Consider the following 126036-nt stretch of genomic DNA (forward strand, 5'->3'; position numbering starts at 1 on the left):
AAACATCTCCTTTCTTCATATTTCTGCATTTTTTTCTTTTTTATGTATAAAACTGTGTTCCATGCATGACATGATGAAACGGTTCCTATTTTGCAGTTGAAATATCCATCATATTACAGTACTTCTTATTATACAGATAGTTATTGTGTGAAACTACAGCAGCCAAAAGTTAAGTCATCGATTTACACAGACTTCATTCCTCTTGTGCTATGAATGTTTCCAATTTAATGGCTGATCAAAATAATGATGCTGTTAATTAATTTCACACCGTGTCTACTCTTTACCTCCTGCCACAGAGTGTTAATTCCTGGGTCTTTCCGGTCCCCTCTGTCAAAATATACAAATGTTGTATTTTTCTGAAAAGCATTATGGCACCATACATTGTATCCCTGTGGCGCCCCTGTTCCACTAATCACCTGGAGCTGTACAGTGTGTCTTATCCACTCTAGGAAAGCCAAGTTAAAACACAGTTAATATGTTTCTAGCTTGGGGGACTCTAAGTGGTTGTAACAGCTACAAGGCTGGGGAATACCACATGTAACTCAATGCAGTAGATAGTGTTACATGTTTTGATATGTCACTGTGTATCACTCTGCCAAAAAAAAAAAAAAAAAAAAAAAGTCACTGAAAATCTGGATGAACATATTTTGCTTGGCCTTAGGCACACCTCGAACAATTATGCCTAGATTTCCTCCAATAAAGAAACACTGCTTATGGCAGTTATTTGGCTGAAAATTACGGCTGTTGCATGGTTGCACTAATTCAGGTTCATAATGATAGCAACAAATGCCTGGGTTCTGGAAGATACTTTACAAATATAAAGCATCATTGTCGATGCTGCCTAGAAATATTCATGCCACTATTACATGCTCTAGTAACACGTTTTTAATTTCAGCTCTGTTCAGTCTTGATGTATCCCGCTCCATCATGAACTGAGGGAAAACCAATTGAAAATTCCTATTTATCAGCCTGATGCGAAAGCAAGACAACTCTTGCTTCCACTGCCGAGACTCATGCCTCAAGTTACTTTCAGGTCCTCTGCAGTCCTTTTCTATCTGCTTTGGCCACCCTTGACTTCCCCCTCTCTCCTACCAGGTGCTGCTGGAACTGCCCATTCTCCTTTTGCAAGGACTCGCCTTGCCTCTCCTGGTAGACATGGTAAAATGAAGCTTTTGACTGGGAATAAATCTGTAGGGTGAGGGGAAACAAAGTGACTGCAATAGGGCTGGTGCAGGTCAGTGACAAAGTGACTGTAAATTCTCTAAAATCTGCTACCAAAGCAGCATCTATAGAACTCCCGCTGCATTGCTTTACAGCCCCAAGGCTGATGGGAAGAAACTGGAGAACTGGAAATATGGTCTCACCCTACACTATGGCCAGGACTACACAGCACCTTACGGCACCAGGCATCTTTCTCCTTTTGCGCTCAGAGGCCTCTACTTCCAATACCCATGAACTTGGTTTGGAAGACATCAAGCACCCCTAATCCAACAAAAGTCAGTAGAAGCTGTGACTGCTACCCTCAGATGGGCTTTGTTAGTACAGATGGACAGAATCAAAAGTTTACCTTAAGAGCAAGTGTGCTGGGGAGCAGGATTCAGAGTTCAGGTGCTATGACTCCCCATCTCACACCTTTCTTGCATGGTCATGCTCTCTTACTTCTTTCTGATCTTGAGGCCAAAGGCAGAGATCTCAGTAACAACAGTAGAAGAAAACAAATTCATGGAGGAGTCTGGCAAGTAGATTTGTGTAGGCTCAAATCACTGGCTACCAGCAGCCAGGTGATAAATAAGAACCTACATGGATTTAGGTTGAGTGGAAAGGCAATGCAGCAGCAAGGACAGGTGTAATAAAAGAAATTTTTTTAGCTGACATTGATCACCAGCATCATTCTTTCTTGCTTTTGTTTCAATCCAAACGAATTCTAGTGTACTGACTTGATTTCTCTCTGGATTATATTTTCTCTCCTTCCACTCAGATGGGTTTGTTATGCAATAACTCCACAATGAGTGCTAGCTGGAAAATAATGATTCATTTAATTATTTGTTTGCCTTTGATATAATAGCATTCTAGAATTTGTTTGGGAACAGCACATTTCTCAAGAGTCTTAGCAGTTATTTTAAGACTGTAATCCAGCAGGCTCTCAGATGGGCTGGGATAGTAAAATCTGAACAAAAGCTTGGAAATAATGGATAACCATTTCCACTGAATAATTGCGAAACAAAGTGGGCAGCTCTTTCTATCCTTTTCTCCCTATTGAAAAAATATGAAGACCGTTACATCTAAAGAAAAAGCAAAAAGAGTCACAACACCTTCGTACAGAAAGTTTTAAAATGAAAAAGTAACAGACTTTTTATGGTACCAGCAACTGACTTCAGAGTTATGAGTGATTTTACCTAGGAGCTTTCAACTGCACTCTTCCCGAAGCAGCAGCTTAGAAGCCATTCCTGTGCAATCCTGAACAGCAAATTCCAGCAGCCTTGCAGCAAAACTAGCAGAAAGGTGATAACACCCATTGTGCTGGAGTCATAACCAAAGTGAAAAGCAGGACCCTTCTTACATGGTGTTATAGTTCTTCCAGCAAGAAACAGACAGCCCCTTGAAACTGAAAATGATGGTGTTGCTCTTCACTCAACCAGTGCTGCATTTTTGTGGGGGTGGGCCATGGTTACCATACCCACTGAAGCGCACAAGACCCACATTGGTCCCAACACCTCACTGCCTGTTTTGTCAAGGAGGTCTCAGTCCCACTGTCCCATATCAGACATGAACATCCTAATATTCAGCCAACTGGGCACACAGTGCAGAGACTTTTACCAGAAATCATAGAGTCATAGAATCCTTTTGGTTGGAAGAGACCTTCAAGATCACCAAGTCCAGCTGTTAACCTAAAACTGCCAAGTTAACACTAAACCATGTCCCTCAGCACTACATCTACATGTCTTTTAAATACCTGCAGGGAGGGCAACCCAACCACTTCCCTGGGCAGCCTGTTCCAGTGAATCCTGGCACATGTCAGGGCCCCGCGTGCCCAGGCAGGCTCAGCAGCCTTTCCCTCTGCACTTGTCCCCGCAATGCCATGGGGATGCTGTGGGGCTCCTGCTCAGCCTGAGTCCTAGCTCCATGGAGCTCAGCTCTGGGGAAGTCATCTTACAGAGAAGCAATCTCAGCCAGGCCACCTGGACGCACAGAAGTGTCTCAGCACCTGTGAGAAGCAGGGTGCAAGCATGAGTGGGTGCAAGCAGGGCAAACTGAGTGCCAGTTAAATAGCTTCTGCTTCATTAATTATTTTCCTGCAGCAGAAGAGCACCACTCTAAAACTGCCCTTCTGAAACTGTTTGACTTTGTACAGGGTGCTTAACACTTTGTTTGCTCTGGAAGAGTGGGAACGCCCTCGGAACTCCTCCAAACATCCTCATTCTCTCTCTGCCTGAGAGAGAAAAGAGACCATGACCATATATAGCAAGTATTATGCAAAATCTAATTGATAAGAAAGACCCATGTATTTTTTTAAGCCAAAGAAAAGAGTTTTACCTCATACAATAGCATGGATGATGGAAACTACAACAATTTAAAAGTGGATAAAAAAATCAATAGACTTGCTAAATTATGTGCTGGAGAAAAAGTACCGAAAATGGCAGTTTTGCTTGGCAAAATCTGGGTGTACATTTTTAGCCAAGTGCTAAGGTAGTGTTTTAGAGGCATAAGTAAGTTTGAAATAACTTAAAATAACTATTTAATTTTGACTACGTCAGAACTATATTCATTACATTTTCTTCAGTATCAGAGATCATTGTTTTAAGAAGACGGCAATTGCTTTTCATTATGCAAAGAGAATAATCTTCAATAAGTGGAAAAGCTCTTGTGTACAACTGGTAAAATTCTCATCAGAAAACTTTTCATACAAGAACCATATAATTGGTATATAAAAGTATTAAAAAAAGAGAGTGAAATCGGAAGAGGATGAAACCGTTCTGCTCTCATCTAAGGAGGAATATAAATGTGTATGGGAGAAACACATGCAGTATCTTTGGCGATAATCTACCATATCAATCTAGGAGTCAATTCTGACAAGACCTTCTTATTCACAGTTTAGTATTTTTGTGAGCATGAATATTTTTTGCTATTGCTGCTTGAAAATCAGTGTGGTCATTTACTCATTAAAGTGCACTTTTTGAAGCATTGGAAACAGAGGATCACATCCTTCCTGTTGTAAAGTTAACAGTTTAATCTCCGGTTTCAATAGGAGTGGAGACCTCCGCAATCATTTTTTCTTTTCTTCATTTAGCATTATCTCTTTTGTATGTAACTATATCTTACCAGCTAACATTTTGGGAAGAATCTTCTTGTATCTATGACAGTTTAAGGTGATAAGAAAAACAAGTTTTGGAGGCAGAAGTAATTCCTCTTACAACACCAACCAGTATATTTGTAAAAAATAAGGATCTTTCAGGCTCACAAGCCCTCCTTATAGTCTTCATCACAATAAAATGGAGGGTTGAGTGTTATTTATCAATAGTTAATAAATAACAACCCTGGCCTTCTAAAGTTTCTTTGAAGTTTACTAGACAAAAAATAAAACATAAAAGTTGAATAAGCAGTATTATCAATATATTGCTTTTTAAATGCTTCTTGCCCCCAAAGATAACCCATTAAAACTATTTTTTTTAAAAAGCAAAACAACTAAATTTAAAACTTCATAGCCTTTCTATAGCATTAAATGACTGATATGAACTAAGCTGGACCTTCTCCACAGCCCTGATAACACAAAACATGCCCCCAAAGAAGGCTGAAGTAGTTGGTTCTCTTTGCGTGGTGATATATTTGTTTAAGAAAAGGGTATTATAAAACTTAAAAAAAAAATTTTAAGTCTAAGGGTTTTATTTTTTTAAAACCTCCTAGAAAAATTATCTTAAAGAGAAATTGTTTTAATTAAGCAATTTCTCCGGAAAAAAAGAAATTAATAAATCAAGTTTGCACACAAGACTAATCATTTTCAGCAAGAAAGAAATGTATAATTAACTTTTCAACAATGATAAAATGCTCTTACAATGAAACAAGTTACAAATTTCTGTCTGCACCCATTCATTTAAATCAGCGTCAGCTAGGGATAACCTCAATGTGTACCATGGCTCACACAATGGCAATAATAGTGCTAGATGAGACCTACAGCCTTCACGTGAATAACACAGATAATGTTGCAGAAAAACTGCTGTTGGTTTGCCTAAAGCTATTTACAAATTCTTTTAGAACTCTTTTTAATATTAATAACCCCATCTCCAGACACACTGAGATCACAGTCCATGAACAACTACTCCAGAGAGAGTAAAAGGTCACTAAAAGTCTTGTCCAGTCCCAGGCCGGAAACCAAGTCTACTTCACACAGGCTGGAATAATAAATAACATAGACATCTGCCGGGGAACTTCTCCTCACAGAACTGCACCAAGCACTGCAATCTGCATGACTGTATCTTGAGGTGTTACCTAAATCAAGCTTCCTTTCTTTAGGCATGAATATTAATCTGTACTCGAGTTCTGAGCAGCAGCTGGGCAAAACACATGCCATTTCCTCCCTGGATCTGAAAAAAAGCCCACTTAGATACATGCTTGCCTGTCCTTATTTTAGGAAGATATTCTAACAAATATTTAAGTACAAGCTCAAGATGTACACAGACAACAAAAGGTTTCAGTATTTTCAGTAGATCAAAGACATGGAGCTCTAGTCAACAAGATCTAAACAGAAGTTGTTAAAGGTGTTCCTAGGGACTACCAGGTAAAATGATATGAGAATGATTTGACTTTGAGATTGAAGACAATTCATCTTTGTTCATTAGATAGAAGGGTAATGAGCCTGTTACGTGTCATTTTGTTAGGACTGAAAGGTGTTTTGACTAAGTAGAATAAAGTAAGTTGATTTGATACTTTCAAATAATATTCATGAGACGAGTTGCTTTGACTTCGAAATAATTCAGTTGTTAGTTTTTCTTCCATAAATACAAACGTATCTCTGCTTAAATCAACAGAACATGATATTCTGCCTTTATAACGAACTCATCATGGCTGTGTTCTATAATTTAACAAGTATATAAACATGTTGGTGTGAAAATATAAAGAAGTTAAGAATGATTCTTTGGAGACATTCCCCAAAGTGACAACTTGGTGAATTTTCTTCAACCTTTTTTTTCAGTCATACCAAGATTTTGAACAAATTCACTGTTAGAACTGACTTTGGTTTAACAATAAGAGGAATACCTTTTATTTAGTTCGGGTTTTGCTGTGTAAACACAGGTCCCTGCAAGGGATCTCAGGTAAGGCGTGCACCTACTATTATTCCAAGCTGGATGGAGAGTTGCTGAGTTACTATGGCTTGCTTGCTGCTAGCCCAGGACAAACAGATAACAGCCTCTGAGAGGCAGAACCAGGGGGGAGTCTGTTCAAAGCCAGAAGGCAGGACTGTTTGGAACAGAGGCCAGAAGAGTTTTGGGAGCTGCAGAGACTACCTGTGTCAAGGTATCAGTATCTGATGCAACTGTCATCAGAGGGCTCTCAGGGCTGAGGATGAGATGGGGCGAGGCACCCAGCTACACACTCAAGAGCAAATGGACACTGATTTGGAAGGATAGTGGAAGTGTTCTCTGGTTTAAATAAAGGAACTTAAATGCCAGGTGTTGGGAAATGGTGTCTCTAGTGTCTATCTTGTTAGCCTTTATGTATTTCACACCATCAAAAGCCAGCTGCTAGATTTTCACTCTCTTATTGACCAGAAAGGAAAACTTCCTTTTGTGAAACAATTAATAATGAGCACTAACTTTGCTTGAAGTCTTCCATTTTGGCTACCATTCACCTCTCCATAATAGAAACATTTTTCTGGGCTAGTGTTGGAGTTTCTTTTATATCAATCAAATAATGAGAATAAAGAATCATAAAAAGATTTAAACAAAGACATTAATAATGATATTTTTGCACCATCCACTACTTTCAAAAGCACTCATCATTGCTCCTCTAGCTTATTCCAATTCAAAGACATACTTGCAATTAATTTATAGTAAGGCTTTGTTTTGCTCACTGTTCTCAGAGAAATATTTGAATTATATTCTTGTTCTTATAGCTTCCAAGGGCAGGATAACAACTTGTATATCCCAATTGGAGAATCTTCTGCTAGTCATTAAAGATCCACCGATTAAAAGGATACAAAACTAAAAATCCTTCTATAGTTGGATCAGTTACTTAGTTTCTTTTTAAAGGCAGCTTTCTATTCTTAAAAATAATGAGAAGATTCAGATTTCTTATTCATAATTTTCCAAATAGAGAATGATTTTATCAGCTTGGCATGCTACTAGGGAAGTAACATATACCGTGTTGCACATTGGTAGAAGGAAAGAATGCAATAATGTTTAAGTATTCAGATAACATTTTGCCAAAATGCAAACTCCACTGAAGGGCATATCCCCTTTAGAAAAAGCGTCCCCCTTCCCTGTTTGTAGAGTTGAACTATGTTTCCTTCAAAGAACAAAATAGAGTTTTACTTTTCCTTTCAGCATTACATGAAGATTGAAAAGCTGTTCAACCACAGGAAGAACCTATTCATTTTCTCTGTTGGACAACCAAAATTCATAAGATCAAAAGCCAAGAAAAATCTACAAAAACTGCAAGGAATTTTCTGGCTTCAGAAGTGAATTTGAATCTCAAAGGACAAAATGACTCTTGTGTGCCAAGGAAATTAGAAAAGTGTTATGACATAGGATAGCATCATCTATAACAGACGTTCATAGAGAGCAGTGAAATGCAGAAACTGTGGTGTCTAAGTGGACCAACAAGTGGAGGCTTTGAAAACATCTCAGAGCTACTTCTCTGGGGTGCCTCGAATAGTCAATGTGGAGAGATTCCTGTGACCCTTTGACTCAGGTGTAAAAATGATGGGGACAAACTTTCCTATCCTTTACTTATTTTTCCTCGTTGACAACAGGAGGTGCCTTGTCAAGGAGGGTAGACAAGACACTTAGCTTTCAGATGGCTATTTTTTTCCTGAACAATGTGGATCACGTGCTTCCTATCTCCAGTTTTATCTGTTAAACTATGAGAAGCCACAGTAACCAATCAAAACTCAGAGATAATTCATTATAAGCTGTAATTATGTAGCAGTGGGGGAGTAAGTATACTTTAAAACTCTAATTAACCCTAGGAAATAAAAAATGAATAGTGACTGAATGTGCATCTAATAAATGCAGGATAAATTATGCTGCAGTGACAGCTCAGACAAAAGACTCCTTTTTCAGTTATAAAAAAGATTATTTCGCATTTAAACTGAACTCTCACTTTCTGAATACTAAGTTTTTGAAGGGAAATTAATATAGGATATCTAAGCTGGTAGTGAAATGCCCAGAGCTTTTGTATGATTTTCTCCAGTCCAACACTTCAAAATATTGTGACTTGTCCTGACAAAAGTTTTCTCATCTTTCCTTATCATGAGGGGAAAGATACTTAGGAGAATTTCAAGGTTTTCAACTGCAGTAGCAAAGCTCACCTTTATTCCTGTTTTCCATCTACCTACTCTCATCCCCACCTCCCAAAACAGCTACCTCTAACTGCACCTGAATTTTGTTCTGCTTTTTAACTTCCTTAGCAAAATAAGAGGCAGTGGTCTGAGCTCCATCTCCACCACCCTGAAAAATTTCCCTCAACATTATCTCTCACATCACTCATCATCTGCCACTTTCCTATCTTCTGTGTGTCTAGGAGCACCAGAGGTGTACCTTCTTTATTGTATTGTTCTTGCTTCATTCTGGGTGCTTAATGGATAGTGCCCAGGGAAGGAAGCAAGATAATCTACTGCCTACAAGAAAGCTGGGGAGGGGCTGTTTGCAAAGGCATGTAGCGATAGGACGAGGGGCAATGGTTTTAAACTAGAGCAGGGTAGGTTTAGTTTAAACGTTAGGAAGAAGTTCTTTACAATGAGGGTGGTGAGACACTGGCACAGGTTGCCCAGAGAGGTGGTGGAGGCCCCATCCCTGGAGACATTCACGGTCAGGCTCGATGAGGCTCTGAGCAACCTGATCTAGTTGAAGATGTCCCTGCTTACTGCAGGGCGGTTGGACTAGATGACCTTCAGAGGTCCCTTCCAACCCAATGCATTTTATGATTCTAAGATTCTATTTTGGAAATGTAGTCAACAGAAACTGATCCTCAGCCTAGATTTTTCAAAATTCTTATGATTCACAGCAGCACCTGAATTCAGTGTGAAGAAATTTAATTTAAGCCAAAACATCAAAACTCAGGTTCTAGGAACCACAAACTGGTAGGCAAATTTAATAGAATGTAGTCTTCTGGACCAAGTCACTTGCCTATAAAATAGATATGTTCACTTTCTGGAGTAGTGTCAACATGAAACCTTTGTGAAGCACTCAGATTTTATATGATGAACCATAAAGCTACAGAGAAAATTTATTTCATAGGAGAGCTTGATTAGCGTGCAGTAAAAAATATATATGCACGCATTATCAAAAAGCCAAGTCAAACATATGGAAATGTGTTTCCAGCCTTAATTTCAGCCTGTTTAAATATATATATAAATATATATATATAAGGAATATATATAAAATATATATAAATGCATATGTTACAATACACACATACATGTACTCTTAAGATAAAAAAAAATGTTTTGTTTGAATGAATATATCATCACCATAATTTTTTGAGAGGAGCATTACCTACTCAGGAATTACGCAGTCCCAGAAAGCGTTAAAAATACTTCTAATACAGTATTTTACATGCTTCAGTGGGAAAAAAAGCTATTCTAAAATGTTGGAACATTGTGGAAAGAAAATGGTTTATGAAAATCATTAGGCTTTTCTAACCGTAAAGAGGTTTAAGGAAAAGAAAATTACAGAACATGCGTTTAAGAGGTTTCTGAAAAGAAAAGAAAAGAAAAGAAAAAGAAAAGAAAAGAAAAAAGGAAAGGAAAGGAAAGGAAAGGAAAGGAAAGGAAAGGAAAGGAAAGGAAAGGAAAGGAAAGGAAAGGAAAGGAAAGGAAAGGAAAGGAAAGGAAAGGAAAGGAAAGGAAAGGAAAGGAAAGGAAAGGAAAGGAAAGGAAAGGAAAGGAAAGGAAAGGAAAGGAAAGGAAAGGAAAGGAAAGGAAAGGAAAGGAAAGGAAAGGAAAGGAAAGGAAAGGAAAGGAAAGGAAAGGAAAGGAAAGGAAAGGAAAGGAAAGGAAAGGAAAGGAAAGGAAAGGAAAGGAAAGGAAAAGAAAAGAAAAGAAAAGAAAAGAAAAGAAAAGAAAAGAAAAGAAAAGAAAAGAAAAGAAAAGAAAAAGAAAAGAAAAGAAAAGAAAAGAAAAGAAAAGAAAAGAAAAGAGAAAAGAAAAGAAGAAACAACTGCTGTTTTCCTATTACAAACAACCCATAAGCTTACTCTTCTATCTTTCAGACGCATACAGTCCAGTACTCAGACCAGTTTGGTTTGGAGGTAAAATTCTTTAGCTGGGGGACAATCAATTTAAAGCTGCTTAGAGACTTGGAGCATTAAAATTTTCCTAGCTGAGATAGATTTGTAGACAGAGGAGTGATGAAGCAGATAAAATATTAGAGGCATAACAATTGCAGTTAACGATCTGACCCTGCAATTTATGATATGTTTATTACTCTTGCCAATAGTCACTGTCTCTGTAATAGAAATAAGTAGATGATCAGGCCAAAATCATAACTAGTCATTAATCTGCATTCAGGGATTATTTTTAATGAACAGACAGATTTAAGATAAGGACAACAAAAAAAAAGTGGACAAACCACAGTGTAAAAAAGATACTTCTGGTAAGACCAAAAAGAGAACAGATCAGATAACCTTTTTAGCACAGAAAAAGCCAGTCTGAACAGCTGATCTTTCTATTCATACTTTTTTTAATAAAAACCCTGTATTTCAAGAAGACACACTGACTCTCATTTCTCCTGCTGAAACAAAGACTGGGAAAACCCTACAATCTTAGTAAATTACTTAATCATTATCACAAATACTGATCAAATTTTTCTGACTTAAAAAATACTGGAATATTAAAAAGCTAAAAGGAGTTAATTTGAGTTTATGTAAGTTTGAACAACATGGATGCTACAAATCAAGAAATTCAGAAGTTGTTTGGTAAAGTCAAGTAGCCGACAGGTCGTTTGTCGCCGTATCTCAGTAAATCAGAGTCTGCAGTCTGTTATGTCAATCCAAGGGAGAAAGCAGGAATAAGGTGCTGCATCCTCTTACAATCTTTTATTAAATACAATTAGTTTATCTTACACTAGTACATTGAAGCCATATTCCTAGACCAAGAACTGTGATAGAATCTGTGTTATATATAACGATAATAAGTGAAGACCATGGTGAGGCAGGCTGTCACCCTGCAGCCTGTGGAAGTTAAGAGTGGAGCAGATATCTACCTGCAGCTCGTGGAGGACTCCATGCCGGAGCAGGTGGATGCGAAGAAGGCTGCGACTGCCTGGGAAGCCCGCAGTAGAGCAGGCTCCTGGCAGGACCTGTGGACCTGTGAAGAGAGGAGCCTGCGCTGGAGCAGGTTTGCTGGCAGGACCTGTGACCCCACAAGGGACTCATGCTGGAGCAGTTTGTTCCCGAAGGCCTGCACCCCATGGAAGGGACCCATGCTGGAGCAGTTCAAGAAGAACTGCAGCCCATGGGAAGGACTCATGTTGGAAGAGTTCATGTAGGACTGTCTCCCATGGGAGGCACCCCATGCTGGAGCAGGGGAAGAGTGTGAGGAGTCCTCCACCTGAGGAGGAAGGAGCCTTTGTTGCAGTCCATGAGGTACAAATAGAAAAAAGACAACATTGTTATTGGTAACAACTATACGCCTGACTAGAAAGCACAGTGATTAACACATTGACAGAAGAAAGTAATCAAGATCCTAGGATCCTGAAACAGTGGGAACACGAAAAAGAAAGCTGCTCTTGGCACGAGGTCAGGAGTTTTAATGAAGTCAGGAGGGAATCAGGCAACAGAAAAGGGAAAGAGAATGAACACAGCATTCAAATATGGAAAAACAGAACTAAAACAAACAAACAAAAAAACCCGAAAAGCAGCACCATGTTCACAATCTACTATTCTATTATTTAACTTCTCACATATTGTTGTTTCTCTTCTTCTCCTTCCAGTATGCTCTTATTAGGACAGACTATCACATTTTATAAAATAAAATGTAATAACTATATTCAATAATTCTACTTCACAGTGCATCCCATACCAAGTGTTCATAAACCCAGTACAAACCAGCACTATATTACATAGCAGTTCACACCTCCCTTTCCTGCTTCTCTCCTTTTGCATAGTCAACTTTCACATGTAGGGAGGATGGTGGATCAAAGCCTTATATCCTTTCAGCATGAAAATTTGTATTTCTCACTATCATTCTTTTTTAAGCTGTCCAAACTACAGTGGTACCCTTTGTTTAGAAGTGCAAGACAAACATCTTCTCCAGAGGACAAACTCTTGGCTCTGCTGTTTCCACTACTGAGCCACTAAAAGACACTTTTACGCGCAAGCAATCATTAGCAGGAAAATGACTGAAAATGAAAATCTGACAAATGGGGTTGTAGATAGAATAAAGTTCTAAATAAGAAAGCACAAGATAAATTTATTCTTAAAAACTCAAGTGTGCTAGTACAGGAAGAGTATTGTTTTCAGCTTAGTCCAAGATAGGTCATTTACAGATTGAATAAGTTTTAAAATGAAACTTTTTTCCTTTGGGAAAGCTGTGCAGATGTCAGCATTCTACCCGATCCTTTTTAATACTCAGGGAGAAGAAATATACCAGTGAATAAGGCAAGTAGATTATATAGCAGACAACAACAGTTTGGTGAAGGCGGATTTTTCATGACAGTCGATGCAACACAGCTGTAAGAGATATTACCCATGGAAGTCCATACATTGCTAGAATGTCTCATCAAAAAAAACCCAAACCCATGTAATTTTTATAGCTTCTTTATAGCGCCTTATTTTATTTAGTATCTTGGTATTGTGATTTCTTTTTCACAGATAACTTGTCTAATTGTTTTACTTTTATTACTGAAGGCCAAAGGGAATTGAAAGAAATACCTTGTTAAATACAAAAACTAAAATAAATGTGTCAGCCTTATTTATCAGTGCAAAGAAAAATATTTTCAATGTAAACTTAGATCTTATAAAAATAGTTGGAAACAAACTACCACATCAGTGTTACATAACATACATGCATTAGAAAGAACCTTTTAAATGGTTTATAAATTAAATAATGTCCAATAACTGCTAAAATGTCAGGCATTAGTTGGTCATTGCTTTTTAAAGAGATATTTTATCATGTCATGAAATCATAATGTGTCTATATAATTCAATCTGTTGTGAATTCAGTTTTATATAGTACATCTATTCTAAATATAATATGTCTCTATATATTTGCAACCAGTTATCACCTCAGTTGGTCACCAGGGTCCTAATTTGCCGTTATCTAGACGCACATTTCCAAAGTATTATTTGTGAGTTGAAAACCTCGATTTTCTCATTTTAAAGTTCACTATTTAATATTCCAAATGCTGCTGCACAGAGGATCAAAAAGTACAGCCTACAGATCACATGGACTGTGAGAAGCACTTTTATGCACACACATGGAAACACGTAGCTTTTCTGGCCATCCTTCTGAAGTCGTAATTTTCTTATGCATTTTCATGTCACATCCTAGCAATTAAACAGACTTTAATGAACAAAAACTCAAGGCCCACTCCATTAGCACTTGAATGACTTAACACTTTCAACCAGTAAAATAGTATTTTTGCACCTGGCAGATAATGCATTGTTTTTCAGATGTACACCCTCTTTGCCTCAAATGAAACCGAAAAAAAAGTCTTTTTGTATGCAAACAGAGAGTATTCAAAGCCAGGTGCATTGACAGTAACACACTATTCTCATCCATAGAGCCCAAACGCATTCCCATGCCCTTAGCTCATATTTTATCACCGTACATCAGCTATCTCCTCACAGAAACAGTTCTCATCCTGCATCACAACTCAACAGCAAAATCCAGAAGAAAAGCATACGAAGCACTATTACCCTCCTGCAAACTTTCTGGTATAGAAGGAGAATGTATAGCGAAGGATGCACCTTACATTATTATTCCTAAAATATGGCAACTACTTATTTTGCAGTTTTGACTTGTGAATGTCGGTGGTCTAAACTTAGTGGCTAAAGATGCTCCTGCCACAAGATATCCTCCCATGTATGTTCCTTGATTGTTCTTGCTAGACAGGAGGGTGGGATAGCCCCAAACCCACTGCAGCATAGCCATGTGAACTGATATTCATTTTCAGTTACCTTAGTATGCTTGACTGTAAATGCTTCAGCTCAGGAACTGGTTCAGGTATGCTTCTGCCAGTCCTGCCCTTCGTAGAAACAAGATCTGCTACAGAGCAAACAATAGAGAGCACCAGCTGCCTTCAGACACCCAACTTTAATCCATCTGGTTTTATCTGCATTTCATTAATATCTCACTAATGGATATAAATTCTTCCTTACTGCTGTAAACAGCAGCAAAGATGTGTAATAGATGAACAAATGTTGAATTCTATACATATGCAGTCTGAAAATAACATGAAATGAAATCAGCAGAGTGCCAAGTAAGAGTGTATAGAGCTGCTATGCACAGTAATCTGATTGCTCCAGAAGATATATTTTTTTGAAGACTATGTGCTTTGCAGAGACAAAAACAAGATCTAAGAGCAAAATGGGAGACCACATTCTGAAACACATTTACACTGATAAAGAGTCTGGGGTCATGTAGAAAATGAGTTAATTAAGCATGAGCATTCAGCACAGTGCTATAGATAAGAAAATGACTATGATTCCTGGATGCTTAAGCCAGCAAATACTAAGATTACTGAAGAGCTGGTATTTATCTCTGTAAGGAGTATTAGTGAGACCATTACTGGAATACTATGTCTTGCTGTGCAGTGCACACTTTAAAAATTACTTGGTAAAAAGTTAGAAGGGATTCAAAAAAGGTCTTCAATGTAACTTGTAATATGGAAAATCCATCTGTGAAAGTGTCAATAATCTATAATTAGTTTATCAATTAGAAGACATGACTTGATCAGCATCTACAAACACAAGTAAGTAAAAGATTCCTGGCTTATAGCTCCTTACAATAACAATTTTTAAAATCTGTAATGAGATCCAGTAACCAGAAAACAATGAAAGATAAAGTTCGGGTCAGGTACAAGATACATTCTGTTTAGTCTTGTATGTTTGAAAAGGCACTAACAAAAGTAATTAAAAAATGTATGACAGAGCATGTTAAGCTATTTACTATGTAAGGAGACATAATTTGGTACCCATATTTTACTGGTCACCATTTCAAAAAGTGCTTTTTCACATATAATTACACTTGAGAAGCTAATGTGTAAAGTTTCCATCTAGTGGGCCTTGTTAAGTATCTTCCTTTTACCCCTTGCATTCAATTTGTTAACCATGAAGTGTATTACCAATGCCATTCCCCCGTGGTGGTCACAAGCTTTCAGAACTCTTTTTCAAGCTACACAGTGCTGTAGCTCTGACAAATAATAATTGGGGTGGGCTTTTCATACCATGTCCCTCATTTTCTTATATCTTTTGACCATTCTCCTACTCATACTAGGAACTGAGTCACAAATGCTAAAACAAATATCAACACACCTGTGCTTTGTTTAAACATTTGGTTTAACCAGATTTGATCTTGATAAGCACACTTTCAAGACTACAGGCTGCATAGGAGAGGTGCCTTAACCAAGCATGGCAAAAAAAAGTGATTTAACATCAGTCTTGTTTTGCAAAAACTGGGGGGGTTTTTGGACTCCCTGTTTATTTGCCACATGGAACATTCAGCAAGATGGGGCTGGTTCAAGGAAGGAAGGTTCTTTTCAGATAAACTGAAAGGAAAAAGAATTTTTCAAGGGAAAACAACCCTTCATTCTGCAGTAAATAACTGTGCAAATCTGGTTTGACTAACTTGCTAGTGCTACAAAGGTACAGCACACATAATAAAAGAGGAATTTATTTATTCATGGACGTCTAGGGAGAGTAGGCAAAAAGCAATCTTTCTGAGCTCAGATAAAATAAACAAAGACAAAATTATTCATATATTAGTGTGCATTTCAAATAAATACTGAATTTATAAATAACATTATATCACACTAGGTCTTCAGCTTATTAATTCATTTCTGGTAAAAGATTTAGGGCCAAATTGTGAGAACCAACACCACCCAGACCTTAAGTTTATGTCCAGAAGGAAAATTTCTGACATCAAATGTATCTGGCATCACACGTGTCTTTATCTAGCTTATCCCAGTATATTGAAAGTCAAAATCCTGTGTTTGTACCCACACCAATTTATGTTCATCAGTGGCTGGTGGCACAAAGTCAAAACCTGTTTTTAAAACTTGTTCTAGAACTACTTTACATAAGCTGTTCTCTGAAAAGAGAAAAAAAGGTGTAAACAAACAAAAAGCAAAACACAATTCTGCTACTTAGCACAGTCTAGATGAAATTACTTTCATACATAATTCATTAAAGCTTCAGTATTAAACAGGTTAAAGCATTTTTATTTAATGGGTTTCAGTGCTATGAATTCTACAGAATAATAGCTAAAAATGTAATAATCTTGCATTATTTGTAACTATGGTGGAGATACATGTTTTGGTTAATGCAGTTATAAAGGAACTTTCCTGAGTTGCAAATGGACTTTAATAAATTACCAGTTATTGCCATAGATGGATGTGCTGGGAAATGCTTGTTTTGCCTAGTCCATCCTGAGGACGGTGCAAATTAGAATGAATAAAGCAGCTTAGTGCTTTTCAAGCTGCATCTCCATATTTCTCTTCCTGCTAATTCTGAAATCAAGAATATTCTAGACTATTAGCTGTACTATCTCCTCTTCCTATTGAGAAATAAATTTCCCATACAAGTTTATAAATCTATGATTCTGTCTCTTCAAGCAAATGATTTTTCTTTTTAATGACAATTAAAAATCAGACAGAAAAATTATGTATGTGGATCAGAAATGTAAATCTTTGTTTTCTCCAACAAAGCAAAAAAGCAGTGGGGTTTCTTTTTTATTTTTTCAGGATGAATTAAGGGTCTCTCTTCTCCCATTTTTTTTAGCACCTAAATAGTAACAATTAATGGGATAGACTGAGAAGACATTCACAGAACTGATGGGGAAGACGTGGCATCTTCTTTTTTTCCAAGCAGCCCAAAAGCAGGGCCTTTCATTCAGATGTGAGTCTCATGTTCAAACACATACCTGTTCTTTTTGATGGGATTTGAACTTTTATATCCCAGGAGAGCGTCTTAACCAAGAAGTTTCAGTATATTTCTCAGTAAATTGTTCTCAGTCCCTCTTCTTGACACCAACAGGTTTTATAGAAAAGTGTGATATATATTGCATTAGAGAGTAAGAACTATTTTACAGCTAATAGATAGCTTACTTGCAAACCCCAGCTTTCAGTCAGTGCCTCAACTAAGATGTATTTTCTGCAAGTGAAATAGCAGGCAAGACTACGACAGACAGCATGCTTGCAATTTGCCTATGGAAAATCAGGACAAAAAAGACTACTAGAAGAATCTTTGGTTAAAAAGCGCTGGAAAGCACTGCCTACTTCACTTTTTTATGAAATATTTCTTCTTCTAAACAATCACAAAATCCAATTCAAAAATCACAATCAGTTTTGCATTAAATTTTTAATATCTTAAATAAATAAAATCGCCTTAAAGTATCTACGTCATGGACCCATCCAGATCTCTGAAAAAGCATTGCTATTTTGACAGCTGGAGCAAAACACTTGCAAAGCTGGATTTTAAGACACCTCCGTTTCACTGTCTTCAAATAGCAAGTTGGCTCAGTACTGGCTCAGATATCTGAAATATTGCTGTTTTTAGTTAAAGTTTGCACTTGAAAAAACTTGTAAGGGTTTGCAGATGTCTGTCATGCTCAGCTATAATTTTTCCTCTTCTTGCTTGTTTTTCTAGCAGACACATATTAAACCAAACAAAAATAAACAAGAAACATTCCCACAGCTTGGTCAATACACTACACTGGTAAAAGATTGTAGTGCAGCTCCAGATCAATCGTATAACGCACAGAGGCTACAGAAAGATAATCACTTCTATTTTTCTGTTGAAGGAGACGACATATTGACCAGCATGAATTAGTAGACAGTATTTTAACTATCTAACTGAACCCTAGTTCAATCACATGATAAACCTCACATGAGAAAATATTTGCAACTGCCAAAGGGCATTCTATGAACGCAGAATAATGCAAGGCAGCACAATCCCTGAAATAGCCCCACATCTCCCTGTATGGCAAAACGGCACAGGCAGACACAGTGAAATGATTTTAGCTTCTGCTCCCAGGAGAATACCAGCATATCCCAGTGACACTTGGTTAAACAAATAAACTGTGCTTCGTAAGCAAATAAACCATGCTTAGTGTAAGTATTACACTGCTGTGAGATGGTTACTTTGCCTCCAGCTCTGGTTTGGTGGGCAGGAGTCAGGTGAGTACTAGTTCAGGGTCGCCTTTACCGGGCTCCACTGCATGATATGGGCATGCTCTGAAGAGTTGAGGAACACAGCTCCCAGAGACTTTCAGTGGAGTTGCCACAGCCCACCCTTGTTTTCTAGGTGGGTGTGACTTAAAAGTAAAGATTTTTGCATCGGTGCCATGTTAGGTGGAACACATGTGAGATGTACACACACATTTTAATAAAGAATGCTTCCCAAAGAGCTGAAGCAAGTATTAAAAAAGGAAAACTTAATCAGTACCTGTGGAACTTAGTTTAGGAAATCATTCAAGAGTGCCCAAAAAGCAAGGCAACTCATCAAGACCCTAGCAAAACAGCCAGCTGGCAAGCCCACAGCATTTCCAAAGCAACAGCCAGAGCAAACTGTGGCAACTTCCAGCTGATCAAATGTCGTAGCTGATAAGATACTATTTTCCATATACTTATATCTAATTCCACTACTATCAAAAACATATTTTTTGTTCACAAACATAGAGCATAGAATGGAAAAGTGATGTGAAGAAGAAACCTAGAGGCAAAATTATACGTTTGATGTTTAAATGGCAAAGTTACACTCCATATTCCAAGAATGCGCAGGGATCTGAACCATAGCTCACAAACTCTGCCTCAAATACTTCAAGGTATGCAGTATATGAATAAACTTGAAGCTTCAAAAAAAAAACCTTCATTCTACATAAAGGTCTTGCACACTATCCACAAAGAGCTCTCCAGAAGTGGATTCAGGCACTGCTAATGGGAGCCCACCTGTGCAGATCAGATAATAAATTCAAAAGGAAACACAGGATCATCTCTTGGGCTTGAAACCGCCTTATGGGACAGCCTGAGAGTGGGTGCTTTAAGGTACAAAGTCAGGACTCCAGTGATAAAAGCAACTCCCACCCCACCTGCCAAGCCAAAGTCCAAACTATTGCTTCCTCCAGCAAGGCCACCACCATTGCTTGAAGGCAAGGGCATGAATGAAAGGTGGCAACTCATGGTCTAAGTATGTTGTTCTAAAATCAGGTCCCTGAACTCTGCACTGGCTGCTGGCCACTGAGCTGCATGAACTTTTATGAAGGCTAAAAACGGCATATTAGCACACTGTTAATTATATATAGTGAACTAGCCTACTTATACCAGCTGTTCAAGTTTGCAGTACTTTAAGCACTTCAGTGTCTCACCGGGCACTCATTTCTAAGCTTCTAGGAGGTGTACTAAGGAAAAGAAAACAGAAATACTGTAAAACACTAATCTTGTCTCTGAAGGCTATGAAATTCAAATGGCCACACAAGTCTTTTGATGTTGATTCTGTTTTACAAGCTATGATCAGGTACCAAGCAAGGAAGTTAGCTAAAACCATGATGTCTTCAAAAAAAGCATTACATGACAGCTTGACTGGAACGTTACGTGTGAACACATCTTTTCCAAAGCTTCTATTAAAAAATGTCAGTGTGCAAAGGCAACAAATTAAAAGTGTCTTTAAATAAAAAGACAATTCAGCAGATGGCACTTAGGCTCACAAGCCCTTGAGTATGCAGCATAGGACATGATACAAAGACTCCTTAGCACAGTAATCCAAAGAGGTGAAGAATATGAAAGCTACAGTGTTAGCTGTTTCATGATGTAAACAATCAGGGACTAGATGTTCAAACTCTTATTTCTGTAGACAGGAGACAACATCCTGCTTAAATTGCATTCAAGGTGATTTTAGTGACCCTAATTCAAACCCCACTTAAATCACAGAGCCACCTAATCCCACAATCTGTTTTTTTTTTTCTATTGTACCTAATAGAATTTCTTCTGTTGCTCAGTCAAAATGTCAAAATTTTCATATCCAGAGTTGTTTCTGTGAAGTTGAAGTTCTCAGACTTTGTCTCTTTGGAGAGGACAGCCTTCTGGAATGAGAGTTCAAACTCTCAACTTATGTTTCATCATATTTTTAATGATATTTTCAGCTCTTCAAGATCCCCTTGCCTATAGAATCTAAAAAGGCAATTCCAAGTTCAAGAGGATTTTCTTTTTTTCAAGGTCAAGTGCAACCCAATCTCCTTATTTCCTCCCTTTCCACACCCAAGGGATGTCACCTTAAGGAAAGAGAGCAAGTTACATAAGGAAGAACAGAGGAGTCTGAGATATTCCTACCTGTGTTGCTTGTAAGCCTCTGATCTACTTTTGCAAAACAGACGAATATGCTATGTTGGCTATCTGTATTGTCAAAGCCTGCTCCGGAAGGGGGTGGGGAGGAATAGCTCCTGCAGGGCTGCTTCTCTCATCACATATATCTGGGAAGACAGCAATGTATTGGAACGAGTGCAGAGAGAGAAACAAAGAGTAAGAGCAAATTATACTCCTCACTGAATGAAGAAGACAAAAGCAGGTTCGCATCTTGAAGGAAACTAAACAAATACATTGTCTCAGACTACAGCTAGACTGCAAAATTACAAATTAATGATACACAAAAGAATCTGTGTTAAAAGAGCCTAATTAAAGTTGCCATTCAAATGTTGGAATTCAGACTTAGGAAATGACAGAACTGTCTGTACAGGCATCATCATTCGCCTCTCATGCACTCCAGGAATATATAATCTGCAAAATTTTGTTGCATAATCACACTCTGAGTGCAGACCCACCAAACCCCACAGACCAACAGTTAGATTCAGACAACGGAATCACATCCCATTCTCTCTCACTGCAAGCTCTGTACCTTTCAGCACAACATGGGACCTTCCTCTTGTCCTGTGACATCACATTGGGTTTCCCCAAGTGCATGGGTCTGAGGCAGTCTGTGTGCAGCCCACAGATGAAGCACTGGGAGAGTTGTGCCTGGTGGTTTATGTGCCACCCAGTGCTTCACGTCATAGTGTCCAGATGTATCGTATTGAATACACCAAGAGGGAAAAAATTGAGGCACGCATCATTTCTTCAACTGCAGAACCTATCTGATTTGATGTGCAGAATGGATTATGCTCAGCTAATGGGCTTCCCTATTTCCTGTGCCCTCTTCAAACCTTTTTATGTAGGCAGCATGATTAACTTACAATTCTTCCTACAGAGGTCCTCAATAGAATTTCCAAAGACTTTGTGGGCATTCAACCATCTTCCCAAAAGACATCTGTGAAAGGGGCTAGTGGCATTAACCTTGTGTGCCTGAATCTGAAGCAGATGATAAAGTCACAGTTTTTCTCACACCAGGCCTGGGATCCTGCCTCACTAAAGAGATCCTTAACTAGCTACCCCATTCTATAAATTGGTTCCTGATGTACTTGGCCAGCCCGGTTCATTCTTTGACTCTTGCACTCTAATTCCTGTTCTCCACTTTCTGCTTTTCAGCAGCTGACTCCCAGTTTCCCATTTCTTCCCCCTTTTCCAATCCTAACAGTAGGATCTCCACCATTCCTCAGCAAACTATCACAGCAAAATCCAATATTTTGTTTTCTTGTCCTAATTCATTACCAACTGCTTTCTCCAATTCCTTCTCTAGTCTTCTTTTCTGACCGTCCTCCAGTCTCTGTCTCACCACACTTTGAATTTATTACATTTCCTCCTTCTGCTTTTACTCTACTCTACACAGCAAGAACAGATTACTTGCTCTCCTTCAGGAGACCAGGCTCACCAGAAATCAGTTAAGGGGAAAGGCTTCTGAAACTCCTGTAGCCCTGACCTCAAGTATACTCAAATATTTTGTAGCAGCAACAGTTATTCAGCATGATCATTTCTGAGCTACATGGACCGTGTTCAGTCATTCTATACAGATGATACAGATGTAGCTCGAGCATCATTTTGGGATCTGTATGAGGAAAACCACTGTGAAGACAAATGGCAATTGAATTTTTTTGGAAATTCAAAAATTCTCTACCAAGTGTTTGCCAGTTTGCCAGTTTGGCTGAAATTTTCCAAAATAAATCAAACATGCAAACAATGTTTGAAAAACTACTTTTCAAATACTTCTATTTAATTTGCAAGAGGTAGAGGTACCAATAGAAGCAGACTTATAGGTGAAACAATTAGTGCTGAGGACCTACTGTTGGCAACAATAAACAAATATACATCTTGGGTGTTTTACTGTGGACTACTCTGACCCTAATCTGGTCCCATGGACAGCTGGTTAGTTGTTGGAGTAGAGTAGGTGAGTACTCCTGGCGCAAATCAGGACCCTAATGTTGGCACACTTTGACAATGAGGTTTCTGAAGCTATAGTACAGACCAAGACTGACCCTATAAAAGTTACTGTTATGAAGGGAAGTAAGCAAGATCTAAATCAGCACCCTGTAACAATATTACTGAGCTTTAAAACTGAATTGCCAACGCTTACATAAAGGTTTATATTTGCCCTCAAGGAAAAGGAAGGAAAGCAGACAGCTTGAGGTCTGAGCAGGTAAATTAGAGATGATGCTCATCAGCTTTTTAAAGAATTGCCAGGAACTGTTGCCTTAGCTGGATGAGCTAGGTAGCCTGTAAATTTATTACTATCTTAGCTGAACTCGCCAGGTATGCTGTAGGAAGAGCTACTTTACTTTCTGGTGGGGTCATGCAGGGTTAGATGCAGAGAATCTGGGTGGACTGTGTGACGTGAGGAATTTACAAACACTTGCAGGATAATCAGAAGCTACCAATTTCTAGATTCCCAGAAGTCCCTATTATAACTGAATTCTAAAAATTTAAGAGGAAGCTGTGATGAAAACAGGTATTTTTCTAGTTATAATGCCTACAGCCCAAGCAACCCTTATCCAAATGAGGCATTCTTCTGATGAGCAAGGGAGATTCTCTGCTTATTTATCCAGTGTGGGTGAAGGGACCTGTGGATGTGTGGAATGGTTTGGGGAGTTGTTTGTTTGATATAATGAGTATAATTTCTGTATTGAATTTTCAAGCATACATGACATTTCAAGCAGACCATTATTTCTATGCAGAGCCTCATGGAAGTATACCCTTACAGACCTTAACAAAGAAAAGCACACTATACGGTTTGAGATATTCCTCCCTTCTACTTTTCCATAGAATGAAATAACTTTTTTTAAAAAATCACAGAATCACAGAATGGTTCAGGTTGGAAGGGACCTAAAAGATCATCTAGTTCCAAGTCCCCTGCCATGGGCAGGGACACCTCCCACTAGACCAGGCTGCTCAAAGCCCCATCCAGCCTGGCCTTGGACACTTACAGGGATGGGACATCCACAACTTCCCTGGGCAACCTGTTCCAGTGTCTCACCACCCTCACAGTAAAGAATTTCTTCCTGATATCAAATCTAAAACTACCCTCTTTCAGTTTGAGGCCATTACCCCGTGTCCTATCATTACACATTACACTCCCTGATAAAGAGTCCCTCCCCATCCTTCCTGTAGACCCCCTTTAGGTACTGGAAGACTGCTATAAGGTCTCCTCAGAGCCTTCTCTTCAGGCTGAACAACCCTCTTGCAGCCTGTCCTCATAGGAGAGGTGCTCCAGCCCTCTGATCATCTTCGTGGCCCTCCGCTGGGCCTGTTCCAACAGGTCCATGTCCTTCTTGTGGTGAGGACTCCAGAGCTGGACGCAGTACTCCACATGGGGTCTCACCAGAACACAGTAGAGGGGCAGAAACACCTCCCTCAACCTGGCCACACTTCTTTTGATGCAGCCCAGGATGTGGTTGGCTTTCTGGGCTGCAAGTGCACATTGCATGCTCACGTTGGGCTTCTTGTCCACCAGCACCCTCAAGTCCTTCTCCTCAGGGCTGCTCTCAAGCTATTCTCCGCTCAACCTGTATTTGTGCCTGGGATTGCCATGACCCAGGTGCAAGACCTTGCACTTGGCCTGGTTGAACTTCATGAGGTTCGCACAGGCCCAACTCCCAAGCCTGTCAAGGTCCCTCTGGATGGCATCCCTTCCCTCCAGTGTGTCAACCGTGCCACACAGCTTGGTGTCATCGGCAAACTTGCTGAGGGTGCACTCAATCTCACTGTCCATGTCACTGACAAAGATGTTAAACAGCAGTCCCAGTACTGACCCCTGAGGAACGCCACTCATCACCGGTTTCCATGTGGACATTGAGCCATTGACTGCAGCCCTTTGAGTGCGGCCATTTAGCCAGTTCCTAATCCAGTGAGTGGTCCATCCATTGAATTCATGCCTTTCCAATTTAAAGACAAAATCCTACAACAAAACCTGTAACTTCAAAAAACAGCATTCAGCAAATACGAAAAAAAAAAATGAAGATTCAGGTTCTTTCTCCACAACCAGCTTTTCTACCTAACAGATTCAGCCAGCTAAGGTCAATCCAGTAAAAACCAATCAATGCTTGATCCAGATCCTAGTCCAGATATTATTTCTTTGACACATTTCTGTCTCTGCCACAAAGGTTTGAAATATTTTTCGTTCTTCTGTTGTACCAGGACCAGAAGATTCAAATGAAAAAGAAGAAAACAACTTAGTCCAACAGTTAATCATCATTCATGATAAAAAGAAAATTGCACCTTATTTGTGTATTCTGATAATAATAAATGAAAAATCTTATGTTCTTTGTCTGTTAGGTTAAAAAGTTTCCTACTTCCCAATATCTGCTCCATTTTTTCCCTGTAGGCTGTAGTCAAATAAATTTTTAAGCTTTTCTTAAGCTAGAAATAGATTCATTTCCAGTTTTCCAGATGCCAAATCATTTCTGTGGTTCTTTCCTAAATATTCCCCAGCTTTTCAACTCATTTTTAAGTGTGAGCTCCAAAGCTAGACTTTAAAACAGAAGTTTAAAATACAGGTTTAGAAATGCTGAGTATGGGCAGAATGTTGTTATGTGAAGGCTGATCTTCTAACTTGCCAAACTAGAAAAGAAAATGCCACCACTAAAGTGAACCTCTTTATGAAATTCAGCCAAAGCCCAAGTGAAACTGAATGGTACAAACTGTATGGTTTAACAGCATTCTGACAAAGGGGTCTCAAAAGCGCCAGGTATGGTTCTAGGTCAGCATGATTCTGGTCTGAAGGATTCTACAAGCAAAAGAAAACATTTAGCATTGAGGCCTCTTACAGATACTGTTCCTGTATATTGAAAATAGGTTGAGGCTGATTATGCCTCTTAAAACTGGTTATAAGGCACTCCTGTATGGAAACACAGGAAATGCCTGGAATTTACTGTGAGCCACACCTAAATCCTGAAATTCCTCAGCCCAGTTCATGTTTTTATAGACCTGGACTTTCAGAGGCATCGGCAGTAGACCAGGTCAGACTGATGAGAATGAAGCTAAGGCTTGTGACTAAATTATGAATGGTGAGCGGACTTGGGATCCTACTCTTAACATCTCCTGCCTTTTTCTTTTCTATCCCTTTTCTAACCCTTTCTTTTCTTTGGCATACGTCTGCCTTTGTTCAATAATATATTGGCTTAGCAGACCAGAAATATCTCTCCCTAAATATCTTCTGAGGTCGTGATTAGTGGAAAAATAGAAGCAATACTCAACAAAACGTGTGACCCACACAAATTTGTTCAGCTTTGGAGTGTGCTATTGTAGCAGTCTTCCAGAAATGAACTTAAGAGTCATTACCATCCTCAAAACTACCTAAATCAAATCAGCCAGGTGAGTTTTTCTTTTAGAAGTACTCACTAGCTGAAGGAATAAAGAATTTTATCTAAACAAGACTTGTATTTCACAGCTGTTGTTGAAGTTGACGTATACTTTAAGTGCTTTAACATCCATCCTAGATGTATTAACATGTCATGCTGTTCATCTACTATAAATTAAAAAAAAAAGTTAATGTTTAAAGAGAAAACCTCCTACCCTTTATGTGCATTAACCATTTTACTAGCAGGCTAGTGACTTTTTGACTCTCCAGCTTAAAAGGTGAGGGGAAACTGGCTTCCCAATGAAGAGAGAGAGGAGTGCAGTTGTGCACATTCCACAGCAGGGGACCAACTTCAACTACATTGGAAGACCCAAATACAACTCCACTGGATCTCACACAGGGCCTGTGTTTTCTAGGATTACAATAAACAGGGCTGCAGGTTTTTTTACCATTTATAATTAGAAAACAACTCATTAAAAACAACACGTTTCCACATAGAAATGGCAGGCAAATACAGTCAGGAAAGACTATGTTGAGGCTTTTTTATAATTATCCATGAAACTTTCCAATTACTCTTCTGTTTTTTCCCCTCTGACAAGAGGTACTTGACAAGTGGCTAAAAGCCAAAACTGTAACAATCAGCAGAAATATTCTTTCTCTTCCCATTTGTTTCCTTATTTTATTCAAAAGTATTTTCTCTTGTCTTTGGAACAACCTTTCAGTCAAAAAGCTACACAAAATCAATGGGATTATTTTCTTTGTAAGGCACCATTTCTTGTTTCACATTGAAACCTTAATAACTTTAAAGCAACTCACCCTTCCCAGAGGAGAGGAACTTGTCAGCATCTTAAATCTTAAATCTACTACATGAAATCTGTGCGGTGTGAACTAGATAAGAAAACTGTTATACAACATGATGGAGTATTAATCTGAACTTTGTTTAAGTGAAATTGTCAGGTTACCCTGAGACAGTCAGAAAGTCAGGGAGACTTCAGCAATACAGGAAAAAGAAGATGAATGGATAACAGTATTGTCCAGCTGGATGTTTCTACATGGGAACTTATGCAATAAGCACAACAGTGGTAATAATTCTATTTAAATTAGCCTGCGGAATCTCAGCCCTGTCCCACGGGGAGATCCCATGGCTCCACTTTTCATTACATTTTGCTGTAACCTCTATATCCCCCACCTCATTCCAAAATCCATCTTCTCCTAACCCTGTTGGCTGACCCACAGCCAACCTCTACTCCCTCTCCACTCCATAGCCCCACTGGTTCAGACTCAGCCATGTGCTTTCAGACAGGGGCCTACGATGAGTGCACGATCATCAGTGCCCTTAAGTTGCTTATGTCTTCATCTGCAGGAGAGGTCATGCACATGCTACAAGCCCTCAGCAGGACCCTGAACCACTGAATCAACTATTTCCAGTCAGTCAAGAGTGCTGCTGGAGTGCTTCAAGCCATATCAATGAATGGTAATGGCCTGCATTGTATGGTATGAAGGGGAATAAACCCCCACTTTTTTAGAAGATTTCTTTAGCCCAGACCATTACAGCACAGCTGCACTGGCGAAGCAGGGTGGGCTGGGAGTTGTGGCACAAGAATGGGATTGAAGGACAAAAAGCCAGACCAAAGCTTCCTCAGATGGTTTTGATGCCAGAGACAAATGGAAATACCCATCTCATCTGCTCATGTGTTGCCCTGGAGACCAGGACAGGCACATTAGGGACAGGGCTGGGGAAGAAGTTCACAGCTTGGGCAACCCTATGTCCTCCCCACACCCAGATCTGTCCACTCAGCTTTGTGAGAGGCCACCCACAGGAAGGAGATTTGGCTCTCAGGGCAGCCATGTCCCTTCCGTTCCAAGAAAAGGGCCTCACAGAGACACCGGCGTTTTGAAACGTTTGGAAAAGCCTGTCCTGAGGCCTGTCAGTTTCTGATACTATGCAGTCTTGCCTTTTACCCATCCAAAGAGAAAGTCTTGTCAGAAAGATTTGTTCTAGCAGAAGTTGTTTTGTGAGGAAGAACATGGAAGCCCCTTTTCAAGCAGTCTTCCTTCTTTTATCTTTCTCTCGGGTACATTGACATGAAATTAATCTCATCTCAAAGTTTAAAGGACTTAATTCCATATTCTTTTGTGAGTGTTAAAAGATAGAAGCATGAGGCAAATTTAACTACAATGTGAGGTTCAATTATTTCAATTACCACCTCCTGCCTAAATGAAGTCTGTTCCTTCAAAGACATCTGTAATTTTACACTCATTTGCTCTTAAAATAGCGTTAATTATAATAGTTTCCCTGGAAATGATAAAAGAATACATGAACAAATTAAATAATTACTTACATACATTAAAAGGTTGCATACATATTTAATTTATAAATTAGTTATTTACCTTACATAATTAATCACGCAGCAAAGAACAAGTCTAAATAAATAACTCATGAATGTAACATGACATTTTGTCCCCTTTTTTACACGTATTGTAAGAGTCATATTAATATGGGATCCCATTCTGGAGGACATTTCACAGAAGGGAAGAGACAGATCTTAAGTAGCTGATACTTACAAATAACACAGTAAAGTGGTATAACTTACAAGGGAAACTATCATGCTATCACTTTGGTGGTTTTTCTGGGATGGGGATGATAGGTATTGGTGGGACTGTTTCTCTGTGTGGGATTTTGCTAGAGTGTGGACCAATGAAATGAAAGAACAAAGAGAAAGAAAAAAGAGAGAAAAACAAAGCAGAGGAGAGGAGAGAAGAGAACAAAAGTTTCTTGCGCAGTCAGAAAAAGAGTGAAGTGACTGTGAAGCTGACAACACAGCTCCATGCAGGGTCCTAGGATATCCACTGCAAAAAGCCTGCAAGGAAAAACATGGAAAAACACGCAGGAAGGAAGGCAGATCTTTGTGACATTTTCTATAGACAAACAGTATTTGTCAGTCTCTGTGTAAGGATTTTATTTCAGTTATGCTAAATAGTAGTGAATAAAGGCCTTACAGTGAAGAAAATACTTTACTGTAGCAGGTATACAGGAGCGAAGTGAGCTTTAGTTAAAGACAACTCTGTTGTATGGTTATTTTTACTGAATTTAGTCAGAACAGAAAATGAACTGTCACAAAGGAATACCTTTCTGAAAGATCCATTTTAAATCATAATTGTGTTTTGTATCTAATCCTAGGAAATTGTTTCTGTACCCAGAAAAGGCAGGTGCTGTAATTTTGAGGTGAATAAGCAATAGTCATTTAATTTCTGCTTAGACCTCCAGATTCCATTCAACCTTACCTATGGAAATCACCCTCTATGTATCCAGAGAGGAATGGAACAAAAGATGTATAATTCCAGTGTGAACAAACTGCCTATCAAAAATTCCATTCCTGACTTCAGCCAGAAAAACTAGAGTGGACATTGACAACAAAACAGCGCAAGGAACCTTTAATTTATCTGCTTTTTTTACTGTGTTCCATAGCACAAATTGATGCCGCTGCTTTGCTGGGATCAGTGTCAAAGACTACATTATTATTTTCAGAGCACTTCTGTGCAACATACTTAATGGCTTCCTGAGACATGTACATATCTAGGTACATACTAATTCACATCATTAGCTTGTAAGACTGAGACAGGAAGACAGAGAAGAATATGCTTAATTTTTTTTGCAAAACCATATTATTTGTCCAATTAGATCTAAGGATGGAGTTTGTCGTGATTCTGCAGTGGGTGTGGGTGACCAGGTTTAAGAGGATGAATATTAATGGAACCAGACATTGAAATTCTCCGCACAATATTGAAGAACCTCCTGTGTTAACATTGTACTAAACACAATGGCATCGTTCATCAAATAATAATGAATCATATCCCAGATGATTGCTTAAAACAAAAACATGTACATTGATTTTATTCTTCATCTGTAGAAAAATTTGCAACAATTTGATTTTCGAACCACGTTCTGTATGTCCAGTTATAACTCAATAACTCTCTATAGGACACATGAAAGCAGGGACTGGACTTTTAAGAGTAAGCCACAAGTTTTGTCAGTGGCATCACAGGCAAAGAAACTGTAGGTACACAATAAACCTGACTTAAAAAAGCTAGCATCTTTTCCCTAACATTTCAAGAAGTTAAGTGGTAAAGGGGGCAGAAAATCTTAGCCTTGGGGACTCACTAAAGCTATATTTTTCTTTTAGAATCTTGCTGAAGGAGTAGATTTAGTGCACCAGGGCCAGGAGATTACCCTTTCTGATAGAGTAGTGATTAGAGTGATATAAAAAGTGGGTGGAAGCACTGTTGAAACTTGTGCTCCTCAGAGGTCTTCTCTCTGAATAGTGAGATTGCTAGATAATAAGAGGTGCTGGCTCCTTGTTCCTCTCCATCTCAAATAATTCCAAAAGTAAATCTTATATACAACAGCTCCCACTATCTAACCTCTGATCCTTCAGTTCTTCTCTCTCTGTCTCTGCATTTTACTCTTAGTCGTTCCTTGGTGCTTCTCCTTAACTGTACGTATCGCAGAAGACTGAATGTCCATTTAGTGTGTGCACAGAATCTGATGGACTTGAAGGGACAGACAGGAGCTTGAAACATATGGCAATCGTCAGGGAGCTCCTGGCCTGCTAGATGGGACACCTGAGGTACATTTCTAACAGGGGCCCATGGATCATGTAAGAAGAAACTTGACTCAAGTTTGGAGCATGACTCATGGCAGAGGAAAGGCTGAGACAGAGCAAGAAATGTTTTGTGCCTTCCTCTCCACTGTGTCAACCAGGCTACCTCATGATACCCTCAAGAGTGCTCAAAGGGCTAGACAGTCTGGACAATCTGGACACAGACCCCATTGACCACCTCTGGACTGCCCATCTTGCTGACATGATCGCTACCGTCTAAATAATAGTACAATCTGGAGATAAAGCAACTAATCACTAGTCTAATGCATTCAGCATGTTATGAACATTCATAATACAAATCAAAAATACTGACATCATTCAGCACAACCCAAATCATCAGCAGATAACTTAATTTAAATAAAAAATTAAGATAAATTGAACACTGCTCAAGATGGACCAGCCATATTCTGCATAATAAACTCATTGTTCAAAGTCCCCGTGAAGATTCTAGTCCCTCCTCAAGAAGAGGGAGTACAAAGTCTCCTTTCCAGTTCTCTGGAGAAGTCTAACCACTAGGCAGTTATGTAAAAGGGCAGGCACCACACCTGTGCTGTTAGAGAGCACTAACACGGAGCACAGTCATAATTTTCATTCAATTTCATTGGCTGTCAATCAGTGTTCCCACTCACTTCTTAAGTTTTAAAGAAGTTGAGCCATGAGGTTCAGAGAGAAGGAACTCAAAACCATGAATCTGCACGGTATTTGCATTCATCTAGCTCAATGTGTGGCTTTTTGAGATTAGCCAAAAACAGCTTCGATTTCTTTATTGCTTAAATAGGGAACCTAGCCACCTGTTGATGCTGCTGGGCTCAAAACCTAGCTCTTAGGCACTGCGATATTTAAGAGCAACTTCAGCAGGTGGAAGGGATTTTATGCACAGCACTTTTTTTCCTCAGCACTTTATTAACGAAATATCAGCACTTGTTTTAATTCCAGAGGTGATCATTAGCTGAGGAACAACCAGATACTAGGAAAATGGGGCAAAAAAATACTTTAAGAAATATGTACATTATGACAGCTGCAGGTACATACATATCTTTAATTCACTTGGTCTCATCTTTACTATTTTATAATCCTGTGTCATTCAAATTGGATTTTATGAAAGTATCCGGGTCCCTGCAAACATCTGTAATGACACTGTTCCTGCTGACCTTTCTGTCGAGAAGGATGTTAACATTTTTTAAAGATGCAATTGACCCTCAGAACAGCATCTCTTATTATGCCAATATAAAGCAAGCAGATTTGTGCCGCCGTTCAATTTCCATTCTAGTAAAAGGAAAAATTTAATGCTATTAATATCTAGGTGAGAAATCTGGTGAAACATACAGAATTCTTTTTATAATTGTTACTGAACTCTTTCTGCAACCTATTAGTAGATCCTTCAGGAATGGCCCATCATGGCATGTTACAGGAAAGAGAATTATTTCAATCAAGAAGGGTTTCAGTTGCTTTACTAATAAGATTTTTTAGCAGGCAACAAAAGCTTTCTTGAGATAGGAAAAAGAAACATAAATAATACACATACATGTGTATTCTGTACATGTATTATTATGTAAATGTAAATAATAAACATAAACTAGCTGCCTTTTGACACTGCTTCATGCCTCCTAACCTAGCCCAGCAAAGGAGAACAGGGCCTAAGAAAAAAATGTCATACAGTTAGAAATGTCTTCCAGATACATTACAGAAAAGAAGACTCTCTATGTTTGTCTATTGCTGTGCAAAATAATTAAGAGTGGAAGCTAAACAACAACAGCTTTCTGGCACAATTAGCTTTCTCTGCATTTCTCTTGGTAGAAAAAAAAAAGTACCACGTAATGTTTTTCACTGACCCCTTTTATATAACCATCTAGTTTCATATATTTCTTTCAATTTCTTTTTGTCTTTGCTATTGCAAGTTTTCTGCATCTCCTCCAAGGCAAAGGCAAACTAGTATAAACTATAAATAATGGACAATACTGAATTACTGTTGGTGGGCAGATTAGAAAAAGAGGAAGAAACCAGGAATATGTTAAAAATATTCTGCAGGTATTCTCTGTTTCCACATGAAATTTCTCAGCTAAATGCACTTGTAGATACACTTCTGCAGAGTACAAGAAAAAAGTGTTAACATTCTACACTGTATTTATAGATATTATGTCTTTCTGCCAATATTTCATTTCAGCCTTCTTTTGTGTTTACAGCAGTGAAGTCTTTGAAAGAAGCAGCTGCGTGGATAGGTGTGTGCTAAAGAGATCTTGCCAGCCAACAAAGCCACACACTTTGCTGGTTAGGTAAGAAACACACATATATGAACATAGAATTAACGAAATTGTTGCCTAGCCCAAGATACTCTCTCAGCCCATGGACCAATGACCTTGCTTAGGGAAAGAATACAGGAAACAAGGTGACTAAAGATTGATCCTTTCCCTAGTGGATTCCCCAGCTTCCTGAAAAGAGTGTATTGAGGGACTTCTTCAGTCAGAAATTGTAGACAGACTATCATATTTAACAGCTGCTTAATAAATTCATCCAACTGTTATTAAAACCTGAATAGTCTTATGGCCTGTACAGTATCCCAATGAGTAAATATCAAAGCTTAATTATGTTTGATCAGCAGCTCTCCTGTTAATTTGTTTTAAACGTGATGCCTGATGGTTTCAATGGGTATCCCTTCCTGCTTATGTGAAATAAAGAGGAAGTATTCCCAGGAATTCTTTTTACAAGCTGTGACATCATAACGTTTAGTGTATTCTCATATAGAAAAAACCCTGCACCTCTGACTGACTATTTTATTATCCTTCAGTGTTCTTTTTCTTCTATGTCTGGGGTGAGCAGACCTTCATTCAGCACACCCAGATGGAGTATTCCCTGTTACAAAAAGCCCAAGGTGGCAAAATTGTGGCTTCAGCCTTCGTACTAAGCAGCAATTTTCATAATTCTAGCCTTCATCACAACTGAGCTTAAGTATGAATGTCACACATAAAATGCTTAAATAACAGATTTTAAGGCAGAGAAATGAACTGTATAATGAAATAATAGACACTGAAATTCAGTTATCTCCCTACCTCCAAGTTATAGAATCATGATTTTTAGGCTCATTTTAAATATTAATTTTAAAATAAGGTTTTTGTGTTTGCTTATTTTTCAGTAAGCGACTTTTTCTGATTAATCCTGCAATGCCCCTAGTGAATCCAAGTTTATTTGAGAAATTACAGTCTCTCACACTATGAGACTGTAATATCATAAACAGAAGAATTTGCCTTTCAAGAAACAGCAAAAGGAGAAGTGTTAAGCTGTATCTAGGAGGAAAGATTTCTCACTGAAAGATACATTTCTTCAATAAACAGAAGTGGAACACAACAAAAATTGAATTCCTTTTCTTGCAGTGAAAGTACTTCTTCTAATGCATAAAATTCAGCCAAAAAATATTTTTTAATCCTAAGTAGTATGTTAAACACTTGACCTTCAATATAAATGTGTAAATTGGCTGTTAATGTCTGTACCACATATACTAAATAATAGCTTTGCTGATGAACAAATTTAACAAAGCTTCAATAGCAAGCCACTGATCTAAACAAAGATGATCTTTCAAAGTTAGATCTCTGTCTGATCTTTTATGAGATGAGAGTGGTATGTGCCTCTGTGTTTTCTGGACAAAGTTAAAAACATTCAAGAGAGTGCTCTCAAATAGTATTGTATTAAATACCATGTCGAATGCCTATTATTTTCAGGCAGGTCCATTTAAGTTCAGAATGCATTCCTATCTAGCAGATAATAACATCACAGCTTGTACTGTGAACCCTGACACACAGCAGTTTGCACATGAAAGGCAGAAAACCCTCCAGGTTGATCCTTTTTCTCTAGAGTTCACAATTTGTAAGCTATTCTGTGTGTAAGGACTTGAAAATAAAAATATGACACAATGCCAGCTTAAGAAACCACTGAACCTCCTCCCCTCTTAACATTTTTTAATATCTTTGGATACAAATAACTGCTATAGAGAAAAAAAAACTATGCTCTTACCATCTTGAGAGGAAAACAATGGGATTCTGTCAATTCCCAGGATGTAATTAAGTGACTGAGATCAATACATTTTTTTCTTTTTCAGTAAGCTTCCAAGATTAGACAAATGCCTGAAGTGTTGCTTCAGTCACCTTACTACATAGAATTTCAATATGAATGCTTTCTAAGATGCCCATGATATCACAAAGTCAAATATATTTTATAGTTGTGTCATTTACTAACCATTTGATGGCTTTTCAAAGATGGCCACAGAAAGGCTCAATCAAAAGGCATACAATGACAAATTCAACTTTACTGAGAGAAATGGGAGCTAGTCTTAACTGGAAGATGGCAGCCAATAGTGCTAAGCATGTATGAAATAAAAACTAAAGCTTATTCTATGAAGAGGAAGCCATAAAATTATTGTTTCTATAAGAACGTAACCACCGCTACTAAACAAAACAGTTACTCTGAATTTAGAAAATAAAGTGGTTTTTCAGATTATTTTACAGATTATTTTGTCTCCCTTATGCAGGGGTTAAGTCATAGAAAAGCAGGGAACACTTTGCCACCATCACCGTGTGATACTGACTTCAGGAAAGGCCTTTTACTAGACAGTGACTTGGCTTCTTTTGTGCTAGCAAAGGGAAAGGGGAAAAACAATTATTACAGTTAGGAATCTGGGATTGATGTAGTTCTTGACTGAGGCTGAATGCTAATTAAGTATTTCAGCTTCATGAGACGAAAAGTCGAAGTGCAGGATCTGTTCACCTCTAGGATGATGTACTTACCTGCCTAGGCAAAGGTAAGCTCCATCTGCAACTAAAACCATCAAAACTACCACGTGCAGTGTACTCTGTCTGGTTCTGGGCTCCAGGGTACAAGAAAAACATTAACACATGGTAGCAAGTCCAGTGAGAGCCACCAGGATGGTTGGGGGCCAGAAAACAAGATGTATAAAAAATGTCTGAGAGAAACGTAAGAGGAAGAGGAGGCACAGGGGGGATTTTATGGCTGTCTTCATCTACGTAACAGGAGGGTATGTGGCGGACAGCCAGCCAAACCCTCTCAGAGGTTAACAGTTTTTACTGGGCCACACTACTTTGATAATGAAGAAACAGCTTAGTGAAGGCTGATAGGCACTGAGAAGCAGGGTGAACTTTCGCACAGTGTGGTCTGTTTTTATATTGTGGCTACATCTGTAGTTATGGCTTACTTCTATGGCTGCACTGGGAAAATAGTGTGGGCCCGCATACATGGCAATGGTCACATGGTGATGACCCTTGAGATGAAATGACACCTATACAAAATAAATTGTCAGGCATTATAAGTGGGGAGGGAAATAAAATACAACTCAGAGTCATTGTACAGATTTTTCCTACGTATTATTAGTAAAACCACAGAGGGCTTGCTTTCAACTTCATTGCTCTACTTTACAGATAAAGCGTATCCTGTAGTCCAGGTGCAAAACTGTTCAGTCCTTTAGTTGCAGCTTATATCAGTCTGACAGTTCCTTATGGAACTGTTATTCCAGTATTATGAATGCAGCACACTAGCAGAGATTTCTGAATGCTGGTCATATATTTGGCCTGTGATATAAAGGCTTTCCTGTATCAGTCAAAGGAATCTGCTTATAACATATCTAAATTTTCCTTAAGAAAAACTTTAATTGACTTTGTAGTGTGCACGACATCACTGCAAAGTGTCAGCTCGCAGGCCTACAAAAACTTTTGTAGCTCGCTGCTGTAATTTTGGTTTAGCTAAGTGGAGGGAGCAAACTTTTCAAGCAGTAACATTTCAAGCAACTCCAGTCTCTCCTTAGTACTTCAATTTGTGGCAGAAGCCAATGCAGCTGAAATTCCGCAGGCCTTGAGGGATCCTTCAGTTTGCCTGATGGAGCTCTTCAGTTGATGATTTGATGCAGTCAGCTTTTCCCCTAGTTTAATCTGACAGTCTGGTTCACATTTGCTGTCTAATAAGAAGTGTATGGGAAGTTTTGTAACACCAAAGAGGTTTGTGTTTTGTCATCAAACACACTCATCAGTAACAATACAACATTCAGTAATTCCCCAGCGGCTCCTTCAGCATTAATAGAGCTATGCTCAGTTTAGAGAAGAAAGGAAGTGTAACTCTTCTCATAGCTCCATATATACTCTAAATTTGCCATTAATTACACTGTTGCAGATCTGATTTTACATATTTTAAGAACACATTGGTTGTTTACTCACAGCAGATAAGTATATTAAAAATCATACTTTGCAAAACTTCCTAGAGGTACTTTGGTAAATATGAAAAATATTTGGCTCTTGTCATTCTGTACTAATCAACTTTCATGCCAGAGGATGCAATAGATCAGGCAAGTTCTTTGAACTCTCAAGAACTCTGAAGTTCTAGTGGTATATGACCGTGAACAGATCATCATTTGCATTTAAAACCGTATACTTATAGATTTACTTCGTGTTTACATCCAAACCAAGGCAAAAAGTCTCTTTGCATGCTTAAATTTGACATCTTTAAAATAAAGTATCAAATTAATCATTTGTTAGAGAAAAGTTACCATATCTCCCTTCTGAAAATACTGCAACAATGTGTACTGTACATTCCTCAAACTAGTTTGCACTTTGTATGTGGGAGAACATCATAAAATTTGTATTTCACGTTCAGAAAGATAAAAAACTTTTTACTTTGAAAAGTATAAGAATGACTACAGCATTTATTTAAATGCTGTTCAAGCTCCTTAGACATAACAAAGAACTTTTACCCTCCTGTCATTTGAGAATATGATCTAATTCCACAGTTCATCTGCTGAAGCTTTTAATACATATTAATCACGAAACAAATTTATACATCTCTTCAGCAACCTTTAAAGGAAATGATTTGGCGCTCTCTTGCATAAGCACTAATATCTACCAAGTTACCAAAGTTTAAGAATTTATTTAACCTTCATAGCTAAGAACACAAGGTCTGATGCAAGGAGGCACACATTATGTGTATGTGATCTGCAGTGATACAAAAAAAAAAGCATAATATAAATCCTTAGAAAAGTAGAATTACTATGCAGGTTCTGTGGGCATTCTTCAGAGTTTAATATCCGAACATTGGAACAGAATAGCTTGGGGTGAATGAGTTAGTGCCATAAGAAGTGTCTGAAAAGTCAGGCTCAAACTAAAACGTATTTTGGTGCAAGAATATTCAAATTAAAAATCCAGTGAGGTGGTTTTTTTTCCCTTAAGAGGAAAGGCTTCATGATTTGACTCTTTGGCAGTATATTATGACTTTTGTACTGCCTGTTGAGTCACAGTTGCATTCCTATGCAAGATTAAGTACATTGTCTGGACTCAACAATTAACAGTAATGGTAGAAAAAACTTCTTAAAACAGTAACTCAAATAATTAATAAATTAAAGCCAGTGAAAAAGAAAGGTGGGAAAGAGAGCCCATATTTTAAAATGCTGGGTCATGCATATTTCTTTCCAATGTTTGCACTATTTCTCATGTCTTTTAGCATTGCAGAGTGACAAGGACATTGTGAAAAATAAAACATCAGCACCTGATGAGTGAATTAAAAAACTTCGATGAATCTTAAGAGCTTGCTAGCAATAAGAATGCAGCAGAACTGGCCTGATGTTGGCATTAATGAAGTTCCAGCAAGCCAGTGTTTTAGATTAATCTGACCTGCCTATTGCATTTCTTCTTGCAAATTCTTCTGAGAAAAGGCTATTCATCGCATTTTTTAAACTTAGACTGAAGAGTAGCAAGTTATTCAAAGCAAATTTTAGGACGTGTGTGCCAGCGTTCAGAAAATAAACCCCATATCTCTGAAAAAATACTCAACAATAGATTTCAGTTTTACAGCCTTTCATTTATCTTCCCAGCTTACCTATTAAGTCTTTGCATGTTTGAAAATAATTTGTATGCCATCTAAAACCGCAAGCCTGCAATCAAGTTCAAACAGAGTACAAAATAAGTTGCAATAAAGTGAAATGATTTATTCTCCTGAGACAATTGCATACTGCTCAAATTTTGTCACATTTAGACATCACAGTCTCTGTGTCCCTTTCATATGTTTCATGAGCTCAAGTTCAGGAAAAGAACAATAATTTCCAAATGATCACCTAAGCCAATCTGGAATCTCATAGCAATAGTCCTTGCCACACCCCAAAGGAATGTCTCATCACCTCAATCTTTCATAACATCCAAACATAAGAAATGCTAAACAACAGTGATATTTGAGTGTTCAGTTACATAGCTGAGGACTTAAAAGTTTTGCCCCTGAAAAGAAAAAGAGAAAAAGACAGACAGAACACAAACATGAACTAGACTTGGCAAATTTCTTTTTCCCTGACATAGAGATCTCACATAAAACCCTCCACATAATGCTATCTTTCAAATTAAAAGATGATTCCAATCATGGTTTTTTTTAGCCACCGAGAGTTAGAATTTACTTCCTTGGGATTGTATTAACCAAAACTCCACTTTCCATAAGCAATTGTATAAAGAAACTTTATTTACAAAACGCTTGCTGAAAAATGATCAAAAAGATGTTTTTAAAATGCAATTCTGAATCCACAAAATATGTATAAGTACTTCACCCCTCTCCTAGTTTTCCCAGGCATGGAGATGTCTCTTCTAGCTTTAATGACTAAGAAAAGTATAATGCAATAAAATAAACAGCCTGAAGCCAAGAATTTTGCAGGGGGCTGGAAACAATCTCAAGAAATTATTAAAATCACATCTACTTGTACCAGAATAGCAACATTTGCATAATGCATTTTTCTGTCAATGGCATGAAAATAGTAGATAATATATGTATATAATCTCTGTATATGCTATTGAGAAACTCTAATTACAAGAAAAATATGCAGCCTTTTTATAGATCTAACAGATGAGAGGTTTAGCACAACATACTCAGATAAAATACTTCAACTTCATATTATTGCTTAAACAATCGAGCATTTCAGACTAAACCCTTCTTTAACTGGTAACAGCCAACCCAGCTGAGACCAGTGTCTAAGCACTTCTTCAACGCCTTAGTGTCTCCTATAGTTACTTCCATGCTACAGTGGACTGTAAACCCAGTAATTTCTTAAAGAGATAGACGTGACTCAGATGAAATGTAGCTCCAGTGGGTTACATCCCTGTGAAAAACTCAAGTGAAGGCAGAGTGCAGTAGAGCCTTAGCTCGCCTCAGGATGTGGCCTATGAAATGCTAGAAATGCAAACAAACTTAATTAAATCAACACTTATCCCCACAAAAACAGACAAAGCTGAGACATTAATTCCCAAATATTTTGGATAGAGGTTATTAACCCACTATATCAATCTACAAGATGAATAGTGGAAGGGAGATGGCACTGTGTCAGCACTCCCTTGAGGTAATGCAACAAGTCAGACCTTGGCAAAGACTCTGAAATTCTCCAGGCCAATCAGACTCAAGGAGATTAATTTTAAAACAGCAACAACAGCATCAACAAAATCTACTGAACATATTTTACTTCAACAAAGCTTCATGCAATTACTTGTATCAATTAATTCAGCAGAGAAAAGAAGGCTCAAGAGGCATTTTATTGCTGTCTGTAACTACCTTCTGGAAGGATACAGAAAGGACAGAGCCAGACTCTTCTTAGAAGTTAGCAGTGAAGGATGAGAGACAACAGGCAAAAGCTGCAGCAAGGCAAACTCCAACAAGATACTGTGAAAACAAAATCACCATGGATTTGATTAAGTCCTAGAAGAGGTTGCTCAGAGAGACTGTGGAAGCTCCATCATTGGAGATATCCAAAACTTGATTGGTTCAGATCCAGTGCAACCTCCTCAGAGTTAAGTCCATAGGAATACTCCACCCTGAGGTTCCTAGATATAATTGTATCTCTTGCTGGATATAGAGCAAGGAATGCAGTTCACACACACACACCTAGAGGTGTCCACCTTTTTTATCAAGCTAATGGTCCATCAGTCTGCCTCCAGCAACAGTTACTTATACTCTTAATATTTTTCCTTCTAAGAGGTGGCCTTTGACCCTCCAGCTTCTCTGAACTTTGCACTAACTGTGATATGAGCATTATGGACACCTCTATCCAGTTACAGTATGTCTACCCTCCTTTTCAATGAACTCAGTTTGTTTAAGATGCATTTACGACATGAGACTTGGTGACACTCCGTATGTTTCAATAATATGCACAGAATGACCCTGTAATGTCATTCCGTGTTGCTCTGCAGACTGTGTCTGGCAATGTTTCAATTTCATAACTGAAGTAGAAGTGGCTATTCCTATTGTAACTAAATTAAAATCATCGGTCTTCAGTGCAATACACTCATTTCATCATTGCTGCCAACTGAAATCTGGTTAGCAGTCCCCATTTCCATTGCATGAGTGGAGTGCTACCAGCCCAGCTCCAATTCTCAAGTGCCTCTGTCCAAATATACTGTAGAAGACCTGGAGCATTTACTTCAATATACCCTACATAATTGTTCTCAGAGGTGTATGCCAACAACACGCAGCAACAAGAAATCCACCAAGTCATACAAAAAATTGCGCTCCTTCCAACTATTCAAGCTGTACTCCTGATGATGAGGTAATTTATGTAAAATACTACTGTAGTCTATGAGGCACCCACCCACCCCTGAATTCTAAAACCTTCTTAGCACTCAACCTGTTTCACATCAGATCTCTTTGCCTAGTGACACCCATTTCAATGCTGACCAGCAGCAGTGCTGACTAAGCTGCACTGAGCATCATTGTGGCCTCTGAAAAGATACAAAAGAGTTAGTGCTAGAATTTTCATCCAAAACTGACCTGAGCACCTCAGGAATGCTTTTGCCACTTCATGGTTTGAGGTCTCAGGCCTGAAATGACCCAGAGTTACTTGCTGGCCTCCAGCTGCTGATCCAGGAGGTCAGAGGTCTATCACAGGCCCTGTGTCTATCAGTCTTGTACAGATGTTTTGGATGCCTTTGGGCACCTCCTATGACACAAAATATATGTGGGGTAACTGAACCAAGCCCTAGGGATTTTCTTAATCAGAAGCTGAATTTTTCTGACTGACTGACACTCAATCTGTGTAGAACCCTACATTCAGAAACCTGAATTTCTATGTTTTATTCTCAATCTGAATCCTTCGCTTAAGTATGAAGGTGGTATTGGTTATTTGTTTAAAAAAAAGTGGAATCCCATAAGCATAATTCATGAGGTTCAGAAAGTTCTGTGGAGAATTACTACTACTACTACTACTACTACTACTACTACTACTACTACTACTTCTTATTCTATTTTTATACCTTGTCCCTAAATGTTTGCCATTCATTACAGTGGTGAGAGATAAACAAATCAGGAAAAATATTTAGCTTGATCCATTATGTCTATTTATATCTTTCTCATTTTTTATGAAGAAAATGTTGAGAATTGAAAAAAAGATATCCAAATACTCTGTTTCTTATTTTGAACACGATAGTTTTATAATGTAATCAAATGTCTTCTTTTAAAACAGAATTTTGGATAAAAGTTTTCATTAGAAAGTTGATTTAAGATCCTGAGCTGCCTCTCTTTAACCAAAAGTTTGAAGAAACATCAAATACTAAGCAGATTCTTCCACTTAAGCAATTCAGTCTCCCTTCTATAATACGTAGTAATAGCTGTTATTTATGAGTGGTACTAGAACAATTAGCTGTATTTAAAAAAATAAAAAATAAAAAAAAAGAGGTGAGCTGAAACTCTCAAAGTAATTCTCAGCAAGACGGCCCAGGAGAGACAATTTCAGAATTCTTCCAAATTTTTCATACCCATGGTGTTTAATGCTCTACTAGCTTATAAAAGTGGTAGAGATTAACTAGTCACATAAAAATCGCTTTGAAAATTAATTTGTATGCACAGATAAAAGTACTTTCTTGAATTTTATTTTCAGCAGGTGCTTCATCAGAGATACTAGGATTTTATGAATGAATTATCTCATTTGGGAGGTACAATAGGTGCAGGATGAGCAGAAACCTTTTTTCACAGGAATTTCAGACTGCAGATTAACATTTTGAATCAATCAATATTCATGGTGTCTGTTTAAGTATTAAAAATCTTAGCCATATTAAATGCAAATGCGATGCAAAAATAATGCTCTGCACCTATTATATAACCTTTCAACTAGGGGTCTCAAGATAGTTATAAGGCATCCATAAATTAAGCCTCAAAAAATCATTGTTATATCAGATTATTTTGCTGGAAAGGAAACAGGAAAAGAATGGTTCCATGTCTTGCTAAAGGTTATGCAATATATATTGAAAAGATGATAGAACCAAACACAATATTCCAGGGAAGCGTATCCCATTAATTTACATGAAAATTTTACATATGTTCAGGATCATTTCTCTTGTACTTGGGGTAATCTCTAACCTTGCCTTCATTTTCACAGAGGTGTCAACAGCGATGGTTACATCTTTGTATCTGGATGGCTCTGTATTCAGGACCCCAATGAGAAATACAAGCAGTTCCAATTATTTCTTCTAACACTGACTCCATTGCATACATCAGCCATGAATTATGTTTACCATCTCACTGCTCAACTTCCTAATTCCCTCAGGAGTTCCCCTAAAGGTTATTTATAGAATCACACACAGATGTAATAGATCTGAGTAATAATGTTTTCCAGTGGACAATATACCAGCATGTATTTTTATATTAATACATTGGGACAAATTCTGTTCTAATGTAAGATGGTATGGCTCCTTTGATGTCAGAGAAGCTGAACACATTTACCACTGTGCAGAAATAAACCTCTTGAAATTTTAATCAGGAAAAGAGTACACCATTGTTGCCGTCAATTCAAACCTTCTCAGCAGAAAAAAATTATTATTAATGTATTGGATAGTTTCTTTTTTCTTTAACATTTATTCTTGTCTTTAAATAATCATCTGTGCAGACAAACAGATAGTTCTGAGCCAGGGCATAAATGCAGTTCCATACCTTTTCTGCTGTCTGTGCCTTACAGCTCTGTGTTTGCAAGGCTTCTAATAATTTGAGGGGCGAGTCTGAAAAAAGTGTACAAATTGGATCAGTGTAGGTAAATGTAAACAATGTCTCTGAATCCAAAAGTAAGGTGGCTATTCTAGTCTTATTTAAACAAACTTAAAACAGTCCTTATATTTTCTACAAATAAGCTATCACTCATGCTTCAGGAACGGCTGAAAAGATGATAAAGATGATTCCTGAAAATCCATTTTGTAAGGGAAAGACACAAACAGAGAGAATGCTTAAAGGAAGGATTTTGCTTTCATTCCTCAGGAGAGAAATTTTCAAATAGATTTTTATAAGGAAAGAGAAATTGTATGAAGAAACATTACATCAATGATTTAAAAGCAACAGGGAGGTCTATAAAGCATGAGAAGACTTCCCCAGAGTCCACTGACATTACCAACATAGAGAAAAATCTGTCAAGGATTATTAATTTTTTTTTGGTAGCCAATGGGAGTTATATAAATCCTAGAAAGATATTAAAGTTAAGTAGGCAATGACAGGCGGTCTGTCTTTTTGTCTTAATAATATGAGTTCAATTAAATTTTTTATGACAATTCCATCTCCCGATGAAAACAGAATTGACCAGTTAGAAGTTTCTTTGCTCGTGCTTTTATTCAGATAATCAACCTTGACTTGAAGTTGTCTTGTTTATGATCTAAAAAACTTCAAGAAAACTTTTTCTCCTATGCAGGAAAGGAAATCTATATTATTATGTTCCTGCTTATTGCAGGGGGCGGAGAGGTGGTGGGGAAGGTGGTGTAGACATGACTAGATGACATTTAAAGGTCCCTTCCAACCCAAACTATTCTATGACTCAGTCAGGCATCTGCATGCACCTTTTGACTATGCACAAGTCAGCCTTCCAGTTTTGAAATATCTGTGGTACTTCTCTTACTATCATAAAAGCAGAATTTTTTAACATGTTCATCCTCCCAGCACTGCCTTGAGACAGGAAAATTTTATGGAAATGAGCTAGACTGATCAACAAAACTCCAGATTATCAAAGGCAATTATGTCCCTAAACTCCCCCTGACTGCAGACTCGGGGATTTGACCCAAGGACTTTGCTGAAGGTCACACAGGATGTTTGTAGATGAATGCAGAATTCAGCTTTCTAAATTCCCGAATGCTATTCTAATCACACTTCCTTGAAACCCTATGCCTTAAGTAGATTGCTGAGATAATTTTCCTGTATCAGCAATACTCTGATTTTTTTACATATAGAGACCTCCTGTCATTTTAAAGCTGCAGACTGTTCAGTAGCAAAAGTATAAGGGGTGGGGGTATTGGGTTTAAATTGTTTCAATTAGCTTTATAATTGCACCAGTCAGGATTATCTCAGTTACTTATTCACTTGATAGTCTCATTCAGGGTTCACATTCAAATAATACTCAGTTTTGTTTTGATTATGTAAGGCAATATTTGCATACATGGGAGGTAATTTTCTGAACGCCCGCTTTGCCTGCACACATCCCAGTCTCTCCTGTGTACACTTCTTGTCTCTTGTGTGCTCAGGTAGCCTGAGGAATATGTTTAGTTGCAGTCTCTGATTCAGTCATTAGATGTCCCTGTGCGCTGTGAGGGATTCTGCATGAGGTGTAGTCCCAGGTGAACAACACAGAGCTGAACTAGACCCGTTCTGGGATGTGTCTTTGTTATATTTATGCTTGTTACTATCCTGTTAACAGGCCTCCTCTTTAAGAAGGCCTGTTGTTTACCATTTTGCAGAATCCAGGCTATTACATATCTAGAAACATCAACTGGCTAATTCTACTTAAATAGCATCGTTCTTTTTATTCAGCAGGACGAGATGTCAACTGTCCTTTTAGTGAGCCCCTTTAGTTTACCCATTTAGATTAATAGCTTTACCAATGAGAACTAAAGATCAGATCCACTTGCTCATGCGCCATGAGCATCTTTGTATCTTCCTTTCCCTCTCCACTTGAGCCTGTTCAGCTCTCTGGCTTTTGCTCTCTACCAATCCTCCTTGTGCAATATGCAGTCTCTTGAATAATGGAATAGATTCTGTGGGGATGAAAATCTGCTGATTTTCTCATAAATTTTCTTATTAGACTGGAATCCTGGACTCAGCAATTCTACAACCATTCCCCCTCGTATTCATATTAGTTAAGAAGCATTTAAAAAATAAACAATAAATCAAACAATAAAAAGTACAAATATGGGTATAAAATAGTACACACTGATTCCCTTGAGACCATAAACAACTTCAACAGGAGCACTGACTGCACAATTAAACAGAACAGGCCGGTTTGTATTATGTCAAAAGAATTATTATCTGCTGTATCAACAGGAGGAATGCGTTTTTGCAGTGCACTCAACAAATGGTGGAATTTTCAGCACCGACTGTCAGTATCAAAGTATCCATTCTTCATTTGTGGACATGAAATAAAACTTGCAAAAACAGGGGGGGAAAAGTGCTTTTCTGCCCTATCGCTTGGCAAACTGCACGAGTGCTGCACAATATTTTCATATTCCCTAATGCTTCAGTAGCTGTCATGTGAATTTCACAAAGCCCTTTAATATTATGAAGTGGAAAATATATTCAGAAGCATCAGAATTCCCTGATATTAAATGTTTCTCTCTGTAATGAAGTCTCCGTAAATGTAACAAAAGCAACTACTGTAGCAACAATTCTAATTACTTTCCTATAGCACTGAAAGAAATTATGGCATTTTAATGGAAATTTAATCTCTGCAATTTAACGAAGATGTGTATTCCTATTATTTGCCTGATATTACTTTATGCATTATGAACATGTGTAGGACTGTGTAAGGGGTAGGCTTCCCCACCCTCAAAAAACGTCTCAGCAAAAAGATTTTTAGTGAACGTTTTACTTCCTTCTCTTTTCATCATTTTTATATTCTGTATAAAATGCTGTAAATGAGCTACATATTTTTAAAGAGGTTCTGACAAAGTGTGTAAGTGTCATGATACACTCTCATCCTAAATTTGTAACAACTTTTGTAAAGGCCCCATGCATTGACATTCCTGTGTAGAAAAATTTAAGATTTTTATGAAACTACAACATAATTTTAGAATCCAGTCACAATCCAAAACAAACCCAAATCCAGACTCCAAAACAAATAGCTAGTTTGGCTTGGTATATTATTTATACCATGTCTTTGCACTTATTTAACTTTTTAAGATTTCTGTCTCTGTAAATCTTTGCTGACAATCTAAGGAGACTAATACATTTATTATGTTGAAGTAGAAAACTATGAACATAATTTAAGAAAAGTATGCATCCAGGGCTTCAGTCATAAAAACACATGCATGTGTGCTACACTTTGGTCACAAGTGGAATCAGTGGTTAGGATGAAAGTAACGCTGTCCTTTAAGTCAAATATATACCATTTTGTATAACTCAAGCCAAAAAGATGATGGAATCAAGTCCTTGGGACACTTAGTTACAGGACCCTTCAGATTACACCTCTCCATCTGTTGTGTGTTAATGGGAATTGGAATAAAGCTAATTTAAGAGCTAAAAGGCAATGCACTTTCACTAAAAAAGCACAAATCCAGTCCACTAAGAGGGTTACGAAAAGAGGGTAATGCAAATATAAGATACTTACCTGACGTTGCTGGCTCTGTGCAGTTTTCTGGAAGGAGAAGCTATCTTCCCGTTCGGCACAAGCCCTACCTTCCTTCTCTGCAAGTTTTCAGTAGAACTGTCTGCATTCATATCTGAATTCTATAGAAGAAAATGATTAAGTCCCATATGGGGCTTTTCAGTCACTCTTAGAAAACACTTAAACTGACAAGTACTCTACAGCACGCAGTTCTTTGTGGAAAGTAATATAATTTAACCCATGCAATAAAATTAAGCATGTAGCATAATACATAACAATTTAAATTTATGTGGCATTAACAGCTTTTCTGCAGTAAAGCAAAATATAATTTGAAAACATTTATCCTCCATTGTGAATAAAGACCCAGTTTTGAAGTAATTCTGTATTACAGAAACCTTTCTGTACCTTTTGAAAGGCTCTATAGTATTGAGTGGGGATATGTATCTTTGTTTTATGCTTCTCAGCCATCCTAGTGGTGGTAGCCAACAGTTTGTTTTACAGATAAGTGATAGTTCTGCCAGATAAGCCATTTATACCTCTAGATCTAGGTATATGCAATCAGCATTCTTCCTCACAGTGAATTCCATTTTTATCCAGTCTGTTCCCATTAGACATGCAGTGCACACGGCTTCAATACAGCTTCTACAAATTCTGTAGTGAGATGCTTTTATTAATCAGTTTTGCTCATTTATTTATTTTGCTGTGAAATTTGCTGGGTAAGCAGTGTTTCCAAGACGCAACAGGAAATCAATGCCAAAGCTCTTGCTTGGGGAGTTCTAATGTATTTGAAATTTTTTACTGTGTTACTTAATCTTTGTTACCTTTGTTATCAGGAATCTTTTTGTCACATGTGATAAGCCTTTTTGTTACTGCATTAGAAAAATGAATACTGATAAGAGGCTATTACAAATGATGAAAATTTGATCAGACTGCCATATTGTAGCAGAACAGAAGCCTGTTTCTAGATTCAAAAAAATATATTAAGAAAAAACATAGAGTGCACTAGCTCCCTTTCATAGCTGATGTAGGAATAGGCAGTGGTCCTATTCACGGATTTGTAAAATATTTGTAAGATTGGATCTCAGTCCGTGTCCCCCATCCTCTTGCCTGATTCAGCAAAATTCTAGGAGATTTTAGGTAAAAATGACCTTTGTTTCCACAGCATTTAATGGATATAAATAGCACCATATTCCATTGCTTTACATCATTGTTATTTCTCATATTGTTATTTTTTGCTACTACTGGACCTCCTGTTTCTCTCCTCTCTACTTCTTCCTTATGACCCATTTTATTTCATGACAACATCTGCATGCCATTCTCTTTTTATTGCGTGGTTTTGTTTCAGTTTTTACACTTGCTTTCACATTATGCGCCTGGATGAAATCCTGGTCACCATGAGGGATTTTTGCTAATCACAGTGGGATTTTTGCTAATCACTTCATAACACCAAGAACTCAGTCTTTTAATCTATGCAAATTAACTTCTCTTTTTTGACCTTCATGTGTCATATGGCCTAACTTGTTTGGAGATTTTACCGACTTACTTAGAGAAGTTACATTTTATAGCACAGAGTTTAAAAACACATGTAACGTTTCTCAGAAGTGGCCACTGATTTCTCCGTATCCTAACATAGTGTTAGACTTTCTGTGAAATGGAATATCTCACACTTAAATCCGTTCTGTGGTATAAACTGCATCCCGCTTCTATGCTGCAGGACTAGATTTGACAGATGTCTGACCCCAAATCCAGACAGCACTAATCCCAAAACTACAGTCCTGAAGATATCAGTGTGGGAAACTGCCCCACTTGACAGCTAGAAAGCCTGACTATCGACAATTTGTATTTCACCCTGCCCAATATATCTGACCTGAAACCCTGACCTGAAACTCAGATCAACTACAGACATGCCACAAGCTTACTCACGAAAGCCCTTAACATACACACACAAACACACACACACACAAAAAAAAAGTCACTTCTTACCAAGTATTGTTCTCTGGTTTAAAACCAGCTGTCCAGATTACATTAGTACTAACAAGACAAAACAATGCCTGCCAGTTCAGGAATTTCAGCTTAGTGAGGTATTCCCTTGCATTGTTCTCAAAAATCTGTTGATTTTTTAGTTAATTCTTTCCAGCTAAGAACAGAAAGCCAATTTCAACACTAAGATATGTAGACATGTTTGCTTTCCATGAGAATGAGATCCAGGGGAAAATATATGGACAGAAAAATGGTGTTAAATAGAAATTCGAACTTATCTTCAACATGGAAGTAGGACAGATGCTGCTTTCACCTTGTTTTTGTAGTCTAGCAGAGACAATCATGTGCTTATCACTTTCCTAGGGTAAAGCAAACACCCTATAGGCAGAATTCATTCAAAGCAGGGCCATTTGACTGATGAACACTTCAAAGGTATTTGAGCAAATGGCCCTCATGGACAGCCCACAAATTATTTTCAAAGAAAACTTAGGGCCCAAGAAAACAGGATCTTCTTCACATATAATAAGCACACTAACCCATGCAGAGACTGTAGGGCAAGACAAGACAGCTGCTAAAACCCTGCACGGACTCCAAGAGAGGTGCTACCACCCTAACCTAGGATTCCACGTGTTCTGTGCTTCACATAAGGATGGTCATGCTTGTTTTAAACCGGATAATTCAGTCACTGCTAAAAAAGTAATATGGAGCTTTGCACTGGCTGGCTGCTTAGTTTTTCTTGCCTCACTTTCAAGAGCGATGCTGGGTGTGTGCTGCGGTGGCTCCACCACTAGCTGCATGTAAACGTGGATGGACTTTGGGTATTGCTACACAAGTTACAGAAGTTCTCAAAAATGCTCATTCAAACTGAAACCAGAGGCATCTGTGGTAAATGGAAGAAACACAGGGCAGTGGCATCCCTCCAAAGACACCGTTCTCTTTCTTTCATCCTAAGCTAGTCAAGTTGTTTGAGGAAATAAGTTGGAGCTGCCACCCAATGACACATATCCCCATGTCCTCACATGTGAAGACAGGTCAATGACATCTATTTGTTTTAAAGTGCTGGTTTATAAAATGCTCCTGGAACATTTTCATGGGAGCTGGCACCCAGGAAAGCATCTGATCCCCACAAAAGCTTCAAGCCTGACAAGATGTTACCCATGAAAGTGGTCGGTTTCACAAGCAGGACCTGTTTGCAGAAGCAGGATCCCAAACATATCTCAACCAGACAGCAGTAAAGTAGCTGCCACTAGTACCCTCAAGGCATGGCAACAGCAGCCTCTGATGACCTTCAAATATAGTGTGACAGTAGCATTTATTTTATTTGTTACCACAGTGCTTATGAAAATGGGGCTTGTACACTACACAAACAGCATCCCTACTCCACAACAGCTTCTTATCTAAATAGACAAGCAGATAAAAGCTGGAGAGAAGGATTAAATATACAGAGCAAGAGGAGTAACAGCCTGCAAATTTCATGTCAGTTCAGCTACTTTTGTTTACTTGTCCTTTGGGCAGAGTTTAATTAGTAAGGGATTAGCTGACAGAAAGACAGAGGACAGGGGCTGTTAAAGACAGGCATGAAAGAGACAAGGCAATGGCCAGAGGGAGGGAGGAGAGGCACACAGAAAGCAGCTGGAGTGAAGGATGAGCAGAAAGAGTCTGTAAGAAAGGAAGCTCAGGGGGTTGCAGAAGGTGGCTGCATGGCACGGGGGAGAGGTATTCATAACCGGAACTGTAAAAAGCAGTCTGATGTCTGTGGTGTTAAATGTACAGGGAGAGAGGCACTGTCTTGTCTAACAAGTTCATAGCAAAGAGGCAGCCCTGAATGGGTAATAAAGGTACTCAGCCAGCCCATGGTGTGTCTTGCATAGCTGCTATACAGAAAGTTTTGGGGTTTTAACTTCTTCTGTGCCAAAATCAGCTTTGAGCTGGCTCCTCCAAAACCATTTGTCTGGCTGAGAGTCAATTTTGTGCAAAAAGCTGATGCATTCCAGAGGATGCCTCCCCTTTGCTGTTCCAGGTCAGAGAGCTGAGGAGCCCCAGGGACCCCCAGGTCACCGCTCAGTCAACTCAGGGCTGAGGTGGGTGGAATCCACGTAACACATCCTCTTCCATCTGCATTGAGCAGAGCACCAAGTCCACCTGACAACAGAGCCTGGTTTCTGGAGCCTGCTTTGGCTCCAGGAAAGGCCCTCATATTGTGGTATGGGGAAGCTGGGGGCCACTGTGCAAAACTGAAGGTAGCAATGAAGAAAGAGGAGTTGGAATGAAAAAGATGTCTGAAAAGGAGCTAAAAAACCCCTCATGTTAACACAATTCAATGTAGGGGTAGAAAGGACGTACAGTGCTGTTGTGTATTTTTTCCCAACAAAAAGATAAACTATTCAGCCTTTCTAAATTATAATTGTCTTGTGAATTTGAAGGCAGGAGCTACCTATATATTGCTGTACCCATCAGTGAAACACAGAGGGAAGGAGGAACTGCCAGCGGAGGGTGGTATTGTATAAGATAAAATAAGTAGCTGCTCCCTTCTTACCTTGGAGTTACCAACCACGGGTAGCTAATAAGCACCACAACAATCCTCGACTCCACTCTTAAGCTTTCGAAATAACACATAGTAGTGCTGGAAAGCAACTTCAGGCCAAGGACGTGGAGGAGATGAGAAAACTGTGGAAAGAAGCAGAACGAAATTAGGAGGTGGGATTAAATCAGAAGGTCAGAAAGGAGAGGAAGCAGAAACATAGAGGGTGGAAATCTGGAGAAGAGACCAGACAGAGGGCAGATGGTCACCAGGGCAGAGGATCAAAAAATGGTGCTTGGGTAAATAATAACTTGATGGAGAATATGATTCCAAAAACTGGAGCAAAAGATCAGTGGAGGATTGAATATTTAGGGTTCGTTCTGGACTGAAGGGGAAGGAACGATATTATGTTCCCTATGAAGGAACAAAGGGGAAGAATTTGTGTTCAACAGATTTCCTGACCCAGCTTCCCCCTTCCTGCCATCCATATGCACCATTGATGCCGTGCAGAGAGTAACTGTACCTTAACTGAAGGATGCAGGTTATAAACTGGAAGAAAATTAACCACAATTAATCCTGTTTATACTGTGAAAACATTGTTGAACACCCATCCTATTACTTTGATTATACTCTAAAATCTTTGTGTATGAGTACATTTGCCATATGAAAGAATGCCATTGAAAATACTGTTTGGAGCTGAATGTGGCTTATAGAGGCCAAAGTGGTGCTCTAAACAAATTTGAGAAACAGTTACTTGGTTACTTGCATCTTTACAGGAAGTTGTTTCTGCTCACTCGCTACAAGAGCATCATAGAACCACAAAATGGCTGATGTAGGAAGGGGCCTCTGGAGACCACCTAGTCCAACACCACAGTAAGAGCAGGGTCAGGTAGAGCAGGTTGCTCAGGACTGTGTCCATTTGGGTTTTGAGTATTTCCAAGAACAGAGACTTTACAACCTCTCTGGTGATCACTGTCCCAGCGTTCCATCACCCTTATCTTAAGAAAGTCTGTTCAAATGGAATTTCTTGTATTTCAGTTTGTGCCCGTTGCCTCCTGTCCTTTCACTGGGCAACACTGAGAAGTCTGGTTCTGCCTCTTCCTCCCATCAGGTATTTAAAAGTGATGTTAAGATTCCCCCCTCAGTCTTCTCTTCTGAAAGAGAAACAAACCCAGCTCTATTCAGCATGCAGAGTATACATGTATAATACATTTGGCCTTGTAAAATAGTACATTGAAACTGCAAACACTTCCAGAAATACAAATTTGCAAGAAAGAAAAATAAATGGAAGTGAGAGGCAATCAGCATCTTCAGAGAAAAGCAAGGTTGCAATCTTACTAAATAATATATGACAACTTCTCAAGCTGCTTAATGAACGTGAAAAAGCAATTTTTAAACATGAGAACAACATCACACTTACTACTTTTGTAAACAATAAAAATATACCTGTCTTCACAGAAGACAGTCAAAATATATTCAAAATTACTCTCTTTGGAATGGACACTAAGAACTCATCTAAAGTTTATCAATACCAAAATATTAAAATGAGAAAGGGCAACTTAGCAATACAAACAAGAACTATAACATGGTTTGAAAGGACTAGAGCAAATATTTCCATATGCTCAGTCTGCATCAGCTGCATTTTCAAAAATGTAGCTATGAGATGCAGAATAAGGCCCAAGTGGCACAGAGCCCTTCGGAAAGAATGTAAAATAATAATAACAAAATTTTATTTAACAGTCTAAGATAAGGTGACTGGTGATAGAAGGAACAAAGCATGATCTGAATAATGGCAATGTCACACTGGTAATGTTACACTGAATAAACCATAAAGGAGTTTACTGGTGGTAACCACAACGTCGAAGTAAACTGTGTGAGATTCCATGGAAGGATCCAGCAGCAATAGTACTGGGAAACACAGCTTCTGCTCACACACAGAATCCATTATGTAAACAATGACAAGTATGATACTGTCAACTGGATAGAAAAGAGATAGGAGTCTATCAAAAGCGTAAAACAAGCTTGTTACATGAGAGGCCAATACTTGTAAAGTTGTCATATAACGGGCTTCTCAAAGCATCTTTGACAGAAGAGGTTTTTCACAGCATTTCTTTGAGTTCAAACACAGTAGATTTATTACTGAAAGTAACTGAAGCAAAAAGACCAATAATATCGATAACAGCAGTGTTTAAATTAAATAATTCTCCAAGCCTTGCCAGGCCTAGTTAAGTGCAACCTCCACACTACTTCTTCCCATTTTCCTACATTTTGTTAAGAAAATATTGGAATTAAATTTGCATATTTAGTCTTGCTGGAACTACATGTTATCACAGCCGTTGACTTTGTTAATGACAGTTATCATCACACATACAGACGAAGAAGTTCCAGGGTATAGTTAGGTCCATAAGAGTCCTGCTGCCTGTCATTGTGCCCAGCTGAAAACAAAAGTGACACCTACCTGATAAAGGAGAGTAAGAAACTCTGAAGATAAGTACATGAAAAGTATCATTTCCACCATAAAGATAATACATTTCCATACATTTGTGTATAATTTTGTCTTTCTGGGTAGGTTTTTAATTTCTCTCCTTTCAACAGCTTCAGTGCCACACAACACTGGTTCACATACTAAGTTTTTTTGCAAGGTCTTTTCTTGACCCAAAACCTCTTGCCTACCAGATCAGTTCTGTGCACAGGAAATATGGTCATTTCATATTTCACTCTCACATGGCAAATCTAGAAAGCAAAACACTGATGAACAAATGCGGCCACCGTGCACGACAAGGAATAATTGAAAGAAAAACTGTGAAAGAAAAAAATGAACAGTGTTAAGCTAAGCAATAAAGAGTAACTACTAACTCCTGCCAGATCTCTCATAGAGGGAAAAACTGAGCTGGTATAAAGACACAAGCACACCCAACACTTTAGATATCTCCCTTCTTGTCTTCTCACTCACTACAAAACATCTTCTCCCGTTACCATAAAAAGCAACTGAACTACCAGCTACTCCTGTGTTTCCTGCTTCTGATTACACAACACATATTGTAAAAGACCACACCTTTGCAGGCTTGCTTCACATACAGAGACATACTTGACAGCTTGAATTTTTTATAGCTGATAACTACAATGTTCAACTTAATTTGCTACACTGCTAAGGACAGTTTTGTGAATAGTAAATCCATCAGTTAACTCTATCAGCTAAATCTAGAAAGATCCTTTCTGAGCATCAAGAGAAAAACAGCTTGTCAAGCATGGGAAGAAACACGTTTCAGCTCATTACAGCTCCCCATGATATAAGCTTAAGCAGCTTCAGGAATAGCAGAAAGTTGTGTATTGGTATGCAAGCAAGTGTGCATGATAATCTGTTTGAGCAGATGCACTGTAGTCTTTATCTCCACTGACTGGAAGCTAATGGTCAGCTTGCTGTATCGCTGCCCACTAGAAAAAAAAAAAAACCAAAACATTTTAATCCCATTTAGATGTTTGATGATACCAAAGAAAGATCATGTAACTATCAACATAAGCATAATTTGTTTATCAGTGATGATCCTGAAGCAGCAGTCAGGCTGGGCTATTTTCCATTTTCCATATAATTATGCTGAATTACTCAGTTAATACCATGCTTTTTTCATAGCTTTATCTCCCTTATCACGCTGAACAGCATCTAAATACATTAATCCTTTTAAGACTGTACAGTGTAAAAAGTTTCAGAAGAAAGCACAGATGATGGGGTCCAGCAGTCATCAGGGATATATTTGTAACTTGTCATGTAAATGTATGCAGAAAATACTTTTTCCCATTCTAAATAATAGGGGGTGCTAGGACTTCATAACTGGGTTAGTAATAACAAAACTGCAAAGCTTTTTAAAGACCCCAGAGAATCTTGGGAGTTATCTTTTGATTACAGGAGAGGTCTAGGCTTACGTTCATGAAAGCAGACAAAGAACTGCATTAATGCACCACCTGCTTCGATTTTGTGTTCAGACTAGAATTCCACAATGTTTGCTGCAATTGCAGAACAGAGAATCAGGCTCCTTGTTTTGGACGAGAGAGGTATCACAGAAAACAGATGAGTTTGCGGCATCATTCAGTATAAGCAGGAGCTGTTGTAACTACTGGGTAAGCTTCACGTTAACGGCAGGTTAGTCTGAGTTAGGGACTACAGCTCAGTTCCTAACAGTAGTCATGTTGGATCAGATCAAAGACCCAGTTAATCTACTATCTTACCTATATTTATGGCCAATAAGTGGATAATGAAATAATATAAGGAACGGGCAAGCGAAAGTGATCCAATTCCTAGCTTGCCCGCAGTATTTGACAAGCAGTAATTAATGGACATTGTGCAAGAGGTTGCAACTGGAACAGCATGTGAATACCATTCCTTGATGGACCTAGTGTTTATGAATTTGTCAAATTCCTTCTGATCCTTATATAAAGAAGCAAATTTTCATAAAAAGCATAATTAAATTGGAAAATTTATTGTCCCAGCAATCTGCGGAGACCAAAAATATAAAAGGCTCGGGAAGCAGGTAGATGATAGATGCATGAAAATTAAATTTGGTATTTCCCTGTTCTCATATTAGGAGAAAAACTAAGTAATTTAATTATTTCCTCAACTTTTCTGTCATCTCTCTTTAAGGCCAAAAACTCCTAGGTTCTGTAATGTTTCCTTATATGGAAACCATTCCATCCCTCTGATAATCCTTGCCACCATCCCATTAACATTTCTAGTTTTACTAGGTATTATTGCTATTGCAGGACCAGAGCGTCATTAACTATATATGATATACCATTTTATTTTTTAAAAAAATTGCTTTCCTTTCTATTCCTTTCTAATAAATCATTATTATTCTATTTCTCCTTTTGATCATGGCTAAAGATTGAGCTGCCATTATCAGAAAATTATTCTTTCAAATTCTCCTTGCCAAATGGCTATTCCTAATTTAGAGCAAAAAATTATCTGTTCAGTGATAGCATTATTTTTTTTCCCATGGACACATTTTACTTGCAGCTTTGTTATCAACATTCAGCAGCAGCAGCACACAAGCTTGCATCTTTTCACTATTAATGAATCAGAGCAATTCTTCACCATCAGCAAATTTTGGTACCTCTTCCAGCATAAAACCTAATGGTAACACCTAGCCTTTGAAATGCTTATTTCTTTCCCTTACTTCTCGTCTTTTAACAAGCTATTAATACAGAAGATTATTTTTTTTTACTCCATGACAGCTTAGTTTCTTTAAGTGCATCATCAAAAACTGTTGCCTGTCTAAGGATACTGTATCAGCCATATCATTCTTGTTATTGTGCTTATTTCTTTCATTATGGTTTCTATCAATTTGCCTAGTACAAAAGTTAGACTTGCTGAAGGACAATTCTCCAGATTTGTACTATAACCTTTCTGAAAGCTCTTTCCTTTCATATAGAGGCCAATTAAAACACTCAGTTTCAGAGTCAGCAACTCAGAACCTTAATCTCCAAGTTTCTTTTGAACTCCTGGGTCACTGGTATCTGTTATTGGTTATTTTTCACAATTCAAATTTACTACTTTATTCTAAACCAAATTATTACTCCACTTCCGGCATTTACCCAGACTAAAAAGTAACTTCATTTCCACAACATTTGCTGCATTACTATTATTTTAATGACACTCCAATAGAAATGTAGTGCCTTTTCCCAATGCTATCACTGTCTATGGCCATCAGCAAAGTGAGTTATATGGCGCTCTTCCAGGATAAACTGTCCAAGTTCAGTTTTGAAGGAAGAAAGTAAGAATTTCCAGAGAACAGGTTTTAAAGAATAATTGATCTGAAAAATACGAGGACATTTGCAAGCATAATGTCTGGATGCTGATCAGTTCTGTCAGGGAGAAAGTATTTTGCTTATTTTCAAACTGGCTTTCCCTGATGTGATCGTATTTGTTACCTCCTACTAATGAGAGACACCAGAAAGAGGAATTGTCTATGAAATAAAAGCAAAAACAGTAAACAAAACATAGGTATTTTTTAACTGTCCTGAGAGATATGTGTTTATTTATCTTTTTTATTTGGTTTAATTTACTGACTAAATATAGATCTTGTATTAGTTCAGTAAGAAAAAGGAAACATCATGGCTGGGCAGCAGTGGAGGGAAAAATACAAATACTACCCAACTGGGAAAGCTCAAAGAGCAAAGGCAATTTGTGTTCTTCATGACAATCTCTTTAAAACCACTACAGGACTACTGATGATGCCTAACTTTGATATGCAAACCAGAACATCTAAAAATAAAATACCAATTTTAAAATTTAAAATAATATTTTTTAAATATATTATCTACATTTTAATGCATGAGAAAGGGGGAAAAAGCCATTCTTGCTTGCACGTATTATCTTCTTTGTTTCTACAGAGGCTTTTATAGCTCTTCAGGGTCATCTTCTCCATTCGCAGATATGGAGGCTGAGACAGGGCTTGGTTTGGCCAAACTCAACAGCAAAGAGGGGAGTAGAATAATTCGGGTTTCCTCAGTCTTAATCAGAAGGCGAAAGCTATCCCTGGTGTGCGCTTGCTGCCAGGTACCGATCTAACTATGGAAATAATGAATACCAGAGAGAGACCTGAGGTTATTTAAAAGGTACTTCATAATTATAGATCTCCCCTTCCTCAGGGTGGGACAGGTCTCTCAGGTAAATGCAGCATGGAGATTATAAGGAAAACAGTTGGCTACACCAGTAGGAGAAATTACTCAGGACAACTAAAACAAGAAGTCAAACTTAGATGGTATAGACTCTGACTGGGATGGTATAGAATCTGACTTGCCTTTATGGGGAACATGAGTTGTCTGGTGCCCTAATTTATACATCTGTGTAGTGTACCTACAATTCAGCACTGTGCACAGCAACTTTTAGATCATCTTTATGTGACAATGCCTTGAGCCCCAGACTTACCAACAATTTATATCAAAAGTCTAAATGGAGTCTTTGATGGTCTAAATTGTCATTCTTCTGCAACTAAAGGAAACAGCCTTAGTTGTATTTAAACAGCACATCAGTGTATTATTCTCGATATGTGTAGTGATTCTCTGAGGTGACCATTAACAGGTCTGATTTAACCCATTTACAAGCACTTATCCTGGGTGAATGGATATTTTAGCATAGTTTTGCCCTTCCCATGTCTTGGTAGTATATTTGTAATGCACTATTGAATTTCAGTAGAATTTTTTTAATCGCCTCTTTAACAATATATAATTATTGTTGACAGCAAACCAACCAGAAGAAGCACTGCTAGATTAATTAACAGTGACCTATAATTAAAGACTGCAGTACTTAGAGATGGAGTGGTCCCTAGATAATATCGTTTTAGCTTTAATGAGTGTTTATCATTCTTGTTTGCTTTCACTGTGGCAGTTATCAAGGTTAGTTACAAAATTTCTTAATTAAAGGGAAATACATAGAAGGCACTGCCTTAACAGAAAACAGCTTGAAATATTCATTATTTAGGCATCATCTCAAAGTATGCAGACTTCTGCCCTACAAATTTTTAGTCCCAGTTTACCTATGGAGTTCAATATTTTCCCTATGTCGTAACTTGACACTAAACAACACTGTGGTGTATTCTAGGATTGCTCCTGTTCCTTCATCTCTAAGAGTATGTTTTATTAAATGTTTGTCTTCTCCAACATGTGAAGGGCTCAAAAATAAGTTTTTAAATGAAAGTTTTGATAAAGGATTTCTGATTCCTGGCTCAGGCTTCACTAACAAGTGTCTGCAGCAAATCTCTTTATTGCACATTTTCAAAATTTAGTCTGATGCTTAAATTAGATTCCTAATGGAATTACAGGATCACATTCCTACCAAATTCCATAGGGAGTTTGCTGTCTATGGTGCTCTGAGGAAATAATCTATGACTTTCACCAATCCTGCACTTTCAGATGTCACCGGAAACAGCGGATTCCACCACCCTCATAAAAATTTCCTAAACTTCCAATTGTTGCAGATTGAGAGTTGAAGCAACTGAAAATAAGATAACATATTGCGGTCACTTCATATTTCAATTATAACATGCTTATAGATGCTGGCATTGTGCTGCTGGCAAGGTCTTCTTGTTTTGTTAGAAGAATAAAATAGTGTGCATGAAACAATATACATAAAGCATTAAAATGAGCACTGAAAATCAGAAAAAGATAGTGAAAATAAGAAAAAAAGCAGATCTTATTTGGTCCCAGCCTAGTCTCTGTACTAGCTGGTCTGAGTAGTTAACAACTCCGTAGTAGCAACCTCGGGAAGGGAGAGAGGTTACCATTGTTTAAATCCTGAGTAAAAATAGAATACTGATTGGGTTCAACTGAAGGTTGTTCTTAAAGTAACTTGTACTTACGGTGCTAGAAAACAAGATTCTTGCTGCCAGTCTAGATACTTCCTACGTTAAAGGACACTCGCACAACAAATCTCTACAGGGGACAGACCATTACAAATGCCCATCTGGTATCTTATTTAGGTATAATGCAACACAAAAAAACGTTTTGGAAATTAAAAAGTAAGTATTGCACACTTACACATGCCAAATACGTAACCAGAATAGTTATTTGGGAAACCGGAACAGAGCTGTTTGAAAAGTGTAATCACTCACTGCCAATTCTTGGCCTGGTTATAGCTATGTGCTTGAAACAGCATTTCCCACCACTGTTTCTTATTGTCCCTCCATGCGGCACCTTCCCTCCCCCACTCCCAGCTTGGCATCAGATTGTGCCAGCCCTGAACACTGCTGCAATTTACTGCTGAGTCACACCATTTCACTGCTGTCACAGAACATCATCATCACTGCTCTGACAGGAATATTGCAGCAGCAACCTTTCGGTATGAGAAGGGAGAGGGGCTTCCAAGACATACGCGGTGGAAAAGCTGAGTATAGTACATTCTTTCAGGAAAAGCTGTCGTCCTCTTCAAAGGAAGTTCCCTGGGTTTTATGATCATTGGTTTGGAAATAGCACCATAACTCTCCCCGTGATTTCGCCTCTGCTCACATGCCATACCTTCAGAACGCCCCAAGGAACAACGTTCAAAGGCAATGGGCACTAGAAGAGACTTCCGTTGTTTACCATGGTGCTACTGAAGTCTTCTGGGGTTGACAGATGCTGCTCCATAAGGTTAATAAGATGAAGAAAGCTCTTCCAGCTGGACCGTAAGAGGGATTATGTCTGAGCAGCAGATAAACAGATTATTCCAGAAACAGACACTGCTTTTTTTAAAAAACTTCGTCACTCTTGTCTTACCACTCCAGTCTCCCAGGCTAGAAGTGTGTGCGTTGGAGGGGTTTGTCCAGCTCTTGCATTCTGGCACCTGTTGCACTCTTCGCCTAGTTGCAATTCAATGCAGTTCAAGGCTGGGGACACCTGAAAAGTAAAAAAAGAGGGAAGACGCTTGGGGATTTTAGTTCTTTAAGAAAAAAAATTTCTTCTACTTGACTTAAATATTCTTATTTCCTGCATGATTGTTCTTGAAAACTGTGAATGATCAATAGACAGCATGCATTTGAAAACTGGATTAATATTTTTGATCATTTGCCTTGCTCTCCAAGTTCAGGGAAGCAGAGGTAAGTTCATATATAAAAGGTTATGCTAATTTACGTTGCAATTGTTGGAAAAAAAAAGAAAGATCAGGATATTTTCACATTACAGAATTCTTTCTTTGGAATTTGGTGTTTTGACAATTCATCTAGAGACAGTAAAGTTACTGACACTCTTATAAAGCTGGAAAAAGAAACGTTGGCAATATATCTTATGTGTGTTTCCCAGGCTTTACAGTCTCTGTAAGAGATGTCATTTAGTTTCGATTTACCTGCATATGTTTTGTTATGAAAAAATATAATTTCTAAAACAATTATACGGAAGTGGAAAAAATAGCTGAAAGAACACCTAAGTGCTGACATTGTTAAAGATGATCCACGATCCTTGGAATGAAGAGAAAGCAGTAAAGTGTATCTTTGTATTTACTAGCCATTGTCAGAAACAACTTCAAAAACTTTTCAATACACAAATTCTGGAGGAATAAACCATACATATACATATACAAAAAATAGCAATAATAGTAAGGATTAGTGTAATAATAATTGCAAAATTATTTGCAAGAAAGCAACAGCTAAATATTGATGCTTTTAAAAACATTTAAAGGTTCACAAGAATTTAAATGTTTCTTCAACAACAAAAAAGAAAAGATGGTGACGTGATTTTTCCCTGTTCAGTTCAATAGTCAATAGATTTAGAGGTTTGGGGAACATGTTTAATTTTGGGGAAAGTTTCTTACTAACTTTTCCATCTATGCTTTGGTATTTATATAATTGAATTAAAAGCCAACATTACAACTGCTTTATGCTTGCTCAAGTGAATGACCTCCTATTTTATGTCAATCTCAGGCATGTTAATTAAATGCAAAGAATGTAAAATGATAAAAGAAAAGTCTCCTCAATGGTATTTAAATATTTGTTAAAGAGACAGTATGAAACATAGTCTCCTGTCATTACTACTGGGAAAGCTTTATTTACGCATCACATTTCTTTTAGTCTTGCTTTTATTTGCACAGATTTTCTTTAAAAAATAAAGAACACAGTTCTTGTATCTCACTGAAATTATGTAAATCTTCTCTAATGTTACAGTACTGAGAAAATATTGGAAATATTGGGGATAAAGTAATGTATTAGTTAACAATACATTTATATTCTGTTGTTCTTTGATTTTACTTTTTAATTCCATGTAAATAATGTCATTTAATCATTAATGTTATTTTTTAAATGTGACAAAAAATGAGAAAATGAGTGATAGCTCATGTCTGACAGGAAGAAAAGGTATATCAAAATGCACTGCTTTTGCATTTAAGTTGCATATTCTATGATGGAAAGAGATTGAATTAATTTCAGGTAGTTCTTGCATACTTAATGGTATCATTAGAGTCCATATATATAATTATGAACTGAGAAAGTGATAATGTAAAAAGTGGGGTCACATAGTTTTGCCCATTGCAAACTGTGATTGTATGTTACAATACTTTTCCCATAAAAGACTTCAGCAAAATTCTGGGACAATATCTTGACAGAGAGGAGTACAGAACTGTATGTTATCTCCCTAAGAGATGTATCAGAAGATTTGGTGCATAGAATGTTTATCAACACTCAGGAAGCAATGACGAATAATAACCTTCACATAGCATCTTGCTTATGTAGCAGTCGGAATTTTCTCATTTTTGATGGCTTTGAGGAGAAAAAATATTTTTTTGATACATGCATATGACAGATAATTGGAAAAATTCCTTCCCACCAGTTTTATAAAGTATATGTGATATGAGCAAATGCATGATAATTACTTTTTATTGTCATGCAGTCATGCCATGTATATTTTAAAACTATGTTATCTCAAATATAAGCACACAAATCTCAAAAGACTTAATGCTTGTGTTAAGAAACTCCTTTTCCAAAGCCAGGGTGCTTCCAGAGCTGTTATTTTATGACTTAGCATTAGGGTCAGATACTTACGGAAAATATTTTGAAAACTACACAAGGTCTCCCAGTAGTCTGAATGCATATATTAATCATTCAGAAGTGATCCTAACATAGATAACTTGAGGCTTTAAGGGCTATTGAAGTTTGCAGTACATGTCAACTCGGAAACAAGAGACAAAGATATAAAATATTCCCATTTTAAAAGAAAAAACATAGAACTAATAATCTCTAAATATTTATAGGGTTAATCAGTTGCTTTTTTTTCTCCCTGTGAACAAAACTACATTGAATCCAAATTCCTGTTTAACACACATCTACATTTCAGGTTACCAAAAAAGGGCCTTGCTCAGAAAGGTCTTTTGATCCTTCTTTCCCCTCCTTATTTTAGCACCAAAAAAGTCCTTCTCCCAGCCATTTGGGAGGTTGTCCAGCAGCACCTCCAATTCCACCGTAAACAAACAGGAAACCGTAGGGAGCAACATAAAGACTTTAGAGATAAGAGTGTTTATCTTTGGCCATGACTAGTGCCAGAATCCAGGAAATGACCTCAGGAGTTAAACTTCGGTCTTTGCCACTGTCCTGACACAAACCGTCTCTAAGAACGGGAAGGGAAAGTGAAGGGGATAAAATCCTTGCAATGGAAAAAAAAAATCTACGCACAAAATATGACAGTACCTTTTACCTGTTGAATTGTAAAACACTGAAAACCCAAACTAGCCAGAAAAATACAGAGGAGCTTCGAACTCCCAAAACTATACATTGATGCTGGGTACATCCTAACACTTGATACTGAGAATGTAAGGGAGCCAGAGAGCGTTCAAGGCTGTTTAGTGTTATTTTTTATTCAGCAAGTAAATATCCTCTATTTACTCAGTCATTCTTTAGGACACAAAGGCTTTGTGTCTGCTCTATGAAATCATTTTAATTCATTCTGACTTACCCCTTCCCGGTCGGCTGTTCCGATTCAGCAGTAAGTGTTGCAGATCTTCATTACTATAATTGCCCTTGAAAAAAGGGTTAAGCAAATTTGTGCCAAAGGGAAAGGGAAGTCAAAGAACATAAAGCTTCAAAGAAAGAAAGAAAGAAAAAGCATCTGCTTTTTGCACTAAGATTATTTTCTACTTTCACCCATAAAATAAGAATTATCAAGTTAAAGCTAGATTTCCTGGTTGTGCTTACAAACAAATGAAAAGTAAAACTTTTTTTCCTCCCCAAATAAACGTAACACTAAATGATATGCAAATTTTAATCTTATCTATTTCCTGCCTAAGAGCCAAACTTGAATAAAAATACTAGAATATTGTTGCTGAATCTTAAAGATTAATTCCAGGTATAATCACACCCGTACCATAGTGATTAGTGAACTATATATGAATGAACAGTTAGATGTGTCGATTTTCTCTCTGAAAACAACTGTGGACAAGGTGATCACTATTAATAATAAAAAGTTTTCTTCCTTTACAGAACATTAATTAATGGGCTACAGTAAAGTAACTTTACTTGGAGCCTTATACCTGCTAGAAAGTCAGATTATTGTTTAGTGATATGGCCAACATTCATCAGATTTAGCAAACACAGTGTCTTCTTCCCAGAAAGAAAACTATGTATGCATTCTACTGTATTTTGATGCTTTAAAATATTTTAAATATATGTTTTCCCCTCTGCTTTTGTACCTCTATCCTATTCCCAGTCCCTTTAGGATTAAAATGAGAGTCTTCTACTCATTCTCTATCACACAATTCTTCCTTTTTTATCAGGAATTAGTTGCACTATCCTGCACACTCCATGTACTTTGCACTTTGCAAGCCCAGCTGTGTTTCAAACAATTTCTTCCCCTTAGGAATGTGTGATATTGAACAGACCCTTCCTAAAAAGAATTATCTGTCTGTCTGTATATACATATATACTGGCATTTAGTCACTATCAGCTGCTATTTCCTGGACAGACACTACAGAATAGTAGCATATCTGGAAAACATAAGACCAACAATCACCTGGGAGTACCCTGATGCCTGCCACAGTGTAAGTGTGTTTATATACCCTTACTTAATTATAGCATGCCTTATCATTGTATGCAAGCATACCACAAATTTTAACCTTACAATAGACCTCTATGACAGAGTAACACTATCATCCTCATTTCTCAAAAGCATGAGGACTTGACACGTAACATAGAAACTGAAGCCCTGGCCTGTAAGAGGCATTGCAGTCATAAAGGGGGACAACATCAGAGTTTAGCAGGCTGATTCTCAAAGCAACAGCCTAGTCACATCGATGTCTGCAAATCAATAGGACGCAGACTCATAGCTACATAGCTAACTGTACTTAGGTCACCATGCTTATCTTTTCAGTGTTGAGGTTCTACTGGGCTACTGAGGTTCTAATCAAGTTAGAACCTCTACTGAGGTTCTAATCAAGTTCTTCTGCCTTTCCTCTTCTCCCTCAAAACTAGATCAATTTCATCTACCTCTGAAGTTGGCCATGCTTAGAGCAAGGAATTGGGTTAGGTGACCTTTAGGTGTCCTCCCAACTTAACTTGGTCTATGTAGCTTGACACATAACTAAGTTAAATAAGGTTAAGTCCAAGTCACTCTATGTCAAAATGAGATGGAGTCAATTAACCACAGACTGTAGATTGCATTTCAGGATGAGTGTCCCAAAACTGAGTAAAATTGACCAGTTCCAATTACACAAGTTCAACCAAAGAGATGGCACTGTGGCTTCTGACTCCTGAAAGTTTTCTCATGTGCCAACTATTCTAATCATCATCATATTTGAATATAGTTACCTCAATAAAACCATTCTGCACCACAGCTTTTTCACCCATACCATCACAGTTCTTGAAATGTTGACATACATGGCAAAATATCACTGGAACTTGAATTTATGCTGTCTCACTGACTTTCTCAGAGGATGGCTGTATGTCTTAAGTAAAACTGATTAAAAAATTAATAGCAGAGGTGCTCAAGGGAGTGCACTGCAGATTGGATGCATCCCTCCAAGAACTACTCAAACTTTTAAAGCATTTTCTTGCATCCTTTGATGCAAAACATTTCAGGTAACAGAACAGTATTTCAGGTCAAATGCTTCTAAGATGGCCAAGGAAATACAAGTAGATACATGTTTCATATGTCAACATTAAAAGTAATCATTCTTCAACACTGCTCTGGGTCCTGGACCTTAAGCAGACTGTTATAGGATTCAGATGTTGACAATGAAGTCATCGACTGCCTTGTATATTCTCCATGAATATACAGCATCAGTGGTTAGTAGAGTTGGTGAATAACAAGGAGGAGTCTTCACCAGAACTTGCGCTTATGTGTCTGAAAGAGATGGTATACATTTCTACCTTAAATGAGACATATGATGTCAAGGAAAACATGAGTTTCTCTTTCAGGCAGGAAGGAAATGTGTCATAATCACATGTGTTGACTCATAAAACTTTCAGCATGTTCAGTATTTGTGGTTGATACAGACTGCATTTATTGTGAGCGTGAGATTCATTGTTAGTCAGTATATGACAACTATATTCACAAAAGCAGGAGAATCTTACGAGTGGCATATTATGTTTTCTATTCTAATCTATAATAGGTAGGTAATTCACCATAGTTATTTTGCCATGAATTGTATAGTTAGCATAATTCAAAGATGTTACCAAATTGTCTATCTAGAGAGGAACGCTGTTGTAAGGCCTAAGAATAAACTTCATAAAAATTGTTTCAAATTATCTTCTTAGCTTTCTTTCTGCAGTTTGTTGGTTTAACGTTTGTGTTTCTCTGCTTGGCATAGAAAACTACACAGATTTGTGATTTGTGGAGAAGGGGAACAGCTGAGGGATTATGATATCCAGTTTCTTTTCTCAGTGTTACCTACTTGCAGAAATGAAATTCTTGACACTTACTGAAATTCCAAAGCACACTGGTTCATGACAACAGCGATCTTTGGTACCAAAATGTAAATCCAGGTTAATTTAAAAGGTTCTGCAAAAGAACCATTACTTAATGCTATCTCCTAGCTTTGAAAGTAACGCAATTAGAACAAAACTTTTGGGAGTTTTTTTAAAATTTAGACATTTACTACTATCATTGCTATACCAGATATTTCAAAACAATTTGTCACATTATTCTCCAGATTTATTTCCATATATATTCTGAGGTGTAGATTGTTTCACTATACCATTTAGTATTTTTAACATAAGGACAACAACAGGAATATATCACATAAGGATTCATGGGAGACTTGCCTTATTCGAGTACTATGTTAACAGTAATAAAATGCTTCATCTTCCATAAATGTTTAAAGGAGCATCATCACACATTCCTGCCAAGAAGCAGGATTTATGAAAACCCACCACTTTCCTAAATTCTCAAGAAGGAAAATCTCTTGGTACAGACCTAATTGAAAACAAGAACACAGTCTTTAAAAGCTTGAAAATTACAGAACTTACCTTTTGCTCAGGACCCTGGAGCCCCTCGCCTATGTCACAGAGAGCTTGAGCACAGCTTCTGAACATGCGCAGGTGGTGTTTTGTCACGCTGAATCCAAGCAAGAGATACAGGCATCATATGTATTTTGTCTTCGGTACAAAGTCCCCACTGCAGAGGCAGGGCCTAGCACCACTCTGACATGTAAGGTGATGCTGACTTGTGCATAACACATGATACTAGGTAGGTACATGAAAGCTTCTGTAGTGCTGGGTGCACAGACACCAGCTTTGTGGTACTTGTGCAGGAAGTTTACTAGTGGACATCAGTCCACAGGGTCTTGCAGGCTGGAGGGCTGGACCTAGCCCCCATAGCTCTTTGCCACAGTTAGATACTATTTAGTGACATTTAAGAACGGCATTCACACAAGACAACATACTGAACAGGAAATGCCAAGGTCATCATTGTCAATTTTAAAGAATTAAAATTAGTTACTACTAATATAAATATTAGTAGTAATATATTTATATTATATAAAATATAATAGTATTATAAAAAGTAAAATATTTACATTAGTAGTAACATAAATTCCTAATATAAATTCCTTAGTCCTCTTCCTCTCTTTTAGGAACACAGGCATTCTCCTCTGGCCAGTGTACATTCGGAAGCCAAGCATCAACATCAGTTCTTTATCTTTTAGCAAAACATCCCCACAGTAGTGGATACTGCCCTCTTACCCAGTAGTTCACTGGCTAAGTGCACTAAACCTGAAGAAGTGAGTTCCAAACTGAGTTCTCTCCCGTGCCTCAGCTACCCCAGTTAGCTCCCAGATAAATCATTGAGTCATAGAAACATAGAATGATTTGGGTTGGAAGGGACCTTAAAGATCATCTAGTTCCATCCCCCCTGCCACGGGCAGGGGCACCTCCCACTAGACCAGGCTGCTCAAAGCCCCATCCAACCTGACCTTGAACGCTTCCAGGGACGGGACATCCACAACTTCCCTGGGCAACCTGTTCCTGTGCCTCACCACCCTCACAGTAAAGAATCTCTTCTTGATATCTGATCTAAATTGTCCCTCTTTTAGTTTGAAACTGTTACCCTTCATCCTTTCGCTACACTCCCTGATAAAGAGTCCCTCCCCATCTTTCCTGTGGGCCCCCTTTCAGTACTAGAAGGCTGCTATAAGGTCTCCCCGAAGCCTTCTCTTTTCCAGGATGAACAGCCCCAACTGTCTCAGCCTGTCATCACAGGAGAGGTGCTCCAGCCCTCTGATCATCATCATGGCCCTCCTCTAGACTCACTCCAACAGGTCCACATCCTTCTTATGTTGGGGGCCCCAGAGCTGGATACAGTACTCATGAGAGCAGAGTAGAGGGGCACAATCACCTCCCTCGCCCTGCTGGCCACGCTTCTTTTGATGCAGCCCAGAATGTGGTTGGCTTTCTGGGCTGCAAGCTTACATTGCTGGCTCGTGTTGAGCTTATCAATCAACACCCTCAAGTCCTTCTCCTCAGGACTGCTCTCAATCCATTCTCCACCCAGCTTTTATTTGTGCTTGGGATTGCCAAGATCCAGGTGCAGGACCTTGCACTTTGCCTTGCTGAAGGCCCACTACCTATCAGGATGCAACAACTGTTGGGGCTGAGCCCCCTCAGCAATTCCTCTCAAAGTTCTTTCACTGTGTGCAATAAAAATAGTCAAAGAATATATTGGACCCAAAGATAAGTACAAGCAAAACATAGAATCTTGTGTTTAAGGGCACTGAGCTCTCAGAGACAAGACCTGAGCAGATTAAATATTAGTATTAATTTTTCTAAGGTTTTCTAATATTCCATACTCTCAAATTTTTAAAGTTGTGAGCCTTCAAGGTTGTGAAAACAAGTTTATAAATGCAATGCAAACACAGTGTCTGACTGTGACAGTCAGACACAGCAGCCAACAGAGCTACAGTGTCTGACAAAGCACTGGCAAAGCATCCCCAAACATCAGCAAGAGTACAAGGAAAGGGCCTCTGCTTCCACATCTGTATGGGAAGGTAGAGTTGTTGCACGCTTCTCTGGGATAAAATAGGTGCTGGTCCTAGTATTCATACACAGGATCTAGGCTGCATTTGATGATAAAGCCACGCTATATTTTAATCTGTCCCTGTTCATCTAAGCCACTTCCATCCAGTCAGACCCTTCCTGTGCAACTGGGACTGAGGCAATGCGTCACAAAAAACATTAAAAAAGCAATAGAAGGAAAGCACGTGTCATGGGCATCCTGTCTGTCAGTGGCAAGTGCCATTAGAATTTGGGGTCCTCACTGCTCCCATGACAGGAGGAGACTGTGACTGAAGAGTTAGGATATTACCTCTCTCTGTACTTTTGCTACTGGTTGAATTACCAACACAGGAGCTGTTGGCCCTGCTGTATATTTAATTGGATCACAACAACACGTTTATGTGACCTTTGTTGCATTAACCCATTTTGATAAGTTTTACTCTTGTCCTATTTCAGCAGTTCCCCTTAAATAAGTCTTATCTTTTAATTAATAATTATTTTATTGTGAAGGCAGTATGTCTCATTTATCAGTCAAGCATTCCTCTCTGTCCTAGGAACATCTACCTATTTTTCAGACTAATCTGCTTTTTCATACATGTCAATCATTGTGATGCTTTTAATGATGAATTATTCAGACTTCAGAAGTTTTGTCCTGATGTCACCTTGAATTTTGCTGCCAAAACCTGTAGTTACAGTATTTTAAATTCTTCTTTTTGTATGCAATGACATCTTAATTTTCTAAGGTCAAATCCAACTAAAAGTTTACTTCCGAATCAATGCTGTAGGTAAATGTTCCTGCACACAGATTGCCTACATTGCTGAAAAATCCCAAACCCACAGGAAAACTGGAGGCCTCCCAAAACTGATACTATTAACAGCTAGAAAAGAATAAAGTTGTATAGAAAAGCATTCACTATCGTTATACTAAAAAGTTATGAATACAAGCTTCTTGCTCCTGTGTCTATAAAAACAAATAAAAGAAAATCCCACTGATCAATTATCTGAACAGCTTTAAACTCTTTTTTTCTAGAATTCAGTGAAATAACAACGTAACTTTCCTTTTTCATCATGTAGATTATTCAAAATACAGAGGAACTTTCACCCTTGAAATCAGTTTCTCCAGCTTTTTTTTTTTTAGTGAGGTTATAAATTTGATAATGTAGGTCTCAAGAGACTCGGGGCGCCACCTGGCCTTATTCCAGGGATTTCATTTTTTTAATTTGAGAAATGAATACTGTTTGTCCGCCTGAAAACAAACCTGAAGAACAGTACCATAAGCTTGAGACACCTGTATGGACATCAAAGCACTTTTGATTGCATGAGATCAAAATTTCAAGATTGCACGTGAATGAGAACAAAAAAGTTTACCAAAATGTCTTCTTTTAAGAATAGTAAAACAATCCAGTATTATTTTTTAGATGATCAAATTATGTACCCTGTAAAATTCGTACCCCTCCAATTTATTTGATTATTATGTTGCATGGTAAAAAGAAAAGGGATCGGCTAATATATATGGGTTCAATTTCATAATAGCACAGATCTCTTTTTAGATTTTTTTTCAACCCAGGAAACTGAAAGCCAAGTACCTAAAAAGTTGTAGATGGAGGGATATTATAGTAAAGCACATGGCTGAACCATCTGGGAGTCTTAGGTACCAATTTCTCAGCTCAGAATTTCCATAGACACAGGGGAAAGCACAGGTCTGAAGAATTATGAACAAATAATGTTTGTTCCAAAAGACAGGTTTTCTTCCATTTGCATTCAGTAAATATTAGGAAACAAGTATTGGACAATCATGTGCAGAAAGGGGTTGATGCTTCTTTCAATTCAAATTTTGCTTAAATTTAATTTTAAAAAGTAATTTCAAGAACTGATGATAATAAAAGTTACTCTAGTAAGGGAAATTTACTAACCACAAGATACAAATGGAATTAAACCTATTAGAGCAAATATATGTAAGCAACAGATCCTTCCCACAAAAAAAAAAAATGGAAATTGAAGGGAAAGAATGAAAAGAGAAGTTCACACCTACCCTGAATAGGCTAGCACAACAGGGATAACTGGAAGCAGGTAATGTATGGTCACTTTCTCAGACTGAAAAGCCCAAATAGTGACCCTAACACAGAGAATTTGGAATCATTACAACAATCATTTGAGAAGAATTTCCTTTTCAGGTTTTTGAATAGTATAATTCTTAATTCAAGTTAATGACGTAGGGGTAAATCCTGGGGAAGACGCAAATCCTTCAACAAAGACCTCTGCTCCATACAAAAGCTATCAAAGAACTTAGTGGCAAAATCCTCTGCCCCAGTTGGTCGGACTGCCTGGGGACCTGGGCTATCATAGTTAATATAACTTGTAAAATGGACTACCTTTCAAAAAGATTTTTGGTATTTTCTTCCAGAGCATTTCAGGGGTCTGCTTTGAGATTTCAGTGGAATTGGATCTTCTGCTCTCACCCCATATATCATTCAAATATCAGTGTCCCAGCTGATCCAGCGTTTGGCCACCTGTGTTTTCCAATGGACCCAGTGCCATGTTTTCACAGGGGAAATTTCTTTCATGTAGTTTATGGTTCATGATCTGACATCACTGTGAAAAAATTACTTCCATTTCATTTAATAACAAACACTATTTGACTGCATCATCATTTTAAATTGCCTTGCAACAATTAGACAGTTATAGGCCTACAGGTTGTTGCCTCTGGCATGCTTTACAAAGCAATAACAATCCCCTGTTGTCTTCATTGTCTAACTTCCTGTCTTTCATACAATATTCATCATAATCAAGCACTCATCTAGTCAACTTTTTTCCACCGTTCAACCTACCTCATAATATATATGTCATTATTGTGATTCCTACAGGGTAAGCATTGGATGTTCATTCTGAAGTTAAATGAGAACTGACACACACAAATATATACAATATATACATATACACGCACATATATATGTATGTATACTGGCATATATGGTAGAACTTTTCCCATTCTTTATTTCAAGTACTATTCTTTTTGTAATAGTATGCTTTTCAATTATTATTCCCTTATCATTTATCTGCCCACTTTTGTTTAAAAATTTAATTAACACAGTTCCAAATTTGTGTTTGGATATCAACATAATGTGTTTGTCCCTTCCTTATTTTCTCTTGATTTGCCTAAGAACACGATAATTAGCATTTGTTATATGCAGCGTGACATTTCTTCTTTCTCCAGTAAACTGATAATTTTTCACTCTTACTTTTTTATAGTATTACTCTACCTAACTTGTTCCATTTGGACCCTATTATTTCCTCTTATTCTTCTTTTACAAGTTTTTAAACCATTCTTCAAAGCAATAGTTTCAGTCAATTCATCAGCACTCAGGCACACCTACACCATGTCTATCATATAGTTTCTCCCTTAAAGTTTTCCAATTATCGACAAATTTTACGCTTTTCTTTCAAAATGTCTTTTATTCTGTTTACATTTTTCTTTAATTTTCCTCTGAAATGACTGTATCAAATACATGAAAATGGAACCAAAAAAAGGTATTTCCAAATTAACTTTAACCTCTTTATTAATATGTATGCAAAATTTTGGAAGATAATCTTAAAGACACTAATTGCTCCTGTCACACGATCCTTCAAAATGCTGTATTTCAGATCATTTAAATGTGTACCTTATATGTTATTTCTATCATTAGCATTTTACACTAAATTTAGCTGCTATGTCATGTAATACTGCATCACAAATACTTAGGAAGTGGAATCAAACGAGTCCTGAATTTTTGTGTGCCTTCTAAGATGGGGTTTCCTATGCTTGAGGCTATTTTGTCACCCTAGAAATATTTCCATTTTTCATTAGTGAATAGCTCCACAAGTAAAATTGAGCTTAGATCTTCAATTCCCACTCACTGATTTCACTTGTTTCTACTGTAGCTGTTCCACTTTGCCAGGAATAGTTAAAGACCGATTGAGATACAACACCAGAGAGTTCACAACTCCTATCATCCAGTGGCAAAGAAACACAATTGCAGTCTGTTCTGATTAACACTTCCGTTTATGTGAGGGAAGGATAGAGTGCATCATGAAGTAAGAAAGGGAGACTGGAAACAGGTCTGTATTTCCCCAAAGACAATCAAACTCCTTTTCAGCTTTTGAAAGAAGGTGTTTCAGGGTCCAGTTCTTGGGAGGTGTTCAAGACTTTGAACGTGATGTGAAAGGAGATGTGCCTTGAAGCCCAAAGGAAAAATGAGATACAACTGTTTCTCACATTAGTTATCTGCTGGCGTAGACACCTTTTTATACTGTAAGCTGTTACAGATACACTTCACTTTCCCCAAGCTCCAGACCATTATTTATCACTGTACTATAAACTTCCCTACAGCGTGATATGCTCACAAATGAGACGCTGTAGCACGAAGTTCAAGCACTTAAGTGTCCTTTGTGGATCTAACCCAAAGTCACTTTTGAGAACAATATTTAGGGCTTCTGAAACTTTTACCCTGTGTGACCTGGAGGTCACGTGTTGATATAAGGAAATTAGTTACCAGGTCTCTTGGGTCCCATTTCTCCCGTGTGATCACAGGATGTTTCTCCTCAGCACATTAATTTAGTCGAGGCATTGACACCAATATTATGTAACAAAAAGAGCTCTCAGGTTCATGCCCATTTTCCAGATTTGACCTTACATTTGAAACCTACTGCCTGTGTAATGTATAAGTACATGCTTACTTTTTGTCTTTTCCAGAAATTCCTAGTAAAACAAACCGTGGTGAAGCCAAACAACTTGCAGATGCCTCAGGGTCAGACAAAACAGAAAGAACAACAAAAAGGTCCAGAGTATCAACCATAAGGCGGATATTTGACATGTCAAAACACCGAATAAAGAGGTCATCCTTTTTCTCAACTGGTGTGAAAGTTTGCCCACAAGAATCAGTGAAGCAGATTTTAGCCAGTCATCAAGCTTACTATAGACTAAGAGGTAAGATGATGATAGCAATATGTGCTTCCTTCCTTAAAGTATTTGTTTTAATTGAAGAAACACAATAATTTTCCAGAATCTTGTTCTTTAGCTCTAGGCAGTGTATGTGATATTTGCTTTATGCTTTATTTTTAGGTAGATAACCAAATGTTACATGTACCTTAGCATGGTTCAAGACAGACAGTTACCAGAACAGAATAAAATAATGCACTCAAAAGATTAATAAACTCAGTGTAATTATATAGTGTTCTAGCATGGCAGAACATGAAAACTAAATTATGCTTGCACTACTGTATAAAGATGTATCACCATCTCTCTCAAAAGTGCAGCAGGTGCCATCATTGTTATTCAGAAGTTCACCCAGTTCAAGAGAAACAACGAAGCTATCCCACCAGTTCAAGAGAAGGAATAAAACTATTCACTGGTCATTGCACAAATATGTTGGTGTATCGGTAGTTATATTAAGTCTGTGGCAGTGTGGGTATGCTACAAACACAGTTAATTGCCAGCAGCTCATGCAAAGACCTTAGTCTTACTTTTAAAAAGTCTAGAATGGTTTTTTTGCACTTTCAAAATTAATCCACTTGTCCCCAGCACTTTCTTTTCCTCCTGTGACTGTAGAGAGCCTATAGAGTTACAACTCCAATTTTAGGTCCCTAGAATATACAGTGCAAATAGTCCTCTAGTTTTTTAATTTCCGCTCTTCCTCCCTCTCCCTCTCCCAGCTTTTCATTCTGTGTCTGTTCCAATTTTTATTAAAAAAATGCATACTTTAGTGCTGCAGCTGGACGGTCCAAGGCTAATTCTAAAACCTAGTCAGCACTTCTGGGATGCAAGTATCTAGGGCAACATCTACTCTCTAAATCAACTTTGCTTATCTATTTGTCCTCGGTATTGACCTCCAGCCATTCACATACACGTGTGTAACTTTGCTGCTCCTCAGCTCTCTTTCAGGGAACCAGATAGTTCCCTCTGAAATGAAGCCTGAATGTAGATCTGCAGAAAGTTTACTCCAGCAGCCACTTGCTCTAGGCAGCATGGGCAAACTACAACAATGGCTGTAGCCATTCCTATAGATACAAACATATTTGGTATCCATTGTGGGACGGAATTCCAACCTAATGGGCATTAGACAGAATTCTGAAACGTGTTAAAGAGGCTGACCCAAAAAGCCTTTCTTAAATACTAATTAATCCTGAAGGTCCCAAGAATGCACCAGCCATGTCCCTGATTGGGCTGAAAGCAAGCTATCCTGGGACAGGCTGGTATCATTGATCTGAACTCAAAGAACTTTAACTATGACCACCTTATAGTAACACCTTTTTGGAGGGCAGCATATCAGTTTGGAGTGGGATATTGGGCTTTGTAAGTCTTGTAGTGCAAGCAGGTTTAAACTTACAGCTCCTCTTTCCCAGCAGAGTGTCCTACACTCACAAAATTTTCTGAGTAGATGTCATACAGTTCTTCAACTGAAGCTGGAGTAATTCCCAAAAAGTGAGCAAGAGAACAGATGACTGCAGCTGAATAATTTGTACACTCATTAAGAAAAAGGCGTTTCTGCTCCTTTGAATAGTTGCATATTTTCCATTACAATGTTCTTGGTTAAAACCTCAAAAAAATCTTTCCTTCAAGGAAAGATCAGAACCCAAGACTCCTGCCCTCCCAGCTGAGCAAGCTAATTTACCTGATGAAAGTGATAAATGAAAAAAAAAAGGTAGAAGTGAAAATGTGGTGCTGCGAGCATTATCCTTGAAGCCTTCATGAAAAGATAATCTGGTAGCCACACTGGAGTGGCAGCATTTCAACTCTGAAATAACACACCATAGCTTAATGGTGTGTTCACCATGAAGAGAGTCCCTCATTTGGGCCAAACTGGGAGCTTGCATAGAATCAGCCACGCCGCCTCCTCAGCTGGCCATGTGTCATGTTTATCTAAACCCTGGTAACTGGATTACTTTTCATCACATAATATATCCTTCTTTATTCAGCAGTTACTGCTCAGAAAAACAGACACCAGAATTGTGAGAAAAAGATGATAGAAGGTAGCCTTAACTGCTAGCTCATAATGAATAAATCTCTTCAAAAGACATCCTGTTCCTTTTTAATAATCTGACCACATCTGCTCCACATGCAGCTGCTCTACTGGGAGGGCAGGTCGTTCCTGAGGTATTATTGATGTGCCCTAACACAGCTAGGTGAGTACATCCCTACAGCAAGTTTAGAGAATACCTAGAAAAACCAATTGCGCTCATTTCAGAGACACCATTATTTTAGACAATGCAGATAATTATCTCACTTAAAGTCAAAGAGGTATCAAGTACTGAAAATAAATGTCCCATCTCACAGTAATGAACTTCGCAAAGTAAAGTGCTAAAGGCAACAGCTTTTAAATTGCTAGCAAGTTTTTCTTAAAACGGTTTTTCTAATGGGTTTGAAATTCCCCTTCTCTAAAAGCATTAAACTTTAAACAACATTTTGAGAAGTGTGTTCCTTCATCTTGAGTCAGTGTACGTTATATTTTCACGAAGGCAAAAATACAGCTGCCTTTGTTGACTAACAATACCAGAGGAATCAGCAAGTACAGTCAGAGGCAGTCACCCATGAGCAGGAAGGTCGTAGTGACAGCTGAATTGGTTCTGTTCAAAACACATTGGTTGTAGCAGCCGCCGAGCCATGCTGGTTATCCCACACAACTGGATTCACAGCCCCTGCAGAGCACAACCTGCATAAGTGAATATTTCTGCAGTTAAGCAGGAAAGTCCACACAGAACAGCACTCCCTGGCTGGCTCTGGGCTAGCTCGAGGATCTCTTTGGACCACTCATTGATTTTAAACACAACTCAGGTGCAGCCAAGGATTAATTCTATGTTTAGTTTGAGGCTGTGCAAAGTGAGTTAACTGAAACCCAAATATTCTGGGTGTGGGGAGGGGCCAGTATCTGAACATAAATCCAAAGATGTATCAGTATAGTTAGGTAGGCCGTAGCTGTCTGGAGGAGTAAACAGTTCATTCTCCAGAATCTTTTAGAAATGGTTTCAACTTAAAAAAAAGAGGAGACTTTAGCAAGATGTTGGTAAAAGTGCACTCAAAAGTGTAGCCTCACCTGGCCATCTATGACTCTCAAAAACTCACTTCCGCAGACATATCTAAGACCGGTGTTATCAGAATCATGAAGGGAAAGTAAACGCTATAATGTATGTCTGAGCTGTCATTTTATAACCTAGCTGCTGATGGTTTCTCCCCTCCCTCACGTACTCACGCATGTCACGATCCTCACTCACGGTGCTAGAGAGCAAGGTCTTCACAGCAGGAACTTATCTTTTACAAGTTTTACCTAAAATGCCTGACAGAGTTCTGACTGCTAGAAAATAGATCCAAAAACTGGATGCCAAGCCCAAACATGCATTCTAATATATTTTGTAACATACTACAGCTGAACTTCACAGCTTTCTTGCATAAGGAGGCAACAGAATAGGTAAAAGTGTTCATCTCCATTATTATATTATGGGTTTTACATAAGCTCATGTAATTAAGTCAGTTTGCATCCAGTAAATGAAGCTCCCTTAGAGCCATTCCTGAATACCACCTTTTCGAAATCTCCCCCACTGTCTTATTCTCTTTATGTTCATTTTCATTTCTCCAAATGATGGAGAATGCTACTGTTCCCTCTGCAGCCACAGTACCTGTTAATCTTGTCTGATGTAGTCTGTCATTTAACTGGGTGATTCATCACCATGGGGGAGATATTTAACATTGAACAAATGACTGTGTACGGTTGTGTAGAAAGAAAGGAAATCACGTTCTTTCCAAAGGAATTTTACCTATACTAAGTCATTTAATTTTTCCAGAGGTGATTAAAGAAACATAAAAGCATGTACCTGCTGCAGAATGTCCTTAAAATTTTGAAAAGACTAATCACATTGAAATTTTGGAATATAAACAAATAATTGTAGCCTGCTGTATTTTAAATTTTTTTTTCCATTAAAATATTTTGTTATATGTGTGGGGAATATCAAAATCTTAAATATGTTCCATTTTGCTTGTTCTATGCATAGTTAACCATACTAATGTACAAAACCTTTGTATAAAGTTAAAATTATGATTATTCAAGTACGATGACTGCTAGATATTTTTTTCTCTACCTCCCTGCTTGCTCTCACTGGAACATCCAGTATGTACCTTTGTACATATGTACCTTTCAGGTGAAGGAAGTGTGCTTTGTGTTTGCTCCTTATTCATGATGGTGATGATGTCAGGCCAAATTAATCTCTTTTTTAAAATGAGGGAAATTAGCAATCCTTAACTCAAAGACAGTTAATCCTTCAGCATAGAGGCAAATGACTGTCAGCTCAAAAATACCCAAAAGAGCTAAATATCTTAAAATACCTAGAAGCTGGATTTGTTTACTAAGTACAGTAAAATGTGTAAATCCCAAATCACTTTTAAAAGGCTTTCAAGTTTATTTTTTGGTACAAAGCATCCATCCCCAGTCTCTTTCTTCTTACTCAGTCTGCCAGGAAGCTGTGTGGGAAGCCTTTCGTATTTTTCTGGATCGGATTCCTGATACTTCTGAATATCAGAATTGGGTTACTGCCTGCCAGAGGGAAACCTTCTGCATATTCGACATTGGCAAAAACTTCAGCAATTCCCAAGAGCACCTGGAAATAATCCAACGGGTAAGGATTAGTGACATTTGTTTGGAAACTGGGGGAGACTTCCAAGTACCTCCCTGTCTTCTTATATAATGGCAAAGTATTGCTCAGGAAGAGGAGGGGGCATGTGTTAGAAGGAAAACATAAAAGTACAGTAAACAAAAGAGCTAACAGGCTTCTGCTCAATGGTTGGATACACCCACTAGTAAAATGCTGTTTTTCTTAATCTTTTCGCAGCGAGTAAAACATAGAACCTTCCAGGAAAGGTAAGTAGCACAAGTAGAACCTTGCCACTTGATGTTACTGCCTTTTTTGAAAAAGATATGTGTAGATGTGTGTGGATGTGAACAGTTACACAGGTAGCACTGTGGTGTATTTGGTGTGTGCTGTGAGAGATGTGTATACTGTATGTATCATAGTACACAGTAATGGAATCCCAAATAATTAAGGTGGCCAAATGTCTGAGTTGCCTGTTCACTTTGAGGCACCACAGAATATCTTCTTAGGCTAATGTGAGCATGGAACCCTGACAGAGCCACAGCTTTGTGTTAGACTAGTGTTGATTGGGAGTGTGACAAAAGTTCACCCACAATTGCTATCGTTCTCAAAATGAAAGTCAGACAGGTGAACAGAAGTTTATCTGGGAGGATACATTAAGCAATAGCATGAAACCTCTATGCCTTCACTTTGGCTTTCCCCTGTATTTTTTTACATCATGATAGTGTTAATTAATGTGATGCTTTATTCCATAAACTCTTGGGAAAAAAGTATGTTCCTGGCAATCCTCAGAAGTCTGAGAATGGCAGGATTAAAGTTACAATACTGAACTCTGACTCTCTCCATATAAATACTCTAGTACAGCCAGACAAATCTTTGTCCACAGTTTCTTTGATTAATGCATTATTTTTCCTTCAAATTTTCTTATATTTTCCGGTGTAGCAAATAATCTTTTCCATTCATAAATTATACTGTCTCATGATCACAGAGGGCTTAGGTATCTCTATTCATTACGACATGGGAGCTTTGAGTGTTCTTCTTTCTCAGAAATGTATTTTTAATAACGTAGGGCCTAATTAAACTCCCCTGGAAGTCCAAAGGGAGGTCTTTTCACTCAGTCTAGTGCAAACAGCAGCAGCAAGGCAACAAGTGAAGTGACTGATCTCAGAGTTCTTATGCTCTTTGTGAACAGTACAATTTTCCCTAGACACAGTTCAGAAGGTGAAGTAAATTCTATAAAATTACTCATACTTTAGCTGGAAATACAGGCAGCCGTGGTTATGCATTGTTGGACTTCATCTTTACTACTGTGTGGTTTGGGAAATGTTTTGTATCTTCTGTAGGTTCCATGTAAAGGGATCAGTCTCCAGTTAAAGACGCAACACATAATTAGTTAATATTGTGAAAACATTACAAGTAATACTTCAGTTCTCACTATACAAGATATCCAGAGGATGGGGTAAATCAGGAGTTGTTCACATTCTTTATTTATGTTATTAAACATCTAAGTTGGACCTGTACAGAAATCAGCCCAAACGTTTTTTCTGTCTATGTTACAAGCTTCATGTTGTCTCAGTTAACCCCACACTGTGCATCTGTGGTGCTCCTTGTTCTTTCACTCCTATCAGTTTTCAAAAGCACTCCGCCTGTGTGCACTGCCTTATTAATAGCTATTTCTACCAAAATTTTGAGGAATTCTATTCTCATTTATTTCCATGATTGGGCTTTTTATTTTATGCTGTGTTTTTTTCACACACCCCAATGTTTGGGTTTTAGGACCTAAAACAACTGAAATTCTTCACTCCACAACTTGAGGAAAGAAAAATCTCAAAATGTCACTTAGAAGATTCTTATCTAAGAATCTAAATGTTTCCAAAAGTTACAAATTATTAAAAATTTGGTTTTAGAGCAGAAATTATTCTATAGCCTTACCTGCAGGAATCTTTGACACATCTATTATAAGATGCACTTACATGTACCTACCACTTCTGTTTTTCAGGCAAGCTAACAGTCTCAGTTCCAAAATGTCTTCATCGGCACATGACAGTAAAACTTACAGCAGAAAATAATATCAACAATACCAAAACAAATCCTGTGATGCAAGGCAGACAATCTGTACATCACACCCACCATATTTTAACTTGAGATTTCAGCTGCCTGCCATGGGGACCATGGTAGACATTAACCCAACAGTACTACATCCAGATCCAAATGTAAACATTCCTACAATTCACAATAATCTTGATCCAGGAATCTGATTTGAAACTATCATTAGTTGGAAGTGTCCTTATGATATTATAATGCAGGCTGACAACTGAACAATAACTACACCCATCCTCTCCTCACACCAAACCGTGAAACACCTTTGGAACTATGAAATGTCCTTTGGCTCTAAAATTAGAAAGCCAAAGCCCTCCCTGAACTATTCTGATAGGATGAGATATAGCAAAGGAAGCAACTGTTGGTTTAGATAATGTACAAGAAGTCTTGCTCCCATTTTAGTCAGTGGTCAACCATTCATAGACTTCAAAGAGAGAAAAAGCAGACCCTGTGCACTTATTTAATCTCTGTGACACCATCCCTCTGATTGCTTAGAGAAAATCAGTCATGAAACCTTATAGACAGACTCCTCACAGGACTGGTAGTCCTTGGTGGAGGAATATATCAGATCAGTATTTTTGTTCATTGTAAGAGCAAATACCATATTGAAGGAAAGGAAATTAAATATATAAACTGTTGAATATAAAATATGATCTGCTGTTCCATTGCCCGTTTAATCAGCTTATCAAATATTCCATTAGAAATAACTTCTCTCATTTAAAGTACACTTAATATAGGGGTCATTTCTACATTTTTTTTTATGCCTTTGCCATTGCCGATACAGCACGCTGATCATTAAATCACTCATTTCTATTTGATTAATAGGAAAGATGAAATATCCACAGAGAAAACAGGTGGCAAAAAGCTGGAAGACATTCCTTCCATTTCTACAGGTAAAATCAAATCTGCTTGCTGTGCGTCTGCCCATTAAATAGAATTGCTAAAACCAGTGATTCATAGATTGTAGAAGGCTGTAATTTAATGAATGCAGTAGAAGCATGACAAGTTCAGTGAAGTAAAATTAAAGTGCTTTGGCAAAACAATCTATAAGAAGCATTTTTTGATTTCTTTACAGCATATCTGCTACTCAAATGTAGCATTCCAGGTTTGTTTCACAGTCTTTAAACGCATATGTTTTTCTAGTTTCAGGAGAATAGAGAGTCGGGCTAATTTTGCTTCAGTTATGAAATAACATCTAGAGTGTCAGCTCCTGCATTTTGTTAATCAAAATAAGCAAGTGGATGAAAATAAAGAATGACTTTAGCCGGAAAGTCACAGTGATGCCAAGACATTAATTTGAGCAGATTATTCCAATTAAACCTACCAACAGTGTTGTGTACTACAGTTCTTTAAAATAATGTCAGAAATTCATGGAGTGATAAAAATCTGTAAATACGAGCACAGACATTTGGTGATATATAATGCAGTATGACAGGAAATGATCAAGTATTATTTAATTCACACAATTTCATTGATGCATGGCCAGTGTCACTTTTGCCTTCCGTCGCGCACGTGCAATGCTACTGATGTTTTGACCTGGAAAGAAAGGACGTCTTTTGTGTAAAAAGTAGCAAACCTGTTCTTGCCTGATTTTACTTTAAACTCCCCCAGGCTCTCCCAGTACATCCCTCTCTCCATATGCGCCGGTACCTAACGGCACGCTGCTCAACGAAATTGTTAACGACACGAAGACGCCTGTGAAGGTGAGGGCAGCCTATTTTCCTATCCCACTTTTTCACTCGCCTCTTCTTTTAGAGCTCAGCTAGCAGAAAAGGAGGGGAAGCCTTATGAACACTTAGTGCTCATAAACCATGAGTGCTCCCCTCTCTTACTGCTAGTAGGACTGGAGGTTTTTATTAGCATCTGTTCTGCACTGGAACAGTGCATGATGTTTCTTGCGTATGCAGTAGAAAGTATAAAAATACGTCAGCCAGCTTTTATGCAGAGTCTTCATTCTTTTAATGAGGGGCCTGTATGTTGCACCATTTTGTAACCTTGTTCTTCATCAGAAAATGTAAAGATGCATACCTTCTGAGCTTTCCACAGTACGGGGACAGGACTGGACAGCCAGCCAGCTGTCAAACAGGGAATCTCCGCTATGTCTCCTCAAAGCAGCCATGCAGCGTGGCTCTGGGGGCTAGCCTCGCCTCCACAGATTTACAGCAGCCACCACAGGTTTACAGCAGCCACCACAGGCCATAGGTTACGTCTGAGACAGGTTGGGGGTGAGCAGAGGGGCTGTTATTTTCCCTGTCCCTGCTGCTGTGCCTGGGGGTGGCAGGCAGGCGGCCCTGGCCTCAGGGCAGCTGCAGGGAACCTTCCGGAACCTCCCTCTGGAAAGAGACCAAGGCCTCACCATGGGCCCGGGGCCTCAGGTAGACGCCGCTGCTGAGGAGCCCCAGGTGGGAGCCAGCCCCTTGCATTTCTCCTCTGCTTTGCTCTGAGATTTTTTTTTTCAATTTCTAAAAAGTTTGCCCTTCTAGAGCAGCTCCTCAAAAAGCCACTGTGGGGTCTTTTTTGGTTGTGTGTGTGTACAGGCTGTAGGAAGAGGCCCGTGACGCCTCTTCCCCGCTGGGGTTAATTCAAGGTCTCGACGACAATGCCAAGAATTTGAGGGCAGAAATGCTGGCCAAAGCCTCACCCATCACGGCCCTGGCAATTTGCTACCATTCTCCATCCCGCCTCTGCAAGCTTCTCAGCTCCGGCACAGGAATTGCCTGGGAGTGATCCCAGATAAATGCTATTTTTATTGTCCAAAATGATTACCTCCTCAGGATCTAAGAAAGCAAAATAATCTAAATATTCTCAACGGTGTATTACCTACCTGTATCATAGCTGTCGGAGCGAAAGAGCAGATAGAATATGAGGAAAAAATGCTTTTTAAATCACTTATTTGTGATGTTTGAGATGTACCGGGAGATTGGCATTAACCAGTTCCTCCATGTTATAGGTCTCCTTGTTCTTTCTCAGCCCAGTCCTTTGTGACCAGGTCCCTAAAGTCTGGCTCCTCAAAAGTCATAGGGCAGTTATATGGAAAGTGCATATTCCTTAATCTTCTGTTTATATGATAGAACATTACAGAATGCTTTTTCTTTAATTGATGAGCCATGTTTTTATATACAACACAAAACATATGTTCCTCTAAAACGGAGGCATCCTGAGAAATGACTTAGCAGAGCTGAGTTACACAGACTCAGTGGGTGCAGAAAGTGTTCTCCTGTTGCACTCATTCTTTATTATATTAACATCTTATTTTTTCTCTTATCCCCGACACACCATAATTGCACATATTTCTTATTCTGCTTATTCTTGGAAGCTATCAAAACCTAGTTGTTATGTATGGCACAGATGTCTCTAGTAGCCTTGTGCCAACCCACCTGGCAGCAGAAGTGGAAACCCCACCTCTCTGTGGGGATCAGGCTGATGAGCTTGCTGCTCTTTTGGGCCAGTTTCTTCTTGATAGTTGTTTTGCTCTTGTTGTGTTTGTTTGTTTATCCAAGGTATAAAAAGCCTGGCTGAGAGCAGAATTGTCCTTGAGCAAATAAAAATACAAAAAAGTGTTTAAAGAATACAGAATATGTAAGTATTGCTAATAAGTATAAACACACAATGTGTATGCAGTACATGCGGTAAAGAAAAACTTGTTTTGTGTTCCAAGACCTTCATATTTTTAGCAGGAAAACTTTATAGAACCCTGAAAGGTTTTATTCAGAAAAAAACAAAGGGCTTTTTTGTGTAATAATATGCATTAGCAGTGGAATGCAGGGATGGTATGTGTTAGCTTTAGTAACAAGATTTGTGAGGAAGGACTGACAGATTGGCAGAAGGTAGGAGTTTCCTGGGTAGCCTCTCTGCATTACCTCTTCAGGTACTTGCATTCCACGACTTGAAATTTGAAGCTCAGCCCTGTTTGTGAATAATGAAAAAGGGATACCTCCTGATCTTAAAATTAGCAAATGTGTATTGCTATATCTAAGATGAGTTAGGAAATCTTTTGGAATGCACCCATAGTGGCTCTCCTCCTTGTGGCCAGCACATCGTAGCCTACAAATGAATTGGCTTTTGGAGTTTAACGTTATTAAAGGAAAAAATTAGCAAGTGTAAGCCAAAACTGCAAATAGTGTCAGGAAACAATAAACAAAATAAGAGTACTTTTAATAGCAGTAAAGTCAGCTGCACAGTAAAGATGTAACACAGGTAGGGCTAATTCTACTTTATTATCAGTAAAAACCAAATGCAGATGTCTGAACATGAAATAGTAACAGAGAGTCTGGCAGTCTGCTCTGGTTGACCATCGGTATTCTGAGGGCAGGAAAACAACCCGCTTTTAGCATTTGCTTCTCACTCTCCTTCATGTCCCACTCTTTCCTCCAAAGTAGCAAGTAAAACTATATGAGTTTAGTGATGATGGAAAAAAGAAGACTTGGTAATAGTCTCTGTGCAAGAAATGGCTTGATTCTTTTCATCACCTTCATTTATGCATATCAAAGGCAACTCTCAAGTCACAGTAATAGAAACTTGTTTGCAAAGGCAGAAGAATTAAGCCAACAGATGTGGGTAGAAACCCTCGCCTTTTGTAGGATATAGTTCAGAAAGTTATTTGGGTGGAAGGCTTAAAAGGGAACTCTTCTACATATTGAATACTGAAATGTAGGGAAAAAATCACTTCATTTTATTTCTCCCTTTTTTTTTTCCTCTACTCTTCTTTTCCAGGAGCTGGGAACAAATACAGTCCCAGAACTGCCTGTGGAGCAAATGGTAGAATTCAGTGTCACTCTCACTGATCAGGAGTACACACCTGAACTCAATGATCCCAACTCCCCACAGTACCGACAACTCGCTGCCAAATTTCAGCTACAGGTAAGGAGGCTGAGTGAATGCCAAAATGTTGGCTTTGTACCTTGACTGAGATTCTTAATATGAAATTACCTTCACTGTGAAACAGAACTAGAATCTACTGCCTTCATTTGAAACAGATAATTCCTGTTGTCTCAAGACCTTCAGTTTTTCTTCAGGTATAGACAGCTTTTCCCCTCTTTTGGGCCATCTGTTCAGCCACCAAGCTAACAGGACAATGTCTTTGTCAGCAGTAGAGCTTCAGATACTGATGAACAGGGTAACTTTAGGCTTATCATTTGGGCTTAATCAGGAATTCATGGACGGTATTTTGTCATAATTTAATTTCTACAATAAACCCAATGAAAAATGTAATATAAATGTTAAAAGTAATTAGCTACTATTGTCTGAACTGTTCTTCAAAGGACTTCCAGTCACTTTGTTGTGCATTACTTCAGTTTCTGTAAGAACTGGAACATCTGTGGTGTTTTCATATAATTAATAATATTAACTGAATGTTTAGCTATCAATTCAATAGATGGCAGTTAATGACTTGAGGATCCCAAAAGGTTTTCTTCATAAAATTAACTAAAGCTTCACATAAGTTTCATGAGCATTCCTTAGTGCAAGCCGTTTCACTATTCTGGTTCAGTTTCAGATATGCATAGAAAAATGGTGAAGGATGTACTGGCAGAGATGATAAAAATGTGGCTTCTCTGGAGATTTCCACTGTTATCCTCAAACATAACTGCTTGCAGACTTTGTTTACTACACACATAATGATGTAATTTTGCAACCTGACTTTTATTTCATTAATTTCATTAATTTCACTAATAGGACAGGGTGAAACGCAGTTTTTTGATTGTTAAATTTTTGGTTTATTGTCATGAAATTTTATCTGTCACTTTAAAAAAAAGCAATGTTGAATAGAAAATTATGTGTAGTCCAGTACCATGAAATACACCTGACGTCATGGAGGAAGCAAAGGACAATTTTGATACGACAGTTTTACAGGTGCACTCAAAGAGTGAGAGTGAGGAGATTAGATTCAGAATTAAAACCTCATCCAGCTACATGAGCTCCTGCACAAATTCCAGAGAAGCCCTTGCAAAGGCTGGGGCCATGGAGTTCCGAGCCCAGTTTCTAATTCATTCCAAGACACAGCAAGAGGGAAGAGTTATGGCAGACATTACAGTGCAAGTGTCATCTCTATGCCACAGCAGACGCTTAAAATTGCATGAAAAACAGTATTCAGATTCAGGTGCTTATGATACTCTGAGAATCAAGATTTATTTGGCAAAAGTAGGGAATAGGAAGCTACATATGTGCATAGAGTTAAAAGAAAGCATCAACTTCATTATGGTATAAAGAGAGCCAAGAAGAGATTGAATAAAGCCCATGCCAAGAGTCAGCTGTTAGAACATGGCTAAAATGGGATTCAGTTGCCTAAATATGGACATCTAGTGCCTTTTTAGGTGCCCTAGGTTATCCAACACATGTGCAGGGACTTCTCAAATCTGAGAGCGCTACACCCTTTTGAACCAGCAACTGAGCAGAAGATGATCTTAAACCCTCTGAAATTACAGCGCTTGCCTAAATTCAGGAAAATGAATTGCATACTAGTGATTTAGGCCCTTAATCTCCATTACTTTCAGTGAGTGTTAGTCACGTGAATAAATCTTCCCATGGTCCAATTGCTACTTCTGCACCACTTTTCCTACGTCAGACCAAGATCAAAATGAAGTATTTTCCTCAGCTCCTTTCCTACTGTCCTCTGGGCAAAAGGAGTGTAGATGGTAGGCCATTTTCTGCACTAGACTTCAGCTTCTCTTCTGCTTGCTGCAATGAAAAAGCCATTGAGGCTGATACAGTGTGGCTTATACTTAGTACTGTGATAATATACTGATCTTCTGCTACTTCTTCTTCACCTAACCTACATGAGATGCAGAGAAAGCTTTGGGTCTCACTACCCATTCCCTACCAGTTCTGACAAACTCTCACACATGAATGAATAAGTTTTAAATGTGTGCTGGGTTTGTACGGAATCACATAGCTAAGGAAGAGGAAAGATCTCCACATTAGTTCATATACTTTTTAAGTGATATGATGAATTAAAAGGCTTTTCCACTTCTTTTCAAGTGCCGAAGTCCCTCGACTTCACAGGCTTTGGTTGCAGATGAAAGACTTAGACAATGTTTTGCCTGGTACTTAACATGACCAGGAAGAGAATCAGAAAGGAACTGTGGAACTGTGCGTTTTAAGCAAATCCCTTTCCTCTGATATTGTAGGTGTGCATAAAATATTTAATTTCATTTAGCGGTATAAATGTTGCTACAATTGGAAAAGACCAGAAGATCAATCAGCTCAAAGATCTCAAAACATTGTTAATTATTGAGGTGCTGATAAAAACACTTATTATCCTAAAGTCTGATAAACGTATACAGAATTCACCTTTTCTGCTCATTGTTTATTCTTCATGTTGTCTCTTCTATTCAAAGCCATCTAACTGTGCAATTGATTACATTAGAACTAAAAATATATGAAATTATTCTATTTGTACAAGACAGTCATAACTGTTGAATTTATAAATGATTTGTCAAATAATCTAAATCCATCTGCATTTGGTTATTTCTACATAATTAACAATTTACAGATAAGGTGACTTGAATCACAAAATTATTCATGAACCAAAATTGCTGAAAATGAGAAAAACATTTGATTCATGTTGCTTGACTCGCTCTATTATGAATTAGATTATCGCTGATTTACATAATTACATTACTAAAAAAAGCTGTATTTTGTACTTCTTTTTGCCTGTTAACAGGTAATACAGGCAGCATATACAAACCAAATATCACGTTTAAGTTGAGCAACAATGATACCACAAAGGGGACAGCTGAGACTGTTTCCTAAAGCTCTTTCTGAAATATGAAAAATATTGTCTAGGTAGCCCACCTGTGCTTGTGTTTTAGGGGTACAATTTACGCTGAATTAATGATTTTAATGTTTTTCTATAGATGCAAAAAATATTTGAGAAACTTCCAGGATTCAAGGAAATCCGCGTATTAGGATTTAAGTAAGTACGAAAATCTGACTCATTTTTCCAATGGCTACTAGGATTCTCCTCATCCTTCTTTCCATCCAACATGAAGAGACCTATATAATAGTGGGGTGTGCATTGCTATAAACAGAAAATAGATTTCTGGGAGCAACACAGAGACAAGATGGAGAGAAGCGCAAACACATCCCAAGTGAGACTATGAAGTTTTTGAATCACTAAGTAGAAGTAGCTTTCATTCCCTGAGGGGTGAAGTAATCAGTAAATCCTTTGAAACTGTTTGCCAGTAAAATTATATTGGGGACTTTATCAAATTACAAGGTAAAGAGAGTTAGGAGTATGATTATTTAGGTGCCTACTTTTTTTATGCGTGGATCCTGTGCCCTTCATAGATCACAGTGAAGTTGCCTTGGCAAGGGAAGGTTGCAGGAGGATAGATGTTCACCCATATAAAATTTTTCCAATAGGTATTTCCCAGGTGTTTCAAACAATTAAAAATGTTTCATTTTTTAACAAATCTGTATTCTGTCTTGCCATTTTAGTTTTAGCTTCCTTGTACCTTTACAGCTAATACAAGCTACTGTGTATTTTTTCAATACAGAATCTACAGGTGAGGGGGGACCAAAAAGTGACTGTTTGATATGATTATGCTTGTATAGATAGGAGCACATTATATAAAGAATCAAGGGAAAAACAAATTACTAATAGTAAGAAATAACATAAAATTGAAAGGGAATAAAGAGCAGGAAAAAAACACATAAATTCTTGTGTGCTTATGGCACAACATCAGGTCCTTCTAGCAATATTTAATACGTGTGGAAGAACATTCATATTGCAATGCAATTTTAGAGAAGAGCATACTTCTTCCTAGTTTTCTCTGCAAAATTGCTGGGGGAAAGGAGAGACAATAGCAAAATAGAGTGAAAATTAGTTTTTTACATTTTGATAATGAAAGTAAAAAAAGAAAAAGCTGGCTACTGCAGAACAAGCAGAGAAAATCTATAGTAGCATCTCACACTTACAATTTGCAATAACTAACCTCTTTCAGTTGTGACTCTAGATCTGGGATCCATTTCTGTTTACTATCTTGGTTTTAGGAGCTGATATGAAAGTATAATCATCAATGTGGAAGACCAGGATTGCTTCCCACCATCTAGGAATTTAGTTAGCGCCTGAAAGTTAAAGGTCAGCAAAGACAGGTGGTGTTGTCCATTCTCCCTTAGCCATTGTGACTTCCGGTCACAAGTGGTGTCCCTCAGGGCTTGGTGTTGGGGCTGGCTCTCTTTAGTATCTTTATCAATGATCTGGATGAAGGGATCGAATGCACCCTCAGTAAGTTTGCAGATGACACTAAACTGGGCGGGCGTGTTGATCTGCTTGAGGGGAGGTTGGCTCTGCAGAGGCATCTGGACAGGCTGGACCGATGGGCTGAGACCAATGGTATGAGGTTCAACAAGGCCAAATGCCAGGTCCTGCACTTGGGTCACAACAACCCCATGCAGCGCTACAGGATTGGGGCAGAGTGGCTCGAAAGCAGCCTGGCAGAAAACGACCTGGGGGTGTTGGTTGACAGCCGGATGAATATGAGCCAGCAGTGTGCCCAGGTGGCCAAGAAGGCCAACAGCATCCTAGGATGAGTGTGGCCAGCAGGACTAGGGAAGTGATCATCCCCCTGTACTCGGCACTGGTGAGGCCCCACCTCGAGTACTGCCTTCAGTTTTGGGCCCCTCGCTACAAGAGGGACATTGAGGTGTTGGAGCGTGTCCAGAGAAGGGCTACAAAGCTGGTGAGGGGTCTGGAGGACAAACCTTATGAGGAACGACTGAGGGAGCTGGGGTTGTTTAGCCTGGAGAAGAGGAGGCTGAGGGGAGACCTTATCACCCTCTACAACTACCTGAAAGGAGGTTGTAGAGAGATGGGGGCTGACCTCTTCTCCCTGGTGACAAGTGATAGGACAAGAGGAAACGGGTTCAAGTTACGTCAGGGGAGGTTTAGATTGGATATTAGGAAACATTTTTTCACTGAAAGGGTTATTAAACATTGGAATAGGCTGCCCAGGGAGGTGGTGGATTCACCATCCCTGGAGGTGTTTAAAAAAAGGGTAGATGGGGCACTTAGGGACATGGTTTAGAAGTGGCTTTTGTCAGGGTAGGTTAAAGGTTGGACTTGATGATCTTAAAGGTCCCTTCCAACCTCAACAATTCTATGATTCTATGATTCTATATTGCTACATATATTAGCAGCATTTTACACAAGGCAATATGGAAGGGCAACAGTAGATATGTGCTAGAGAATTCATGAGGGAAAATAACAAGGCATTATATTACAGAAGGTCAACATCAGCATGTCTTCCGGAGGTAATTAATAGGTCAAGTTACCCCTGTGACTAGGATTTGAGTAGGCACCATGTATGGTCACAGTAATAGTCGTTACTACTGTCACAGGTGTTCATTGCCACCATAAAGATATAGATTAGCAATGAAAAATTGCACTATTTGTAGTGGGAAATAGGAAAGCGGGTATCTCAAACTATCACAGTAAAATAAAATTTGTGTTTCCTCACTCAAAACATGGAGATTCCCAGTGTTTGGAAGGGAAAAATGTGTAATGATGGAGAGTAGGCTGTCATTTTCACACAGAGATAAAAATTATAGATGACACATAGAAGATAAGATAAATTGTCAAAAGGTGGTTTTGATGTACAACTGATTGATTTACCGGTATACCTGAATTTTTGTTTTTCTTTCTTTTGCAATCCTTTATCACACCCTTTCTTTTGTGATGAAATGAAGACAGAAGAAGGAGAAAGATGGGTAATTTGTCTGTAATTCATAATTAAGATTAATTATTTTATAGACTATTTGATGTAGATAGATACATTAATAAACGTTCTTCAACTTGATGTGGCAAAGCAAATTGATTTGTGCCCTGCCTAAGTGCAAAATCTGTGATATAAAGCAGCAGGGACAGCTCTTACCTTAATCTGAAAGGTGCATATAATCAAATTTTGTCAGGATCTCTCTGAAGGAAAGAAAATTGTTTGACCTAAGCAAATTCACATTCAGATGAGTAGAATTCAAATTCTCAGTCATAAACAGAAAGTGAAAAAAGAAAGGGAAACTTCATATTTCAATTTCTATTTTTGATCCGCTGTCTCCTAGCTGTTTCCTATTTGCATATACACATTATCTTCAATAAGTATGGAGATTTTGATTTGTTACCTACATTACTAGGCCAGAGAGAATGGCAAAGAGACCAGTTACTAGCTTGATAAAATGCAGGGAGCTTTTGACTGGTAATACAAACAGCTACAGAGTCTTTTGTTGTTGCTTAAAAGTGCTGCTGGAGAACAATTTGTCTGTCAGTTCCCAGAATTTCTCTTTTACTCATAGTTTAAAAGGAAGAATTGTCTAGTGCTTTTCCTGAATTCTTGCAATGTCATATAAATGTAAATGCATAGCACGCACTAAATAAAGTGAAATTCCTCTCTCTCCAGTTATTTGATATTATAAAAAGAAACATAGTGGAGTACAAATGTTTTACAATGTACTCATTATTTTTCATTTTAATTAGGTGAATTTAGCATTTATGAAAAGAAATGTATTAACAGGTGTGAACATTTGAGACTTCTGTTAAACAAGTACATCTAGGGAGAAGCTATACACATTCATTTGGATTTGGAAAAGCTGATTCCTGTTGTGAAATGTGATTTGCTTGCCACATTAGCTAACTTTCTTGCTGTTCTTCAAAAATGAGTAACATGACAGGATTTTTGCTTATCTGTAGTTTTATGAAATGTCTAATCCCTTTTCATAGGTTCCTGTATAATTAATAGGTGATTATGTCTTCTAGTAACATCCGCATGCATTGATGACTGTTTGAACCAATAATCAATGACTTCAAACTATACTACCAGTTCTACAGTCTCTGAGTAGTCAGATTAAACCAGATTATGTTAGAATATTTTTATAATTTTCTTCAATATTGGAATTTTTATTAAAAATTATGCATAGAAGAAAAAAGATTAGGTATAGCAAAAGTAATTTGAAGATGACAGTCTCATTAAAAGATTAGGTATAGCAAAAGTAATTTGAAGATGACAGTCTCATTAGAAGGAAGTGTATCTGCATTATTTTTAGAGAAGATAGTATGTTATGGTTGTATATATTTTTGTTTATTTGTTTGTTTTTAAAATCAGTCCTCATCCAGTAACTGATTTTGCTGCACTGGTCATTTTTGCATCTTCTCCTTGCAGATCAAGCAGCACTGTAGCACGATATGTTGTAAACTTTGAGAGAGATGGCTCAGAAATCAAAAGCACAGCAGATGACATCTCAACTATTGGATCTAATAAAGTTGAAAACGAAAAAATGCCACTTTCTCCCAACGAAGAGGGGGAGATATCAGCAACTAAACTCACAGTAACAGACCTTCAGCAACTGGTTGCCATCGCGCTCCACGAAGACCAGTCCCTGCCAGTGGACCTTGGAACGCTTCAGTTTACTGATGGTCAGTAGGCAGACCGGTGCCAGGCACAAGTCTGAGCCTTGCCCTTTCAAACTGATGCAATTTCAGTAAGGTCGCTTTTGCTTCTCTAACACATTGTTTTCATTTGATGTATCCCATTCTCCTCGGTGTTGCATAGCATCCAAAGTTAAATGCACAGATCCAAGTTAAATTTTATAGCAAAATGTGAGTTTACGATTTTACAGCCTAACTCCCAATCACATTGATGGATCTATTTCTTACTTTTTGTTTAGAAAATCTGGGTATTTTGCACACTAAGACAAAAAGACTATGAATAATCACTATAACATTTTAATTTCCCAATATGTCCCAGTATATATTATGTCCCATAATAAGACAAAAACTGGTAGCTTCCTCTAACATAAATTTAGCTTTCTGGAAGCTGTCTCAATTGTAAGCAAGCCATGCAACCTCCCAGTGAAGTCAGAGGAAGACACCTTAAAGATCCCCAGCTAAAATTGGTGATGCAAATCACACTGTAAAGGTGCATTTTTTCCCTGAAACACAAAGGCAATGTAGATGACAAGTCAGGTGTGAAGACCCCCAGCAGAAGGTTGAAAGGCTGCATCCTGTTCAGTAATCCAGCTAATAAATGTCCCCTTCAAGTCCATCAATGATTTTTTCAAAGCTAGCACAGCCCTAGTTTTGTGGAGGTGGGTTAAAAATACGGAAAATAATTTAAAATATTTTTTCATAAATATATTTACCAAAACAATCTTAAAAACACACAACAAATTTTAGCTGTGGTGTTTCATTTACAAATAGTAGCATTTTTGCCGGAAAAAAAAAAATTAAGACTAACTAATACTTTCTGTAAGAATAAAATGTAGATTAAAAGTCCCAAGAAAAAAATTCATGGTTATATAAAACTTTAATAATAACTATTTTAATCAACTTTTTCCCACTAGTTGTTTTTAATAACCAGTTTTAGAAAAACAGGTTGCATGCAAGTATGTTTAAAGAGTTCCTCTGTGGGGGTGAAGGGAGCAACTGGGCACTAAAGCCAAAACACTGAGAGTAACAATGGTGTGGACTCTGGGTGAAACTGAAAAGAATTTAGGCTTAATGAGCAACACAATATAATGACTCACCATAGCCCATGCAGATTTAACCGAGCAGTTCATACTTCAGCTGATTTTAAGCATTCATCCATGGTTCAGCTCTCTGCAGACCTATCCCATTTATACTAAACAAAGAGAACAAAGAATAATGCATATGAAATTCCTTTTTTCCTCAGAATTGCCAGTTTAAATGGAAATTTATGCCTCTTTCTTCTTAATGTGTATTTTTTTAAAATAGTTTTTGATGGAGAATAGTTTTAATACTCTTTTTTACTGAGTTGTTGTGTTTTGATCAGTTTTCATGTGCCACTGCTGAAGTATTGTGCTCTCTTTCTATTTTTTCCTTTTTTTTTTTTCAGAATCTATTATACCACCTACTGATTTTGATAATGATATCCAGGGCATCGTCACTATACCTCTGGCAGGCCCTGATTTGGTGAGTTAAGACTGGTTGTTATATTTATTTATTTCCCCTTGAGAAATGAAATTAAACAGTGTTAAGATGTTCATAAATATACACAAAAAGGCTCTTATGCTAAAATACATCTCTACCGTTTGTAAATGCTGTAAGGATGAATGTTGTGGTGTTATACTGCAGCAGAGATACTGTTTAGAGTTGTTACAGGCGAATGTTAGCGCCTGTTTACCTTTTGCAGTGTTAATTACAAAGTAAACAATGTTTCACCGGTTCAGTAGTACATCTTAATGACAGAAGGAGAGCAATTGACAGGGATAGTGAAAGTCTCTTTCTTTGACCATTTTTGAAATTACGGGCAGTGTGATTAGGATCACATGCACATGCCAAACATTTTATGCATCCCATGACTTCATGCTGAGTTAGCTGTTTGCAAGATCCTGTGGCCAAAGATTATTGGCCTTTTTAGTAATGAAAGTTAAATATAATAATGAAAGCTGCTTTTAAAACACTTTTTCAGGAGGACTCCATGAGTCTGGAACTCCCACTAGGTTACCCCAGCCCAGCAACAGTGGGCCAAACAGGAGATCTCTTGGTCAATGAATTTACAACTGGAATCCCCGTGCTAAGTGGAGAGATCAGTGCCCCTGAAGACTTTAATAATTTTATTACATCTGAACCTATGTTCCCTACCAAACCCTCCAGAGGACCATTTCAGGACAAATCTCCTCCAAACACAGAAGATACCACTACTGATCACCAAAGTTCCACAGTGCCTTTCAGTGCTCTGGGTAGCACTAGCAGTCCTCCAAAACCAGAGGATTCCTATTTGCCTCCTCCAGCAGATGATTCTGATAGCAATGACTTAATCACCGACGGCTATGAGTTTCCAACAGAGCAGGCTACCATACTGGCAGTTTATACCACAGGTAGCTTTACCCCACCTGATCTCCTGCAAGCTGGAGATGAGAATCGTGAAGCTGAGGAGAAGAAAGAACTGACTGATATGACAGAACCACCTTTCAAGGAAGCTGACCAAGATAGTCTGTCTGGACAAGGTAAGACACAAAAGATTTTTCCATATGAAAGAGTTGGAGAGATCCAGTTGTTATTACACATACAGTTATGTATAAGTACCGTAAGCATTCGTTTCAGTTGTGACAGAAATTTTTCTGGACCATCAAAGCTGAAAAAATTACATTTCTGATGCCCACTGCAGGAAAATCCTAATGTACCTAACTTCAAGGTTGTCAAAGCAAAATAATAAAGCAAGACCCAACCCAACAACAAATGCCTAAAGATAAGGCACACTTTCTACAGGGTTTAATGGTAAATATTCAAAAAGGCAGAACAAAAAGACATGTCGGGGGAAAAAAAAAAAAGGAAATCCTAGGCTAACACAAACAATTATGGTATTTAAAACATTGAATGTAAATTACTTTGGGTTCTACAGACAGATGTGGATGATAGCAGCAAGAGAGTCATGAAACAATTTATTCCAAGCAAAGAGTTCCACGAGTCAGAAAACTTTACATATCTACAGCTCTGATGAATGTAAGAACTTTTTAAAATTTCTGTGTTCAGTGTTTGTTTATTCAGTTTTAACCATACAGTAAGGTTTTTTAGAGGCACTCACAGATATGAGAAAAAACACATAATAAATCAAATAAGTATATGCATACATCTGGTGGAGAAAAGTCTGCATAATTTAGCCTTTAAAATTAAAAATACATGATAGACATGTTTCCCACAGTTATCAGAAAAGCGTTGCCCCTGCAGATGAAAAAAGTTCAAAGATACTAGCGTCATCTTTAGGTCACAAGCAAATTAGGCTTTCCCCTAAACAGCAAAATGTGAGTAAGGCTGATGCTTCCATCACCACCAGCAGCAGCTTGGAAAGCCATGCTAGACACTGTGGAGAACTGTGGTACGGGGGTAACTGGGTTGTGTGGAGCAGCAGCCTCCACTGGCAAAGCAGCGAGACCGTGGTTCCTGACGTTGCCCTACATCTGTCCCAGCTCTCATCTGCTGCCTCTCCAGCTCCCCGGCCTGGCCTCACCAACTCAGTGTTAGGTCAGTATACTTTAATTTTACTTACACTTCAAGGAAGCCTGTGCTAGCTGTGTGACATGCAAGCGATTGCTACAAACACATGATGAATATTCAGACGTGTTTTGTCTCAGATTTTTGACTGACCCTCTCAACAGAAAAGCAGAGGGCAGGTAAGAACTTCATAGGAATCAGCAGGATTCTCTGAAGTCCACCATAGTCTCTAAGCAATACTAAAAAATCTACAAAGATGAAAAACAAAAACCAAATTCAGTAGTAAAATTGCCACATTAACTTGCACAACTACAGTCAGTGCTTCTGGATCACCAAGAATGTCATCCTCAAAGCTTGTGAGTTTGCTCCCTGCTTCAGGGAAATCCTCTGCTCCTATAGGAGGCTCAGCTCTGCTCTGTCCCTGTTCCACCAGCTCCCTCGTTGCTCAGTCCTTGGCCTTTCATGTCCCACCCTGCACTCCAGAAGCCTCTTGGAGTGAGCATAATGAACTTGCCTCGCCCTTTCAGGATGTTCCACCTCATCTGCCATGCCCAGGAAGAGCAAGAAGGCACCTTCATCCCTGCTGCCTGGCCACATCCTGTAAGGCAAACAGGCAATGTTTGCATAGCTGATTGGAAATACCCCACTACATGGTGATAACATCCTTCACGATGAGCCCACACAGCAGAAATGTGAGATGGGGGAACGCCCATGTAGTGTACTGTCCAGAGTACTGTTCTTTCTGGATCCAGTAAATAACAAGATCAGCATTTTAAAGAACAAAGAATGTAAAAGCTGCCACTTGGGATCCTACACTAGTCAGGTCCGGACAGGGAAGAGCATAGCATATTCCGTGGTCATGGTTTTCCACATGGTAGTTTATGTACCGAATACGAACTTTCTGTTCTATAGTCTTGCCTTTATACACAGAGTTCTGAAGTGAGAGAAAGGCAAATACTTTACAATTAGCAGTGATTTAGAGGTTAGAAAATCACTTCTTATAAGAACATTTACAACTAGTGCAAAAAAACTGCTTTTTTTCTACTGTCTGAGATGATACCTGTTCAGTGTTCTCTAGCGTCCTCTTTCTTCTTCATATATTTTCCCCTCTGGAGTCAACTCATCAATATCTCTTCTGCATGGTTAAATTACTTCTCCTTCTCTTAGCAGTCTTGCTGTGACTCTGTCTTAAACAGTATGACCATTCAGAAAGGAAGCCACTTGTGTAACACATTAAACAGATTGGTATTTCAAAAACCAAGAAAATTTCAGCAGTAAAACAAATGCAAGCAAATGTATAAACAGGTGCAAGAGTTCATGAAGTCTGTAACAACAATAATGATATAGTTTTACTTCATAAACCATGAAAAGAGTTTTGATTTGTATTTGGTTTAATTGTAGCTACTAACAAACTAAACAATCCAGGTAAATGGTTATGCCAAAATCCTGACCAACATGGAGGTAGCAATATTTCTGGAGAAGTTATTCCAGAAGCATAGGACAAAATAAAACTAGCAGTAAAATACTTCATCTATTCTGTTGTACTACATCTCAGTCTCACCAACCTGGATCATCCTCAAGCTCTCAAGAAGGATTTTGAGAGAAGACGACTCTGCAGGGTGTATCACAGGTTTTTTCTGTGAGAAAAAACACTGATGAAGAGTAGATGGTGGTCATATCTCTATATGTGTAACTGATAAGAACCTCCTTAATTTCCATAATTGCTCTCATGTTCACACAGCCTTGTTGTGAGTGGTCCCCTTTGATATCTCCCTCCTGCCCAACAGTTAATTTGATTGTGCGCTCCTCACTCGGTGCTGTTGCTAAGCAATCTCTAGAAAAACTCAGTTTTCTGGATGTTTGGAGATTCTTTCTGCCTCTGCTTCATCCCGAGCTGCCTAAGCACCGTCGGTGCTTAGCATAGCTTTCTATTTGGCATGAACAGCATGGTCATGGAAAAGAAAACTCCATTACTTCTTGCAAGAACCGCTCTGGATGTTCCCAGGATTGGAATTCACCCATTCTTTGTGCCAGGAATGCTCACCAGTATTTTCACATCGATGGTAATACAGGGTAAGAACTCCTCTGTTTCCTTGCACGTTATTCTGTTTTTCTTATGTTTCTTTGAACAGAAACTGACATGCTTTTCTCAACATTCTCCCCCATCAGCTCTTCTCTGTGCCATTTCATTTGTCGCTTGCCGCTTCAGATGTGCAAAGAACACTTTTCATGGAGGTGCTACTTCAGTCTGATGCTTGGACAAGTGAACAGGTAGGTCTAGCTATGTCATGTTCTCAGGCATTATATAGGGTATTGATTAGCCTAAAAATTATCTGTGAATTGAAGATGAAGCTGAATGTAAAAGTTTCAGCAGGCCCATATTAGGATATGTCAGATTTAAGAAAAAGTTCATATTATGTTCACTGTTGAGATAAAGGTAGAATTGCGTACTCGGAGTACTACACGTATCCTAAAGAGTCCTAAAGATATTACAGTATGTGATTAGTATATGGCCAAAATTTAATGACCGTCTGCTGCTCAGCTAGCTCTGTGCTGGGGACAGCAGGTACAATTTGAATAGAACAAAACCTGCATCACATCTTCAAAACATACTTAAAAATGCTAAAATGAAATGACTAATCCAAGCAAAAAGGTACGAGAGAAACAGAGTACTATTTGCCTGATCTAAAACATCACTTGTTTAAGCTATCCAATCACTTCAGTTCAGTTTTACTTTGAGGTTAAGCTTAGCTTCCTTCAAATATAATTTCTTATTCATGCCCCCCAAATGCTCAATATAAATGCACATTAACCAAAACAAGTGAAACTTTACTTTGTATGCAATTGGTAATTCCAATGACTCATTGAAATTGCTGTGTGAAGTACAGAAAACAATTTCTATTTCTGCTAAAAAAATTTGCTTATCCAGAGGCAAATCTTTTGAGCTACGTGTATAATGAAAAAAATTCAACACCTTATTCTCCACCTATGTAGGTAGCAGGAAGATATACCTCAGTGCTCTGCCACTTCACTCATACTTTTAAGTCTCTTCCCCAGACACAGGCACACATTGCTCTCCCGTTGTTGCCACAGGTGCACGCCTGGACCAGATGCTCATATTCTGCACAAACACTTGAGGTTTCTCTCTCACAAGGTCATCACTGTTACTAGTAAACTCCATTGCTCCTGCAGCTAAGTCTCATGTACCTCACATGCTCCTTTTTAGGCTCTCAAAGCTAACTAACCTTCAGCACCTGTTTTCCAAATGCTATCACTTCTCCTATCATTAGCATTCCCCTGGCTATTATTCCCTTCCATGTTCAATGCTATTTCACTCCAAGCTAATCATGTCTCTCCCTCCAAATTCACCATAATACTGCTGACTTAAAATCAGCCCACTACTCAAAACTTAAGCTTTTCCTTGGTTGCAGGTAACCCTCCACTACAAGTGAGACATAACATACATAATACAGGCTTTCTTACATTCCAGTCTCAGGCCACATCTTGTGTTAAAACCAATCCATGATCACCTTTCTGCTTGTGTGCAGAGGCAAGATTTGAAGCTGAAAAGCTACATATTAATGTCTTGAATAAAATTCCTTGAAAACTTATGACCAATGCAGTAGTTAAATAAGAAAAATATTTTGAAACAAATAATACAGATTTTTAGGTTAAGGGTGCAAAATTACCCTTTGCCAGGTTAGAAATTAATGAAGCTAATGAAGTTTACATTTCATATAGTCCAGCTGGAGCAAATATCAGGTAAAGTGGCACTGCTGAGACTAACATGCCCTAAATAATGCATTCCCTTCACTCACTGAAAATCCTTGGTCTTGTTAGCTTTGAGAAATAACCTGTTATGATCAAATGGTACTAAAATTTTGATTTTCTAAAATTACTACAGTCCTCTCTTCAGAGGATTCAGTATCAGCATAAGAAGGTCCATTTTTGGTCAGCCTGGCATTTTTAATAATGAATTCCTTGTTAGGGGATAACTCATGCCACCTGTACTAGATAATTATAGGCAAGTTGTAACTTGTGTGCTCTGAATCACATCTCTGGATGGAGTTTTATGCGTCTGTGTAGTAGCTACTGAGAGGGCTTGGCCTTCCAACTTTGATTCTCTCAGACATATCTGAGATGCCTCACACAGATGGCACTGAAGCTGATATTATTTTAAGCTGTATGTTCTTCAATTTAAAAGATGCCACATAATTTAAAACTAACAGGCAAAAAGACATAAAAATCTTAAAAGAAGGCAAATTTGCAAAAATATTTATACTAAATTTAAAGGCTTTTGTGTTTGTGAAAATTTAGAATGTGCAAAACTCCTACCATGATAGATCTCATATATTTGCACATTGCAGTTTTAAAAAAAAAAGAAAAAAAGAAAAAAAAAAGTTCTGGCTTCTTGTTAGAAAATAACAGCATTTTTTCCAATATGTTCTTAACATTGCTTTCTCAATGCAAGCTTATGGAAAAGTATACAGAGGAAAGGACTAAACACAATTTCAAGCAACAACAGCCAGGTGTAAGTTAGAAGGAGGCAGAAGTTTCACTTTCATTCTGTAGAATGGTAAGAGCATTATGTACGTCAGTGAGATCATTATGCTGGATGCAAATGAATTAGTTTCTTGTTCATTTTATTGCATTTACATGTTTAGGTTTCTTTTTCATTCTTCCCCAGTTGGTGGATTTTTTTTTAATTAAAGTACTGTAGGATATAATACTTGTAGAATAGTGGTGCCAATAACACATAATCGAGTTTACAGTCAAATTTTATACATGGCCAAATATTCCTTTAATAAACATCTTTATTGCCATGTAATTTGGAATTATGAGCTTTCAAGAAGAGTGGGAGGAGGGTTTTATTGGCACAGCAAAACCTGCCAGGGGTTGACTGAGAAAACAAGTGGAAGGTGTCCCTGCACATGGCAGAAGCTAGATGATCTTTCAAGTCCCTTCCAACCCAAACCATTCTATGATTCTATGATTCGATTACTCGTGAATGACATCTTCATACCTGAAGATTTCAATTCCTAAGCAATACTTTTCAATAAAAGTTGCCATTGTTTTGATTTCTTTTTCTAGAGATGAGGAGGAATGAGGCTGGAAAAATACTGCAGCAATAATACATTTCAGTCCTTTCCCCTAAATTTATACATAGCCTAGAGCTGTGGCTGAAGACCTGGCTAAACTTGTCTTAGATCATTAAGATAAGTTCCATTCTCATCCTGATTAAATATCCCTCATTTCAGAATTGGGCATTAGCTGCCACTCTAAAGTGAAACAATATAAGTCAAAATTATGCTGAACAATTCTTGAAGAATGTCAGAATATGCCTACATGATACTGCAAAGCTCCAATAAAGATAAAAGTAGTGTGGCTTGAGGAGAATGCGTGCCTGAAAGCATAAGGACAGACAACTTTGCTGGTGCTACACGGCAGGGCAGAAGACAATACACTCAGCATTGGGTTCAGTTACCAAAAAAAATAATTCTTCCTAGGCTAATGAAAAAGTTTCTCTTTATCCAGGCACGTCTATTACAATCCAGTTTTATCCACTTTTATTGACAATTTCTCTTTAAATTATTGTAAGGTTGGTGTTAGTTACACCTAGTATTTCTTTCATGTGGAGGGAGTAGGGTAGTTAACAGACAGCTAACTAGTCATTTTTTCCTTGTTTCAGTTTCCCATTATATCTCTAAGTTCTATGATCAGTGCCTTTTTTTTGTTACAGTAACAAATAATGTTTCATCTTCATATTATCACTGCTACCCAACAACAGTTAAGAAAAGTTAAATGCAGTCCATTTACCTTAATCCAAACGTTTTACGTGACAACAATCCCAACTATTTATTTAAATGTCATTTTTTGAGAAAGTAGCATATGTCTTAAGACCTCTGCACCCCAGTTTTATATGAAGGTCTCTTGGGGAATTTCATAGTAGACTTACAGCTAAAGGCTGTTTGGATCTATTTTACTGTACTGTGTAGTTATTGCTGGTTTTACCATTTAAACTGCCTGCTCCCGAACAACAGTGCTCTGACTATTAGGAGCTGCTCAGATTCAGAATCCAACCATGATGGATGGATTTAACAAGCCAAGTCAGCACTAAGGCATCTGGGCCAAAGTCATTATCAATATCACTAAAATTGAAATGTATTCTTGCAATGGAACATAGTGTAAAACCAGTAGGATCTTCCTGGTTAAATATGTCCTTCCATCTCTCTCACAGTCACTTGTTCCATTTAAAAACTATGAGGAAAATCAGATTACCTACATCGAAGGCACATCAGTTTAGAAGAATAAAATACTCCTCGTTCTGTGACTTTCATTCCATTAATCCCATGGGTTTCACATATAAGTGACTATATTGTATAATGTGTGTTCAGTGGTTTAATTTTTCTCAGCAAGTTTTAAAGTGCTCATGTGATAAAAAGATTTTAAGAGTCATGGGTTGTAACTTTCTAATTTCATGTTTGTCTTTTCTGTTTTTAGGTCCTTGGGCCAACACATTACTCGAATTTATAACATGTGACTTCTATTTTGTTTTAACCATTTTGCAAACTAATAAACTTCAATACCACAAAAATGTCTGATGGTCACATCACCTACAAAAATTTGCTCTTCTTTTTCCCATCACACAGTTGAGGAAAATAGAGAATGTGAGCAGGGATTTGGAGGGTACTTTCAATTCTGAAGGACAGATATTGTAACCTGGCAGATTTTGTGTCTAATCATTCTAAAGTAAAATAAATCAGAAATAGTATTCCATGTTCTTCATTTGGGGAGCTCCAAAATCGTTACAGTGGCATGCGGGAGTATTGGCAACATTTAGATGAATGCTTCTTTGTGTTTCCAGGTGTTTGTAAAGCTTTAGGTTATTTTAACACATTTTACACTCATTGCTATTTTACACTCATTAAATAAATTTTTAAAATTTAATTATAGACCAGTCACCAATGGGCATAAGGGAATAAGACTCCTCCTGAAGCTATGGTTTTAAGCAAGATGTTTCTTACTCAGCTTTGATTCCATTCCTTTGTAGAAGTGTATTCATATTTGCAAATTCTCTGCTTCTCAGTTTTGCTTCTCTATTTAATTCATTGATGTGAATACCAATCAAGTCCAGACTTCTTTGTTTAGTATGGTGTCTTACTTGTTTGATATATGTTTTAATACAATTTTACTATGATAGGAAATAGTGCAGAACTTCAATACAAAATAGCTTACAATGAATAACAGTCACAGCAGCCTCTGGCATTTTTAACGTTTTCATTGTTTCATTAGTAAATGTATTTACTAATTCCCCTACTTCTCAAGAGTCTTCTAATCTCAGTTGAATCATTTCTTTAGTGAGGACTTTAATCAGAAAACTGACTTTTAGAGTGCTTGAGTACTAGAATGTCATTTTATCTGGCAATCTCAGTAGCAATGAGGTAAAGGTTCTGTAAATGGTAAAAGTGACTTGTCATTTTATGGAAGTAAACTACCACTGACCTACTGTCCATACAAGGTATCTAATTATACAGTTGTCTGTTTGGTATTTTTATAAAACTCAGAAATACTGCCTTAACATGCAACTTTATAATCCCTTAATTACGAGTCTGAATACTGTTAACTGCCCAAAGCAACGAATATGGGAATACTGACTTTTCTTCTGCTGTAGTCAGAAGAGAGCTGAGGCAAATGGATGTGTTTGCATCTTTTCCAAGTCTTAACTTGGAGGGACAGAACAGTCACCGTAACCAGGTACAGCAGCTCTTGAAGTCAGCGGAGCAATTGTAGTGGGATGATGGTTCAGGCCCAGGTTTAACAGATTATCACTGGCTGCTTGTCAGTCTCTTTTCCACAGATACTTCCATTGCGTAGTTTCATTGCAAAATGAGGTCAAACATTGCTACTCAGAGCTTTAGGGATGCTTTAAACACCAGCTATGCCTTTACTGTTCAAAGTACTTCTGTGTTTCTGAAATGCTTAATCCTTTAGAAATGACAAAACATAAGAATGCCAAAGACAGTTGTTAAAATTGAACAGTCAAGTCTCTCAGTATATGAATTTGACACAGGTCTATAAAGTAATCTTGCCCAAGTATTGTAAATCTACTGTATTGGCACCTGTTATACTTAAATGGCTACTTTGAAACTGAAAAAGTTTTAAAAAAAATTAAAATATTAAATGTGTTTATTGCATTATTTGAAGGCTTTAAGGAAACAGGCTTATTCAAAAAACATGCAAAAAGCTTTAATGAGAAAACCATTTGCAGGTAGCTAATTGAAGTAAAGAAATTCCCTACAAAAACAGAAAATGGCAAACTGAATTACTGTTTTTCAGCCTTGCATTGGACAACACATGTGAAAATGAAAATCAAAGAAAAAATGAATTTGTAATCGCACAAGAAACCGATATTTCAGAGGGCTCTTACAGGTACAGTGACGAAACATGAGATTGCTAAGGGCAGATGTGACTCCCTTTGGCTACTGACTGACTTCCATGAAAGCTAGGGGAGATGGATCAACAAAAATATTAACCCTAAGACATTCCATAAAGGGGATTCTTTCTCCGTACTGGAACCTTTGTGTGAGTTGACTAAGATCAGCTAATTTACATCAGTGAGAAGTTTATGGCTAGTCAGACTGTTGCGATCTACATCGTTCTGCTTCTCTCAGGCAGAATTAGCTGCTCCAAGGAAAAAGTTGCAGGGGAGTAAAAGTAGTCAGGGCTTGGCTTGGTTCTAAAAGATTTACTCTAAATCTTTGTGCATCTTTGAGGAACAAGTGAAGAATTCTTTGCTTTTTACCTCTTCATTCATTGCAGAACTGTATAATACTACTGACCTCCAAAAAAAGGAATTATGGTACAGATCCCAAAGTGAGATGAGGGTCATGTCATAACTCTGGGAGCAAATGTCCCAAATCAAACACGCTGTCTGTTGCCCCAGTCAAATTTCTCAACTAAGCATGAAAGTCAATAAAACAGAGTTGTCCAGGTTGTCACCAAATAGAAAGTGGGCCTTGATGTCACTGTGTATAGCCCAACTAAAGGAGCACTCTTGGAAGATTCTTTCCTAATGAACATAGACAAGATTAGTAAACTGTAGTTGCTCAACACCCTGAATTCTGCAGTGTTTTAGTTTTCAGGTCTTGATTTTGCAAATTTTATGTTATCCTCTTAGTTTTCAGAGTGTCAGGTAGAAGAGAATTTTTCTGAGAATAGTGGGAGAAGATTATCATTGCCAAATAGCTATTTTATTAGGATAGGAAATACTCCTCTTGTGACCTCATGGCGGAATTAAATTTATTTGCATCTTTGGTGGTGAGAACACGATGACAAAGCACAGCCGCAAGGTATGAAAATTTTCAGAATAAACTGAAGGCTTCTTATATAAGTTACACAGAGCACTACATAGTAGTGAAGCTAGAGCAGCAGCTATCAGGCTGTTTTGTGAAAAATTAGACTACTGAAAAAGTTTCTGTGAGGATGCTAAGGAAAAAAAGGTCAAGAGATGATAGAAGAATTTTTAGGACTGGAGATGGAGAAGAGAAGGGTTTCACTCCCAGTGAACTGAGGTTCACTGGAGTCAGTGGAGAAGGAGTTCTGTTGGTTTGACCGGACACTGCACCTGGCTTCTGGAGAGTTCATATAGACAGACAAAATAGCAGCCATAGATTATTCTGGCTCTTCTGGCTTGGCCTTGCAGTTAAAAAGACAAACTTAATCAGTAATTATGTGCTGCAAGACATTTGTTGTGACAGGTTAGGTTAATGATCCTCTTCTCTTAATTCTCTTAATCCTCATCTTACTTGTGCCCTAGTTAAAAATGAAGGACCTCAAACACAAGTCGGCACTTTATCTATTTGTACACACAGTCCTGCATCCAGGGATTTCGTGGCATTTCAGGCACCAACAAAACATGTAAATTTGAATGCAGCTACTTGCTGTGCCGGTCCATTTGGTATTTATATCAGCAGAGCTGCCCATGAGGAGATTCTTACCCTGCATTAAGGACCAGTCTCTTAATTGCACTTTTTCCTTCTTTAGTTGTTTTCTTCAGCCAGCATGTATACAACTATATACATATACACTGAAATATTGTAACTTTCTTATACAGAACAATATCTGCCAGCGGACATGGAAAATTTGTCTGTCTCCAATAGGAAACGTCAGTGCTTGTTAAGGTCATGAATGAAATGAAATGCCAGGACCGCTTAATGTATAACCTTCTGGGTCTGCTTATTAATGCAAATCCACTAGAAAAATGTCTCATGGCAATTTGACCTTTCCCAAACAATAATTCCTTATTCATGGTCAATTACAAGGGTTTTCCTCACTTAAAAAAATATGAGAGGACCAACTAATTAAACACCTAAAATAAAGTTGTGGAAATGGCAGTTGATTTTTCCTGATAAATCAAACCTATGTATTTTGCTCCCTCAGTTGGAAAGAAATGCCTGCATCCAGCACTCTTTTTACAAAGATTTAATATAGCAATGCACCCAGGAAATTGCCTCTTAATTTAGTGTTTACACATCTTTGCCAACCGCCATTTAATTTTAGATATAAAACTCTCCTCAGTACAATATTGTCCTGCCGTGTCATAGTAATACAAAAAAACATCTGGAGAGTTCAGTGAACATCTTTCTGGGAGGGTAAGTGGTGGCTGAGAGTTACAGTTGAGGTTTTTTTATTGCTGACAGTAGTTTCTCATTCCATGCCGTTGTTTAACCTTCAATATGGTTACTCTGGGGGTATATTTGAGTTCAGCACCTTATTTGTGCTCTCTGTGGGTTCCCAACACCTGAATGATAGCGTTGTAGACCAAACTGTATGCAGAAATTAAATATTCTGAGATTAATAATGTCAGTATTAGTACTTTTAGAGGTTTCATAAAATAATTGCCTGTGTTTTCGCTAGCCTTCTGCTGTAAAAATTTCATCTACAAGGCAAACTAGGTGAATTTTTACAAATAATTGCTTTATGATGAAGCAGTTTAAGCGTATTTCATGTTCCATTTCAAAGTTTTTTATATATATATATACGCACATACAGAATCACAGAATAGTTTCTGTTGGAAGGGATCTTTAAAGGTCGTCTAGTCCAACTCCCCCTGCAATGAGCAGGGACATCTTCAACTAGATCAGGTTGCTCAGAGCCTCATCCAACCTGAGCCTGAATGTTTCCAGGAATGGGGCATCTACCACCTCTCTGGGCAACCTGTTCCAGTGTTTCACCAACAGAAGGGGTCGGTAACCCCCAGGTTCGGGACTGGTGCTGTGCTTCAGTAAGCCCTCAGCAGCCTTTCGGGTGAGCCCCTCTCCTTTCACATTGCAAGGGACTAACACCACCTCAGTGGGCGGTCACTGTCTATCGCAGCTGGAAAGACAGTGACTGACAAGAATTGGCAGCTTATGAAAACAGGTGATATGTGCACAGAGATCATCTTGGTATGCCCTCAAGGCCTTTTAAGTTACTTTGCTTGCAATAAGAGGATGCCAGAAGACCTTTATAGTCTATGTATAGACTATATTTATATATAGTCTATGGATATTTATATACATACACACATATACACAGCTATGTGCCAAATGTGTACTATATATATGGTTATTCTGCTTCAAACTTGCTGCAATTTCAAAGCCATTTCAGTACTTCTTTCTCCTGTAGTTACCTCTTTCTAAAATATAATCTGCCTAAGAAATACTATCATGATCGTATGCATGAGTGTATGTTGTCATGCTGGGAGAAGGTTGCTCTGTGGGGCTGCAGGTTCATCCCATCAGTAGATCATCCTGCATTAATGCCTCAAGCACTAATGCTAAGCAATCTGTTCTGAGTTCCCTCAACTAATAAGTGACTCTCACTCCTGATCAGTGTAACAAGTAACAGCAAGAGCTTTGTAAACACAGAACATCACTAGGCTTTGTTTTTCTAATCTGTCCGTAGCCTTGATTACACAAGAAACATGAGGACACAGCAAGAGAGAAGCATCTCAGGTTCTCAATGAAGTATTAGATCATCATGCTCTGGTGTAGCATTTGGTGTTACGTGCAGCATGCAAAACCCCGGGTCTCTTACAGCACTTCTCTATTCTCTTTTGGCTGCTCTCTAGGACTGGAGGGACTAGGACGCAGCCCTCGTATTATACTGTCAGCAGCGCAAATTACATATCACAGCGAACAAAAGGAGACTGCACAAAGGTGCTAGTTTAAATGGAAATTTGTTGCACCCACTCCATGGTCCTGTTGTGCTTCCAGATCGCCACAGTCTGGCCTTGCTGTAAAGGAGAATGCAGTGCTTGGTTTATTTTCTGCATCCCATCCAACACAGGTGCTTCATATTAGCAGTGTATGTCAGTCTTTTCCAGAATCACCAGTACCCTAAGCTCGCTGGTTATTTTGCACACGTTGGTCCTGAACAACCACTGGGCCTGTGGGAGGGAGGTGGGAGGAGCTCATCATGTGAAAGCTGAGGAACTCTTTTATAATCTGGCAGGAAGCTTTTCCCCTAAGGGCACTCCTGATCCTCAGGGCAAATCCAAATATCCTGATGTGACTTGCTCAGGTTTTATGCTACCACAGTTCCGTTGATTTCAGTGAGTTCACTGCTGATAGAAACAGGGTTAGAACTCAACCCTAAATATCAAACCAAATATAGTCTCTTATCAAGTGGGAATTTTTATCACCTAAATCATTCTGGTTTCCAAATATTCTGCCAGTTAAAATGAGGCACTTGGAGTAGATATTTTCATGCATGCAGATGAAGCAACAAAATTGACTTGTCCAATATAGGAAAGGGATACTAAATATTGACAGAGATGACTGATCTTCAACAACTTACCTTCAACCAGCTAGTGTTAGGGTCAAAATAAGCACCCCCTGTAGCATGCCACTGCTGTGCTGTTGCTTCTCCAGGTATCTGGAAAACCTTGGCAGCATCCAGCTCCTACTGATTTGTTCCAGTGTCCCAAAGTATAACAAAATGCTTGTCCATCGTCAGCAGCCATCCAGGACAGTTTGGGAACTGTCTTTGATGACTGCTCTACTTTGAGCTGCAAGAATCCGGCAAGAACACGTAACGTCGCTCATAACCTGGTCTTAAAAAGTGGGAGAGCATCTTGCAAGGCAGTTGCCTTACAAACTTGCAATATTTTGTGCATCCAGAAAGCAGCAAATATGGAAAGTGGCCTTTCCCCAATTACCCTATTGGAGTATTTCACATCTCCTTGTTTCTAGAATGCTTTTTCATGTGTAGCTGTGAGAACACGCACTGCTGCTGTGATAAACCCTGCTCCAGCAAGAATTCGCCTGATATTCCTCAGCACCTTGCTGAAACACAATGCGAGCATCTGTTACTCAATACCTGTCAAAAACAGTCTTAAAATACCTTGTGCTTTCAGAAGGGTTTATTTGTAACAGAATAACATTTGTACTAGTTACTGATGTAGTGACTGCATAAACATAGGCAAATGCAATAACGACCCTTCCAGGCTGCTTTATCTGAGGAGTGCTGCTTTAGAGTATCCAGGTTATTTTTGGAGATTGTTCCTAGAAGTTTGCTTCCCTGCAGAACAGACAAAAAAAAAAAAGAAAAAATCTAGTTCTTCCTTTAGCCAAGGTTTGTGAAACACTTGCAACAAATGGAAAACCTTAGAACTGAGAGTGGGAGGAGGAAGACCCCAGTAACAACCACGTTACTGGTATTCCAGAGTAAAACTCGCTGACCCTTGACCAGAACCAAAAGCACACTGCCCTGCTGGTAACGTCAAACTACAGCACAACAGAAAGTTTTTCCCTTTTTCAAAAACTTTAATAGTCCTTATCAGTCTAGTGCTTGAGAACCTCAGAGAAATCAGTGAACTTCAATAATGCTACGAGGAGCTGAAGAGATTGATTTAGATAACAGAAGTTGTGTAAGGGGAAAATCAGGCATCTTACATAAATTTGTTGTGTATGTTGTGAAGTCAACAAAAAGATACAGGCACTTCAAGAGATCCAGCATATGTTTGGATGGTTTTCTTCAAGTGAGATAAATGTCTCTCTATTGACTAAAAATGGAGCAAAGACGACTGGCTTAGATGATGCATCTCACTTTTAAATGCCTCCTAGAAGTGAGATCAATACCACGCAAAGGCATATTCTTAAGACTCCTGAGGAGTTTGAAGCAGAACCAAAAAGGAAATCTAGCTCTCTCACAACCCACTCCGATAGTTTAACCACTGGTCAGTCTGTTATGTGTTTTACTTATTTTTCTACTACTGATTCTATTTATTGGTTTTATATATAAATTGCAGACATAATTTTACATTGTACTATTTATGATTTTTGTATTATTAATTTATTTTATTAGCATGTGTTTTATTTTTCTCTACACTATTGTCACTGAATCACCGCATATATACTACAACATACATAACAAAACAAATGCTAAAGGAGGAAAAAAAAATATGTAGCAGCTCTTAATATAAGTTTATGTAAAGTGGTAACCAGATGGGAGAATATTCTTTTCAAGCATCTAATTCTAGTAAAAACGCATACAGTGCCTTAGAGCAATTCTTTGCTGTTTTGAGAAATATGGTCGACTTGGCAGAATAGGGCTATATATATGGCTTTATCGAAAATAATACACATTAGACCAAGGCATTGTACCTGCAGGGAGGAAGCCAAGAGCTAGTACATTCTGTTAAATTAACAGTGTCGAGAAAACAGACAGCTATCTCGTATTAAGCTTTTCTTTGCTGAAAATGTACATTTGTTCCTAAAACCAGCAATATAACAAGCAGAAGGTTGGGCCTCATTTGTTTAGAAGCAAGGAAATGGAAAGGGACACAAAGAACATCCACAGGCAATTCCTATGGCATGGACAGGATACTTGTCACCTCCTTCAGTCAAGGTTATTCTCAATGCAAAAGTTTGCTCTCCCTTAGTACTTTCATTGGCCTCTGGGAGGAAATTAGCATGTAGGGAATGGAAGAGTTCATCGGCTGGAGAAAAACTTCTTTCCTATCAGCTGATAAGTGATTTTGTCTGCAGAGGGCTGCTAAAAGTCCCATGTGAAGAGCCCACATAAGTATATCGCTGGAAATAGACACAGTTGTCAGCTTGGGTAGATGTCTGTTGCTTGGAGGCCATCATTTCCTGTGAAGTCATTGTGGCCGGGTAGCTGCAAGCCAAATTCAGAGAGTCTCGCTCACCACGCTTTAGATTTGGATTTCAGGTACAGCTATCACGTGTCCTAGATCCACGCCAAGCCCCCATGGGGACCTCATAGAAGTACATCATCTGGATGAAAAGGCTGCTTCAGGTGCAGCAGATGATTTCCTGAGATTTGAATTTGTTTTCACCGGTGCTGTTGCCTTTTAGGTAAATCAACACAGTTTGCGCCTGAAGAGGCTGTACTGTTTTTCTTAACCATGTTTTGTGATTACTGGCAAATAATAGCTTTAACCTCTCGCAGAAGAGAACAGAATGACTCTGGCATACAACTGATCCAAGCAGACAGCTCAAAACTACAATCTACTCTTTCAGTCAGTACAAACTGACAGTGTGATTATGTACCTTCAAAACAAGTATGCGCTTTGGAATGGCTCAGGAAATATTTAGCAGGTGTAACTATTACTTAAACACAGCACCCACGGAAAACTCGTCACTCAAACATGTGAATGAGGTGTTTTATTCCAGTAGTCCTTCCTTGCTGATGGAAACAACATTTTCACGTTTAGACAGTGTTAAAGCTTATTTTTAAAAATGCTTCAGTGGAAATACAATATACACGTTGTTTCCATGCTTGATGTTTGTTATGCTTGTATTCAAAATAGTTATTTGTTGTTCCCCTATTTTTCTGCAGCAATTAAGATCATGGATGAAACAGAATCATCAGGCAATGACATTTTGATTACAGCCAGCACTTACGAAACGTTGCCTTTCTTTATTGGTTCAAGTGGTCTCTCTACCACGCAGCCTGAAGATGTTATTACAGACGTGCTACCATCACACCAAACAGCACCACTGCCTGCGGCAACCAGCCCATCCTACAGCTACACTCAGGTCTTCGAACAGTCCCTTGAGGCATCAGATGCCTTGGTGCCTGCATCTGAGAGCATTCCCCCTGATGGCACCGGGGCAGGAGTCCAGGATATTGCTGCCGAGTTAGATCACGCCGGTGTGATGAGCACAGCAGCTCTGGATGAAATGGAGCATGGCAGTGGTTATATCTCAGTGCTGACAACTGGGCCTGCAGAAGCCACCCCAGCTCCTACACTTAAGTATGTAACTACCAGCTCCATGACAACCGCAGCCAAAGGCAAAGAGCTAGTGGTTTTCTTCAGCCTGAGGGTAACCAACATGCACTTTTCTGATGACCTCTTCAATAGGAGTTCGACAGAATACAAAGCGCTAGAACAACAGTTCATGCAATTGGTGGGTGAAAATCAACTCGAACAACATACGCAATAGTCAGGCACAGTTTAAAGAACTACACTGAAGAGCACAGTATTTTAACAATGTCAGACCCTGCCACACTTCAGTCTGATAAGCTGTATTTTTAGAGGATCCACAAGCCTGGAATGCTGTCAGGGCATGAAGAAAGATTTTATGAAGTCAGTGATGAAAGTTTTTACTTGTTCAAGAGGCTCCAGATATATGCCTGGCATGTAATTTATTTGGCTTTTTCTTAGATTCACGTCAACAGTATAGCAGTGCTGATTATATCTAAGGCTTGTGTCTACACGCTGGATTTAAAAATAGGCCTTTTAAAATATATCATAGCTTAGCAGAGGGAATGTGATTAGATATGGATTTTCTCTATGGGTACAATAGGGCAGCAGGTCAGCTCAGTAACATGCCTATTATGCTATGCCCTAACCTGCCTGGATTGAATGTTTGAAAATAATTAAAGTCGGCTTTTGAGTGAGGTGATTTTTTTTCTTCCAGATGAATAAACTCCCCAACTGCTGTGCATTTCATTACAGGGAAAATTGCTGCCCATCCATCTCAATACATTATTGAGAAAGATGCAAAAGTCCAGAAGAAGATAGTGCTAAACAGAAAAGTGACTTTGGTGGTGGAGTTTAACAGTCGTATTAAGTTCAGAGAAATAAGTGTGCGATGTGTGTACTTGATAATGAAAAGTGACTGTAAGAGAAATTAATAGCAGGTAGACATTGACAGTAAATTAAAATAAAGGCAACATTCTTTTTTGCAGCTACTTCCATACCTTCAGTCCAACCTTACAGGTTTTAAGCACCTGGAAATACTTAACTTCAGGAATGGAAGTGTGATTGTGAATAGCAAAATGAAATTTGCCAGGACAGTGCCATACAATATCACAGAAGCAGTACACTGCGTTTTGGAAGATTTCTGTGATGCTGCAGCCCAGCGCCTCAATTTGGAGATTGACAGCTATTCCCTGGATATCGAGCCAGGTAAGATTGCCTTAATAACGTATGCAGAAACCCAAAAGACAGCAGATAATCTTTTCCAGATTGTTACAGCTTCAGAAGGATTACAGTTTTGGAAATAACAATATTAGCAATAGTCTCCCGGTGATCAGGAGTAATAAGAAAAACCTAGATATTGCAAATTCAACTTTCTGCAGAGGTATTTTCATACAATAATGAAACGGTGGGTGGAGGTGTTGATCTGTGCATGTGCACCGACTGCTTTCCAGAGCAAACTATAGGAAACTGAGAGCTCTCTAGAATAAGGGCTGGGAGAAAACAGGTACAAAGAATGCTCATGGGCAGTTTACAGGAATGACTTATACAAACTTTGCACCTGAGTACATAAACATAATTTCTGATTATTTTTGCAATGTTGTAAGCAAACCATAGTTTTGGGCATCCATAAATCTATTTTTAAAGGGCTTCAAGGCACAAGGAGATTAATTTATAGGAATAATTGGATTCTACAGATACTCACTGACCAGAGTGTTACTATATGTAGTACTCCATAGATTTGTAATTCCAGCATCCCTCCTGATGCAATAGATTTCAAATACATCTGTCAGCCTGCAGTCTTTGTTAAACAGTAGAAAGTCAGTAACAGCATATCTGGACACTACTGGAAGGCTGGAAGGTCCACTGGCATGGAGAAGAAAGATACCAACGCCTTAGCATGCAGATGCCTTAAGCAGTTTTGGTTGAGCTGTCTTTTTATGTACAGATCTCTGACAATTCCAGAAGAAAAATCCGTTTACAATTCATTCAGGCAGTTTCTAATCTGTTTTCATTTTATGTATCTCCTTGAGGCCACTAAGAGCATAGGTAGCGTGTGGTAAAGAAACTTAACAAAAATCACAGTAGTCGAACTTTCAAATGCTGCCATGACAAACTGATGTTTTGCTGAATAAAGTATTAAATGAGTTCACTAGAAAGAGTGAACTTCAGGCTATCACGTTTTCTGCTCTCGTAGTAAATTTTCATTAAATAAAAATTAAAATGAGAAAGTTGCTAAAATGCAAACACAGAAAAATTTAAAAATCTTTCATCTTCCTGCATATTCGCTGCTTTACTGATGTGGTATTTCAATATTAATTCAAGAAAATGATATCACAATGAGTTTGCTAAGAGCGCTGTTCTTTCAAGCCTTATGAGCAGTAGTAAAATGTCAAAATAGAAGGAATTACGTTTAGAAAGCCAGTATATTCCCATACAGGTGTTTCAAAGCCCTCCTGTCTTTTCACTTCTGAAAAAAAAAAAACAACCAACAAACAAAAAACTAAACCTGTTTAGTAAATTAAGGTAATTTAAGCAAATTCCTATTTATTGTGAAAGTAAGAGCCATCTAGCGGTAGTAATCTTACACCAAATTGAAACTGATAGGAACCAACGGTCCAAAATACATATCAAAACTGAGCATCTGCAACGGGCTGACTGCATTGGTTCTAAATGATACCCTAAAGAATAACATAGCGGGCTTTTGAAAATACCCGCATGCACTTTTTTTTTCGGTAATCTAAACAAAGTGAAAAGAGAAAAGGTGACAAAGTACGGCAGGTACGTAGCCCAACACTTTGTTAAGGAAAATGAAACATCATCACAAAAAAAAAAAAAATGACCCCCTAAGCCAGCGAGATGCTCGTGCCGAACTCTACTTGTCAAACAGAAACACAGCGAGACCTTTCAGCTGCTGAAAACTGCAGGGCTGTAGCACACAGCCCTGGGTAACGCTTAAGCAGCGCCTGTGTCCCCTGACCAGCGCTATCAACCTGTATTTCCAGTACCATAAAGGTAAACTGTGACCGTCAAAACTGGGGAGAGACTTACAGGAGACATGCAGTTATGCAGCTGTTACTGGTTTAATCAATTACTCAATCATAAAAACTCTTATTAACAGTTTTTCCTTCAGAAGTGTTCCGCTTTTGCTTGGAGTGCAATCCTGTGTGGGATAAGAGAAGAATCTGTAAGAACTAATATCCCCTTTTGATTTGCCAGTGGTTTTTGTCATTCCTGCTACTTGGTCATTCCTACTCAGTAGTGTCATTGACCAGAGCAAGGGACTTGGAATATTTTCTTTTCTTTTTTTACATATAAACAAGGGTTTGCCTGACAATAAAGTTACTTTGTAATTTATTGTATTACTTTGATGCCCAGTCATTAGGGTTTGCATTTGCATACATTTACAGCCCAGGAGCAAAGCCGATCCCAAATTAAAATGTACATTACGTATAGCAAAGGGAAATAGAGCATGCTAAAACTCACTAGTCTTAAATCCAAAAAACCCAGGAACTAGCCATAGAATTACAGGGGGGTTAAAAGCGAACAGCTCTGATGGATTAATTTCTACCAGTTAAGCATATCCTGCTGTGTGTCTGAGTTTTCCAGTACTACTATAAAGAATGGGATGCTCATTTTTCATTGAAATTAGTATTACGAAGCATCTAGGGCCATGAAATAGCTCCAGAAGATAATTCTCATGCCAGATAGTACCTAATAGGTACTAGCTGCAATATCCAATATGAATCTTCTTTTTAAACTATAGATTGTTTTTTCTTAAGAAACGTTAAGCCCACATAACAAAAAAGGGCCGATTTTCTTCCGCACTGATGTATTAGGTGATTTTGGTGCCTATAGACCAGACCCAAACCCAAGTTCCTTTCTACAGCTAAGACTACATGTCAAAACTTCCTTTGAACAGGGTCCCGTCGCTCAGGACCCGCTGTCCTGCGTAGCCCAGCTCATACCTGTGTATCTGCTCCCACGTCCTTCTCTGTGCTCTCCTTCCTCCCACGTCCTTCTCTGTGCTCTCCTTTCTCCCACGTCCTTCTCTGTGCTCTCCTTTCTTGCCTTTGGACACCACTTCTTTTTTTTTTTTTTGCCTTTCTGGATTCACCCATCTTATTGAAACAGCTTGCTGGCAAGAAGAGAATTTGTATCCCCTGGTCTACTTCTCATCTGCTGCCTTCTCTCTGAGGGCTTTTACCCCATAGTACACAGGAAACTGCCTCCATGAGACAAGATTGGTGGATGCAGCCCTCCCCTTATCACCCCAGCAGCACACGGCTGGGCTGAGCACTGAGTGAAAATGACTCCTCCTGGGGCTTTTTTTTTCCATTTCTAGTTAGAAGTAGAGAATAGGAAAGGAGACGTAGACTTGTGTGACGGCTGAAGTTAGGGCTTTAAGCTGTCTCTGATTTGGGCCTTCATATGAACATCAGCAGACTCATTTTCCCTTAATCTCACAGATGCACCCCTTACCAATATTTAAAAAAAAGAAAAATAAAAAATCAAGCTTTCCCAATGGTAACACATCACTTCCAAAAAAGCTCTGCAAGCGTGTATTGTCCCTAGCCAGTGCCAGTATTTCTAGTTGCTGTCCTCATAGTATTGTGTATATAGTATACATATACTATAACTATATACTATAACATAATATATAGTTATTCAATAACCTAATTCCCTCCCCTTGACTTGTCCTAAATTATGTGTTTAAGATGATTATAGTCGAAACTATTTCCTACACATATGCAAGGCTGTCGCATGGTATCCGTGAGTATAAAACTAGTATTTACTGTAAAAAAAGGATAGCAATATGCAAATGTGAAAATCCTTCTCAGTGAGACGGAAGTGGCATCGCAGTGATGGGGTAAATAAACGTACAAGTAAATATAAGCTTGCACGCTCTGTCATCTATGGAAAGAAGGATGTGTGTCCTTTCATGCTAGACTGTCTCCTCCTGTTAACATGTACAGGCCAGTAAATATGAATTGTTTTCTCTAGCTGCCACAAAGGCCGCCAAGTTACCTTCGGGTAATGCATCAATTAATGATTTACCCATCCTTTACAGCTGATCAGGCAGACCCATGCAAATTCATGGCGTGTGACGAGTTTTCCGAATGCATAATGAATGAGTGGACAAAAGAGGCTGACTGCCTTTGTAAACCTGGTTACACAAGCCAAGACGGATTACCCTGTCGGAGCCTGTGTGAGTTGGAACCCAACCTGTGCATCAATGGTGGGAAATGTGAGTTAGTTCCAGGAAGAGGAGCTGTCTGCAGGTAAATAAACGGTGCTTGGCATTAATTCCATTAACGGACCCCTGACATGTCTGTTGCATGAACAAGCAGGGCTGAGCATATACTTTTCAACAGCATAAACAACGTTAATGAGGCAAGAGCTCAATATTCAAACACTTTAACCGACATTGCAATACCCTTCTTCAGTATAAATAGTCTCACTATGGATAAATCCATTTCTGCCTGTTGCTACACAGGGAGCGTCATGATCTAGTTATTTTTTTAGAGATGCTTTAGCATTTTATTACAAATTCGGCACCATTGGCAGAGACGACAAGTACAAAACCACACATTCTTTTCCGATTTCCAAATACGTCTTGGAAAAAATGAACTCATTCACGGTTCTGCTATTGACTATGTAGTGGTATTTTAAGATATTATTTTTTCTAAGTTGTATTAACAAGGAAATCTATATTCTTATAAACACACCTATGAACACTATTCTGATTCCAATAAAGCACATGAAGCCTGAGGCTGCTTCCAGGGCTTTCTGGGAAAGACTTGGAAGATTAGCAGCTCCCCGTAACTGCAAACACATTCCATAAGGATTTTTACATGAAATGACGTTAAGCCAATATTGAGAACTACCCCGGTACCTGATCATATTAATTCTCTTTTAAAAGTATCAGGTTTCATCTCATTGTAAGACTAGATTATCCAGAGTGTTATGTGAAACTCCGTACACCAGACTGGCACACGGTAGTTGACAGCCGTGTGTCTAAGCAAAAGGCAAGATACAATTCTTGCACTTGTTTATTCTCTCTTAATATTGACTTTACAAGGTTAATGATATATCTTTTAGTGTATTTAGGATTAACATCAAAAAATAAGACTACTGAGTGAATTGTTCATATGATAATTTCACTGGAACAACATAACCAACATAATTCATTTTCTGCAGCAGGCATCACAGAAATGATAATAGAAGATTATATTGAATTCACTACAGTTACCGCTAAATTCCTGACTTGTGGAGTCACAGTAGTGCAGCTGCACTATTTTATACTAGAAATCAGCCTGCAACATAAAGAGCTCCTCCTCAAAACTTTACTCAAGTAGTAAAGGGTAGTAGCAGCCAACGCTCTAAGGAAAATAACACCTTTCCATTTCAGAAAAGCCCTGACCTAATGTAAAGTAATAAGCAAACTATCCTTGAAATGATAAAAGTAATAAAAATGATAAATGAAACTTTTGGTGTATTAAAGCAAGTTACAAACAAACTTACTGCCAGTGTCAGGCTGACACCATGCGCACACTGGTACGGTCTGTAGAGAGAAAACGATGCCCTCTTATTTACTTTAGTTAGGCACTTACTTCGCTTGTGAACTTACTCAGAAACGCACTAGTTTTTCCACTAACTGGAGCCCCTGTGTTCTCATATAAGATACGAGAATCTTCTCCCTTGCTTCAAAGGGAGCTATTTATTTGTAGTAGAACTCTTATTTCAGACCTCGCTAACTCAGATTAAGATCACCAAAAAACACCATGTAAGCTTCAAAGATGTGTTTAGACATTACTCTCAAAACACACCTGAACTTCTAAGATTCTAAACCACAAATGTTATTTCATCTTCACCTGTAGGGCTAGAAACGTGTCAGAGGTGTTTCAAATGCGTGATTGCCTTAAAACGTGTAGGTTGGCAAAGAATGTCTGAGTGTCTTTTTGTCTAACACGCACGCTCGCGACTCTCTTCTCTGTTATCAACCACATCATTTCATACAGAACCCAAAACAATTTAATTGTATTGGGAATACTCTGTTCATATTTAATTGCAGATTTTCATTTGAGGTATGCGGTATTTTCTGCCTTCAAGCTGTGCGTGTTTTTCTCTCCCTCTCCCTGTTCTAGATGCCCTGTACGTAGACACGAGCTTTACCAAGGACAGCGCTGTGCAAAATTTGCTCCAGAACCAAAACAACCCTTCATTTTTAAACCTCTCATTCTTGGCTTGCTAAGCCTTGTTTTTCTTTTCATCGTTTTAATTATTAAGTTAAGAAGAAAAAGCAAAAGAAACTCTAATTTGCAGTAAGCTGCTCACGATCTTTTTCCTTCACACTTCAAAATATTCCTTTTTTTTTTTTCTTTTGCAATTTAAAAAAATCTTACCTAAACAAAAACGTTCTGCATTGTAGAAGCCCTACTCCCGACAGCTGCAGTTCAGAAAATGCTGTAAGGATTAATCCTGCTTTTGAACACGATGAGCCCATAACTAGCTGTTGCCATACGGCCTGTAGTGTAAGTGCTTGTGTCGCTTTCTCAGAGATCATTGATCACGAAGCGTTACACGAACTTGAAAACACAATTCAGCGTGGAGGTAAAATGCACGGAAATACTTTTCTGACCCCCCAACAAACGGCCCCACCTCAAATAACAGGTCCACCTGCATGTATTAACTCTACAACTCAATCGAATTTGATTCTAATCTCCTGCTTAGCAATTCCAGAACTAAAAAGACTAATTCATTTATTTGCTTTCCACATCTATTGCTGCTGTGTAGGGCAGCAATAACAGGATTGTAGAACTGCTTTTCTTACAGCTCTCTTGCATGGCTTTGGCGGTCCATCCTATCCGAGTGCTCTTTGTCATTTAGTGGAATAATTAATCTAGTGTTTTGGTTTCTTTTTTTTTTTTTCCTTTTTATTTTTAAACTGTTGTAGGTCACCAGACCAGTTTACGAAGCCAGGACTGACAAGTTAAGTCTCCAAAATTCTTCATTTCCAGCATCAGCCAGACAAAGCCAAGGTTTGTGACTATTTTCAAGAGCTTTAAAAATCCGTTGAGTTTCCTGTTTGACAATATTTCCAGGAAGCCTCTTTGTACTAATTCCATACAAAGAAAACCTCGTTTTTTCTTTGGATGCTTGATATGACAACAACAATCCCTTCTTAAGTGCTTTTATGCAACCAAGTTCCATCCTGTGTACTCATTTGCTAATGAAGGAGTCGCTGAAACACATGAAGAAGGAATATCTAAAATGAAAAAGCAACACAAAATGCAAACCAAAGGGGAAGTTTTAATAGGAGTAACAGATAGTTTAAAAATAACTTGTGCCTGTTTAAGCTACATAGCGTTTGAGTGAGCAGGAATTCAAGTTTGAGCAGAATACTGCTCATATCTCAAACGTTATCCCAAGTATAGGACACCTCTTGTATCTCGGTGGGGGGTGGGGGGGACGGGGGGAAGAAAAACAAAGGAGAAATGCCAAGTTTAAAAATTCTCTAAAATTGCCAAACGGTCTCTTAATGCTGATGTATCCGAGTATGTTCTCTCGAAAAGTAAACAAAAAGCTTTTACTTTGCCATTTTCATTTTCCTGACTCACAGCCCAATTAAGAACATTCGTATCCATTATTCTTGAGGGGAACACCAGCAGCGGGCTGCCCTGGCCCTGTGGCAGGCAGGATACCGCGCTACACCAATCTCTGGCATTGAGCCGGTACATTGTTAGGTAAATAAAGGAACAAATAATGATACTACAGAGAAAGATATTTTTTTTTTTCTCACTAATCTTCGTCAAACGGAGGATTCCTGCCCAGGTCTGGTCTCTTCAAGTTCTCAAGGTGACAGTTACAGACTGAGGTGACAAGTGGGGGCACTGGAACGCAGTGATAAGAGATCGCCAGGTCAGCAGGGAGCTGCAGCTTGGAGCAGCTCGGGAATGAATTGGCTTCACTGCTGATAAAAACAAGACGCACAGATGTTTGCAATTAGTATTTTACACCCATCTTAAAAGAAATGTGCCTGTGGGTAACTGGAGACCAATAAACTTTCACACCAGCTGAACTACTGTTGCTAATTGCAAACGTTTGTTTTGGCCATTTTTCACCGTTACTTAAGTTCAAAATGAGTGTTTACATCAGAGTCCTTATGTTGAACGCATTTTTAATGACTTGATAAAAGATGATGGAGGAAGGAAAAAATGTAGGTAGAGCACAGCTTTCGTTTGCTGCGAGCACCACGTCCGTATCACAAATCTGGAAAACTCCTCTGGGGCCGGGACTTTTAAGACAGAATATGGCCCTTGAACTGAATTTTCAGGAGGAGATGGATTTCTAGAACTCGGAGGCCAAATTGAAAATTCCAGTCTTTAAATTCTGTTTTGCAATGTGTAATGCCAGCAGTGACAGCTTCCTAGGACACTACCTATAGTAAGCACAGCTCTTTATTTATAATAGTGTATATGAAAATAGGCATAAAATTCCAGTAGAAGCTAAAATAACCTTCAATTCCTTCCTAAACAGGAAAAAGTCTCCAGTTTAGTTACAGAGTCACTACATGCAAAATGATTGCAAAACTTGTCAGAGGGGGGGTTTGTTTGGTTGGGTTTTTACCCAATTAGTCATCCAGGAATTAACCTCCAGGGGAAGAACTTGCTCTTCCTTCTCTCTGAGCTCAGTAGAAAACACAAGCTCATGCAAGCAGCTGAAAACCACAGCTCCCTCTCTAGATGGTTAGGTCTCCAGGAACTTGTGTCTCGCTCCACAAAGAGTATATACTATGAGGAATAAAATGACCCAGAGAGTCATCTTTCTTTGGGCCAAAGCAGGGTGTGATAATGAGCTAGAATTTACACATCCAGGTGGATCAGCTCGTTCAGACTGAGCCGTAAGGCCAACAAGTCCACATCCAGTTGGGCAACTATGGTTGAGAGTCAAACATGCCCAAGTTCTCTAAAAGTGATCCCGCTGATCCGAGTCTCTGCTGCCTTCCGCACCTACACGTGAGCTCTCTGCTCCTTTGAGATGAAAGGTGAAGACACCACCTCATTCAAAACGCAACTTTTCTGCTGTAACCTCCCCTGTCCCTGTTAGTGACTGTGCTGGACGTTCTCTAGTTAGTGAAAAAGTGCTGAAAAATAAAGCACATATTGCTTTTCAGCTCTAAGGGCCTGGTGTCAAGCTGTAAAGTCTATTATTTTTCAGCTGATCTAATGGATGCTATTCTATAGACTCGTCATTTACTTGTGCTCGTACATGGCACGGGGGAGTAGGCTTCTTTTTCAAGCCGTTATCTGGCAAAATTCAGAAACGGATCTAACCTTGAAAAGAAGAAGGATCTCGTCTAAAGTCTTCACGAACTTCTCAAAGCTCGCAGAAGAACTGTGCTGCAACAGACACCACAGGAAAAACAGTTCTAACAAACTCGGATAAAACCTTAGGGGAGCCAGAATATTTGACACAAAATAGCCCAGACGCATTGGAAATAAAGCACTGTACAAGAGGACGGTAGAATAAGTTGTTTCATAATGCTGAATCTAATTGGCACGGACAAAGACCACTTCGCTTGATGCAAAACAGATGCAGGCTAAAAGTCATTACAGGTTCTCCCTAAGAAATATATAAAATACTAATTCTTTGCTCAGCAAAACCAGTAACCGACACATAGCATGATCCTCTGAAAAAGCCACTCTCGGCCACCAAGAGCCAATTTCATGACTGAAATTAAATTTGAGGAGAAAACAAAGCTTGCCATGTGTTTCATCCGCATGTCAATCATTTGGATCATCAAGCAAACAGTATTTTGGATTAAAACAATCCAACAACAATCCAAGTTACCTTGTTAGAGCTCCCCCACCAAGATCAGAGATTTAGTGTTTCATTACTGGAATCACGGGAGAAAGAAGACCTAAAATACCAGACAGAGACAGAATCGCTGTGCTTTTAGTCGGGGAACGCCGGGTTTTACACATGTAGAAGTTTGCACAGCGCAGCTGCCGCTCTTACACCTAAAACAACGCACAGAAGCTGACTGGCCCAAAGCCTGTATTATCCCAGGTCTGCCGGAACTGCAAATCTTGTAGATCCTTTAGACACGGCTTCTTCTGTAGCACGCTGCATTCTGACTCTTTTAGTCAAAAATATGTTCTTCAGATCATGATGGTATCAGTGGTACTTGTTTGTTATTTCATACAGAAACACGGCATTGTTATACCAGGGAGGAAAAATAATAACCTTACTCTGAGCTCAATGATTTACTGGGTAAAATAACTTCAGGATTAACTCAGTTCTTCTTACAAGGAACTGGAGATTATCTCAACAGATTTTAGGGAGAACTTGCCTATTAGCGGTAGATAAATAATACATTTTAAATTCAAAAATCCTTTTCAGATGTCTTATGAGAGTTTCTCTTACAGGTATTCAAAAAAGAAGGCCTGCATTATTCAAGACCGGACTTCAGGTTGACTATGCATATGAAAATAATTCACGGATTCCTAAAGAGATAACATTTTAGCTCTAAAATCAGTGCACATTAAACAGTTTTATTAAAGAAAAACAAGGTGACCAAGTCCACCAACTACTTGACCATGTCTAAAATCTGCCGGGTAAGAAGGCACCAGCGTTAAGACGCATTCATTCAGCAGCCCGTGCTTACGCATCTTAACTGTACTATTATTTAAGAGCCGAGTGCTAGAAACAGCTTTTGCTGAGAAGTAAGCTTTTTTCAATATTGTACGGCACGCCCATTCTGGTAAAAATATCGATGAGGTTTTGCTTCATTTCTATGCCCTTTTGTTAATCTTCCTTATATACGCTAACGTAAGTGGCAAACTGGGAAAGAAGAGCCGTCATTGACCAAAGGCCACATTAAAAGCGTTTGGGGACTTTTTCATTCTCTCCCTACAACGCTCACACTGCAAATCACACAGAAGTTGGGATGAATTTTTTTTTAATGGTTTCTATGAACATCAGATTCCTATTTTTCTGTTAAGAAACACATTATGTATACATATGTACATACACACTTCCCTGCTGAATTGCTGGTGACAGTTTAACTGTCACGCCCTGAGAATTCAAGCTGTATGCTGGGGCGCAATGCCGGCAGTTTCATCTTTTCGGAATATGAGATTTATGTCCACAAGCACCCTCTACAGTAGCAGGTAGGTTAGAGTCGCACGTAAGCGCGTACACTTTAAACTCAGTAAACACACACAAATACCTTTGAGAGGTTACTATTAGTTCTTGTAAAAGAAACATATACAGACAAGGGGTGGCCATTAAGTATTTTATAGGTTTAGTAATTTATGCTCTATGGATCCACAATCGCGATTCACATATAAGCATTACTTTACTTTGAACTTTTCTTGAGAGAATATATCTCTCTATATATATATTTATA

At 38.4% G+C, this 126036-nt stretch overlaps 1 protein-coding gene across 1 annotated transcript; it reads left to right on the top strand.

The window, feature by feature from the left end:
• The first annotated feature begins 61322 nt into the window (after positions 1-61322).
• Positions 61323-121610, top strand: IMPG1 (interphotoreceptor matrix proteoglycan 1). Its single transcript, XM_063331120.1, has 18 exons — positions 61323-61389; positions 74486-74719; positions 79229-79395; positions 79609-79637; positions 82294-82361; positions 83080-83171; positions 86182-86328; positions 89322-89380; positions 92155-92175; positions 93618-93871; positions 95310-95386; positions 95886-96423; positions 113255-113826; positions 114611-114830; positions 118693-118903; positions 120770-120946; positions 121054-121235; positions 121579-121610. The coding sequence occupies exons 1-18, from the start codon at positions 61323-61325 to the stop codon at positions 121608-121610; spliced, it is 3147 nt and encodes a 1048-aa protein (XP_063187190.1).
• Positions 121611-126036: the final 4426 nt, after the last annotated feature.

The sequence above is a fragment of the Chroicocephalus ridibundus genome, chromosome 3 (genome assembly GCF_963924245.1).
Source record: "Chroicocephalus ridibundus chromosome 3, bChrRid1.1, whole genome shotgun sequence".
In the NCBI taxonomy this organism is placed as follows: domain Eukaryota; kingdom Metazoa; phylum Chordata; class Aves; order Charadriiformes; family Laridae; genus Chroicocephalus; species Chroicocephalus ridibundus.

Excerpts from the sequence above, each read along its gene's own strand:
- IMPG1 (XM_063331120.1), top strand. The coding sequence starts at position 61,323 with ATGCATTTGAAAACTGGATTAATATTTTTGATCATTTGCCTTGCTCTC. Across the intron at positions 82,362-83,079 it reads CATTCCTTCCATTTCTACAG|GCTCTCCCAGTACATCCCTC; the intron begins GTAAAATCAAAT and ends AAACTCCCCCAG. Across the intron at positions 96,424-113,254 it reads AGATAGTCTGTCTGGACAAG|CAATTAAGATCATGGATGAA; the intron begins GTAAGACACAAA and ends ATTTTTCTGCAG.